The sequence below is a fragment of the Astyanax mexicanus genome, chromosome 7 (genome assembly GCF_023375975.1).
Source record: "Astyanax mexicanus isolate ESR-SI-001 chromosome 7, AstMex3_surface, whole genome shotgun sequence".
Taxonomy (NCBI): domain Eukaryota; kingdom Metazoa; phylum Chordata; class Actinopteri; order Characiformes; family Acestrorhamphidae; genus Astyanax; species Astyanax mexicanus.
In genome coordinates this window covers 25,490,981-25,597,805 of record NC_064414.1, presented here as the reverse complement: position 1 = coordinate 25,597,805, position 106,825 = coordinate 25,490,981, and the positions used below count along the sequence as shown (strand labels likewise).

At 37.8% G+C, this 106,825-nt stretch overlaps 5 protein-coding genes across 6 annotated transcripts; 4 read left to right on the top strand and 1 right to left on the bottom strand.

The window, feature by feature from the left end:
- Positions 1–21,846: 21,846 nt before the first annotated feature.
- eif4eb (eukaryotic translation initiation factor 4eb) lies at positions 21,847–26,662 on the bottom strand. Its single transcript, XM_007237991.4, has 7 exons — positions 26,533–26,662; positions 24,842–24,945; positions 24,542–24,637; positions 24,159–24,222; positions 23,192–23,305; positions 22,969–23,108; positions 21,847–22,845 (listed from the first exon to the last, which is right to left on the bottom strand). Exons 1-7 carry the CDS (start codon positions 26,581–26,583, stop codon positions 22,731–22,733), a joined length of 684 nt encoding a protein of 227 aa, XP_007238053.1. The 5' UTR covers positions 26,584–26,662; the 3' UTR covers positions 21,847–22,730.
- A 1,544-nt stretch (positions 26,663–28,206) lies between these two features.
- Positions 28,207–37,966, top strand: fam241a (family with sequence similarity 241 member A). The gene is made up of 2 exons (XM_007237992.4): positions 28,207–28,450; positions 34,578–37,966. The coding sequence occupies exons 1-2, from the start codon at positions 28,319–28,321 to the stop codon at positions 34,875–34,877; spliced, it is 432 nt and encodes a 143-aa protein (XP_007238054.3). The 5' UTR covers positions 28,207–28,318; the 3' UTR covers positions 34,878–37,966.
- Positions 37,967–54,301: 16,335 nt separating this feature from the next.
- Positions 54,302–62,910, top strand: LOC103044089 (alcohol dehydrogenase 1). 2 transcript variants are annotated; one of them, XM_007237995.4, is made up of 9 exons: positions 54,302–54,385; positions 55,269–55,370; positions 59,034–59,175; positions 59,279–59,366; positions 60,127–60,346; positions 60,536–60,796; positions 61,446–61,578; positions 62,363–62,501; positions 62,606–62,910. In XM_007237995.4, the coding sequence occupies exons 1-9, from the start codon at positions 54,368–54,370 to the stop codon at positions 62,634–62,636; spliced, it is 1,134 nt and encodes a 377-aa protein (XP_007238057.2). In that variant the 5' UTR covers positions 54,302–54,367; the 3' UTR covers positions 62,637–62,910. The 2 variants fall into 2 exon arrangements, with proteins under 2 accessions (XP_007238057.2, XP_007238056.2); XM_007237994.4 differs by having other exon boundaries at positions 60,127–60,364.
- An 11,375-nt stretch (positions 62,911–74,285) lies between these two features.
- LOC103043775 (alcohol dehydrogenase 1) lies at positions 74,286–83,159 on the top strand. The gene is made up of 9 exons (XM_007237993.4): positions 74,286–74,394; positions 77,115–77,216; positions 77,455–77,590; positions 79,522–79,609; positions 80,278–80,497; positions 81,681–81,941; positions 82,030–82,162; positions 82,441–82,579; positions 82,863–83,159. The coding sequence occupies exons 1-9, from the start codon at positions 74,377–74,379 to the stop codon at positions 82,891–82,893; spliced, it is 1,128 nt and encodes a 375-aa protein (XP_007238055.1). The 5' UTR covers positions 74,286–74,376; the 3' UTR covers positions 82,894–83,159.
- Positions 83,160–92,585: 9,426 nt separating this feature from the next.
- LOC103044566 (alcohol dehydrogenase 1) lies at positions 92,586–99,423 on the top strand. Its single transcript, XM_022684919.2, has 9 exons — positions 92,586–92,803; positions 93,517–93,618; positions 94,572–94,713; positions 94,802–94,889; positions 95,754–95,973; positions 97,542–97,802; positions 98,635–98,767; positions 98,865–99,003; positions 99,096–99,423. Exons 1-9 carry the CDS (start codon positions 92,786–92,788, stop codon positions 99,124–99,126), a joined length of 1,134 nt encoding a protein of 377 aa, XP_022540640.2. The 5' UTR covers positions 92,586–92,785; the 3' UTR covers positions 99,127–99,423.
- Positions 99,424–106,825: the final 7,402 nt, after the last annotated feature.

The window sequence follows — 106,825 nt, the reverse complement described above, 5'->3', positions numbered from 1 at the left end:
CTCCTCTAACTGACGGCTTGTCTCACTCTAGCGCATTGTGTCATCACTGGTGATAGATAACCCACTATAACAGATGCGGTCACAAACTGCAGCCTAAATGACATAAACAGCTCTCGAGTGGCTTCCAAAAGGAATAAAGACCAATGAAATTCAGCATTTATACACTAAAGGCTTCCCTGCTGAGAATTTTTCAGAAGATGAATGGATGGCTGGATGGCTGGCTGGCTAATGTACTGTACAGCAGTGAAGTAGCTGATATAAGACTATACCAAATGTGTGTGTGTGTGTGTGTGTGCAGCTTACACAATTCTACGAAGCCAGAGAACTTGTTCTCAGCGTGGTTTCAAAGACGAATAGCATCAGAGGCCTGATGCTGCAAAAGAAATCCTTCCAAACAAGTTCTAAAAAAAGCAGAAAAGAGAAACATCTGGCTCAGTGAGCATGAAATTTCAACTGGTGTAAAATTGTGTTTTAGCTCCCAGGACATGACTGTCATAACTGGGTATGAAAGAGATGGTTGATTTATACTTTAAACAAAGCAAAACAAGAAAAACTGTCAGAAATGGAGATAAGCTTTTGCTGGCTTTGCTGGCTTGTGATAGCAGCAATAGAGTTGTTGGAATTTAATGAAACTTTTTATGCTTGGATACATCATATATGGTTATATATGTATAATTAACATAATTCATTAAGTGCTCTAATGGGCTGGCTCCAAACTGGATACAAGGTTCCATATGGTCTCCTGCAGCTCATTTACCTAGAGATGTTACAACTGGGTCTGTAGATCCTGCACATTCATAGGTTGCAGTACCATCCCAGCTGGTCTCACGAATGCAATAAATCAATAAATCAGTCAATCAAGAAGGTCAAGGCAGTCTAAATGGTGTGCAAATTGTCATAAAGGCCGTCCTGGTTTTCTTATTCTGATGCTGTACCCCCCTCAAAGTCTGTTGACTAGGCTTCAAGTGCATCATAGAGGCATAATGCACTACTCACAAGTGCTCTCTTTTAGCAAGACTCAGTGTCTAATCAGACCACATTTGTTATTATTTACATGCTGTATCTGCTGAGCTGATTCATTCTGATGCATGCCAAGTTCTGCATCAATCCAATGTGTGTTTTTTGTAAATAAGTGTTTATCTATGTCTTATGTAGGACTAATAAAAGCTAAAGTATATGCAGGCTTAAATAAGCTCTGAGCTCGCTACACATCTGACCTACACGAGCAAGCATTAACAGATTCATCCTCACACATCCTTTCAATTGAGGAGACAAAGAAGAAGGAGCAGGCGCTGCTTTACAGCAATACTAGCACAACAACCCCAAGGACAAAAGCTATCACATTCTCCTGATTATTGATGCCAGAAGAAGTTGCGGTGCCGACCCCGCGGCCAGTACAATTTCAGCATCTGTAAAAAAAGAAAAAAAAACACATGTTCACGTGTGTTGACCGCAGTAAAGAACAGCAGCCAGCCACTTGCAGCTGGATGGATGAATTCCACTCAGTCTCTGATGACGGGTCAGCGGCCCCAGGGGGATGGTCTGGATGTGAGAACGTAGGGAGACGGAGACAGAGGGATTAGATTAAACGTGAAAATGGCACTAGAGATGAAGGTGAGGACTTCTCAGTTGAACCTCTTAGACCCAGTGGCCCCCACATAGCGTCCAAAAAGATTCACGGTCACATAATTACACTAGCACCAGCGCCAGTGAATCCTTCAATAAGAACAAAAGCCAATGTCTGAAGGCTCCAACGAAGTCTTCTCCTATGAATAAACAATGAACCATTCTTTAAGTTTAATCAAACACCTTCCCAAAGAACCGAAGTCATTATGCAGAGGGATTCTTTGATGTTCCTCAGAAGGATTGAGGATTCGTGGAGGGAGGAAGGCAAGCTTTGTTTAAAACAGTCGAGAAAAGAACAACAAAGCTTTTGGATGGCAAGTGGGAATGACGCTTTTTCGAGTTGAATTTTCATTTTCAGCCGCAACTAGCAAGTCAGAAAGGGGAAATTCAGCTCAGAGAAACAGGCAGTGCCATGTTAGATATTACATCCTGTTCTGGATTTGTGCTGCTCTAGGCTTCCTTAATGAGTCGGGCTAGAGGGCCATGCTTTTCCTTTGCGTTTCTCTAAACGGCTGACTGGTGAAAGCGGCTGATATGAAGCGTCAGTGTGAGTTTGAGTGTGATTCTCTCACCCGCCATACACAGACCCTCACTCGCCACTCTGTTGCCATGGGAAACCATCAGAGCCTCGTGGGACTCCCGCCACGAGCCGCTCCGTCCACGGCGCGCGGCGAACAGCGCCTGCAGAAGAACGCGAGGCTGGCAACATCTCAGCTCTGCCAGGAATCATCTAATGGGAAAGAGAAACCAGTGCGGAAAAATCTATGTTTCTCAGTGAGAAATTTCATAGTTCTACATGTCTTATATCATTATTTATTACATATGTGCAGTTTTACATGTATGCTTCTTACATGTATCGTCTACCATATTGTTGATTGTTTAATTGTGACCTTACATCATATGGGTGGGTAAAATTAAGAGTGAGAAGGTGGTGGCATCCTGAACTTACTTTACTGTACTATATTGTGCAAACAATACTCACAGTAAATGCAGTCCAGAAGCTCAGCAATATTCAGCAACTGTAGTTCTTGTAGCTTCAAATTATAAATGTTTAAAAATAACAAGTATATGTGAGTATAAGGGAGGCAAATCAGAAAGACTACCTGTAAACTGTTGACCTTACCTTAAAAATAATTTCTATTTACATTTTATTAGTACTACACTACTCTAACATGACAAAATGTATGGGACAGTAGTATACAGTATTATGTATTACCAAGGCATTACCACCCACGGTGTACAGCACAGTGGGTGGTAATGTTCATCATGTTCAGTTGTTCATCTACATTCAATGCAAAAGGCCCACACAGGTTAATGCAGCAGTCTTAAGCTTCCATGGGGCATGGCAAAAGTCATGGGACAAGAGCACTTGTCACATTTCCCATTATATTTGGCATTTCACTGAATGCCCTATATTAGGTAGGGCTTCCTTTTGCTCTCAAAAGAGTGCCTTAGATTCCACAAGGTGTCGGAAACATTTGCTTTGAGATTCGGCTTTATGCTGACATGATTGCATCACACAGTTCTTGCAGACTTTTCAGGAGCATAAACTCCCATTCTGCATCATCCCAAGGTGTTCGAAATGCGAATTCAAATGTATTGGATTTAAATGTGATAACTGGGAAGAACACTAAAGAACATTAAACTTGTCATGTTCAGAAAACTGTCATCACGCTGGAAGAGTTGCTAATTGTGGTCATGAGGGGATGCTCCTATCAGGACCAGTAACAATACTCATACAGACTTTGGCATTCAAATAAATGACTTTGCCAAGAAAACCTCCCTCCCACCACGTCACCACCTCCACCAGCCTGGGCTGTTGACACGAGGCAGGTTGGGTCCATGGATTCATGCTGTTGGCACTAAATTTTGACCCCACCATCTGTGTGCCTAAGCAGAAATCAAGATTCATCCCGTCTTCAGCTGTCCAGTTTTGGTGAGCCTGTGCCCACTGCAGCCTCAGAGCCTTGTTCTTGGCTGACAGAAGTGGAACGTGATGTAATCCTTGGCTGTTTTATTTCATCTGCATTAGGAATCAAGGTGTTGTATTTAGGCTCACTACAAGTCTATTGAGTGCTTTTCTGTGTTACTGTAACCTTTCAGTCAACTCAAACCTTTTCTGGCCATTCTTCATTCTCTCATCTGTCATCAACAAGGTGTTTCCATCTGGAGAATTGAGGCTCACTGATCGTTTTACATTTTTATACCAGCCTTAATAAACTCTACAGGAGGTTTATGCAAAAAATCCCAGGAGATCAGCAGTTCTACAAAATTTTAAAGCAGCCTGACCGATTCTACCGGTCGTATCAAACTTCAACATAACTGAGATTGCATTTTTCCCATTCTGGAAAAAGCTGCTGGTTCATATCAGCACTGCTGCCACGTGATTGGTTGATTTGATAATAGCATGAGCGAGTAGGTGTACATCCTCATACAGTGCTTAGTGAGTGTAGCTGTCAGCAATTGTTACTAAGGTAGCTCAATAGGATATAGCAAAGCTCTTGTCTAACATGTTATATTTAGCTAATTGTCACAGGCAGAATGCTCTGAAAAGGTAGAGATAAACAGAGATGTACAATAACCAGGTAGAAGTACTTAACTAATGTGCTTAAGTACTAAAATGCTGTATCTGTATTTACTGTAGTGTTATTTTTCTCCTACTTCCATTTTTACTTCACTATATATTTTTAATGAGTTGAATACATTTACTCCAATACATTTTATGTGCTGCATTGTTACTTGTTGCAAATATAAATTTGTAAAAAATCAAAAATTCAAACCAACATTTTGACTGCCAGAACAGATGCTCTGCACTGTCACTGGGTTTGATAAAGTTGCCTGTCATGGTCTTATAAACCAAGCGTGCTGCCTTTTGCTCTGCTGCCAGCCTGCAATATGAAATTCAAACTTTTGACTGTTTTTTGTAATAACTACATAACAGAATACTTGTACTTTTATTTCAATACTTAAAAACTGTTGAATACTATACTTTACTCAAGTGTGGTGCTTAAAGAACACCTAAACTTCTACTCAAGTCACTTTTTTGGAAGAGCACTTTTACTCAATTCTGGGTCTCTAAGATTTAGGGCTGCAATGGAATTTCATTGTTGATGCATCGTTAATGTTTAATTGAGCGCTGTGCACCCTGATGAGAAACACATGTGAGGGATAAATCACACACTCTTACTAAAAAGCAGTGCTAAAAGTACTTACAGTAATCTACATTTTCCAGTCAGTATAATTACAAAAAACTTCCTCACAATACAAGGGATTGATTACATTTTTGATCAAAACACAGTTCTGCGAATATTTCTGTTAATATCTCACATATTTAACAATAATTGCTAAAATTAACAACACATGCGTGTGTGAATGTCTTCTAGAATTATTTTTTTATATAAGTGTACTTTTATATAGGTACATCAACTATTCAAATATCCTGCTAATTATGTCTAGGTCCCTAAAAATTTAGCTGTCAAGATGAAGTAAAATGATCATCAGGTTAGTTGACTACTAAAATAGTTATTAGTCGCATCCCTATAGTACTTTATACATGTCTGGTGATAAATTAATACTGAATACATTGTTCTAAATATATTAAGTAGCATACTCCACAACAATTTGAAATTAATCTCAGTAGATAAATAGGAAAAAAATACTGTTGTTCTGCTGTTTCTCGCTGTAACTGGTTGGTTTTCTTCATCTAATTCTTATGTTGCATTTCATTAACAATTCATTTATCACTGGAATTAAGTTTTTAAAATACTGTCTGCCTCAGCAGCTCAGCAAACATTTCACCACATCCCAAAAACAAACTCTTAAAGACTATAAATTGCATAACTGTCATTTTTCAGATAAGACTCTCAACAACACTGAGAAAAACACTCCAAATGCCCACACTTATGACTCACATAACTAATAAAGATGTACTCTTAAAGGACTACAATGCTTTTCACATGGCCATCAAGTGTTTTGATGGAATAATAACCTGTGCTGAAACTTAAATGGACCCCTATTTGTGTTTCAGGGCACTGTTGAGTACATCAGCCATTTTTTTGGAGTGACTGAATCATAAAATGGAATTTGAACATGATTTTGTGAGGGCACTATAAACTACCACAATGCACTCGTTATTTCTAATAAACATCATAGCTCTGAATAACTACATAATCTGAATGTTGCCCAAAATGCATTGCAAGCCTTGTTACTAAGCAACAGACACTAGAACATACTGTAGCCGATGACGCTGCCGCATGTAAGCAGTGATAGTTATGAGACCCTGGACACCATAAATTACTCATATTTGTTCCCTGTAGTGTGTTAAATGTGGGCTTATGTTTCTAAATAACAACTGCAAAGGAGTTTTCACTAAACAGCCTAGTGGTTTAACTTACAGAACTCCTGTTTTGTGTGTACAGAGAATTAAACACAGCTTAGCCACTCACAAGCATTGTTTATGCAAGTGCTGCTGACGCATGTTAATGCGACAGAAGTTTCCTAATTCACTACATAATCTTTCCCTATATAGTGCAACACTAATGAGGGAATACAAATTCAGTTTGAACCCCAGTTTTGCTTTAATTAAAGTTAACAAGCCAACACTGAAGCTGACAGGTTTCTCAACTACCAGAAGTGTGGTGAACTAATAGGCTAAAATACAGCTAACAGGCTAAACTCCTCCTCCATTAATATTTAGTGTAAGGAAGTAACCTACCTAATGTGAAACAAGAAAGTGCCTGTTTTTTTTGTCGAGTTGCGATATATGCTTCAGTGTGTGCTGCTTGGCAGCTTTACGCATGTGCTGACCCACATTTTCTTATGTTTTCATGTGTTTTTCATGACAATTCTGTTTTTCTTGGGTGCATTATATAATCTGAGCTTAATATTATCATGTAAGGTAAACATCCTTCCAAGACTTCAGCTCGGAGCATGTTGTGATATAGTGCTTTTAGCCTATTGAAATAACTGACTTTCTGTTTTATTTAAGCGGATTTAGCTATAAATAGACACACAAAGGTAGTATGTTCTGTTTGGAAACAATATTGAGTCCCCCTGGTATGTCCAGGCTTTAACTGAATTGAGAAGAGGTCTGAAGTTTTTAGCTTGCTAATGGAGATTAAAATATCATTTGATAATGTTGGCTAAAATGCAACATTCATGTTAGCTACATGTAAACATTAGTATTTGAATTATTTGCTTTAATATTGCTACATTCTACATTCAGCCTCTGTCTGAGCTTTAACACTGTTAACTGTCTTAATAAAAATATTTAAGAACAGAGTCAGTGTTAAATGTTCTTTTTTTGGTATCACAACAGAATTCAGACACTAACTACGCTAATGCTAGTTAACTAGCTAGTTAGGTTACATTTTAGTGTGGTAACAGTAAAAAAAAAAAAAAAAAACTCTATGGCTAAATTCCATGCAGTGTTGAACATAAACGGTCAATTAGTGTATTAATATTAGTTTATGACCAATAATTGATAACTGTTTCCAGATTAATGAATTACAACCCACAGTTTAAGGGTTTAAGAGAAGACCCACCCCTTCCTAAAGTAATGAGTCTGATTGGTTCAACTGCTACACTGTAAAAATGAAAAAGTTAAGAAAACTCAAAATTTTACACTTCTTACCTTATTGGGTTGTAAAGTTTTACTTTACTAGACTTTTAAGTTTTGAAGAAAATCCTTCAAAACTGAAACCAGGCAGCTAACTATTATACAACACCTGTATAAATACCTAGAGAAGGCAGCCTGTGGAAAACGATTACACTCTGATGTTAACTGAGAAGTGGGAGGACACACCCATTATACAAATAGCGTGCAGAACTGCTTAGTAGACCCCATTCAACTATGCTCTGTAGACTCTGTTCATCTATCCTGAAAACGAGTAAAGCGTCAGTGAGTAAAGTGCTTACGGTTATTTACATTAAGCTTAGAATTCCAGTATTTTGTTCAAGTGTGAGCGCTAGCCACAGTTAGCAAGAGTTAGCAAGAGTTAGCCAGCCCCAGTTTCCACCGCTAGCCAGCAGCGGTTAGCCTCATGTAGCCTGTTTAAACACTGTAAACATTATCAGATTACAGAAAGGAGTATCCTTGTATATGCCTCTATTAACTTGTTGTTAGACTTATTGTGTACTTATTATACTGGTTTCATTTTAAGAACGTTATTGCATGTTATTGCATACATATTAAGTACGATGTTGTTTGAGATACTTCCACAGTTTGGGAAAGAAATGTACAGCATTGTTTGCTTGGCGCTACAAACTGGGTACATGTGCTAACGTAAACTGAATGAAAGGTAAACACTTTTTAATCTATTAGGAGATTCCTATTACTCTATGACCCAAAAAACTTCAACATCCGATAAATGACTACAATATGCTAAGGTTCTTTTTCTCCACAGCAGTCAATAGTTGCTTGGCAACAGAGAAAAGCTCTTGCAATTGTTATTTAATATCTTAAATTATTTATTGAAACTTGGTATTTTACCTGACATGCTTTGTCAAGGACAATTTATAAAAGCAATAAGCCTATTGATGGCATGCATAACCATGATTTTATTAGTTCAAATAGGGTTTTAGGGAATAAGAACACTGTTAGCCATGATCAAATCACAGTAACACATTTCCCTCCATCATGTTTCTTATATTCCTTAATAAAAACTGTATATATTTCATTTTCAAGGTAATGAGAATTTTGTATATTAAATAACTAGGATAGGTCAGGACGGTATTGACAGCCTGTCCTCCACAAGGATACAATGAATAATACACCGCTGTCTTAAACATGCACATGCATACATGGAGCACATGGAAAATGTTGCTATCCGTGTACAACAAGCAAGAGTCTTGAATCTTTAAACGGTTGGAATTGAGAACAAGAAAAATATGTTCGGGGACGTGAGCCTTGTCCACTGGTGAGTGTGTGCGAGTGTGTGTATAAGCGCACATCATTAGGCCTGATTAGACCAAATTAGGCTAGCGGGTGTATGCGTGTGACTTTAAAACCTCATTTAGACTCTACAGTGTGCAAATAAGTGACCCAGAGGAGAGAGCTGCTCTGTATTAGAGTGCAGTCTTCACCTCCCGACAGCAAGTCTGCACATTCTGGGAGGATTCAGGTACTTTCTGAGGAAGCAATTTGGCTTTAACATGCTTTTATTAAATTATTTTTTAATGGAAAAGGTGCAAATGATTCATGCTCACGTTAAATTCTTTGGAAACACCCCCCCCCCATTTAGCTGTAAATGTGCATTAAAGCTTAGTAGCTCCCCGGTAAGCTGTAAATTAGATTGTGATTGCCCTTGTGTCTATATGTACACACCACTATGAGCACATTTTTCAAATAGTCTAAAGCGTACTCAGACACACTGCCCCTGGAGTAACGGATAGCCCATAGCCTAATACAGACAGCCTTATTTGGGTTAGGTGGCTACTTCAGTCCCTCAGACTGTCACTTATGGAGGTGACTTATTCAGAAGATGAAGGAGTGTAGGGGCCTTCTAATGTTACCAAGAAGGCTTTTAAAAAAGCCATTAAAATGTCAGATCACTCGCAACCAATGGTTCTCTCAGGCTGCTCCTATGGGCATTGACTCTCTGGGCCAGTAAGTAGACTGCAAACTGGAACGAGTCTCCATCTAGTGGCTGTACTACCACAAGCTTAACCCTATACGTTCTTGGCCTGCTTACCTTATGACTGTCTAACTGTAAAACACTACAGCTTTGTCAATCACGTTAATGATTTATTAGTGTCTACAAGTATTTGAATTGCATCTGAAACAGATAGATTTTAGAAATGTGTTCCGTTTCCTTTCATCAAACCCAATTTCCCTTCCAAATACAGAATATGTGCAGTCAGACATTAAGTCTTGCTGCCCTGCCTTTTTGAAGTGTCCATCTTACGCCCACCACCCATCACTCCCCAACGAGTGGGATCGCGTTGTTCCTGCAGTATTTTTATTATAGGTCCATAACACACTGTCATCCACTGAGGCCTACCTGAATCACCTAAGCAGAAAGCTTGTTTATGTGTGCATAAAGCAAAGAGCACCACCCGGATCACAAAGAATGGTTTAAAACAAGCAACTCAAATGAGTCTCCAACTGCACATAATCTGTAAGACATGTATAAGTTTGTATGTATGTATGAGTAACTAATGAGCAGAATGTTTGAATTTATTGGGGGGTCTGAAAGAGTGATCTGGGTGCATCTCATTATGGATGCTATAGCTGTACCGAGAAAGCAGACAAACACCACGCTTCAGAGGACCCCCTCATTTACCGCTGCTCAGCAGAATGGCTAATGAACATCCTGTGCTTTTTGTTTCTATGGTAGGTGTCAAAGCACCAGCCCAACTGCTTCTACTCCAAGTAAGCCTCTTCATTTTAAGCCTGCACACTGTAATTGGGCATCTCACTTTTTTGAATATATAAAATACAAAATCACTTGACACATGAAATCCTCAACCTTTTAAACCGTGGAGAGTAAAAAGTGATAATTGACTCAGGCACAGCACAGCATTAAGAACATGCTAAATGTCAAAGTATGGAAGTTGCTGATAGAATCGAATGAAACTTTATACTGTATGTGTGAATGTAACAATGATATACGTAGGTGGTATATAAAACAATATAAGAAAGAAAGGATAAATACTGGATAAAGGAAAGACTGTACAATGTTGGACCACATTTAGCCTGGATGCAAGATTCAATTCAATTCAATTTTATTCATACTAAGAGGAAGAAATCTTAGAAGGAACTAATGCCAAGCTCAGGCTACATTTTTGTGACTCACGATGTTTACTATGTCAGATTAAGAAGTTATCTTCGTTTCGTGACATACACGTTAGTCACCAACCAATCATCCTTGCGTGAGTTTGTAGGTCATCACGTGGGAGGAGGACAGAGTCTGGCGGTTCTTGCAACAGAAGCGATTTGAGTGATGGTAGCACTTTTGTGCTCAGAAAATCGCATAAAGAGAGGAAGAAGTGACTGTGGGCTCCTTCCTGGGTGACCCAAAGAGGACATCACGGGCTTTGTGTACTCCAGAGAGAACTGGAGGTAGGGTAAAGATGTAGCTAGTTTAGCAAGGTTTCAGTGCATATAAAGAGAATAAAGAATAAACAGAATAAAGGCAGGGGTAAACTAGGCTCCAACGACGTCACTCACGTCAAATTACAGATCTTTGACTATGTCACACTACTCTCAACACTAAAATCCGGATCTGAAGCAGGCAATTTGTCGGCTCTGACAAAATCGGGTAAAAATCGGGCTAAAATAGTGTAGTCTGATCTGGGCATAAGACTTAGTCAAAGGAGCCAATCCCCCTCTGGTTGACCCTGACAGTACAAACAAATAGCAGAACAAAAACAAAAGGTACAGAGATCTAACGAAGTTCTACAGCTAATGTAGAAACAGGTTTTGAGTTCTGAGAGTGAGCAAGTGATGGACTCATGCTCAGTGTTAATGTTAAAGGGATAATGGAAAGCTATAAAGGTAAGGTTGAGATACAAGATTTGCCCACGGATGTTGCAGTTGGCTTTGTAAATCCTGCACACTGGTAAATCTCAGACATTGACATCACCTAATCCCATAAATGTTTGATTGGCAATAGATCTGGCAATCTAACATTCCAAGGAAGTGTTAAAATCTGACTAAGACATTCCTGGGAAAACCTTGTTGTGTGTGGGTGAGAATGATCCTGCCAAAAATGCCAATGACAATTAAAAAACATGACATAAGAGGTAAAACATGTGGCTGCAAATGTTGGAACATTTATTTGAGAATTTTATTGCATTCTGCCTCAACAGCATTAATAAGGTCAGGTACTGGTGGTGAATGATTACTTCTGGAACACAAATACATAGCTCTTGAAAAACTTCATTTTGTGAATCAGTTTCTCTAATTTTGCTATTTATAGGTATATATTTGAGTAAAATGAACATTGTTGTTTTATTGTATGAACTACGGAAAAAATGGCTGAAATAACCCTGTTTCTTAATGATAGTTCTCATGCATCTTTGCATGTTCTCCTCCACCAGTCATACACACTGATTTTGGATAACTTGTGCAAAAAACAATCCAAGCAGTTAAACTTGGTTTGATGGCTTGTAATCATCTATATTCCCCTTGCTTATATTCCAGAGGTTTCAATTTGGTAGAATCAAAGAAACTTTTTAAGTGGTCTTCCAGAGCTGTATTTCAGCCCACATGTATTGGATGGAGCTGGATGGAGCTTCATTTCTGCAGAAAGCGCAGATCTGCAGCTCGGTACTGGAGGGAGTAATACCCATTTACATGGTGCCTGGCAGTGGGCATGATGACCTTAAGCTCATGTCAGGCTGCTCCAAAGCCTCACATGCTATTAGACTGTGCTTTTCTAAGGAGATTATACAAGCTGTAAGAGTACTAGTGAACACCTGGGCCAGCAAGGGAGCACTTTAAAGTTTAACGCTGGTTTTTACACATTTGAAGGGATGAATAGAAGCTTTTGGACATAAAATGTATATACACTGATGTGCCATATGGAACATGGAAAGGGACAGGAGGCTAAAGAATGCTGCAATGACCTGCAGGATGTGTGTGTGGGGCCTCCTGTATTGAATGTCTGTTTGCATGAACCATTCTAGCCAGACGCCGCCAGCCACCATCATTACCATCGACTATGCTGTAAACTGTGGGTGGTAATGATTCACAAGATATCAGCCAACTGCTTACACAGGTATGGGAGTTTAAAAGCTGTCCCCTGAGGTAAGAGTACCATGATAACTTTGGTTTTGTTTTTTTGGTCTTATCATAATGTTCAATAGGACATTTCTGTAATCAAAGATATCTTTGAAGGGTATTAGAAATAAAAATTGTGCAGTTACGATATGGGGAAATATGGTACCTCAATCAGTTAACTATATTTTAAGACATAGTTTATATTCATTTTCCCTATCATTATGCCTATTTTTTTCATCACACAGCCAGTATTCACTTTCTACTGAATAAAACATCAAGTGAACAGTCAGTTCTTGAAGGCGATGTGATAAAATAAGGAAAAATGGTCAAGCTTAAGGATCTGAGCCACTTTGACAAGGACCAAATTATTATGATGGCTAGACATCTGGGTCAGAGTATCTCCAAAAAAGGTTTTGTAGGGGTTAAGCACCTCTCAAAAGTGCTCCAAGGAAGGGCAACAGGTGAAACAGCGACAGGATTAAGGAGGTCACAGCTCATTATTATGGTCCACGGAGGCCCCACCTCAGAACTTACAGGTTTGCCCCTAGGGTTAGGCTGGCATATAAATCAGGATACCTTTAGAGGTCTTGCCGAGTCCATGCCTCAACAGGTCAGAGCAGTTTTGGGGCACAAGTGGGACTTATTCAGTATGACAAAGTTTTTTTCTGTTTTATCTGATCAGTGGAACTGTTTTATTTGGAATTATTCTCCATCCATCCAACACTTGATGATACTTAAGATGAATGTTTTAGGGAGATTCCTGATGGAGTTGGCGATAAGGTGGTGCAGTGATTATCCAACATCATGAAGTGATTAACGCTCTTGTCACTAAACCCATTCAAATCCTCACAGCAATGCTCCAAAATCTTGTAGAAAGCATATTCTGGACAGTAGAGACAGTTACTCCAACAAAAGCAGCATAAACTCAAATAATCACACTTTAAATTAACAATGAGTAGTTGTCCCAATAATTTTGTCCATATAGTGCATCACCAAAAGCCCTATAAACTACTGAATCCTTTACACGGCAAAATGATTGATGCATGAACTAAAGACACTGATAAATCAAAAAAGGCTCTGCTCAGAAGTACTATTTAATTCACAACTTTAAAACAATGAGTCAGTGCATGATTTGCAAAAAAATAATAATAATTTTTTCATTTTAAACATTGAGCTGAATAAAACTAGTTCAACTTCCTTGTTATAACCACACAAGGACATATTCGAAAGCTAAAATTACAATCTTTTTTTCCCCAGTAAAAGATGAAGCTTTACTAAAGCCTGTAATGTCTTTTATTATCAGAACTTGGTGAGGATAATACAGAAAGCTGTACATTGCCCTTACTGTGAACCCGGCAGGAACATCTTAATAGCTTCTCCGGCTTGGAAGTGCCCTGTGTTGACACCGTGTTCTTGTTTTTCCCGATTCTGTCTCCTCCGATTCCTTCCTCCGCAGAGTTTTTACCTCTGCTTCACTAAAAAAGAAGCCCTCTTTTAAATCACATTATAAATCCATTCCTTCATGTGGGGCACTATGTAAAAAATGGGACAAGCTTGAGATGTGTTCCCGAGGGCATGCTAGCTCCTGAATTGAGCGCCAGGCTTATATTTCTGAAACGGATTGGTTTTATCAACACCCTAAGCTTAATATATGATACATGAGTGCAGATGTCGTTTTCATTTTTGAGGTTTTTAAAAGTACATTTGCTCCAAAATTATTACCTAAATATGATTTTGTTGCACTGTAAATGGTGACAGTGACGTACCATGATATTTCACAGATATTAATATTATCTATAACCCTGCATTCACACCGGCAGGCAGAGACGTATAGTAATAAGGTAGAACTACTTCACCACTGTACTTTACTTCCACTTTTACTTCACTACATATTTTAATACTTTTAATACATTTTAAATGCTGCATTGTTACTCTTACAATTATCGAAATAATCAAAAAACATTTCAAATCCACATTATCACTGCCAGAGCAGTAGATGCTCTGTACTGTCACTAGGTTTAGTGAAGTTCATCAACATTGAGCAAATCAAAAGGCAAATCAAAATCAAGTAATCATGCGAATCTTATAAAAAGACTACCCTGCTCCCATTCTGCATTTAGCTCTGCTGCCAGCCAGCAATATGTTATTCTGATATATGATCTACTGATTTCTGTAATAACTTTATAACATAATACTTGTGCTGTTACTTTCGGTACTTGAGCAGTACATTTAAGAATAAACTACTTGCAATCCTTCAGTATCAAAAAAAAATTGGAATACATTAGATAAGCGCAATTTGGCGATAAGTAGCAAGCAGGATGGCGACAGAGTGGATAGTGACAAATCAAGATTTTCCTGACTTTATGCAAATGAACTATGACGTGGTAAAGCAACCTTCTAACATGACTTGGCAAAGAAAGTCTTTAATCACAGACATGGGGGTTTGTGGTTTCATTCAGGCTCAGAACTGCTCTTTCTGCCTTTTCTGTTTTAAATTATGCATCTTAACAGAAATTAATGGAGAAAAATGAAGTGGGAATAAGGGCATTTTCACACCTGTGGATTGTTTCTCTGGTCCGGATCAGTTAATGAGTTTGTTTACTTGGAGCGTTTTCTCCCTCTGTTTGGTTTGGTTTCACACAGGAATAAACCTAAACGCACCAAACTACGGACCAATAAACCACGTGAGCCATTGTCTCCTCTGATTGGTCAGAGCTGTCTGGCTTGGTAGAAAGAAAGTAAATATAGGGAGATGATTATGTGTTCCAGCACATATATATGTATATAACACTGAACGCTGAACTCTGCACTTTCAAACAGAGTTTTTAAAAGCATGTGCAGCACAATTGTCTAGGGAGTCGTGAGAGTAGTGAATGCAGCACAGACCGAGCATGTAAACACCATGGAACAGAGACAGCATTTGTTTACAGCTGTGGTAATTAGCATTATCAGGTTAATATATCAGATTGAACTGCACCTTATCAGCAGTTTAGTTTAAATAAAAAGAGTATATATGATGGGTTAGACTGAGACTGGATCACATTCTCAGCACAAGCATAACGCTCCAGAGTTTGTTTGGGACCAGACCAAGATCACCTTCTCTCAATGGTCTTGGTCCGTTGTTTTGATTACGGTTTTAACACCTGTTCATTCTAACCGCACTAAGGGTACATCGTGTAAATATGGTAAGTACCGCTGGTGTAAAATCACCCTGAAAGTAGCGGATGGCTCGATAGGTAGCTAGCTACATTATTCTCCATGCTAACCGCTAACATCACATCCATTGTTTACATTTTGCTTAAAGTAACCTACTGTAAAAGTTTTAAAACCTGTCAGCCACCACTCTTTTTCGAGCTGCCACTGATGCAGCACCACCAGGTAGCCAGTGCACTCTGAGAAAAGCACAGTGACACAGCCCTGATCATCAGCTAACAGACGCCTGTGCTGACCAACATTACACTCAGAGTGCAGTCTACTATGTGTGTTTAGCGGCAGAGAGGAAGGCTGTGCTGCAGCTTCTAGGGTCTCAGCTGTGTATCTTTTATCCAGAGGGCACTTTTGACAAGTGGAAGCTGGTGGGAAAATGGTGCCCAGTTTCACATTCAAATACAAAGATGTATAAATGCTAAAGTGTGTCACTAACAGAGCCCTGCTGTATACATTAAAACAGACCTATAAAACCATTCCATTTACACCTGTGTCAACTGTGGTCAAGAATCACCGTTGATCGCAACGTAGTTTAAGTGATTCAGTTGTAGTATAAACAGAATGGGATCATGGAAAACAGCCTCCATGACGACACCATGCCTATAAATCTGATGATGTTACTGGGGCTAAGCAGATGGTTATCCATTGTTTATTCTAATGTGAGCTGTTTATTCATGCTATCCACTCCTACGTTACTGCAATGTGTCATTTGCAAGATGTTTCACAATTTTCTAAAATAATTTCTCTTCTTTCTTAAAAATACAAGGTGCTACAAAGTAATGATGGGCAATGGGACATTTTTAATGTCTGCGTATCAATAAATATTGTGGTATTTTTTTTATAGTATTGTCAAAGTTAACACATTATTAAACTGGAAATTTTAACTTGTCATTTAGCAGTTTAATTTAGCAATATAAGCATCACTACTGTTAGCGTCAGAATTGAAGTTTATTTATGATTAAAAACACTATCCCTCCCATTCTCTCTCTCTCTCTCTCTCTCGCTCTCACACACACACCTCTTTCTGCCTAGGGCTGTGCCATATCGCACTGTACAGAATAAAATTGCTAAATATTCTGACACCATAAAAATAATTTATTTTGATATTGCGATATTCTTAAAAAGAATCTATTTGGTATTTTTTTATTAATGATATTTACATTTAATTGTTTGTTTGCAGTTTATATGCATGCCCTTAATATTCTTTTCTTTATATTTGTCTCCATTTTTTCCATTGTTTTTATAATTTTATACAAAACCAGGGTCTTGGTAAGTTACTGTTTACGAAATAGGCAAACATTTTATGATTTTTTTTTTGTTTCTAATGAATGTATAAAACCCTTGTATTTATACTGAATAAAACCTTAATATTTATTTTGTTGCAGTAATATATTTTGAAAATTATTTTTTGAAAAAAAAAAAAAAAAAAAAAAAGCAATGGTTTGTTATATCGCCAAGAATATTTTTTATCTCAAAAATACCCTGAAATTACTGTGATAATATTTAATATTTTTACCATATCGCCTACCCAGATGTTTAATGTGAAACTGACCAAAAGACACACAGGAAATCACTAAGGACACTCCCATCATGTCAGAAACCTGTCAAGCTTTATCAGAGAGAGAGAGAGACGTATATAAATAGTTTATAGCTGAGTTGCTGCAGTGCTTTTGGAAGCAGCACTAGAATCTGAGGGGTTTTGATTCAGATGATTAGGGGAAAAAAATCCATTACATAAATATTTTTGTCTCACTCACAAAATACAGGGAAGTAGTGATATTAAATTTGTAAACCATAATTTAAATCATGATTAATGAAACTTCCTGAATAAAAGGCATCTGCAAAGAGTTGTAATTGTGAGTTCATGGTGATGTAAAAAATTCTGAAACAGCAGCTTCAGTGGGAATTCTAAAATAAATTGTTTAAATGTTTGAAAACTAATGAAAATGTTTATAACATAGTTCTTCACACTGTCATCTCTTTAACAAATATGGTTCTGTTATGGCATCACTTAAAGGCCCCTATTTTAGCACGTTTTTTTCTCTCAGTTATCAATAATTCAGTATTTGTGTATTCCTGATGTTGTAATCCACTGTTATCTCTCTCATAACTATCACACTTCTCACCAGCCCGTAGGACCAGGCTGTGTGGACGCAGATGGTCCAGCATGTCAAGGCCATGGGCTAAATGACTCCCATGCTCATTAATATGCATCAGATTTGCAACATGACAGATTTCGGGGCGAGCTAAATCAAATCAAAGCGAATCTGAGCAGATGACGTGCTGAGTTATTAAGCTCTGCTGACCCAAATCAAACACAACTGCAGGTGACGCGACACTCTGCTGGAACAATATGAGCGCGCATAAGTAATATGTTTTTATGCTGTCGCTGAGGGCGCCATATGCATAGTAATAAACCATTTCCAAGATGTACTCACAGCACCCGTGAACACCTCGTCGTTACGCAATGCTACACAAAGCCACTGCAGTGTCAAACAGAGAAACAGTTTTCAACAATATCCTGCGGCACCAAACAAAATATCTGCTGGATATCTGCAGAAAGAGATATGCTGTGGTCTTACGATTAACTGGATCAACAGAAGATTCTTCAATTTATCATGTTATAATATCTAATATATTTTTAACTGGCTTAAAATATTGAGATTAATCACTAAGAATTTGTTCAAGATGCTCAATCTTCATTGAGCCATATTAAAAGTTGTGAAAGTAATAAATTACATGCAAATTGAGTTTTTATAGAGCAAGATTCCTGAAATAAAGGAAGTCCACTTTACAATCAATATATACTCTGCTGGCCGTGGATGACCAAGCTTTTAGACCTCATTTACCAGGTTTAATAATTATATATAATCAAATTTTTGGGATAGCAGTATGATTATTCATTTCAATTACCTATCAAACAATTACATTAAGGAAAACACAGTCTTGCAGGATACCATGTTAAAGGAATGGTATAATAGGAATCACCTGTCATAATCATATAACTAGTTCTAATAAGCCAAATTTAACTTTTTGCACTTTTCACCTCATTGAAACAAAAGTGTTTAACATAGTAAACAAACATTATTTATGCTTATGTTGCATTAGAACACAAACTACAAAGGACAAAAGAACCAGTGTAGCTCTAAAAAGATACAGATCCTCACCCAGTGTGAGTTTTTGCCCAGGCTTTACTGGAGTAATTATTTTTATTTACCATATTTTTTTTTCATTAATAGCTGATATGTGTTTCTTTGAAGTAATGAAACTTACCAGTCCTGCTTAAAATTTCTATAAACCGGTGACGTCCAACCATCTGTGTCTCACCAATACCAAGCCCCATCAGCTTTTCTGTCTGCCCCACCCCTAAACCCATACATCGCCCAGTGCCAATTCCTAACTACTCCTCCCATTTCTTATCATATTTTCTTATCAAAATCAGGGGGTTTAGTTACCCTTTAAAATAACCTTGTTACTGCTATTTCATTTCTGCTTGTTTGTATTCTGGCTTCTCAATTTAAAAAAAAGTGTATCCATCTCTCCAACTGAAAATAGAGTAAAATTTATTGTGGTTCGATGAGAAGTATAAACATACACCATTCCAACCCACTATTGGTTTATACATGATTTATCCATCTCACCTGCACATCACGCCCCACTCCAGCAAGAACATATAAAGATGATCCGCGCAGAGACTCAAGAAAACTTAAGCAAAATGTCCCAAATAAGGTTTATCTTTAATATATCAGCCCTGTACAAAAATACATTCATTTTTGATGAGTATATATGCAGCTAAAACCAGGAGACAAGTGAATTCCACATTTTTTAACATTAACCTTATAACATAATTTTATAGTAATTAAAGCTTTTAGGAAACTTTATTTTGAGGAGGAGGGGCAGTGCACTATAGTCCCCCTGTGAAGCTTTTGTTGTTGATGGCAATTTTTCCCCCTTACATACCTACGTTTATTTTTATGCTTTAACTAGTTTTGAAGGTCGTACTTACACACTTTTACGTGAGTAAAAAGCTTATGTTGATGCTTCAACTTCTAAGACAGTAAATGAGCAATGAATTTAAATATGTGTGACACCTTTGAACTACAGGACAGTGAAGCACTTCTTGCCAGTGTCAATGATGCACATTCTGGGGTAAAAAGGTTTCAGTAAAATAAGACCATATATAAAAAATTCATATTCTTTTGAAGTGAAAGTTGTGTTTTACCCATTGGACATAAATAAATTACACCAATGCTAATACAGTCCAATTTTACACTTCTGTTTTGGTTTTGTCCTGTTTTGGCAGATTTTTTTAAAATGGAAAGACAACATTGTTTGAACTTCATGGTATGTCAATTCCATATAAACCAACACATTAAAAGATTACATGAATTATGGGAGTTTGAGTAAGGCCAGTTAGTGGGTGCGAGATGATGGGACATCTCATTTTTCGAAGTTGTGCAGTTTTACTTGCTTTATGAGCATGCTTTTGCAGACAAACTTTGTGAATGTAAAACAGTACAAAAACTAAAGAAATGTGTGTTTGGTAGATTATTTGTTTGTTGTAACATTGCTTTTTGGCAATTAATTTTATACTGTCGGAAAGCCTGTCAATTTTCCTTTTAATGTCACAACTTGGTTTTGTGGAACACCGGCTTCAAGTTGCCCTAACGCGCAGGTCCTATCCGGATCAGTCAAATGTGGCATGCAGATTTTTGGAGCAGACACCTACTGACCACTGTAGCAGGGCCCATGTGTCAAATGTCAAAAGCAACAGCAAAATAGGAAAAGCTGTTTGGTAACAGCAGAGAACATTTTGCATTTCCAGTAGTAAAATATTTAATGCCAAAAAGCATTGATACAACAAAGATAATCTACCAAACACACATTTTTTACTTACTCTTACTCTTTGTGCTGTGTTTAACTGTACTCCTACTTGTCATGTGCTACAGGTTTTATTGGAGGTTTCCACTAAAAGCTTCTGCTTGCAACAGCAGCAAGGACACATCATACAGACAGAGTAAGCCTCTCTTCAAAACTTTCAGACCTGCAGAGTGCCTGCACTGTACCTTGTGTTTTTTTCTGTTCGCACTTACACTAATTTTGGTAAACACAACTGATGCACAAAACAGATGCAGGACACGTGAGGAATAATGCTTATGCAAAAATGTAATTAACATGTAGTTGCAAGTATATCTCTAACTAATAGTACATTACTAACTATTGCACTGTTTACTGTGGACGTAATGATCATGACCAGTCACATCTAGCTGATTTGACCACTCAATTGAAGGGGATAATTAAAAAGACAAAAGCAAAAGTGGAGCAGAAAAGGAGTGTAAGAGAAAGTGCTTCAAACCTTGTTTAAAAAAATAATTAAAAAATGAGCAAAGGTTTAACTATATTAAAAATCTCACACTTTTCTTTTTTAATCTCGAAAAATTGCACTTGTTGTAAACAAGCTTTTTCAATTCCTCAATTCGACATCTATTCCTTTTTAAGAGACATTTAATAGGTCACACGAAAAAAAAACTAATATAATAAAAGTGATTCAATACAAATAATTATAACAATTTAATTATGACTGGTTTTATATACCAAAAACACTGTTGTAACTCATAACATGATCATGATGTATTTTCAGATTTAACAGGTAACAGGAACTGGTAATCTGAGCTTTAGTAAGGCTGTTAATCATAGCTGGGTAATTTACCACCCCAAGTAGCGTTCTATAGACAGGCACAGAAATGAAAACCTATATATTTCACTGATTAGCTACAGCCCCTTTTTAATACTTTTCAGCAACCAGTCTAATGCAAGTAATGCAAATAACTTTTTTAAGACATTTTAGCTAATATTAGCAACATAATAACCTACGAATGGAATCTGATAACAATGATACAAAAATTATATAATTAATAGTAATTGTGCGCTTCACCTGTTCAAAAATTGATCATTTGCAATACCTTATTAAATTATTTAAAAAATCATAATTTACATATTATATAAACATATAATCTAAAAATATTTATATAATTTATTTAAATGAGTTACAAATTGTATTATGAATACTAATTGGATATTACTTACTTTTCAATCATTACGATATTGGGAAATTCTTAATATTAAGCTCTACAAATTACCTGCAGTTAACTGTTTTTCTACAACAAAAGTCAACACCAACACCAAAAATATATATATATATATATATGTAGTTTGCAGATCTCGTGTCCATTTTCATGCTGCACAGAAAGAGTTACCCATTTAAAAACATTTTTGAGAAATAAATCCAATTCTCATAAAACTGTTTTATTTAAGGACCTAGTAATAATACTGTGCCTAAGTTGAATCAAATTGAAGCCAATTACATTCAGACAAGAACATGTTATCTATTACAGCATCATTAAAGTCCTATATTTTAACATTCGGACACGGAATGTAAACCTCAGTTTCATCAAAAAACACAAAAAATATATATAATATATATAAAAAACACATATTGAATTGCAAAACCCCAAATTTAATAACATTAATGCTGAAAAAAATAAGGCAGCCTTATGAAGATTTGTTTGATTACATGCATTCAGTGGTCTTAAACCACCTAAATGAAATGTTAGGATAAATCTGAATAAATTAAAAGGTTTATGTTCATTAGGCACTACTGCAGCGAGGCTGCTGGATAAGAGCACACAGGCGTTTTTTTCCCTCAGCGGTTAAATTATTCGACACAGACTTGTTTTTTGTTTTTAAAAAGAACAGATCAAATATCTTACAATCTCCATTACCTAATTAACATAGGTTGTGACCTAGTTTCAGTCTTTTTCACAAGACTGGAATTATGTTCAAACTTTTGTTACACTTTGAATCTGTATCATTATGAACCTTTGTCCTTGGACTTGGGTGAATGTGTAGTGTTTAAATGCTGGTGGTTCCTATGAGAGCTGAATTCCTTATAGGTTTGTGTGGGTTGAGGTGTGAATGGATCCCCTATTGGGATTTGAACAAGTCTTAGTTGTTCATTATAATTTTAGATCAACTCTGTTAATGTGTAGCTTTGGTTTAGGGTTGGATTTAATACACAAACCCAAGAACAGAGTCAATGAGCATCAGAGAGTGGGAGAGTGTGTAAGAGAGAGAAAAAGAAAGAGAGAGAGAGAGAACAATCAGGTTCAGAATATCAGACCACAAACTTGTTCTTGGTAGTTGAGCCACTCTTAGTGGCTGTGTCTGCGTGAGACTGATAGCCAATGGTCATTTTCATAGGGATGCCTAATCGCTCCTTATACACCCTCCTGTGGAAAGAAAGACACATTCCCACATTATTACTTCACTATGCATATTTGTTTTTTTCACAACCTTTTACACTTTAATAATATGTCGTATCTACGTATTGTATCCATGTGTGCATTTCTCACCCTATGTGCGTTATACCATCTCTGTTCTCATAGTCAGTTGTCCAGACAGCAATTTTGTCTCCTTTTGTTCGGACATTGACTACAGCACCACACACATCATCGCTGTAGTCATCGAAGGCCTCTCCTATGAGGCAAAGCAGCTGCAAGCACAAGGTGAAAACATTACAGTGACACAAATGCTGCAAATGTTTTCCTGCAAACGCAGTTCCACAAGGACACTCACAGTCTCCAGCCAAAAACGGTCCAGGTCAAGTTTCCTCTGCTGCTTGTTGAGTGTGATTAGCCAGCGGCCTCCTTTCTTATTCCTTTCATCCTCCCACATTGGCTCAATACCATCCTGCATTACATGGGAGGTGAAAAGGTAGAGTCATTTTGACCATCACTGCATCAAAGCTCAGACTGCAAACAGTTATATAAAAAGAAAAACACACATCTGTTCTTATTTCCAGCAGACAAAAGTGGGCAAAGTCCAATTAACATATTATTAAAAAAAGTGGGCAAAGACCATTAACATATTATTAAAATGTTACTCATCTGATATTTGTCTGAACAGTTTGCACAAAACAGAAATGCATCACATACAGTTTTGGTTTGTATTCTTATTTTTTTTTAAAATGTCACTTTGATGTCATTTTAATTTCCTCCTGTGACTCAGTTTGGCCATCCACTATGCCTTCTCCTCACAGCCTAAAGTCGCATGAATTACGGACTGGTAGTTTAGACAGAGTCGCATTGTCACAAACTAGATATGTATAATGTATATTGGATATCAATAGCTTTTTTTAAAGTGACTCAAATATAAGTAAAAATGTAAAAAATATAAGGTTTTGCTGTTCATACAGCCACACAAATTACACATTTGTGTAATATGTGACAAAAAGATTTGCCACTTTCCTTTGCTATATGAACATATATGTCTCATTTCAATTCAACTTTCATTTGTGTGCCAGCGTGAACGGCAAAATAAAACTAACAACACTGACATCAGACATTTTCAGTATGTGGTACTGGGATCTGATACACATTCGATATGCAGCGATATACCTCAAGACAGCTTTTGCTTATTTGCATCTGTTTAGACAACTGAATAGTATATAGTCACATTAAAAGGATAGTGTAAACAGCCCTAAAAACATTAGATTTGGGAAGAAATTCAGACTCAAGAAACAACACAAAAACCTTAAGCTTACCTTAAACAGTGAGTAGTCACAACCAGACATCAAATTACTGGAGAGCTGAATGTGATTATAAAGCCTAAGGGAAAGAAGATTTAATAATCAGAAACTGTTGTTAAAAATGTTCAGAATACAGTTAAAGTAAAGTATAACCGTGTAAAAAGAATCTTTTCATGATCTGACATAAAATGTTGACAATTTTTCTTATGGTTACAACAACTACTTTTACTAGTAGTAGTGGTATGACTACTGCTAATTATAATAATATATATTTTTTATGTCTTATGTAATTCCCAGAATGCACAGAAACTCAATAAAACTAACAAAAAATAAATAAAAAAACACAACTGATAAAAACATTTAGTTACATTACTAAAATATAACAAAGAACATCTTACGCCCAAAAATCCTCTACTGTGTCAAACTTAGAAATCAGCCGCAGGTTTGCTTGCCATGTTTTGCTCTTGTCGTTTTTGAAGAACCATAAAGACCATCTGTTGAAAACAAGCAGATAAGAAAGGCGTAATTTCCAGTGGCCATTATGGTCAATAAACTGTTCAATACAAACTGTCATGAGAATGAGAGAGAGAGAGAGAGAAACCAGGTTCAACATTTCAGACAGCAAACAGCAAGATAAAATTTAAACAGTGTGCAAAATCTAAAGGGCTACAGGGGATGGTGTGCTCCGTATGGTTCACCTGTTCTGTAGTGGATGTTTGATATAGCAATCAGGGCTGACAATCTCCTGGCCTGTCTCCTCAGAGTTCTCCTCTTCACTCTTAGTTAGATTCGAGATGACTTCCTTGAAAACAGAAATATCAGCAATATGAATGGATAGATTAATCTTGCAGGGAACATCAAACATAGTGGTCATAAAAGATTGTCAAAATAATACCTAGGGCCACATTTGTGTTTAATGTAAACACAAACTTAACTCACCTTGCTGTACAGTGCAGTAACAGTTAACTAGCTACAAAGTAAACAGCTGGAACGAAAACAGAGTTAGTACATGATAACTTTGTCCTGTTTTGAGTTTTATATATTAGCTAACTTAGAACAAATTGTTTAAATGGTTGTCTTGCTTGGGGCTAGTTTAGCTAGTTAGGTTAGCAAGTTACAAACGTTGAAAGTTTACTGAGAAACCAATGCATTAAGTTAATTAGAGAGCTACCTAAGCTAGCTACTTACAGATGTCGTGGCGGTTGCGATTACTGAAGTTTATGCTAGTCACCTAGCCGGAGCTGTCAGGTTATTTTTATGACTGAACAGTGACCAGTGTCTTCCTTTATTTATTTATTTAAGTTAATTTAGTGTGCTAGCTAATAGCTAGGTTACTTATTAACTAGCTAGCTAACGTTAAAGGTAAATAATGCCTTAATAAACACTGGGAAGGGATCACTAACACTAGATTATCATATTTCTTCACTGCTGGCAAGCACACTGCTGACATCGCTTGATGTTGTGTAGTTAGCTAGATGTAATGTTGTGTAGTTAGCTAAATGAGTATACAATATTACAGCAAGACATACTAACTATAAACTATGTAAGTTAGGTTAGCTACACATAAAGCTAGTGGGGGTTCTGTCAAGTTCAGCTACCCTGTCAAACCGTGCTACCCTAGTGTATGTTTAACTGTAAAAACGCAAAAGAAGCACCATATTAGAGCATGTTACCAGTAAAAGTCCCAGAAGATGCAGCTAGTATATTTTGATATTTAACCATTTGATTTGGACACAGCGTTACCATTATCATGGTAAAGTTATGGAAATGAGAGCTCATTACAAACTGCTTTTGTAATTTTTTTAAATAATATTTTTTATACTTATTATTATTTTTGATTCCATTTACACTTTTGTGCAATGACAGTGAGTCCAGGTTGTTTAATGCACAGAAAATTGATTAACTATATAAAAAAAACGAGAAATAAATAAAAAGGTGTATGTCAGCGCATGCGCAGTGCCTTCAGGAAGCACGTATCGATGTGTAGCATAACTCGACAGAACACCGGCTATCTCAGGTGTCCTGGAGTATACTAACAAACATAGATCCAGAGTATATTAGCTAGTAGTTATCTAGGTTAGATAAACTTAATTAGGTTATGTGGCTACTCCACATAAACAATCACACAGACACCGAGTCAGTCTCAAAAGTAACTCAGTTGTCAGACAGAAAGCTCGCTAACAGATCCAGCAGTTCAGTTACCGCCGGGGACTCGCAGCTTCTCATTCAAACAGTCTGATTAACCTTATTAAAGTATTATTGTAGGTGACAATATCGCGGCACCCCGATCTAAACCCTCCTACACACACCTCACTGCTGTGAGACGGAGCTGCGCCCATCCAGCAGCAGTTAAAACAAGAACAGCGCTAATAGTAACGGCTCCACTCACCGGCTCCGCAGTCGCCATTTTACATGCTGCTGGTTCACACACAGGCCTCATATGGAGCAGAGCGACTCACCGGACCCGCTCAAGACATGTATGGCCAACATCCTCTCACACACTGAGCGCACTGTGCTCAAAATACTGACACAACGCTTCAGCACACAAACACCTAACTACACATAACTTCTGTTATAGGCAGTTAATGAAACTATTAAATATTTAAAATGGATGTGTGCTTAAATAGACGTGAATTAGCTAACTAGAATAGTTTAACTAACTTACTGTGAGTGATGGATTTAGGGATAATAGCTATAACTAACTAACGAGTTAGATAAAGCAACATTTTGTACATTAAAACACACCAGTAACATTTTTCCCTAGTAAAAGTGTTATATATAATCTAAAAAGTGTATTAATTGATTTTTATGAGCTTTTTCGGGTTGTTGAATGTGCCACCTCTAGGGTTGCCAGATTGATGTGTTGCCCGATTAGTTTCCAGCCAAAACTGGTTTCAAAATCCACCAAAATGAGAACTGAAACAAAACTTTACCTAAAACAAGACAAAACTAACCCCCCCCCCCTTCATTTCCCATATTTTCTTGTCCCAAAACACACCAGCCCACGCTCAGCATATAAATAATATTTCCCAGTTTGCATATTGTCTAAAAAAAATAATCAGCTGCTTAATAAAGCACAGAGGTGTCATTTACAAAAAATTATTTACTTAGGTAAAAAAAAAAATGATTATCTATAGCTGCTTTACTGGAGTAATTCTTTTTGAGACACTGTTTTTCTTCTGCTCTGAACATTTTAAAAATAGCCTTGCTAATTCTTTTTGATTTTAGCTTTTTGTTTCATTCCGTTAATTTGATTGTGGATGGACGAGAAGTAACAATACCATTCTGACACCCTTTTAGTTTATACACAAATCATCACACCTGCACGTCACGTCACAATCCAGCAGACGTGTGTAGCCTGGTATGAAGATTCCTGTGGCTCAAAAGACTTTACTGAATTTGAGCAAAATGTCCAAACTAAGCTTCTTTAATATATGTACATTGTACTAAAATGCATTGATTTTCAATGGGCTTGTATACAGCTGAAACAGGGAGCCTTGTGCATCCCAAATTTATCAACATCAACAATTTAATATAACATTACAGTCATTATGGCTTTTAATTAATGGGATTAATGGGAATTTGATGCTTTGCAATATCATAGTGTTTTATTATTTACTCACAAAATCAACGAAAGAGTTCAGTTTTATACTAGCTAATCAGCTATCTTGTGTAAATAACTATCAAGATTGGTACACTATGTTATGGCCAGATTTGCCTTTATATTTTAAGCAGTTTTGACTTTTCTTGAATTTGAAACTTCAACTTCTACAGAACTATTTTAAAACCCTAGTATCTGTACATATCTATCTTAGTAATTTGAATACTTTTTATTTATTTATTTTTATTTTTTTGTTTCAAAGTTGTTGTTTTTTTTGTTTGTTTGAAATTGCACTGTACAGGGAAATTATTCAATTTGAATACTTTTCACACTTTTGATAAAGCATGTTTTGATAATTTGTATGTAAATGAAAGATTCTGAAAAAACTGCCCAGATTTTGTCCACCTGCCAATTTGGGCGCATAAACATCCAACCTGGCAACATGGCCACCTCGCTTTGGGTGACGTCACTGAGTGCTGTGTTTGACAGAAAAGACCGGAAGCCGAAGTGAAACAGAGAGCAGCCAGTCGGCCGCGTTTCAGCGCTGCGTTAATCTGGAGATTTAGTTCTGCTGATGGAGAAACCCAGGATTCCCAGTGAAGCTCCTGTGACTGTTGTTAATGACACCGCCGGGATTCAGCGCCGCGGTCTGCTGGAGGCGGCGGGTCCGCGCAGGTCCCCGTACAGCGGCTGTGTCTCCGAGCAGGTGAGCAGCGCTGCTGATAAACCTCGATTACTGGAGCCTGACTGTTCCCTACACCTGACCATTCACCTGCTCTCACTCTCACTGAGAATAGACCCGATACTCGCTTCTGATCACATCCGTTTAGTCCAGAGTTAGACCGCCGTCCTATTCCTCAACACTGTAAAACAGCATTTAAAATCCTGAATATCATATTAAAGAGAAATATAGAACATTAATACACTTATAGCTCCAGTACACCGTAGTCCAGACATAGGAGGTGTAGCTAGATTAAATAAAAACTAAACAAATAGAAAACACACAGGTAATTTACAGAGTACACACTACAACAAATACCCCCCTCTGAAAAAACAGCATAGGCTCTGTCAGTGCGGTCAGGTTGGTCAACTTGACCAGCATATGGTATGTTTTTGTTTGATGGTTTAACTAGATTACAAGCATGTTTACCCTGACCAAGATAGAAATCTGTATGACCCAGCATGAATAGGCCCATAACAATAACTATATTAAATAAACAATATTAATAGTCATTTTAATATAATATCAGACCACTGATATACAGCTCTGGAAAAAAGAGACCAACTAAAAATTAGGAGTTTCTTTGATTTTACCAAATTGAAAACCTCTGGAATATAATCAAGAGGAAGATGGATGATCATCTGCCATCAAACCAAGCTGAACTGCTTACATTTTTGCATCCGGAGTGGCATAAAATTATCCAAAAGCAGTGTGTAAGACTGGTGGAGGAGATCATGCCAAGATTGAACTGTGATTAGGGTTATTTCACCAAATATTGATTTCTGAATTCTTAAAACCTAATGAATATGTACTTGTTTTCTTTGCATTATTTGAGCTCTGAAAGCTCTGCATCTTTTTGTTGTTTCTGCCATTTCTCCTTTTCTGCAAGAAAATGCTCTAAATGACTATTTTTATTTGGAATTTGGGAGAAATTTTGTCTGTAGTTTATAGAATAAAACAACAATGTTCATTTTACTCAAACATATACCTATAAATAGTAAAATCAGAGAAACTGGTGAGAAATGGTCTCTTATTTTTTTCCAAAGCTGTATGTAATGATAATTAGGGCTGAAACTAATGATTATTTTGTTAGTCGAATGATCGTTATTGTTTTGATTTTTTGATTAGTCAATTTTTTTCATGCCCTCCATCTCTTTAAATAAAACAAACAGCTTAATGTTTTAAATGATTTAAATGTCCAAATTTAAATGTTACAAGTGAAAAGTACTGATATTTAGTGAGTTAATATGTAAACTGTTGTAAAAATTGGAATATACAAAATTACATTTAATTTTTTTAAATATTTTTCTTAAATTAAATAGATAAAATAACAATGCTGTTTAAATAAACAAAAACATGTATTGGGTAATGGACTCTCCTTAATACAATAGGCAATATCGATCACATCAAAAATGATTGAGGTTATGTCAATAGATTGAACCGTAAATCTATTATGTAATCATCATGACTGGCATAAGCATGACGACTTTAATAAGCATGTTTGACCACAAGCCAAGCTGGTTAACCAGCTTTACCAGCAATATCAAGAGCGGGTTAACCAGCTGGCTTTCCAGTATAGACTAGACCAAAGACCAGCTTAGACCATCTTAAACACCAACAAAAAATCTTAAGCCACCAACAAAAGCTAGTCTTTGAATAGATTTTTTAATTAGAGATGTTACAGGTGGTATAGTTGATATACACACACATGCATTGTCTCAACAGAAAATTGCATAGTGATTTCATAAATGTATTGTTTGTGAAATCTGTTGGAGTAACTCTAGTATTATTAGCACTAGTAACCAAAATAACAACATAGATACCATCGCCATTTTACTAAAAGCTCAGATCAAAATCAAGATCAAGATTTTAGTTATCTATGAGTGATTACAAAATCCACAACTGCAAAATGAATTCAGCATGTAGATTTATAGTAATGGCTTTTGGCTTAAAGAGGAATTATGTTGATAATTTGTAAACAGACATTCAATAAAAATTTTTGGCCTAAACCAATAATGAGCAGTTCTCCTGGTGGGTGTGATTCCTGACAAGTTTTTTGCTTTCTCTTCTCAAACACACTGGATTCTACCTACAGGTTCAGTTGGTCTGTTATGCTGCATTCCATTTAAACTCTGCTCTCTGTCCGTCTGTTTCAAATAGTACATTTTAATTACTTGAATTGCATTTCACCAAGATCAGTAGTTGTAAAAGCAGTTCTTTTACAGGTATTTAAGTCAGTTTTACACACACAACGGCTATCTGTGGCCATTGTGTTTTGGGCCATCTGTGGCATTGTGGTTTGATGTTCAAAATACTCCATAAAGCATTGTTATGATGAACTGGTATCACTAACCATGCTAACCTGGGACAGTGCTACAAATGACAATCAGGGACATAATGATAGACATTCTGTGCTTGGAATCACCATAAAAGTGGTGCAAACTGTTTACAAATTGTTTAGATAATACAGTTCTCTGGATGTTTCACTGGACCGCAGTAACTTGTAACTTGTAACTTAAATGCATAGCAATAATACAAGATATGCATTGCAATATTGTAAGCAAAACAATATGTTGTAATTGTTTAAATCAAATTTTACAAAAAAGTCAAAATATATAAAAAAAAAACTCTATCATATTAAAAAAAAGAAGAGTAAGACTGCCCTCTATTGGTCGGGGTTTCAACACAACACAACACTAAATGTGCCACTTTCTGACACCAATCTTTACATGTAAACTAATAATTAAAAATGTATAGTTTTTTTTTTCTTTACAGTATTTCAGAACAAAAAATATTGCAATATGATACAATAACAATATTTCCTTACATCCCTAGTATCTACAGTTATTTTACATTGTGTTATATTTTACAATGCCTTATACTTAGAGCGTTTACTTAAGATATTTTATTTCCTTCATCTTTTCATGTTCCTTGTTAAGGAATAGAATGCAGCACAATTACAAGCTCTGAAAGTTAAATTGAGAATTTAAACATCATAAGACTTATGACTTAAGAATTACCTACATGAACATACACAGTATATAAACATGCACGTCATGATAGCATATGTTAAATAGTAAAACAGTGATGAACTGAAAGCTGGCCTTACAAACAAGGTTCAAGTGGGTTTTATTAAAAATACATTTTTATTGTAATTAACCATTGACATTGCAGTGTAATCTAAAACCAGGCTTAATCCATATCTTAAAAACTGGCCAACATTGCCTTTCATCCTTACTCTGAGTTTGACCACTTCACATCCTCGTTTGAGGACGGCAAAGGACATTACAATGACCCACAACAACAGGCTTCAGGCATTTTACCGTCCATATAGGGGCATGCTGTTTATACTTGTTATATCATGCATATTGTATATTGTCAACATTATATGGGTTCCTGAATCCTAGTCATGAAAACTATTAAAAATAGATAGACACACCTGTTACATAGAAAGAAATCAGATTTAGTAATGCACATGCAAATACACATACTGCTGCTCTTCCAACATGTAAATCCTAGGCATTCTGTAAATTCCTAGAGATGATGTCATGCATCACAGACTTGGAGCTATGCAGTTTTTTATTCCATGAAAACTAAAATAAGAAAGCTGCCCCAGTTTTTCTGATAGTACAGCTACATATACATCTATACTTTTCACAAAGGCAGCCTAATCCCAGGCAATAAAGTCATAATATTTTGAGAATTAAATCATATTAGTTTACTACTAAGAACTAGATTAAATTTGTTTGTAATATTTTAAGAATAAAGCCCTAAAATTATGACATTGATTAAAGGAAAGTTGCTTTATCATGGTTAAACAGTTTGCAACAGGAACATAGCAAAATGAGAGATGTTGAGGGTTTGGTAGAAGTAGTTTGGTAGTAGTAGTCATCAGTTTTACCAATAAAGAAATACCCAATCTCCCGACATACTAGTGTAAATCACAGTGTGATTTGAAATGGACATACAGTCTTGATCATGGAGAGAGATGAAGTTTTTCTAATTTAAGGCACTTTATTAATGTTAATGAGAATTAAATTACATATCTCACATTTTTATGTTGTTTCAAACCACATCATAGACTGATGATAACTCTTATTTAATTCAAACAGCCTTGCAGAATGTCAAATATGCTTCAAGTAGGGTTTTAGGTAGGCTTTTTTAAAGTTATCCCTGTTAGGGTCTAAATTATATCTGAATAGCTATAAATATAACAATATTTATACAATATTTAAAGCAATATTCCTACGTATTGACAAAATCTGTGAATTAGTAATGTCTGAATCTTTTTTTTGAAAGTTTTTAAATATACATCTTGGGTTCAAAATAGTTCCCCCACTAAAAATCGACCCTAACATGACAAAGTTAATAATTAAAATCGAACTAGAAATCTAACTAAACATGTGCTTGAAGGTTTTTTGCGGCTCCAAAGTATACAGATCCTTGGTGAGTTGTTTTAAATGGCCCTAATACAGCTGACAGGGCTAACAAAGTAAAACCCTTGCCCTTGAAACAGAGTTACAATTGAAATCCTCCCCCCAAATACTAGGCACAATTCTTCAAGCACCTGACACAGATATAAATGCGAGCAGTGAAGCGCTAAAATTCACCAACCTAGCTGCTGGTGAACTAGTAAATTTTAGGGCATTGTGTGTCTTCAGAAAAGGGGCAGGTGCTGCAGCTATTCATTATTATTGTCCATTTCTTAATTCCTCTGTGATGGGGAGCTGAAATAAGCTTTTATTTTATTTCATGTTTCCGTTCCACCTTAAATTTTGCAGGCTCTGCCGTATGTTGCGCCATTTAGGGTGGAACTTGCTAACTAGGTAGCTACTGAGACAATGCATTTTTTTATGCTTTTTTGTCAAGAAAATGACCATAAAACATTGAATCTAGACACTAACTAGGGTAATCTAGTGGTTACCATAATATTTAAAGATTTTATTTTTGCTCGCTTGTGCCACCATCTTGCTAGTGATTGTCATAGCACTCTGTTATGCCTCATGTGGTCTGGACCAAAATAGCAGGTGAGAAAGTTTCCACAAACCACAGCCCAGACCAAAGGACCAAAATAGGCACAGTATGGTCGGGCTCTCTTCCCTTGTGAAAAGGAAATATACTTTTAAGAGCATTAAGTGCATTTTCAATTTAATATACTTTATGAAAATACATATTAAATACACTTTCTTTGTATTTCATAAAAATGAACTTTTAAGCAGTATTCTATAAATTATACGTTGTGTTAATGGAAAATATATGTAGGTGCATTAAATACTGCTTAAGTGCACTTTATTTATTTTTTTTCCCCAGTAGCATTAAGGTGTACACAATATGTAAGTAGTATATTTACAATATATTTCAAGTGTATTAAAAAAGGTGTTTAAAAAAGTTTGTAAAAGAAGTTGTGTTTGAATAATTACAATTGAAATATACTTAAGTTGACATAAGTTGTTCCAAAATAGTATATGTTTTTAATTTTAAAAAGTATGTACTTTTCCATGTTAAGTATAATTTTAAAAATATATACGTAAATACACTTTTCTTTACTAAGGCTTCCAGATCAATTCAACCATGGTCCCGTTTGTATGCAGGGTGAAAACATTTTTTTTAATTGTTCAAACTCTGTTAAACAGTGCAGGTGGAAGTAGGGTCAGCTGCTATTCAGAGCTGGACATGACGACATAGTGACTTTGAAAAAGGCTATCATCACCCAATAAACAATAGAAGAAGAAAAAGAACTGATGGTGTGCATCTCCCTGTACTTGACACTGATTTGTAGAATGTTGTCTGTTATGCGAGTTGCTTTTTTATGGTGGTGTGCTAAATTCTGCCTTTAAATTTTGACAGATTTATATATATGATTCCTGTATCTTCTTTAACTGTAGATTAACCCTTGTTTATAAACAGAAGAAAAAAAAGGAACCCAAGACTAATCTGCTATGCTTATTTTTCTACAGTATGTGCATGACTTCTGGTATCTAGAATGAAACATTTGTATCAAAAAGTTATCTTTGGCTCTGGTCTGTACTTTTAGAAGTGTAAATGCCCTAAATGTAAAATAAGCATACATTTGAAAATGCCATCTTGCCTAAACCCTGTTTTTCTTTCTCAGAATTACCTACGGGCTAGAGCGCGACCCCCAGGCCACTCCAACCGTGAACCGGAGCCTCAAGCTTCAGCAGCTCCTGCCCCAGATGCAGCGCAGGTGGACGACTGCGAGAGGCTGGGCACTCTCTTTGGAGAGCTGAATAAGTGTCTGCGAGGCATCGGCTTCACTCAGCTCTACTTTGGGGAGAAGATAGTAGAGCCTGTGGTGGTCCTGCTGTTTTGGGCTCTCCTCTGGTTCCTTGGCATCCAGGCCCTTGGCCTTGTGGGAACTCTGTGCATTGTCATCATCTACATTCAGAAGTAGAAGGCCTATGCGGGACAGGCATGATAAAGGACAGATGAACAAGTGCCAGCTTTGTGGCAAAGGAGAGAAATGGTAGCTCTCTGGCTCTGCCCTGACACAGATCAGCTTAATGAATGTCTGTAGAGAGAGCATTATCGTGAATGATGTTTTTGGGCATTTGCCCTTTGCCAGTCTCAAATGACTACATATCCATTAGGGATGCACTGATATCGGAATTGTGGGCCATAGCTGAAATGTGATAGCAATTAGTGCACGCAACTGTCAGTACAGATGATTTCATATTCACAGAATGTAGCAATTGGTACCAAATCATAATGGATATTTTAAACTACAGGCTTAGAAATGTGGGTGAATAAAATGCAGGTTTGCTGTTGAATAGAATGAATGTATTATTCAATATCCGTTGGAAATATAGACCAAATGTAGCTATGTAAATAACCATCTAGTTATACATTGATCAAGCCTAGTATTATTACCATATATTTGTTTCTACACCCATTATCCATTTTCAGCTCCACTGAGTAGCATATAGGAACCATTTGTAGTTCTTTAATTAAAGACTGTAGTCCAGTATCTCCTTACCTGCATACTTTATTATTATCCTCCTTTCATTCTGTTCTTCAATGGTCAGGACCTCACAGGAAAGACCACCACAGAGCGAGTGGATCAGACACAGCAGTGCTGCTGGAGTTTTTAAACACTATGTTCTCTCACTGTCCTCCATTCTATTAGACACTCCTACCTGCTGTAGCTGCTCCATCTTATAGGGAAATTAAAGTCAGAAACAGTAGCTCTGTGATTTGTTGCTGCACAGTTTGTGTTGCGTCATCCTCCAGTTCTTCATCAGTGGCCACATGACTACAGTCTTTAATCACAGAACTACAATGTACTACGACAAATGTGTAATGGGTATAGAAACATAAAGAAGGTGGCCGTAATATTATGCTTGATCAGTGTACTTGAAGAAATGATTTGCAGATTCCGATATGAGTGTGCATTCCTAGTAAACTTATACAGTGCCTTGCAAAAATCTATTTATAAGTCCTAATTTGCTGTATACATATTTTATCACTATGATATCAAAACCTTGTCTTTTTTAAAGTAATTTATCATTTAGAGAATCAGCTGGCCTTGTACTTTTCAAGACAACTTTAGTAGAACTGCACCAGTAAAAATGATCCAAAAATCGAATCAACCTTCATTCAATTAATTTAAGAGTTTTTTTTGTTTTTCTTTACTTTGTCTGAAAAGTTTCCATTTTGAAGGTACAAGGTTTTATTCCAGCAGCGATGAATTGTTGATTAAATAAAAGCTCATATATCATCTATAATGCAAGGGAATTATAAACAAGCACTCCCCATGCTTCTACAGAGCACTATAAAGCAAAGTTTTTTTTTCTAGTCAATGATGAATAACTTTGGGGATGGGATTGACAGCCTGTAATATAGTGAAGAAATCTTTACTGTTATGTATGCACTAAGTGAGGTGCTTTGCATATATGCATGCTTTTTCTGACTATCAGTTTTTATTGACTGTGAATGAATGCATTTTCCTGACTAGCATGGATGTTGAAGAACAGCACTTTAAACTATACAAAATAACACAAATTGTACCTTATTCAAACAAAATGGTACATATTAGTAATACTTTCTATATTGAAGGAGGAGAAATGCTGCATGGCTTTATGGATGTATTTTAAATTATTGTTTCTCAATCCTGGTCCTGGAGGCCTCTTGCTCTGCACATTTTAGTGTTTTCCCCAGCTTTCAACACACCTGATCCAAATTACAGGCTCATTAACAGGACCTGGGTTGAGAAACATTGTCCTGAACTTATTTGCCTTCTAGTCATTCCTGTGTAGTCTGTACAGGTGCACTAGATGGCAGGCTTCCCTTAGCCCCTTTATTATCTGAGAACCTGACCAGAAAAATGATTGGCTATATTTGTAAGGATGATAAATTGTCCATAATAGTCAACAATATTGTCATTTTTTAAGACATTTAAGAAAAGCATTATGGATAATATGAAGACCTACAGAAATGATGACATGTACGTATATTGAAAGATAAATTGATAATGTAATGTAATGTAATATAAGGTCTATTTAAACCCAACTTGTTAGTTAATCATTCCCTCTGTCTCAACAGTAAAGGCAATTTGCAATGTGAACATGCAACGCATTACCTCCATTAAGATTACAATCATCTACACCTGTTTACTGCAGAGAAACAGAGCTTATCCCCAAGAACAGACACTGACTGTATTTATTGTGTAATAAGAATATTATGCACTTAAATGCTTACGTTGCTGCCTAACATACATTGGAATCAAACCTAAGAGTCCTATTGTTATTGATTGTAAATGCATTACAAACAATATTATTTATAAAATGACCGTTTATAAAATATAAAAAAAAATGCATATAATGAAAAATTTAAAATTGCCAAGTGCTTCGCAAAGCTGAAAACTATAAAAGAGGCTATGTACATTAATGTGAGAGAATTTTGTTCTTTTAATGCTTTCGATTTTATTACACTCATGTTCTAGATGAAAGTTATGAAAATACTTGTTCAGTATTTGCATAATATTTATCTTCTAAAATGGGATGAAAACTATAACTCTTGGAAAGGAAATGGGTTAAGCTGCTCTTTAAGCTGCTCTTTATATGATTACGGGCATATGCTTCACTGCAGAAATGTCTTTTTCTGCCTCGCGGGTATGAATTATTTCTCTAAATAAGATTTTCTGTGAATCTGAGCTAAGAATGCAGGGCTGTAGCACAGGTGTACTGTTTCACTATCACTGTAATTCATCACAGTAATAGGTATATTTTTCCCTTCTTCTTTCTGTGTACAAACGCGCATCAGTGCAGTTTACGGTTTTACCCTCTTGCCTCATTGAATACGCGTTGTGCCATGAATTTGGATGATCATTTATGCCTCATGCTGTATTTTCTATCAGTCTTTTGGGAGAATTTATTTGAAATTAAACATTTTTTGAAAGGATTTTGCATCTGTAACTACAATATACTTGACTTGAATATTTGGGATTCTGAATAAAGTTTATTTAATGTTTTTAAAGAAATAAAAGTGTACTGTTTGATTAGTATTAGGATTTTGTTGCTAGTTAGTACTGATGCAATATATTATACATACGAAGGTCTATATATATATATCATCTGGTTCATTTAGTGCAGAGTTAGATTTGTCACAGTTACAGTTCCTAAACACAACTAATATTACTATTTAGTACAAAACCACATCACATTCCTGACATTTGAAAAGTGTATCCAGTCTCCTGATTGCTGCCCTTTAAAAAGCATTTGTATAAAGCATTTAGTCTATTCTAGATTATTCTATCTACATACAGTGAGGAAAATAATTATTTGAACGCCCTGAGACTTTGCAAGTTCTTCCACTTCTTCCACATGGAGGGGTCTGAAACATCTTAGGTGCATATCCACTGAGACATAATCTAAAAGAAATTCCGGAAATTCGAAATGTATGATTTTTTAATAATTTATTTGTGTGTCACTGCTGCAAAAAAGTATTTAAACACGTGAAACTCAATGTTAAAATTTTACAGTAGCCTTTGTTTGCCATTACAGAGGTCAAATGTTTCCTGTAGTTTTTACCAGGTTTTCACACACTGCAGCAGGGATTTTCGCCCATTCCTCCACACAAATCTTGGTGTCCATCAGAATAAATCATAAACTAGCCAATAAAACAGCATCTAAGCCCGACCGACTGCACTAGAAAAAAAAATCAGCAACTCAGACATTAGGGCAGGTCAGCACTACAGAACAAATAAGGCACAGCAATGCAAGCTCATTTGTACTAATTCTTTGCGGTTTAAAACACTTTTTATCATATTTAGGAATAAAAACTGTAGTTACTTGGAAAAAAACTGTAATGCAGGAACATTTATTCCTTAACCGAGATTAAAGAAAAGCCTTATAAGCCAACATGAACAAATAATGTCTTCTCAAGTTATCTTGTGTCTTTTATTTTTGAATGCAAATGTAAAATAGTATTAAAAGAAATACTGCACACTTTTCAGCTCTCCTGGTGTGTTGGAAAAGCTATAATTGTGTGAATGATACTGATTTGATTATAGATTTGACCTGCTTTCGTGTGTTTGAAGTTTATTGTGTTGCATACACAACATGAAGGTATATATAGACCAACTGTGGTGGCAAAGCAATGGGATTAAAAGAGACCTGTGAAAATCTGTGCACAGAATGTCTGCTGACTGTGGAAGCAGATTGCTGACACAAGAGTCTGCGGAGGCTGTCAGTTAAGGTTACTCAATACTAAGGACTTCTGGAACCAGTGTCGTGTCATGATGTCCGTAAAGAACTATAAACACAGTTTTATGGTTTCACAATGACTGTGCAGTCTGGGCTGCTGCTATGATGGCTTGATTGTGGGCGTGTACAGTCCGACCTATTTGAATGGAAGGGTTTGTGTGTGTTTGTGTGTGGGTGTGTGTGGTTGTGTGTACAACAACCAGAATTCCCATTTTTTTCTCTTCAAAACTCCAAACTACAGATAACTGTAGTTATCTTTTATCTTGTTCCAAACTACACTATACCACACTGAGTGGTATGCTTAAAAGTGCTAATGTTTATTTAATGGTTTCTTTCTTTTTATGATTTTATACATTATAAATTGAAACACCCCTGAAATGCCTCACATGTGCATATGTATATAAGTGTTGCCTTCTTCACCAAAAAAAAAAAAAGTCATATTTGAGAGACGACTCATAGCTTTATAAAGAAGAAATGGATGAGTTAGCAGCTCATATATGGAGCATCTTTTGCTCAAGTGCAGTGCAAACTGCTGGTCTGAAGTACATGCTCAGGTCAAGGAGTGAAAAAAGACCAGGTGGTTTGCTTTTGCTGTTTTTGCAGCTATAGCTGCACAGCTGCACTAAGAGATGTGTGGGTACGAGAGAGAAGCACATAGCGCACGCATAAAAGCAAAAGACACATGAATTTAGATTTGACCGATTTAGATTTGACCGCACACATTCGTGTTGTCCTTGGCTCAGATATGTTTCCAATTTAGGACCAATATAAATTCAATCTCCGACAGCAGACCTACAGTAGGTCTTTTTCTTTTTCTTTTTTTTTGGAAAAAAAGCCTTTATTTGAGAAATATTCACAGTTACAATATCACACACAAAAAGAGCATTTACAATTACAATAACTATTAATATTATTTTCTTAAAAATTACTTACCCAGAACAACACCAACATATACTGAAGAAAAAGACAAATAACATTAAAAGGGAGAAGGGAAAAGGAGTTATACCTTTTTTTTTTTTTTTTGAATGGGGAAGGGAGGGGGACAATAAGTCCGTGCATCAAAAGGGGTCCATGACAAAGAGGTATCCACAGATTAAAGAGTTAGAGTGTCCCACATCCGACTGTCCTTAAATAAAATGTTCACAGTTTTCAGTCTTTTTAATTCAGTTTTTATATTTTTGATCACCATGTTGCTAGTAACAAAAAACTGATTAATGGTCATCTTACATCTTGTCTTCCATAAGGAAGATTTTACTAAACATATGAGAAACCAAAAAAAGTCTTTTGACATATTTTCTTTAAATAATCCATAAAATACCGAAAACATATTAATTTCTATTTTAAGACCAATTTGTTTCATTTTTTGCCAAACTTCCTTGGATCTATAACAATGTAAAATAAAATTATTTAAATCTTCTTCTTCTTTACAGTTTGGCATTGGACATATGGTTGTTGTGTAGGTCTTTTTCGAGCTCCTTCCATTTCACAAATGGTAATGGTTTGACAAATTATAAGCAATAAGTAATGAAGGAATGCAACATGTCCCTAGTGAAATAAAGTAGATTAAAGTATACTAAGCATTATTATGCTATAGTGCACTAAAGTGTACTTGTAGCCACATTATTAATCAGTATATTTAAAGAGTGCTAAAATGGAACAACTTTTTTGTACTTATTATACTTTAGCTGTATAAAAAAAATACAAAAGTCTTACTTGAATTGTGCTTAAAGAACTTAACTTTTCTAAAATGGAACTGTTTTAAATATACTTAAGTGACATTTAAACATACTAAAATTATTTAAATTAATATAAATCTTAATAATATTTAATATAAATAGTAAAATATGCTTACAGTAAAATTCTAATAAATTTAATGTGTATTACAACTGTATCATTATTATACACTAGGTATATTAGGAATGTACTAAGAATTTATGTTATATATATTAATACAAATATGCTTCTTGTTCCTGTCTTTTGTAAGTAGTACACTTCTAGTATACTTTGTTGGGTATAATAATAGATTTTAATATACTGTACTACAATTTTTAGCGTTTTAAAAATTTACATTACCTATATTTTTTAAATACGTAGTAATAATTTACTGTCTAAAAAGTTGCATGATTGTACTTTAAGTGAACTACTGTAACTAGAGATGGGACCGATCCGATACAATATCGGTATCGGGGCCGATATTGACGTAATCCGACGAATCGGATATCGGGCGGGCGCTGCCGATCCACTTACCGATCCATATTCCAGTCCAAAGCTTGAGCTGAACAATAAATCCACCATAACGTTAACACAAAACGCATCCCTGATCAGGATTCCAGTTTAACAGTTTACCCTGAACCCCCAGCAGCTTCAGTCTGCGGCTGACTGAGTAACTTTAGCTGTTTATCTACAAAAAAAGTCCATTATCTGGAGAGTTTTCACTTTGGAAACGCTGTACAGCAGAACGGTACACGTAAAGTCAGCGTCTGAGAGGTAAACAGATTAACACCAGCAGTCTGTTAGCCTAGCTAGCACTGAACTGACAGCAGCTGCATTCCGGTGTTGTGAAGGTATGAACTACAGACTGGAGTAAACTATATTCATAATCCACATATCCTATAAAACCACAGCATCTACAAACACTAACCAGCACAAACACACCCATCTGTTATTAAAAAACAGTCATTAATTTAGTTCGGAAATACAGTTAGCATTGCCACTTAGCCGTTAGCCATCTCCATTAAGATCTGCAGTCTGTTAGCCTAGCTAGCAAAATCATTCCGGCATTGTGAATGTAATAAATAACTATCTTAAGTGAACTACAGCCATAATCCACATCTAATATCAAACCACAGATCCTACCAACCCTAACCAGCACTAGGAAATCAATCTGTTATTAAAAAACAGTGATTAATTTAGCTCGGAAATACAGTTAGCATCGCCAGTTAGCCGTTAGCTATTGCAGATAATCCTCTACGCTACCTGTCAAAATAAAAGTCTCCTGCACAACCGTTGCAAAAAATGCCCTGAATTTAATATTTAACGTATTTAATATTTTACTTTTTTTTATATTTAATAAAAATTCAAACATTTTATTTGAAAGGAAACTATTGTGTAATTGCATATGAAGTGTGTCAAATAAATGACTTTTGAATGCATTTACATTAAATGCACCTGTGGATACTCTTAAAAGGGCTGTGTGGTCTGTTTCAGCCTCATTATTTAACCTTAATCATAGTACTATTAATAAACTAAAAGTATCGGTATTTGTATCGGTATCGGCAATCTTATATCAGTTTTATATCGGTATCGGATCGGAGCTGAAAAAAGTGTATCGTCCCATCACTAACTGTAACAGTTGTTTTTAACACACTTTGCTAACAATGTACAAAAATATTTTTGGGAATAAGTATTTTAGAAGTAAATTGAATTGCATTAAACTTAACATGTACTTCATTGCAGTCTATTTTTTTAAATACACTATATTGTACTTTTTAAAAAGTATGATCAAAGTTTACTTTTAAACATTTGATGAACGCATAATATTAATGTTTTTTATATATTTTAAGTAAGTACATACATCTGTTAGTATATTTACAGCATACTTAGACCTTTTCAAAATATGTTTTAAGAACTATTAAGTATATATTTTTTTTCACCAGCGGTGTGTGATTTTGTTATAAAAAATAGTTACAATTAGTACAATCTTTTAAAGTGGGGCAATGTAGTCGTGTTTGACAACAAATACAGTTCTGAGATCAGAGATTAGACTTTAACTTAGAAATATTTAGGGACAAAAACGTTATGATCTTAGATCAGCTGCTTGCATTTCTTGGTTGTGTACCAAAACACAAAAAAAGATTTGAAATGTTTGACGTAACAACACCTATGGATTTTTTTTGTGAATGTTTTTCCTGGTGGCGAAGCCTGTCCTCAGTCCTTACACCCATCCAAACTTAAACCCCTTAGCAGAAGAAGAACATTCACAGCGAGAAATACACAAGGATAGAACATGTGCTTTGGTAAGCTCCGCGCTCATGCTTCTAGGCCCAGCCAGATTACTTGGAATAATGCAACCAGTCCCAAACTGGTACTAATGAGAACTTTATACACTTTATTGCTGCACAATCTGGTTTCAAACTGGGTGTGTCCAGAAATGTATAATACTGCTCCTGTCCTCCTCCTCCCTTCCTACTGCTCATTTTCCTGCTCTGGAGGAAAGTGGAGAGAAGGGCAGGGGCAGGAAAATGAATTAAATGAACAATAATTGGGAAAATGGAACATCTGATATGCTTCAGAGTAATCCGATTTGATGTAGATTAGTGAAGAAATGTGCCCTTTTGTCTACCGATAAGCACAGTTGCTGCAGACAACCAGTCTTATTACATTTCTATGGCGTTTCTGTATAATATTTTTCTTATTTGCATATTTTGATCCACTCATGCCAGCAAAACACTAATATAAAGTACAAACACTAACAAAACATAAAATGAAAAGTAGAGCTGGGAGCATCAAAACAGTGATGTTACAGTGATAGACTTGCTGGGTAGTTTAAAAAAAATTAAACTTTTAAAAAAAGAGTCATTTTGGCAGGTGAGTTAACAGCTTTTCTTTCTGCTTCTCTCCAGTACTGGGACAGCTGGTGTGCTTTCATGAAGATGTGCTTCATGATAAGTGGTGCAGATAGCTGTTTACAAAGCCATGAGGGTTGATTTGTAAATGTTAAAAAAAGCCAACATAGCTTTATTGCCTCATGTAATATCTTCTCTTTTTTGCATGATAATTTAGCTTAATTTTTCGATCCTCAAGGTTAGTTTATACTTCTGTGTCAGGTCAACACAAAGGCCCTATGCTGCTGCCCACATTTATACTTCTGCAGCTGTGTGTCAATCTTTATTTTAAACTGCAAAGGCAGGTATGTGGGCAGCCTTGTTACGGTGTGGGTGGGATCACAAGTCTCAGCGGGCCAATCACAGCTGCTGCTGCCATGTTGCAGAGTGACATTTTTTGGGAGGTGCATGTGGGGATGCAGCACGTGGTTAAGTGCAGGGTACGCTTAGGTTTCCACGCAGAAATATTGGCCTTAATAGATTGTTATTAACATATCTCAATGCCAATTAGCAACCACTTAGCAATAACACAGCAAGTACTTGGCAACTAATTGGAAACACCTTCACAAAAGACAATAGTGCCCATTTATAGTACCAACACCAATACAAGCAAAGAAACCACCTAGTAACCACTTAGCAACCAACGAGTTGTCCCCCTGTCACAGGGGGACGTAGGGCCCTCGCACAACAGCGCAAATCGTACCGGGCCAAACCGAGAAACCGGTAAAAGTAATTTTGAGGTCTTATTGAGTGTGCCAATTTTCAAGAGTTTTCTATCCTGTTAAACATGTGAAATATCCATTTAAAATACAGGTGGCGCTATGGCGCTGTTAAAATACATGTATTTGAAATTCTAATTCTACATCAAAAAACAGCCTTAGATAAGCAGGCTGGTCAAATTTTGTGAGTTTTTCTCCGTTATAACCTCCTCAAAACACCTGGCATTACCTAGGTTTTCACCTCCTGTTTTGATGTGGGATCTCAAAAATTCAACCATCTGCCATTTCGTCCTCGTTTGAGATATCGACTATTCCTTCACAATTTATCATCAGATATGTTCAATGTTTATTTTTACCAAATACCAAGAGAGTTAATCAAATTTGCTAGGAGTAGTTTGACAATGTACACAAAAAATGTGTGTAAAATGCAGATATTTCAAAATGGCCGACTTCCTGTTGGGCGGAATCAGTCCTACCAATGCTGAAAATGTGTGTAATGATGTCTTTTGTGTTTTTGCTAAGTTTCATGAATTTTCAATAATCTGTTTTCTGACCATGTCATGGTTTCACTTTGGTTTAGTGTTGCGTCTCTAGTGACTCAATTGCTCGCCATTGGGTCACCGTTTTACCGATCAACTAATCCTTTGGCAATTATCATCAAATATGTCTGTTTTTCATTTACAGCGAAATAAGAGGTAATCTGACAAAGACTTTAGGAGCAGTTTAAATTAGTTTGTGAAAAATTTGTAAAAATATTACAAATTCCAATATGGCCGCCTTCCTGTTGGGCGGAGCTAATACAAGCCAATTGCAAATATGTGCAGGGTCATACTATCTACGATCCTACCAAAATTTGAGAAGATTAGACAAATTTTGACACATCCACAGCTAATTTATTAAACAAACGAATTAGGGGGCGCTGTAGAGTCTGCTAGCTATACATGAAAAAAATGTCAAAATATTTGTAAAGTGTTTTTAGGTCTTATGCAATCTGTCAATTTTCAAGAGGTTTTGAGCATTCCCGTAATGTCAAATATGCATTGAAACCTAGGTGGCGCTATAGAGCCAATGAAATACGTATACAAGAAATTTTAATTTCAGATGAAAGTACTGCTTAATTTAAGCAGGCCTGTCAATTTTCGAGAGTTTTCAACCTTTTTAACCTCCTCAAACACCTACTAACACCAGAATGTATTCACTTCCTGTTTTAATGGGGCATCTCAAGCAGTTCAACTGTCCGCCATTTCGTCCTTGTTTAAGATATCGACTATTCCTTCGCAATTTATCATCACGGATGGTAGTAGTTTTTTGCTGATAAATATCAAGAGTATTCAACAAATTCCCTAGGAGGAGTTCGACAAAGTATGCAAAAAATGTGTGTAAAATGCACATATTTCAAAATGGCCGACTTCCTGTTGGGCGGAGTCAATCATTCCAATACTAAAAACGTGTCTTATGATGTCTCTTGTGTTTTTACCAAGTTTCATGATTTTTCAATCATCTGTTTTATGACTGTGTCATGGTTTCACTTTGGTCTAGTGTTGCGTCTCCATTAAATTAATTGTCCGCCATTACGTCATCGTTTCAGCTATCGACTATTCCTTCGCAATTTATCACCATGTATGTCTGGAGCCTATCCACACCAAATTTAGAGGTAATATGACAAAGACTCTAGGAGGAGTTTGAATGAGTTCGTGAAAAATGTGTAAAAATTCCACAAATTTCAAAATGGCCGACTTCCTGTTGGGCAGAGCTAGTACAAGCCAATGGGTAATATGTGCGGGATGATAGTTTCTATGTTGTTGCCAAAAATCGAGAATATTGGAGAAATTTTGAGACAGCTACAGCTAATTTAATGGCCTAAACAAAATAGGGGGCGCTGTAGAGTCATCTAGCTACACATGAGAAAAACAACAAAATATTTCTAAATCATTTCAAAGACTTATTGAATCTGCCAATTATCAAGAGTCTGAGAGCTTTTTATAAATGTGATATAAAATAGGTGGCGCTAGAGAGCTGATGAAACACGAATTTACGAAATTCCAACTTAAGGTCAAAGTTTGGCCTAAGCCAAATAGCTCTGTAAAATTTTAGGAGATTTCAAACATCTTAACCCCTCCGAAACCCAGCGGGAAACTTTTTATTTCGCAACTTCCTGTCAAAATGGCCGACTTCCTGTTGGGCGGAGTCAAATAAAACCAAGTGATTCTTGTTGTTTATGAGGAGGTCAATGAGCGTACCAAAATTGGTGCACGTTGGACAAACTTCATCTCGGCCAATGCCGATGTTTGGTGGCGCTATAGAGCTCCTGAACCACGCCAAAGTCCAGCCTCTATGGAACTTTACAATTTTCGCCGAGTTTGAGGCCTGTGCCAAAATGCGTGAGTTTTCGAGTATCGGAAATGCCTCAAAAATGGACGCAAAGAGGCAGAATAATAATAATAATAATAACGAGTTGTCCCCCTGTCACAGGGGGACGTAGGGCCCTCGCACAACAGCGCAAATCGTACCGGGCCAAACCGAGAAACCGGTAAAAGTAATTTTGAGGTCTTATTGAGTGTGCCAATTTTCAAGAGTTTTCTATCCTGTTAAACACGTGAAATATCCATTTAAAATACAGGTGGCGCTATGGCGCTGTTAAAAAACATGTATTTGAAATTTTAATTCTACATCAAACAACAGCCTTAGATAAGCAGGCCGGTCAAATTTTGTGAGTTTTTCTCCGTTATAACCTCCTCAAAACACCTGGCATTACCTAGGTTTTCACCTCCTGTTTTGATGTGGGATCTCAAAAATTCAACCATCTGCCATTTCGTCCTCGTTTGAGATATCGACTATTCCTTCACAATTTATCATCAGATATGTTCAATGTTTATTTTTACCAAATACCAAGAGAATTCATCAAATTTGCTAGGAGTAGTTTGACAATGTACACAAAAAATGTGTGTAAAATGCAGATATTTCAAAATGGCCGACTTCCTGTTGGGCGGAGTCAGTCCTACCAATGCTGAAAATGTGTGTAATGATGTCTTTTGTGTTTTTGCCAAGTTTCATGAATTTTCAAAAATCTATTTTCTGACCGTGTCATGGTTTCACTTTGGTTTAGTGTTGCGTCTCTAGTGAATCAATTGCTCGCCATTGGGTCACCGTTTTACCGATCAACTAATCCTTTGGCAGTTATCATCAAATATGTCTGTTGTTCATTTACAGCGAAATAAGAGGTAATCTGACAAAGACTTTAGGAGCAGTTTAAATGAGTTTGTGAAAAATGTGTAAAAATATTACAAATTCCAATATGGCCGACTTCCTGTTGGGCGGAGCTAATACAAGCCAATTGCAAATATGTGCAGGGTCATACTATCTACACTCCTACCAAAATTTGAGAAGATTAGACAAATTTTGACACATCCACAGCTAATTTATTAAATGAACAAATTAGGGGGCGCTGTAGAGTCCGCTAGCTATACATGAAAAAAATGACAAAATATTTGTAAAGTGTTTTTAGGTCTTATGCAATCTGTCAATTTTCAAGAGGTTTTGAGCATTCCCGTAATGTCAAATATGCATTGAAACCTAGGTGGCGCTATAGAGCCAATGAAATACGTATATATGAAATTTTAATTTCAGATCAAACTACTGCTTAAATCAAGCAGGCCTGTAAATTTTCGAGAGTTTTCAACCTTTTTAACCTCCTCAAACACCTACTAACACCAGAATGTATTTACTTCCTGTTTTAACGGGGTATCTCAAGCAATTCAACTGTCCGCCATTTCGTCCTCGTTTAAGATATCGACTATTCATTCGCAATTTATCATCAGGTGTGTTAGTAGTTTATTACTGACAAATATCAAGAGTATTCAACAAATTCCCTAGGAGGAGTTCGACAAAGTATGCAAAAAATGTGTGTAAAACACACTTTTTTCAAAATGGCCGACTTCCTGTTGGGCGGAGTCAGTCTTACCAATACTAAAAATGTGTCTTATGATGTCTCTTGTGTTTTTGCCAAGTTTCATGAATTTTCAATCATCTGTGTTATGACCGTGTCATGGTTTCACTTTTGTTTAGTGTTGCTTCTCCATTAAATTAATTGCCTGCCATTACGTCATCGTTTCAGCTATCGACTATTCCTTCGCAATTTATCACCACGTATGTCTGGAGCCTACCCACGCCCAATTTAGAGATAATCTGACAAAGACTCTAGGAGGAGTTTGAATGAGTTCGTGAAAAATGTGTAAAAATTCCACAAATTTCAAAATGGCCGACTTACTGTTGGGCGGAGCTAATACCAGCCAATGGGTAATATGTGCGGGATGATACTCTCTATGTTGTTGCCAAAAATCGAGAATATTGGAGAAATTTTGAGACAGCTACAGCTAATTTAATGGCCTAAATAAAATAGGGGGCGCTGTAGAGTCATCTAGCTACACATGAGAAAAACGACAAAATATTTCTAAATCATTTCAAAGACTTATTGAATCTGCCAATTATCAAGAGGCTGAGAGCTTTTTATAAATGTGATATAAAATAGGTGGCGCTAGAGAGCTGATGAAACACGAATTTACGAAATTCCAACTGAAGGTCAAAGTTTGGCCTAAGCTAAATAGCTCTGTAAAATTTTAGGAGTTTTCAAGCATCTTAACCCCTCCGAAACTTAGCGGGAAACTTTTTATTTTGCAACTTCCTGTCAAAATGGCCGACTTCCTGCTGGGCGGAGTCAAATAAAACCTAGTGATTCTTGTTGTTTATGAGGAGGTCAATGAGCGTACCAAAGTTGGTGCACGTTGGACAAACTTCATCCCGGCCACTGCCGACGTTTGGGGGCGCTATAGAGCTCCTGAACAACGCCAAAGTCCAGCCTCTATGGAACTTTAAAATTTTCGCCGAGCTTGAGGTCTGTGCCAAAATGCGTGAGTTTTCGAGTATCAGAAATGCCTCAAAAATGGACGCAAAGAGGCAGAATAATAATAATAATAATAATAAACGGACCAAAAACAATAGGGCTTTGCACCTCCGGTGCAGGCTTCGCCTGCGCCTTCGGTGCTCGGGCCCTAATAACGAGTTGTCCCCCTGTCACAGGGGGACGTAGGGCCCTCGCACAACAGCGCAAATCGTACCGGGCCAAACCGAGAAACCGGTGAAAGTAATTTTGAGGTCTTATTAAGTGTGGTAATTTTCAAGAGTTTTCTATCCTGCCAAAAATGTGAAATACCCATTTAAAATACAGGTGGCGCTATAGAGCTGTTAAAACACATATATTTGAAATTCTAATTCTAGATCAAACAACAGCCTCAGATAAATACCCATTTAAAATACAGGTGGCGCTATAGAGCTGTTAAAACATATATTTGAAATTCTAATTCTAGATCAAACAACAGCCTCAGATAAGCAGGCCAGTCAAAGTTTGTGAGCTTTTCTCTCTTATAACGTCCTCAAAACTCCTAGCATTACGTATGTGTCAACCTCCAGTTTTGATGTGGCATCTCAAACATTCAACCGTCCGCCATTCCCTCCTCGTTTAAGATATCGACTATTTCTTCACAATTTATCATCAGATATGTTCAATGTTTATATTTACCAAATACCAAGAGAATTCAACAAAATTTCTAGGAGTAGTTTGACAACATACGCAAAAAATGTATGCAAAATTCAGATATTTCAAAATGGCCGACTTCCTGTTGGGCGGAGTCAGTCCTACCAATACTGAAAACGTGTCTAATGATGTCTCTTGTGTTTTTGCCAAGTTTCATGAATTTTTAATCATCTGTGTTCTGACTGTGTCACGGTTTCACTTTGGTTTAGTGTTGCGTCTCTATTCAATCAATTGCTCGCCATTACGTCACCGTTTTAGCGATCAACTATTCCTTTGGCAATTTTCATCAACTGTGTCTGATGTTCATTCTCAGCTAATTTAGAGATAATCTGACAAAGACTTTAGGAGCAGTTTAAATGAGTTTGTGAAAAAAAGTGTAAAAAAATTACAAAATCCAATATGGCCGACTTCCTGTTGGGCGGAGCTAATACAAACTAACTGCAAATATGTGCAGAGTCATAGTATCTACGCTCCTACCAAAATTTGAGAAGATTAGACAAATTGTGACACATCCACAGCTAATTTATTAAACGAATGAATTAGGGGGCGCTATAGAGTCCGCTAGCTACACATGAAAAAATTATCACAATATTTGTAAAGTGTTTTTAGATCTTATGGAATCTGACAATTTTCAAGAGTTTTTGAGCATTCCCGTAATGTCAAATATGCATTGAAACCTAGGTGGCGCTATAGAGCCAATGAAATATGTATCTATGAAATTTCAATTTTTAATCAAAGGACCGCTTAAATCAAGCAGGCCTGTAAAGTTTCGAGAGTTTTCAACCTGTCTAACCTCCTCAAACACCTACCAACACCAGAATGTATTTACTTCCTATTTTAATGGGGTATCTCCAGCAATTCAACTGTCCGCCATTTCGTCCTCGTTTAAGATATCGACTATTCCTTCGCAATTTATCATCACGGATGGTAGTAGTTTATTGCTGACAAATATCAAGATTATTCAACAAATTCCCTAGGAGGAGTTCGACAAAGTATGCAAAAAATGTGTGTAAAATGCACGTTTTTCAAAATGGCCGACTTCCTGTTGGGCGGAGTCAATCATATCAACACTGGAAATGTGTGTAATGATGTCTTTTATGTTTTTGCCAAGTTTCATGAATTTCCAAGCAGCTGTATTCTGACCATGCTAATGTTTCTATTTGGTTTAGTGTTGTGTCTCCATTAAATCAATTGCCCACCATTACGTCATCGTTTCAGCTATCGACTATTCCTTCGCAATTTAGCACCACGTATGTCTGGAGACTATCCACAGACCATTTAGTTGTAATCTGACAAAGACTCTAGGAGGAGTTCGAATGAGTATGTGAAAAATGTTTAAAAATTTAACATTTTTCAAAATGGCCGACTTCCTGTTGGGCGGAGCTAATACATGCCAATGGGTATTATGTGTGGCATCGTAATATCTATGTTTCTACCAAAAATTTTGAACATTGGGGAAAATTTGAGACAGCTACCGCTAATTTATTAGCCTAAACCAAATAGGGGGCGCTGTAGAGTCATTTAGCACCACATTAGAAAAATGTTTACATTTCTCGAAATCATTTAAAGGCATTATTGGGTCTGCTAATTTAGAAGAGGCTAAGAGCTTTCTATAAATGTCATATAAAATAGGTGGCGCTAGAGAGCTGATAAATTATGAATATGAAAAATTCTAATTTTACATCAAAGTACAGCCTATGCCCAATAGGCCTGTGAAATTTTATGAGTTTTCGAACATCGTAACCCACCCAAAACACCACGGGAAACTTTTTATTTTGCGACTTCCTGCCAAAATGGCCGACTTCCTGTTAGGCGGAGTCAAATAAATCCAAGTGATTCTTGATCGGTATAATGAGGTCAATGAGCGTACCAAAGTTGGTGCACATTGGACAAACTTTATCCCGGCCACTGGCAACGTTTGGGGGCGCTATAGAGCTGCTGATCCACGCCCAAACCTGTGAACTATGTAATTTAAAATTTTTCACCGGCTTTGACGTCTGTGCCAAAATGCAAGAGTTTTCGAGTATCAGAAAGGCCTCAAAAATGGGTGCGAAGTTTAAAAATAAAAATAATAATAATAAACGGACCAAAAACAATAGGGCTTTGCACCTCCGGTGCAGGCTTCGCCTGCGCCTTCGGTGCTCGGGCCCTAATAATAAACGGACCAAAAACAATAGGGCTTTGCACCTCCGGTGCAGGCTTCGCCTGCGCCTTCGGTGCTCGGGCCCTAATTAGAAAACCATCGCCAATAACATAGTGAGACAATAGTTACCATGTAATGGCTGGGGTCCGGTCAAGGGCTTCATCGGCCGCCAGGGGGAGGTCTCGAGCCCCTAATCAGACCTGATCCACTCCACCTGGGTTTGCCCCCATATAAACCCTGAGATTCAGTTCCTCTGGATCTTTAAAGCTTATCGGAACGAATCTATGCCGGATTTTCCTCTGAGCTCTGGCTCTGGTTTCCTCTCTGCTCTATCCACGGCGGTTGCCGCTCCCCTGCCTGTGCTTGGAGTGTGACTGGGGGGCATAGTCGGCTTTCTCCTCCCTTTTCAAATTTCCCCTATCCCTCCCTCTCGCTCGTTTGTGGGAGCCAGGGCTGAGCGTTTCTCTGCTCTGCTCCCCCCTCCCTTATGTTCACTCTTTCTATCCATTGTGCGCGTGCGTCCGTCTGTGCGTCCCCTTTGTTTACCTTTTTGTTTGTGGACCCACAGCTCAGTCCACAACCACCTTATACACACCCCGTTCAGTTCTGAGAAGCCGATTTTGTTTTGTCTATTCCCCGGTTTGTAAGGGGCGGCCAAGCTTCAATGGCCAACTTTGTTTACTTTTTGATTTCTTTTGCATTTTTGGGTTTTTGTTTTCCATCTGTGTTGAGGGGTTCCTGTCAAGTTTACTGTATTCTGCTGCTCTGCACCTTCTGGATAGGAGTACCGCTCCCCACTCATTACAAATCTATAGTACCAACACCAAAACATGCATAGCTACCACCTAGTAACCACTTAGCAACCAATTAGAAACACTATCACAAAAACCATAGTGAGACAATAGTGACCGTCTATAGTGCCAACACTTAAACAAGCATAGCAACCACGGAGTTACCACTTAGCAATACCACAGCATTTCACTGGGATACCTCAGAAACCACTTACAAACATAGCAACCACCTAGCCACCATCTAGCAACATCATAGCACTCAGTTATTAGCAACCACCTATTACTATTATTAGTAGTAAAACCTTTTAGGCTAAGTTTATAGGTTTTTATCAGAGACTGTAAAAAAGATGGAAACCGTGTCGCCGTTCCATTCACTCAATGAAAATGAAGCCAAAATCTTCCGCCATGTTGGCGATCCTGAAACCCGAGTCTGCGCAATAGAGACCAGAAGAGGGAGAAAGACTGTTTAGAGACAGCCTACTCATTTGAATAAACCCGCCCCTAAGGGCTCACAGAGTTGGTCCCACCCATACAGTCATTGGTCCCAACCCGGCTAGGTGTAACCCAGCCCTTTTACAATAATCACACATTTTTGAATAGAGCTGAATAACATTTTAAAGAACGAATTCTGTGGGGATATAAAAATTTGACAATATAAGCAGAGGTTACACTAGCTGTTACATTTAAATAATGGAGGAGTATTTCCAAGCAATTCATTTTGCAATCTGTTCTCATATCCTGCCTGTTCATTCGTGCTCATTAGTCGACTTATCATGAAGGTACACAGGCTTTTTTAAATAAGCTACCTGTGCACTTTCAGAGTTCTCAATGCCTTGTTTTGAATGTCAGGGCCCTCAGAATAATACTAATAAAATGTGAAGCTCTTTTGAGCTTGTAAATGGTGTAATAATAGTGATTTCTTTGTATGGGCAATGCTATGCCCCTATCGCTAGCATTGTAAGCCTGTTGGGAGCATCGGCTAAAAGCGCTGTATTTCAAAATGCTGGGGGTGAATGGAGGTGGGTTATTCGACAAACATTCATTCTCATTATCATGATTCACTACACCCCAAGTCCATTTCACACCAAATTTTTCCTTTAAGTTTACTTTTTATAATTGTTTTACCTATATTTTTTGCTCTGCGTATAAAGGTTGGGTGCTAAGAAAGTAAATTTGCTTTGTTCATTTTTATATAATCAAGTCTGACTATCACAATTCAGCCCCTCCCTAGAAAGAAAGAGAGTGAGAGAGAGAGATTTGCTTTGGCATTGGTGTATATAAATGAGTGCAAAATATCTTGCTCTCTCTCTCTTTCTAAGCTGCAGCACTGAAACATGGCTACTGCAGGAAAGGTACAGTCTAGAAAGTCTTTCTGAACTTTTTGTATTTTTATGTTGTATATTTATACTTAATCAATACTGTAGTTACTCTTAGTTTTGTGCATTTAAAAAGTGTACACACATGATTATTAGTATCTTGTCTGTATTATGCAAACTATGACAGATTATGAAAGATATGCAACATGTATTGTTTTTTTTATAACTGCATGATTTATTTAATGCATTCTTAACTTATTTAGTATTGTCCAAATACTTTTATTTTAATTGTTATTTTATTCTAACTTTATCTTTATTGCTTTTTAGTTTGAGTGCACATGTCAAGAAATATTCTATCCTATTATTTAATATACATTATTTAAACTCTATACTATGTATTTACACTTATTTAAAGTGTAACAATATCCTTTATGTTTATACAGCCCATTGACACAAATAATAATCCCTTAGAAAAGTGTCTATTAAAGTTTCGGATTACCTCCAATGACCCCTTTTGGTTTCATTTGTATGCTTTATTATTACAAGAGTTAAATGAGGCCATTCTAATACTATAAATCAGCAATAAATGATCACTACTTGCTTTAGAACTGCATAAAGGATTGTTCTCTTTTTTGAGAAATGCAATAGGAGCAGTTAAAGCTTGCCATCTGCACCCCTACATAAAATAGGGAGCCTTCCCAGTAACTGAAGTAGCATTCACTGAAGTTACATAATCATGCTCATTCTGTGCACAAAAAACAAGCATTGCTTAACTTGCAAAAAACAGATGGTTGGAAAAGTTCCATGTACAGCCAGAGATCAGTGCTTCTGCAGAGTGCACACCCGCTCTGCACTGTAAGCAGAACACAAGCTGTATTTACACATGCTATGTCACAGATTGAATCATTGTGTATTTCAGGTGATTAAATGCAAGGCGGCCGTTGCCTGGGAGCCCAATAAACCTCTGGTGATAGAAGAGATTGAAGTGGCTCCACCTCAGAAGAATGAAATACGAATTAAGGTGACCTCGGTTTTCTTGCAGGCATTCTTTGCAGTTCTAAACACAATATCAAACCTACCACAGCAGAACAAACAGAAAATACTCACCATGCAGTGACTCCTACGGGTCATCATCATTATATTGTGCCTTTTAACCCTCAGTTTTAAAAAAGATTTAAATTTATATTTGTCATGTATCACAAAACTTTAGACTACCCAGAAATCCTTTTTTTTCAGTTTAAACACTTAATTTTTTACTTTTTATTTCTTACCTCGCACATGTCCATCCTTTTATGGCAAGCATTTAGAGAAAACTGACATTTAATGAAATCTTGGTTGACCTAGAGTTGCAAACATGATAAGGTGTTAATGGTTGTGTTCTAAAGATACATCTTGTTTTAGAAAATTGTTTTAATTATATTGATATTTTACAACATGGTGCACAGCTTAAAGAAGAAATCCAGTATGAAATGGACTTGAAATGCAGTGAAACAGGATAATGAGTACAAAATTTTGTCAGATTGCCCACTGTCATTCATCCCCCAGCATTCTAAATACAGTGCTTTTAGCTGATGCTCCACACATGTATGAATTCCAGCTGTTGCTGAAAATATCTCTATAATATTTATTTCCACAGAATTAATTAGTGTGGTTGCAGTAGGCAATCACAGTACTGTTCTTATTATTATAGTCTTAATATTCTTATTATTATTATTCCCCCCGTTTTTTGGTCTCCTTAAATTGGGACGTCATTTTCGAGATATGGACTCTACTGTACTGTAAAACTTGCGTTAAAACTTTGTAAATTTCCACTTTTTTCCCATTGTAAATAAACGGGGAGAATTTTGCACGTCAGTGTACAATACAATTTTTTAGATATGAACTTGTCATCTTTCTTTCCAAAAATATGTTGCACAAAACAATTCTATGTACTTAGCAACACCATGACAACCACCTAGCAACACCATAGCAACCACCATGGATACCTTAACACCTTAGCAGCACCATAACAACCACCACAGGGACCATAGCAACACCTTAGCAGCCATCTAGCAACCGCTTAGCAGCACCATAGCAACCACCCAGCAGCCACCTTGTAACATCATAGCAACCACCACGGATACTAAAGAAACCACCACGAATACTGTAGGAACACCTTAGCAAAAGCCTAGCAACCACTTTGCAACACCATAGCAACCACCACAGATACCATAACAACACCCCCTAGCAACCACTTAGCAACCAATTAGCAACACCATAGCAACCACCTCAGATACCATACACTGTAAAAAAAAATCTTATCAAATTTACGGTGAAAAACTGGCAGCTGTGGTTCACGGTAAGGTATATTAACACTTGTAAAACAACAGTTTGAAAATGTACTAATAAAGAGGAGTTACTGTTAAAATAACGGTGAAAGTGTATATAGGCTCATGGTATAGCTGTATAATTCACAATGTAACCCTGTTGCTTTTTAAGTGAAAAATGATCCATTCCACAGCATTTATTGTCCAATTTTATAGCAAATTTTTGTGGTTGTCCAATAACTTTGAGTCACGCTGTAAACAACATACAGTTTTAAACAGCATTATCTTTTTCAAAAGCGCTTCATTAACTGCTCACTTACAGCACAGAGATGTGCTCGGAGAGTGAAATCACTTATATACACATAATGTAAAACCCAGGCAGGTGGATAAAACCGCTATGAAACTACATCATGGTGATGTCTCTGAACTAAACATCTAATTAACATAGCCACGCCCCATAGACAGCTGCGTTACATCCCATTCAGGCCCTGCTTTTCACAATGTAATATACTTTTTTCACAAGAATATACTGTAAACAAAACGGTTTATCAATATGAAATTTACTGTTGACAAACTGTAATATCTTATACATTTGCAACTGTTTATTTTACTGTGAAATACTGGCAGCATTTTCAAACTGTTGTTTTTACAAATGATAATATACCTTACCGTGAAGCCATTTACAAGATCACTGTATTTTTTACGGTGAAAAAATGGCAACCACAGCTGCCAGTTTTTCACCGTAAATTTGACAAGATTTTTTTTTTACAGTGTATATTTCACATCTTAAAATGGTAAAAAATATAATTGACGGCATGTTTTTTATTTAAGGTTTGTACACCGTGAATAATACAGTAATGTGCTATTTTTAATATGACTGTCCAATGCTGTCACCATTTCAGCTTTTCACCATATATTTCACATGTTAAAACAATTAAAATTAACATTTTTCACAGTTTTTTAATCTATGGTAATTCAATGTTTATTCTACAACAATAAGCTTCTTCTTGCTTTACGGTTTATTTCTGTTGCCATTTCACAGTTTTTCACTGTAATTTTCACGGACATTTTTTACAGTGTAGCAACAGCTTATCAACCATTTAGCAACACCTTAGCAACCACTTAGCAACAGCTTAGCAACCAGTAGAGACACCATAGCAACCAGACACAATTCAGCACTGCAATCACACCCGCAGTTTCTGCAGGAACTGCAATCTAGTTGTGATCTGTTCCCCTTTGCTACCTATATGTTCATGCTTGTCAATCAAATTATCAGGACTTAATTTCAAGATGGTGGCATCCAGAGAACTACCTGAAGGTAGTTTTGAAATAATCTGTCTGTGCACTATCAAAGTTTACAGAACCTCATTTTGTGGATCTGAAGTATGGAGCTCGTTAATGGTGTAAAAAGAGTGATTCCTTCGCCATGGGCAATGCTATGCTATGCCCCTATCGCTATCATTGTAATCCTCGGCTAAAAGTGCTGTATTTCAGAATGTTGGGGGTGAATGAAGGTGGGCTATTTGACAAAAGTACATACTTGTTATCATGTTTCCCTACATCCTAAGTCGATTTAACATCAGATTTCTTCTTAAAGTTTTACCTCAATTAAGTATGAAGAGAATATGATAAATATTAAATGAATTAAATATTACAATCAGCAAATGTCCTCAGTCCGTTAAAAAGTAGACAGTATGAAGTTTGTGATGTTGCAAATGTAAATTATACTTTCTTGTGAAAGTATGGTGATTATCCCAAGATGAGAGGAAAATTCTTGGATATGTTCGAATAGCTTGATATTTTTATGAAACTGCCTAAATCATTATAAAACAAATTCTAAACTTTAAGAAACATCAGCTTAACACTTAAAACTATGAATTCTTTACCATAAACAGGCAGCACTGCGGACATGGCAAAAATCCTACCCCTAGATTAAAGAAAATATATAATATGTAAAAAAAAAAAAAAAGAAAAGAAAGTACATTAAAGTGAAAGATAGCATTTTATAAAATACAAATGAACACCCAATAGGAGGTAGAGTTGAGGGAATAACAACACACAAGCAAGGGGAGAGAATGTACACAAAAATATGGTACCAGAAAAGCTGTAAAAAAGGAACAAAAACTACTTTAAAGGAAAAGTTAAATGTCCTCTATATGTATAATAAGTGAATGTTAAACAATATTTTATAAAATGTAAAAAACTATGATATTGACATAAAATACACATTTTATTGATATTAACCCACTACAACAAATTAATTTGAAATTGTGCTGCTAAACTAACTTAAGTGCTGAATAAAGATTAGATTACCAGTTACGACAAAAGATCAAACAATAAACATAATCTTTCCGATATTAACTGGACCTGTTCTGTAGGTGGCAGCTTCAGGCATGTGTCACTCTGACCTGTATTACCTGTTTGAGGCGAAGAACAGCGCAGGCTTCCCGATCGTTCTGGGCCACGAGGGAGCTGGTGTGGTGGAGAGTGTCGGGCCTGGAGTCACTGAGTTTAAACCAGGTCAGGGAGTTCACTAAACCTCCCATATAATTCTTACTTCTTTTCTTTATAACTGCATGTTTTTGATTAAGCATACTGACAGCCTCTCTGTATGTTTTTGAAGGTGATAAGGTCATCCCTCTTGGTGCCTATCGGTGTGGAGAATGCAGATTGTGCAAAAATCCTGAGACTAACATGTGTGAGAAATGCTGGTAAGAAACAGACAGCAATTGATGGACTTCTTACTATTTATTTAACCTCAGAATCTGCTTTAGTATCTGAGAATTCTTAAGACAGTTTGTTTGTTTAATCATTTGAGCTGAAGCTGAGATGCAAATTAGTTATGTAGCAAGAAAATGCAAAAAGCTATTTTTAATTCACATCTAAGTGGCAGAGCCTCAAACGAGCAGTTTATTCCAGTACATATAAATTGAAGCAGATCGGAGTTCACTTTAAATGTAGGTTTAGATATGGCAACTATAAATAGCGATAGTGTAAACCCCCCCCCCCCCAGTAAGTGAGGGGAGGCCATATGCATAATGTAACTGATACGGTGTTTTACAAAACAATCAAAAGAGCCTCTGTGCATGCAAAGTAAACTAAAAGGTGGTTAAAAACCTGTTTTTGTCTTATTTTTTTTTACATTTTTGATTTAGTTTTGCTAGTATAATAAATGCTAAGTAGCCGATGGTGGTCTGGTAAATGAGTCTGATTTGTCTTGCTTTAGGACTACTCCAATATGTCTCAATTTAAGATGTAGCTATTAACAAAATTTAAGGTTTTAATCAAATATGTATTTTAAATCATAATTTGGGAGCATTTTATTGCTTGTAAATTCTAAAGTGGGTGAGTTTCCAAAGGTTAAAGCTTACAATCTCTTTTTTCACGTTCTTACTTTGGTACATTTTGTCAAATACATTTTATTGACATGAACAGTAAGGTTCATTTATTAATTTATTTATTTTTTTGCAGGTCTAATATTGAAAGTGCTCAGATGTCATCCTCTGACACTCGCTTCTCTTGCCGTGGTAAACCTGTCCTGCAGTTTGTGGGGACCAGTACATTCTCAGAGTACACCGTCTTAAACCAGATTGCTATTACAAAGATCCATCCAGATGCCAGGCTTGACAGAGTTTGTCTGTTTGCGTGCAGCTTCTGCACTGGCTATGGAGCTGCTGTCAACACTGCCAAGGTCTGTGCAGCGCTGAAGGTGGGGGTGGTTTTCCAGAACAAGATTGGGTCTAGACTATAATATTAGATCACCATTAGCACTGCAGTTAGGACTGAGACTATGCAAATCCTTTGTACAACAATATAGTCCTTAATATGCCTTAGATACTAGGAATTTTACATTTCTACCCCCCGTTATACGTGCATCCAGGTACAGCCGGGATCAGTGTGTGCAGTGTTTGGGATGGGTGCAGTGGGTCTCGCTGCAGTCATGGGCTGTAAGAGTGCTGGAGCCTCCAGGATCATTGCTGTGGACATCAATGAGGAGAAGTTTGAGAAGGCCAAGATCTTTGGTGCTACCGACTTTGTGAACCCTAAAGCACACCAGAAACCAATCAGTGAGGTTCTGATTGAAATGACCAATGGAGGAGTGGATTACTCACTGGAGTGTGTGGGAGATGTGACTGTTATGGTAAGATGTCCTTTGTTTAAACTTTGTTGTATATATCTATCTACACTGTAATACACTGTACTAATCACATAGTATTAACACAATAACAACTTATTAACATTACAGTAACAAAACTGCAGTAACACCATATTATTACGGCAATTGTAAGTACACTGTAATACACTGGAGTAATACAATTGTCAATAATACTATTTTATTCTATTTATAATATTAGTAGTAATAGTAAAATAATAATACCATTAAAGGAAAATTGTTTTACCTCAATATTAAGAACATTGAAATAACATTGGAATAGTAACAACGTTGTAAGAACATGCTAGTAATATGATTATAATAACACTATGGTAATAAGATGTAGCATCGTATAGCAAAAGATTAGTAACTACCTAGAATACCATAGCAACCACCAAGCCACCACTTATGAACAATATAGTAAACACTTGATATACCATAGCAACTGCCTAGTAATCTATTTGTCTATGTCTATATTTTAATGTCTGTTAATGTAGTTCATATTAAATGTCTTTCTAATTTTATTTTATTATTTTCATTTTAATCTTTTTTGTATTGTTTTTGCTTTGCAAGCACTAATGTTTCCTTTAGAAAGTGCATATCTAGTTTTTACACAACTTCTTTCTTGTCTCTATAGAGGAGTGCACTGGAGTCGGTTGTTAAAGGCTGGGGGGTGGCTGTGATTGTGGGCTGGAATAATGTTGAGGATGTCTCCACTCGACCAGTTCAGCTCATCGCTGGCAGAACCTTGAAGGGAAGCATGTTTGGAGGTATGTAAAATATCTGGCATTTAAAGTAAACAAAAAATATTAGGGAGGTCCCTGATCTGAGGATGTGATCAGAAACAAGGTCACATATTTTTCAAAGGATCGGAATCAAGTGGAAAATATCTGGATCACTGATTCATCAAAATGTAACGTTACATAGTCCTTATGTCCACACTGAAAATACTACACATGGGTGATTAGTCAGTACATAGGAACTAATATCAGAGTTGTAATATTTAGCTACTTGGTCATAATTTTAACAGTTTTAAAAGAATAAACATGACCTCACGCTTTAAACTATGCATAGTTTAAAACATTGTTTAAACTCATTTTGAACTATATTTTTGTAAAATACAAGTTAACAGTTTTTATAGACATTTTAGTTTAGTTATTTAAGAAAATCATTTACATGGCTAATGAGTATGTGTTTATTTAGTGGTAAAATAGTATATTTTGATATTGTTTTATCAGTAATTAAAGATTCATTTAAAAAACCTTAAAGGGACAACTTGGATGTGTTCTTTCTTTTTTTTCTGCATTGCCAAAGTATTGGATTGGGACTAATTCCTTACAAAATATAAATACGATTATGGAACTCATTTGACTCGGGTTCAGTGGAACTGGACTGAGCAACCAGTAATTAAAGAACACACCATATACACTCATTTAAAAATACTCCCATCCATCTAAACTCCTCCTGATTCTTATGATAATCATGCCATTATGTGTGAGGTCAGGTAAGCCAGTCTTCTTTTAATAAATACTGTAATTCTTACATGTATTTCAGGCTATATTGGTAAGGAGTCTATTCCAAAGCTTGTCCTGGACCACATGGCTGGCCGTCTAAACCTGGACGAGTTTGTGACACACACAGTAAAAATGGACAAAATCAACGATGTAGTTGAGTTGATGAAGAAAGGGAAGTGGTAAGGGCTTTATTTTCTTCTACTCCTTTAAACTGCTTTAGATTTTACAGTGTGTAGATCTATAAAGTGTCTTAACCTCTTTTTATTTTTTTTTTGGTTTACAGCATTCGTGCTATCATCAACATATCCAAATAAAAAGTCACCGGCAACAAGTGTACCAATCCAACGTCAAGCACAAATAATAACTCTTTTGCATTTCTTTCAATAGCTATTCTTTATATTTTAATATGTCTACTTACTGGTATGCAATATATTTAACAAAAGGTGCTATTGTAAAGCCCTATAGCCTTCTTAAAAAATACCTTTTCTCATGTTGTAGTTCAAATATTATACAAATGTTATTTACATTGGGATGATGTTAATGAGCAGCATGTGAGGCATAGCAATAAAAATGCAAATGCAAAAAAAAGTCTCCTGCTTCACATCTTTACAAGCACAACATTATTCCAAGACCTTAAAAAGAATGTGGAATATACTTAATCCGTTTTATCCTTGTAATTGTAAAAGAGTTGTTCATGTTTTAACTATAAACTTATTACATATTGTCTTGTTCACTTTCATAGGAAAATGTTAGCTATTTTATAAAAAAGTTAGAACATTGTAGTTACATAGTATTATTGCTGTAGCATCATGACTGTATTAATATGGCAGTATCAATGCTATTATTAATATTTCAGAAACACAATGATAACATTGTAATAAAATGCTAATGGCACAATAGTAATAACACAGCATTAAAATTGCAGAAACATAGTGAGAACATTGTAATAATACAATAGCAATAACTACTGTGATAACATAATTTTGGACCTAAAAAGAGTAATTTTGGAAGCGCAGTATTTAATCCCTTAACAGGCCAGTATTTTGTCCATTTTCTGCCTGATATTACACACCTAAATCTTGAACATCTTTATTTAAACATTTAATAAAAAGGTTTCATGTTTGATAATACACATTACTACAAACTCTAATTGTCATTGTCATTATTTTTAAAAATGTAAGTAAATCTGCAACTTAAAAAATATAATAAATAATAGTCATAAAAGTGGCATGTTTCTAAACTTGTTTAAAAACATTTAAAAACATTTAAAAAACAGTATTTTTCTGAATACAAATTAAAAAGGCATGTCCTCCAAACCTTTTGTTTTGTTACAGTTGTCTTATTTTTATGTCTATTTTCAAACCTGCAGAATTTGGTTTGGCTCCTGTTACTGATTATCAAGTGTAGTAACTGATTATTAAATTATTAAGTGGACTAGAGAGAAAAGAGGCAGCTTCTCCAAGTAACCTGTAAGAATCTTCAAAGCCCTCAAAGTTTTCAGAATGTAAATAACCTATTTTACTGAAGAGAGAAAGGGTTCCCCAGTAAAAATACAAGTATACTAGGCATTATTATGCTATAGTGCACTAAAGTGTGCTTGTGGCCACATTATTAATCAGTATATTTAAAGAGTGCTAAAATGGAACAACTTTTTTATACAATTATACTTTAATTGTATATAAAAAATGTGTACTACTAAAATGGAACTATCTTAAATATACTTAAGTAACGTTTAAACATACTACTTATGTACGTAACCCCATATTTTAAATAAGCTTACAGTAAAATTATAATATATTTAATGAGTATTACAACTGTATCACTATTATACACCAGGTATATTAGGAAAGTACTAGGAATTGATGTTAAATATATTTACATTAGATTACAAATATGCTTATTGTTCCTGTTTTTTGTAAGTAGCACACTTCTAGTATACTTTGTTGGGTATAAAAAAATATATTTTAATATACTGTACTATAATTTTTAGCATGTTACAAGTTTACTTTATTTTTTTTAATGTAATACTAATTTAATTTACTTTCTAAAAGTTACATGATACATTGCACTTTAAGTGAATTACTATAACAGTTGTTTTTAACACACTTTGCTAAAAATTGTACAAAAGTAGAATTCCATTAAACTAAAAGTGTAACTTCATTGTTAGGAAGGCCAGCCAGGCAGCCAATCAGAGATGTAATTAAGGGAATGAGCACCAGGTGTGTTCAATCTAATGGGGGAGGGGCTTCTAATTGGCTGCTACTTAGAGTTCAGCACACACTGTTTCAGTTAGGTTAAATCTTCCTCTTGTATGGGTTAGTTTTGGAGCTACCTTGGCTAATAAAGAAAAAACCAGTTGTCTTCATCTTGCTTGGAGTATATTCTCTGCTGCGAACACTACCACACCTAACCAGCACTCACTCCACTCCTAAAATCATTAACAAAATGGTCCTTTCGAGCCGGATAGAGTGTTTACAGCAGGCAGGATGACGGAGTACCAGTCACCAGAGGCAAGACCACGCAGAGTTTCTCGTCAGCCAGCGTATTTAGCCGACTATGAGGTAGGACAGCCACTGAAAGCATCAATGTCTCATGCTCACATAGCTCAACATATACAAGAGCCAGAAGGACAGTCAGATGGGATGGAAGAATATATGTCAGCTGCAGGCACATATACTTTACCTACAATGAGTCAGACTTCCCATAGTGATGAGGAAATTGAATTCGGAATTGAATCTGAGGGCAGAAGACAAATAGAGAACCATGGTGGCTATAGCAGAGCCTTGGAAGAAGTTAAGCATACTCTTGATGCAGTAGATGGCGCCAGTGACCTGCTTAGATACCAGTTAGCTGTGCATGACCTTAAGCAAGAGAATAGACAGCTCTGGCAAACTCAAAGGGCTATGACACAGGAGCTCAGAAGACTGAGAGAGGCTCAAAACCACTTACAAACACTGCTGATGCAGAAACCTTCCACACCAAAGTTACCTTCTCCTGCTGCAGTGCATCCAGTCCCTAGTCCTAGAACCATCTATCAAAGGTCGGTGGTAACTGCTCTAAAGCCAGCTCCTCAGCCTAAACCCATACCTTCACCCAGGAAGTTTACACCAGTCATCACTGGTCAGCCAGCTGGATCTCCACAGTTGCAGATCCCTTCTAAGACTAGCCCTTCCCATGATGACACGGCACTTAGCAAACCTTTACCTCAAGTCCCTCTGACCACTACTCCTTTAGCTGCTTCTGTTCACACACCTGCCTTTAATCCTCAGCCTCACCTTACCCTGCCGTCCCAGATGGGCCAGCAGATCAGCGTTGCTAGGCAGGAGTTCTCCTATAGAGGTCCGCAGCCTACCATTCCAAACTTTTCAAATCGAGATCCAAGTGAGTTTGCTCGCCTTAGGCTTGCTCTGATTAACTTACTGCCAGAGGATAGTTCAGAGCTCTTCAAGTATCAAGTGCTACTGGATCATTTAAAGCTAGAAGAAGCTTACCTGATAGCTGATTCTTACTTGAACTCACCATCCCCATACTCTGACACGATGGCTGCCTTGACAGAGCGGTTTGGTAAACCTCATCAGCTGGCTCTTAACAAGATAGCTCTAGTCATGGATTCACCAGACCTCCGGCCAGGAGATACGGAAGGATTTGAACGATTCGCTCTGCAGATCCAAGCATTGGTAGGCCTTCTGAAAACCCTAGGTCCTGAAGGAGAAGTAGAATTGCAGTGCGGCTCACATGTGGCTAGGCTGCTTACCAAACTACCCCCTGACTTGCGAGCTTCTTTCCGGAGGCATATGTACAATGGAGAGAATACTGTCCACACACTACTGCATTTAGCTGAGTGGCTCAAGTTCGAAGCTTGGTGTCAGGACCATGAAGGTCAGTCCAAAGCCAAAAATCCTAAAGTCATGAGCTCAGGCTTCGATGGACGTAAAGAGTTTCGACATAGAAGCAGGCCAGCTACTGTATTCCATGGAATAGATGAGCCTCCCAGTATAGCAGCACCTTCTCCAACACTACCACCAAAGCAACCTATGATGAAAGCTAGCACTAGTAAAGTGTTCTGCCTTTACTGTAATAGCATTCAGCACTATTTGAGTCAGTGTCCAGCTTTCCAGTCACTTAGTAAAGAGCAGATCACACACTGGATTAAGACAAATAACCGATGTTGGAGATGTGGAAGGGCTCACCTGGCATCACAGTGCACACTTCGGAAACCTTGTAACCTATGCAACCGTATGCACCTTCAAGCTCTTCACAGTGTAAATGAGCGCCTACCCCAGACATCTCAACGTGCAAGCTCTACAAGTGAGACACTATATCTTGATAGGCCTGAAGGAAACAAGAGAGTCCTCCTGAAGATCATTCGAGTGCTTCTACATCATAAAGGTCAAAGCCTGGAAACCTACGCAATACGATGGCTCAGAGAGAACTATTCTGCTATCCCTAGCCACCCAACAGTTAAAGTTGAAGGGCCCAGCCGAGACACTGGCACTCAGAACCGTACGGCAGGATGTGAGTACAATTTCAGGGAACTCAGTCTCATTCAGAATCTCTTCTGCTACTTATCCTCGTAAGACTTACCTGATCCGTCAAGCATTCACCTCAAAGCAGCTGAGTCTAGCTGAGCATTCGTACCCTGTTGCTTCCCTCCAACAGAAATATCCTCATTTGGAAGGTCTTCCCCTGCAGCCTATTCATAAAGCACATCCTCTTTTACTGATTGGGGCAGACCATACCCACCTCATTACCCCTATCGAACCAGTTCGTCTAGGTCCAGATGGAGGTCCAGCAGCTATTCGAACCAGACTAGGGTGGACCCTGCAAGGTCCTGCCCAAATACTGAAAGAGCAGCTACAGCCAAGTCAGTGCCTCCACATAGCAGTCACTTCTCCAATGACCGAACTGTTCAGGAATGTTGAGAAACTGTGGCAGGCTGACGTAATTCCTTACCGCAGTGAGAAGCAGGTGACTCGGTCACGGCAAGACCAAGAGGCTCTAGACATGTTGCAAGCTAAGACTATCAGGGTTCAGGTTGATGGTGCAAGTTGCTACGCCACTCCATTGCTGCGTAAAAAGGACATGCCTTTCCTTCAAGCCCCTAAGGAAGCAGTGATGTTCAATCTCCAGGGTGTAGAGAGACGCCTGTCAAAGGACACAGATAGAGCAACAGCATACAATGAGGAGATTACGAAGCTAGAGAAAGCAGGTTACGTCCGGAGGCTGTCAGCAGAAGAAGCCACTACAGAGGGAGAATCATGGTTTGTTCCTCACCATATGGTTCAACATAATGGAAAAAAACGTGTGGTCTTCAATTGTTCATTTAAATTCAGAGGCCATAATCTCAATGACTACCTGCTGCCTGGTCCAGCTTTAGGTCCCTCACTCATAGGAGTGCTGTTGCGTTTCCGAGAGAAGCCTGTAGCAGTCAGTGGTGACATCCGAGGGATGTTTCACCAGGTACGTCTTCTACCTGAAGACAGGCCCCTGCTCCGATTTGTATGGCGCAACCTACAGAGTCACCTCCCACCTTCTGTCTATGAGTGGCAAGTTCTGCCATTCGGCACTACATGTAGTCCATCTTGTGCCATTTATGCACTTCAACACCACCTTATGGAGCACAGTGAACCAGGCAGTGACATTCGTTCCACGATGGACAAGAGCTTCTATGTGGACAATTGTTTGCGAAGCTTCCTGTCATCCCATGAAGCTAGTGAGTTTGTGGACAAACTTAGAAAGATCCTGGCTGATGGAGGCTTTGACATACGTCAGTGGGCATCTTATCTTCCCGAAGTAGTCCAGCATCTGCCAAAGGAGGCCCGCTCTGATAGTACAGAGCTATGGTTAGCAGAGGACAGGACTGAGATGCATGAATCTACCTTAGGCCTAAGGTGGCAGTGTAATACAGATAACCTTGGGTTCAAGCCCCGATCTGTTGAAAAGCGAGCACCCACCATGCGCCATATATACAAGGTACTAGCAACCCAGTATGACCCTTTGGGCTATGTTCTTCCATTCTCAACTCGAGCAAAGATCCTGGTTCAGCACCTGTGGGATAAACAAAGAGATTGGGATGATCCTATGCTCCCAGAGGATTTGCGGATGGCCTGGGAAAGATGGGAAGGTGAGCTTCCACTGCTATCACAGATTAGCCTACATCGGTGCTACATGTCTCCAGACACTGACCAGTCCTCCACTACCAGCCAAATTCATATATTCTGTGATGCTTCAGAGCAAGCATATGGGGCTGTTTCCTATTTACGCACAGAAGATACCGATGGGCATGTACAGTTGTCATTCATCATGGCTAAATCACGAGTTGCCCCCAAACGTCGCCATACAGTACCCAGACTTGAACTGTGTGCAGCACTGTGTGGAGCCCAACTAGCTAAGCTTCTGGAGAATGAGCTCACACTGAAAGTCTCCCGAGTTTCCTTGTGGTCAGATTCCACAACAGTGTTGTCCTGGATCCATTCAGAGTCTTGTCGTTTTAAAATATTTGTGGGAACCAGGATTGCAGAGATCCAGGAACTAACTAATCAGGGAGACTGGCGCTATGTCAACTCCAGCCAGAACCCTGCAGATGACTTGACTCGGGGTAGGACATTAGCAGAATTGTCTACTCCCAACAGATGGTGTCAGGGTCCACCTTTCCTGTTGTATCCAGAATCTGAGTGGCCTGTCATGCCTGTGACACTGCCAAGTGAGGACAAGGCAGAACAACGCAAAGATTATTTCTGTGGTGTCACAACAATCCTTCCTAACATTCCAGATCCTGAAATGTTTGACACTTGGAAAGAGTTGGTTGAGGCCACGGTGAAGGACCAATTAAAACCATCAGATGAAACCCGACAGCCAGTGGCAGACGACTACCAAGCTGCTGAATTCCTCATCTTCAGAAGCAATCAGCTGGAGAGTTTTCCAGGTGAGTACAAGTCACTAAAGGCTGGAAAAGCTGTCTCTTCCTCCAGTCGTCTACTTACTCTATCTCCAGAGTTTGATGACTCTTGTGACCTCATAAGAGTTGGCGGTCGTTTACGCAATGCTGAAAGTAAGATGACATCCTGTGTACACCCTATAGTCATGGACTCTCATCATCCAACCACAAGACTACTGATACAAGATTATGACAGCAAACTATGTCACCCAGGTCCAGAACGAGTGTTTGCCGAGATTCGGAGGCACATCTGGATTCTTAGAGGACGCGAGGCAGTTCGCAAATATCAACGTGCCTGCCATGAATGTCGGAAGTGGAAAGCCAAACCTGTCGTCCCTAAAATGGCAGACCTACCCCCTGTTCGGCTTAGGATCCACAAGCCTGCATTCTATAGCACAGGTATGGACTGCTTTGGCCCATTCCACATTAAGATAGGAAGACGATGTGAGAAAAGATGGGCTATAATCTTTAAATGCCTCACCACACGCTGTATTCATCTCGAGCTCCTGACAAGCCTTGACAGTGACTCATTTCTCCTAGCCTTACGAAGGTTTATCGCTCGTAGAGGTTGTCCATTTGAGGTCATTTCAGACCAGGGTACAAATTTCCATGGAGGCGAACGGGAACTGAGAGAAGCACTTGCAGAGCTAAGTCCTAAGCTCCAAGAACTGCTTGCGAAGCAGAAGATATCTTTCAAGTTCAATCCACCAGGAGCACCACACTTTGGTGGAGCTTGGGAGAGAGAAATTCGAGCAGTGAAGAATGCTCTACGCACCACAGTGGGCTCTCAGTCCCTCACTGAAGAGGTACTGTACACAGTGCTTGTAGAGGTGGAAGGAATCCTAAACAGCAAGCCATTAGGATATGTATCTTCTGACATCGCTGATCTGGACCCAGTGACCCCAAACCTGCTCCTTATGGGGCGGCACGACAGTTCACTGCCACAAGTAATGTATTCCCCTTCTGAGCTCACGGGGCGGCGGAGGTGGAGACAGAGTCAGGTGCTGACCGACCACTTCTGGTCCAGTTTCGTCAAACATTACCTCCCAGGACTCCAGACACGACAGAAGTGGCAATCAGACCCAGAGAACCTGTCATCAGGGTCCGTGGTTATGATTGTAGACACACAACTACCTCGAGCACTCTGGCTGATAGGCAGAGTGATAAAGACACTACCTGGACCAGACGGAAGAGTGAGGACTGCAGAGATTCAAGTGAAGGATCGACGTTACATTCGACCTGTTGCACGTTTAGTCACTCTTCCAGAATACCACAACAATGAATGAAGAACAGCTCTGGACAGATCAAATATGCATTGCATATTTGGGGGCGGCGATGTTAGGAAGGCCAGCCAGGCAGCCAATCAGAGACGTAATTAAGGGAATGAGCACCAGGTGTGTTCAATCTAATGGGGGAGGGGCTTCTAATTGGCTGCTACTTAGAGTTCAGCACACACTGTTTCAGTTAGGTTAAATCTTCCTCTTGTATGGGTTAGTTTTGGAGCTACCTTGGCTAATAAAGAAAAAAACAGTTGTCTTCATCTTGCTTGGAGTATATTCTCTGCTGCGAACACTACCACACCTAACCAGCACTCACTCCACTCCTAAAATCATTAACACTTCATAGTAATCTATTTTTTTAACACACTATATTGTACTTTTAAAAAAGTATCATCAAAGTTTACTTTTAAACATTTCATGAAGCATAATAATAATGTACTTGTAATATATTTTACGTAAATACATAAATCTGTTTACAGCATACATAGACAATTTTTTAAGAAACAATTAAGTATATTTTTTTCACCAGGGTTTTGTATTACCTACACTTGTAGCCCTTATATCAGACAAACCAAGTCTCCCTGAAGCTGCGGGAGTCTCCCGCATTTCGGCAGTGGCTCCCGGACGCCCGCGAGTCACATATAATCTCCCGGAATTCAGAACGAGCGCCCCAAACGCGCACTGCACGCAAACGCGCACACAGACCTCCCTGAAATCAACTTTTGCAACTTGGGATGTCTGTTATATGGAACAGGGCATGTAAAGGATTCAGTGTGTGGATGGGTTATGTGCAATCAGAGTGAGCATGCTAATGAAAAGTTAACGGTAATTAAGTCCCATTTAGAACATTTCTACTGTAACACTTCTCCCATTTGATTTGGAAAATTCCAAGATGGCTGCCTTCACAATAGTGATGGGAATTCTTTAGGCTCTTTTAGCTCCCAAGTGGCTCCTCAGAATTTTATCGCTTAAAAACATTTATTAACAAAGCTTGTCTTAAATTAATAACTAGTGTAAAAACATGCATATCAAATGTTTATTATACCACAGTTAGTTCCGACCCTGCAATGTGATTGGCTGAGAGGCGTTTTATGAGTGACAATTATTAGCCGATAATGCACTGTAACCGAAGCTCCGCCACACACAGGTTACCTAGCAACGATAAAGCACTTACCAACCAAATGCGATATCATTAAACACCACTGGGGGGCGCTGGATCCCATAGGCTCAGTGCAGAAATGCCATGTCTCCAATAGCGTCCAATAGGACGCTGTCCACACAAATAAATAAGCCCAGCGATTCGAAAAAACACATTATTACACACATTATCAGCCACCAATACCAGGTGAAGAGTTGTTATTATTAAAATAAAAGCTAAAATGTATATATTTTCCAGTTAATATGGGCTATTTTAAGCTGAATGTAAGGTGGACCCTTGTAAATCCGCAGGTCTCGCCGCTGGGGGGCGCCGAAGTAAACAAAACTTTAATTCTTTAAAAAAACATTTTCGTTCAATCAAACGAGCACTGGACTTAAATCTACACAGATTTCTCTCCTAAAATGTTTATTTGGGTGACTAAAGCGCTTCTGTATATTTACAGTACGCTTAGATTTCCACAATTGTGACTGAAATGGCCGATAATGCAGACTTTACAGCGCAGCTACAAGCAGAGCAGCTTGTCATATTGGCACACGACAACTGCATCACAGCAGTGCCAGTATGACACATTATAGCACTGCCTTGTATTATTGCTTAATTATTTATATGACTTTATTTTATATACCAACATGGAACAGAGAACTACAACAATACATTATAAAATACAAAAATTAAAGACCCACCTAAATTAGATGTAAATCTCCCCTACCTCCTATTTTAGTTTATGTTAGGATACAAAAACACGTTTTATCTGGCAACCCCGGGGCTCGCAGTCGGCTCTAGTACGTTCTGCGTTCGGTTGCTTAGTAACGAGACTCAGGTAGCTCTTAGCTGATGTAGCTCATACTACGATTTGTACCATAAATTGTGATGCATTGTGGAGTTTACAGTGCCTCAAAATTACGCTCTAATCCCACCTCAACCAAGACACTTTTACAAAAATGGATTGGATTGCAATGCATGTTTCAGTTCAACAAGGGAATTCCCTGCCGATTATTTTACATTTAAAACCATGGAAGACATGGACTTGTTTCATTCAGCGGTTAGGGATAAAAGAAAGATTAGGGATCGTTTTTTTACAACCCGGACATTTAAGGTGTTTCCTTAAATCCAACCATCATCAGAAATGAAACATCTATATTCACTATCAGTATTCCGTTGATTACTTTTATTTTTCTGCTGCTTGTCAGTAAATGTAATTTTTTTGTTAATATTAAAACTATTTTATTGTCTTAAAAAGTACTATGCTCAGTTTAAGTCTGTTTATGCTGTTTTAGTCTTGCACATGTGTAAGTGTACACATAAAGCCCACATATTATTAAAGCCAGTGCTCAAAGTTGAGGTTGAATTAAATAGATGAGTGATATTTTCTCCTTGTAATTATTATAGCTAATTAAGGTAGTTAGTTCCTAGGCATATTCAATTCCACTTTGGGGGTTCCCACATATAACCCATTAGGTTATACGTAACAGTATAAGTAAGTGTGGAAGTAAATCCCACGTAAACAATAATACTAACGTTATATTCAAGAGTAATTGAGCAATATGTATATATAATATTTTGCAGTTGCAATGTAAAACAGAGGGGGTTTATACTTTTATTAACACCAACCGCTCGTCAATGTAAGAATGCACAGCAAAATTATTTTAGCTAATATTCATTGATTAAGAATTGCTTGACACATCCATATGTGATTTTTTGTTCTAATTATGCTGAACGATTAAGAAGATTTTTGTAAATTATAAAGTATCAGAAGGCATATCCAACAGGTAAAAGAACCGGGATCAAATTTTGACATTATCAGGCAGCAGTTCTCTATAGTCCCCTCACCTTTCAGCTTGGTCGTACTGCCCCGCCGCTGTTCTCGAATGTGAGTAAACACTATATTATTGATCACACTGGGGTTATCAGACCTATCAAACTTCTTTACTTTTAGTGTCACAGAAACTCGTTCTCCAACTAAAGCATATTCACATCACTTATCCGGACAGCACTGCCTTATATTCCTACAAATAGAAGTTGAAACACACTAATAAACTTCTTTAGTCTTATTACTGTGTACAAATAATTCCACACCACCTTCGTCCCAGTCTGTTCATACAAACACATGCACTTAGTCGAGCCAGGCTTTTATTTAGCTGCTTTAAAAACTGATAAAATGCGAGAGGTGAACTCATGCCTGGCGTGCGGGCTAGCTGGGCTGTTGCTAACTAGGACCCCTAGACGTCCATATATCAGCCGGCTTAAAAAACCCGGGAAGCTTAACCAACGCCTATTCACAAAATCAGGCACAGCTCCAGAATCTACCCGTTCCATTCAGGTTTACTTTTCCTTTTTATTAAACTTACAATAGTTTTCTTGTTCCGTTAGACAATTATTTACCTGTTTAAAAAAATAATGAATAACTACGGTAATCTTAAAAACTGGACTGTGGCCAAATGTTTGCCTATACCACACGTATTTCTTATTATAATTTCTTATTTAAAAATATAATATACAATATTCAAACATACAAAAACACTGCAGCTAAGGTTGTATTTTTTATCACTTTTTTTTATAACTTCTCAGCCCCTCCCTAAGGGAAGAGTAGTTTTTGCTTCCTCCTTGAGACTTTGGCTTTTGCGTGCAGTGTGATGTATTTTATTCTCCCTCTCTCTTTCCTGTGATAACAGTAAAGCATGGCTACAGCAGGGAAGGTATGTGTCTTTCATTTATCCTGTATATTTTAATATATATTATTCATCTAAACGGCCTTCTATCATTATATAACTGCTTTATAAGTGCATGTGACTGTTATGAAATAGCAATCCTTTGAACAATAGTTATTGTGTCAGGTAACTTAACAGATGTACTAAATGCCTTATTACTAAATGTCTTATTAATGGTTTTAGAATGATGCTTTTGACTGTATGTATACTTGAAATGAAATGAGACTATGTTTTTTAGTTGAAATGTACAGTTATGAAAAACATAATTCTTTTTTATTCATATACAACCATCAATGTGCAGATTTTATAAACTTGAAAAAATGTCTATTTACCGAAATAATCATTTATTGAGCAAAAATATTGACATTCATTACTTAGGTGGACTTATAGATAGGGATTAAAATACTGTAGAAGTCGAAGTATCAAGCTTTTACTAAAGTGAAAGTACGAGGCTGAAGTTGGTTTGATATTCACAGCTCCAGATTCGTTTGGCTCCTTTTTCGCAGCCTCGTATTCCCAGGCAGTGTTCATGCAAACTCGCCTGCTGCGAGTCTCATAGACTAATACTGAGATATAATAAAGGAAAGGAATACAGCTGTTTACTAACGTTATAAATGTACAGTGTCATTAAATATTATATACACAATGTTCCATCACTTATTTTCTCCAGTTTCACTTACAACATTAATTTGCCGTTATAGTATAATTCTAGCTCTATACTCCTACTTAAAGGAAAACCTAGAGTTAGCCTGGCCTGAGCTGATTTTCTACTTTAAAATTAATTGGAAACATGGCATACCGAGCCACTGTGCACCAAAAAACGAAATAACAAAATAAGTCAGATGTTCCGGTGTGATTTTGAAGCACTTTTTATCTTATATGCACATCAGATAAAGAGTTGTACTCTCCTAATTTAAGGAAAACCTGGAATTAGTCCGACTCATATAGAGGACGAAAAATTACATTGTTTAGATAAATAAATAATTTTAAAAATAATTATAAATTATTAATGCATTGTTTATTTATTTATTTATTGATTGATTTATTTCTTAATTTAATGTTTTATTTCCATATTTCTCCGTTTATTTATTTCTGTTATACTGCATTTGTATGTTAATTAGGTAGGCGGTCCTGTCCTTGCTCTAAAGCAGGATTGGTCAACTGGTGAATCAGAAGCACCGCGCCGGGATGGGTCCCCCGCGCCCGTGTCCATGGCCATACTAGCGCTGAGCCGAACTTAACCAGCCATTACCCTTATAAACGAAATAGAAGGTGTTCATTTGGCACCTGGCTCTTAAAACCTGTAACTAGTGAGGAGGATAAATGGTTAGTTCACCTTTCATGTCTGGCGGCCCGTCATCCCTCCGCTGGGAAGTCGGCGCCGTAGCTCCGCGACTAATGGCGTGCGCTGGGCCCTTCTCGCGAATCTCCTGGGCTACGGTACAAAACCGATGTTCTGGTGTCATGTTGAAGCACTTATTTTACCTTGGTAAAATGATATATCAGATAAGGAGCTGTTCTCTCCTACTTCCAGGAAAACCTGAAATTAGCCTGGCCTAAGTTGATTTATACTCTAAAATTAATTTGAATGGTTTACCAAGACATTATAAACAAAAGAAAAAAATAAAGCTGATGTTGCACATTCCACTGATGTTGACTTGGAAATAGTCTGGCCCTAAAATCCTGTCTTTTTAGTGTATAAATTCAGCTCGGTGAGGCTAATTCCAGGTTTTCTTGAAACTAGGAGACTAGAGCTCTGAATGAGTTGTGTATTTGTTCTGGCCTAAGGTTAGTAAGTGCTTCAAAATAACACTGGACCTCAGTCAATTATTTGTGTGCACTATTGCTTGATATGTTATGTTGCCAATTAAATGTACAGTATAAAATCAGCTTGGGCCAGGCTTATTTTAGGATTTCCTTAAAACAGGAGACTATAGCTCTTTATGTGATGTTTAATTGGTTTGGCCCAAGGTAAATAAGTGCTTCAAAATCAAATCAGAAGATTATCTTTATAATAATGTGCACAACAGTATAAAATCAGCTTGGGCCAGGCTAATTCCAGGTTTTCATTGAAGTAGAAGTATAGAGCTTTCTTACTTCAGACATGAAACAATTACACTAGAACAGGAAATTCATGTTGTAAGTAAAATGGAAGAAAATAAGTGATACCAATGTTAGTAAACAGCTGTACTGCTTTTCTTCATTACATCTCCTTCAGTATAAGTCTATATGTGTTAAATGTAATCTGAGCAGCAGGTGAGTTTATGTGAACACCCCCTTTAGTTTGCAGTTGTTCAGTGGAGCAGTAACTGCGAATAAGGAACCAACTTTCACTGGCCAATACAAGGCTGGGAACAAGGAGCCGAACAAATCTGGAGCTGTGAATATCAAACTAACTTTAGCCTCATAGTAAAAGTGTAAAAGTACTGGTTTAAAAACTACTAAAAACACAATGACTTGAAATAACCTTGAATTACTGCATTTTTTGAGAAGTGTGGGGTCTTAACAGTAATTGATATATCATTCACTGAAGTTACGATATCACAAAACGCAGACATTACTTATCTTGCAAAAACTGTGGGTCAGCTGGAAAAGCTCCATGTGCAGCCAGAGATCAACTCCAGTCTGAACTCCATGCAGGCTAAACATATATGAACACAACCTCTGATCACATTTAAAGTCACAGGTTGTGTGTTTGTGTGTTTTAGGTGATCAAATGCAAGGCAGCTGTTGCCTGGGAGCCCAACAAACCGCTGGTGATAGAAGAGATTGAAGTGGCTCCACCTCAGAAGGATGAAATACGAGTCAAGGTAAAATTTGTTTTGTAGCAGGTCTTTGCTGCTTTGATGTCAGAACTGCAAATAAAGAAATAGAGCAGAAAATACACTTAAATGTTTATGAGAATGCAATTAAAACAAGTATTCATTACTCTTGCTCAACTAACTTGGCAGTGATGCCATGTGTAGTCCAAAGTGTAGTCCAAAGTTTACAATATCAACAATATGTCATAAATCTTACACCATAAACCAAACGTTTTCTTTCCTGCAGGTCGTAGCTACAGGTTTGTGTCACACAGACCTGTACCACCTATTTGAGGGGAAAGAAGGCTTCCCTACTGTCCTGGGCCATGAGGGAGCTGGTGTGGTGGAGAGTGTTGGACCTGGGGTTACTGAGTTCAAACCAGGTCAGGTTAAAATAATTTCTAAGATGCTTATAACATATATATTTATGCTTAAAAAGAGCACATATCTGTTTTTGCTTATGTTGTGATAAAACCGCACCAGATCAGCATACATTATCATATCTTACATTGTAAAAAAAGGGCAATTTGCTGCCAGTTATAAAAAGTTATATAATATACAATATAAGAGAGAGAGAGAGAGAGAGAGAGAGAGACCAGGTCAAATAAGGCAACCGCTGCTGTTCTCTGATACTGAGCAATTCGTATCAAAAGTTGAAAGATATCCAGGTCCTGATGCAGCAAAATGTTCCCAAATCATCACACTTTTCACACTTAATATAAAGTTTTTGGGCCATTCTGCCAAATCGGTGCCATTTCTGTCCCCAGTAAATTACATGTATAAATGTGTACACAAAATAATGTTAAAATCCATTTTATTATTAAGCATATTGTCTTGTACATTACCTAATTGCAAAAGTAAGATATGTAATTTAAAAAAATATATAAAACTATTTTGCATTTTTGCAATTTTTTCGTCATTGCAAAATCTGTGCCTTAAAAATATTGTTTCATAATAAATCTATAATATTTAAGTTAGAATACACTTTTTTTTGTGTCCCTGGGTTTCACTTATTCCTGTTACTGTAACACATTACCCCATCTGAAACATTTGGAACATTCTATAAGTCACATCTACAACAGGAAGTGACATCAGCTGGTTCTTCTGAAGACCATGCAAAGACCAAAATTAAGTTCCCTCATTTGTTTTTCTGTATATTTGATCTTATTTTAGCTATAAATAAGGAGGTCAATCTCAACACTCATTCCTGTTACCTAAATTAATTTTTAGATGTTATTTGTTTATTTTTAAAATACAAATTTTGGGAAAATCACTAGAATGTGCTCATGCTATTAGCATAGACATCATTTACCGATTTTCATGTTTTTGCTAATTATATGCTAAGTACCATTCCCTGTTCCTTTCATTCCTGTTACTTAAAACATAAAAACTAACAGGAACAAGTGCCATTAACAGGAGTCAGTTCCAGTAACAGGAATGAGTGCCATTAACAGGAGTGATTTTTTTTTTTCATAAATATCAATTATTTGAACATGCAGTGAACCATTTCTTAAAAATAAAGGCTTTCTTGAGAGAAAATGAAAGGAATTAGTGGACTTGCTGTTAAACGTGCTTTTTAAATGTCACATGAGTTTTGCAACCATCTTCGGGTTGGAAACCTTGAAAAAAATTAAGTAAAGCTGCCTAAGATTGAACTGTACATATTTTGAATAGTTAAATATATGTGTTATTTGATTCAGAGTTTAAAAAAAAAACATAAAAAAACAAGTTTAATTTGAAAGAGTTACAACAAGCAAATTGGACCGATTCGGTGGAATGGCCCTTTTACTTGGGGTCATTTCTAGTTCATGAAACAAGAAAATGGTTTACAGCAAACAAACAAGTCTACCTCACAACAACAAACAACAACTTTCAGAAAGGCCATGTCAGGGTCACTTGTTGTGTCAGGGTCTGAAAAGTAGACACTTCATGCTTAAAAGCCTACACTAATACACTTGTTCTTTCAGAGTGTTTTATACATAATTAGGTTTTAGTTTGAAAAGCTAGGTCATCCAGCTTCCCTAAATTAAATTAGGGAACAAACTCTTGTTACAGCACTGTATGGACATCGGCTAGCTAAATCGGATGTATTTTACTGTATAGTACTGTTGTTGGAAGAAGAACAAAAGAGTGCCTTTACTGTCATTATACTTCTATTGTACAACAAAAGTCATGTTGTTGCATATTCCAGCTTTAAACAGACAGGGTACAGGTTTTATGGGCCTTACTCAAAAGCTGTAAGTGCACAACAGTTGCAGCTTAGAGACGTGAGCATGTGAAATTTTATTGACAACCTCTGTGTGTATTTCTGCAGGTGATAAGGTCATCCCCCTCTGCGCTTCTCAGTGTAATGAGTGCAGGTTCTGCAAAAGCTCTAAGACTAACCTGTGTGAGAAAAGCTGGTAAGAAAATTACATTATTGCATAAACACTACAAACGGATAAAGACTGAGTTGTAGGAAATAATGTACTGGTTTGGCACCAAAGATATATTTCAACATTTTTGCTCATACAGTCACAAGTCATTTTAATTGGTGGTTAGATGTGTAACAGATCGCAAAAGTCATCTCAGAGCTCAAGATTCTGTTCTTGTTAGTCTTTGCTTGTTTTGCTATGTTCTGTTACTGTACTGCCCAACATCAGTTTTACACATTCTACAAATATAAGAGTTCATGTCAGAAATGTAAGAAATGCTGACTTAAAACCTAGCTGCTCTCATTGTCTCACTTAAAAAATAGTTTAGTAATAAAGGTAAAGTCCTTACAGGATAGTCTGTTCACTCGGTAGCCATCTTTGCAATCCAGCCGTGCAAAATGAAGGTCAGATTTTTGTTTGAAAAACACTTTACATTACTGATTTTTTTTTGCTTATTATGCCTACTGGTCTCCACATTTCCACAAACAGCAACCTTATTGGTTGGGTAACAGCTGTTTCCAGGTGCAACAACTGGTGGAAAAGGAAAATAAAAACTACTTTATTAAAAAATCCTTTTTATACTGTTGATCATGGTCACATAAATGTTATCCTCCTATTCAGCTCAGCTTTGACTGTAAAATCTGTTTTATTTACAGGTCAACTAATCCATGCCCTACGATGGCAGGCCCTGTCACACGCTTCTCATGTCATGGTCAGCCAGTCCTGCAGTTTGCGTGCACCAGTACGTTCTCAGAGTACACGGTCATGAACAAGATTGATTTGGCAAAGATCCATGATGATGCCCAACTTGATCGTGTCTGTTTGTTGGCATGCGGCGTCTCCACTGGCTATGGAGCTGCCATCAACAGTGCCAAGGTATGTGCAATGCTGCTGGTGGATGCATGCATCTTACTGTGAAACTTGCTGATCCTAAGTGTGTTATATAGTGGATTACAAAAGTATTTATACCCCTTACATTTGTTTCATATTTTTACCCAATCCTATTTCACCCATTGGCCCCACCACTTACGCTTACCCCTTCTTTTTGAGTATAACACTTCCAATTTAGTCTCAGTATAAAAACACCTTTTCTGTGAAGGCCTCAGTGCTTTGTTAGAGAACACTAGTGAACAAACAGCATCGTAAAGACTTTTTTGTTTGTCTATCACTTAAAATCTCAATAAAATACATTTTGGTTTGTGGTTGTAAGGTGACAAAATGTAAAAAAATAGAGAAGTCAGAGGCAGAAGCTCATTTGTAGCTGGATAGTTTGTGTTGTTCATCCTCTAGTTTTTCACCAGTGGCCACAGGATGCTGCCAACAGAACACTGCTGGTGGACTATTCTCAGTCCAACAGTGACACTAAGGTGTTTAAAAACTCCAGCAGCACCACTGTATCTGACCCACTAATGCCACTACCACACCACCCTCAAGTTAGTGTCACTGTGGTAGTGAGAATGACCACCACCCAAAAAATAGCTGCGCTGTTGTGGTCCTGTGGAGTCTGGACAGTTGAAAGGAGGGTGTTAAAGTATGCTGCTAATGCTCTGTTTCCGTGCACCAACACCATGTAAGGCATGTGTTCTTAATGTTTAGGTCAATAGGTTTAGTTTGTTTTATTGTGAGTGTTAATTTAAAGCAGCAGTCTGTAAAGATTTTTCCTATTCAATTAAAAGCAGTGTTGTTTAAAATGAATGCTATCAATGTCCTGACATGACAATTCCTGTAAAGTCGATGCTCTGTAATATATTCTAAAACAGAGTGGGCTGGTAGGTTTCTTGGATAGAATTGCTATTCTGTATTTTGATAGTATTCCACACATGGACAAAATGAACAAAATATTGTACTGAAATCCCCAAAAAAATTCTTACAGCAATTTCTTTACATTAACCTGCATTAAAAAACAAACTTCTGCATGCTCTATGCAATAACACAGTCCCACAATAGAGGTCTCTAAATCCACATATCCACAACATTTACAAACTGCCACTTTAACACTGTGTTGACTGAACACAACAATGCCCTGACACATTTCTACCACCATATTTTATGCATCCAGGTCCAGCCAGGATCAGTGTGTGCAGTGTTCGGGTTGGGTGCAGTGGGTCTCGCTGCAGTCATGGGCTGTAAGAGTGCTGGAGCCTCCAGGATCATTGCTGTGGACATCAATGAGGAGAAGTTTGAGAAGGCCAAGATCTTTGGTGCCACTGACTTTGTGAACCCTAAAGCACACAAGAAACCAATCAGTGACGTTCTGATTGAAATGACTGACGGAGGAGTGGATTATTCACTGGAGTGTGTGGGAAATGTTGAGCTAATGGTGAACTGCGTTTACCACAAATCAAATGTTTTAATAAAATGAATGTTGGTCTTTCTTACATTAAGTGTTCTTCTATGTATCTCTATAGAGGAGTGCATTGGAGTCATGTGTTAAAGGCTGGGGAGTGAGCGTGATTGTTGGCTATACAGATCTTCATGACTTCGCTGCTCGGCCCATTCAGCTAATTGCTGGGAGAACTTGGACTGGAAGTCTGCTTGGAGGTAAAAAATCTGACATTTTACACCTACTCCCTGTTCAAGGTGTGGTGCGATGCTCATTGCTATCTTACTCCACACCTGCATCATTTAAATAGCTACGGTGCTTATGAATATATTTGTATTGATGGGCGTGGTGGTCTGAAAGCGAGGTGTGTTCAGGTAAATTACTGGCATATTGCTATCTTGGCAGCAGAAAACACAGGTGCACCAGTGTCCAAAAACATCCTAGACAAAAGTCAGCGGTCAGACATTTATTCCTATTATGGTTTTGTGCATTCCAGGATACAAGATGAAGGATGACGTTCCAAAGCTTGTCCTGGACCACATTGCTGGTCGTATAAAGCTGGATGAGTTTGTGACACACACTATGAATCTGGAGCAAATCAATGACGCCATTGAGCTGATGAAGTCTGGGAAGTGGTGAGTGCTTTGTTTTCCTGCTCTTATGTAACCTTCCTGTTGTGTAATGGTCAGATTTGTTCTATTTAGATTAGAAAAATGGAGCTCATATAATCTCATTATCATCAGACTCCAATGGTCTTGTCCAAACTGAGCATTTTAACACATACAATAACTTTGGATTTTTTTTTATTAAATTATGAGTTTTTTCATCATTATAGATGATTAGATTACACTACCATATATGTCTAAAATGTTGAATGTATTCACTTTTTAATGTTTTTAAATGTTTTCTGTTTTACAGCATTCGTACTATCATCAATATGTCCAAATAAGAAGTCAACAGCAAGACAACAATCATAACTTTGTAAATTACACACACAAATCATTCGTTTTTGCTCTGTGCTCTGCTGGGTATTCTTTAGGTTGTAGTATTTTTTAAAATAAGATATTGCAATATCTTTAGCAGTATGTCATATGGTATCAATCGTACAATCTGAAATTGAAATAAATCTGCAGGTTACAGTACTACTCCTGTTATGCCAGTTTTTCATCATATTTTCACTGACAATATAATAAACACATTTGAAATAAATGTTTTATAAATCACTGCTTCTAGTTCACAAATTATGCCAATATTTGAATTCAATTTTCAGATACACTGGCAGTGATGGTATAGTTACTTTGAAAAAGTAATCCGATTACTGATTACTGATTACTCCTTTAAAAAGTAACTTAGTTACTTTATGGATTACTTGATTTTAAAAGTAACTAAGTTACTTTACAAGTTACTTTATTAGTTACTTTCAGCAGCTGCAGACACCAACTCCCGCCATGGCGCCGCCTTAACATAAAAAACTATAACCAGTTGGCAAAACTGGTTATAGTTTTTTATGTTAAGGCGGCGCCGTGGCGGGAGGTGGTGTCTGCAGCTGCTGAAAGTAACTAATAAAGTAACTTGTAAAGTAACTTAGTTACTTTTAAAATGCATTTTTAACAGCAACAATTTATCTCTATTAAGTTGAACTATTTCCTAAAAATATATATATATATTTTTATAAAAAATAACATAACACTTAACATAATTTTTTTAATAAAAAATAAAATATGGTCTTTCTTGATTTTACTAAACATAAATACTTATAAAATATAGAAAGTCTTTCTTGACCTGACATATTTAACACTGTTAAACTGAACATTGAACTTGTTGTTCTCTGCAGGGCAGCAAGGAGTGGTTTTATAAAACAGAACCGTGTATATCACATGTGTCAAACACAAGGCCCGCGAGCCAAATGTGGCCCGCCACGTCTTTTTATGTGGCCCGCGAGAGCTTGTAAGATCTTAGTGTCTATAATAAATAAGTCAGAAGCGTTCTTTGACCAAAAAATACATTTCCCACAATGCTTGTCGATTGTATTACCCGCAAAGTTACGGCTTACTGCCACTACACGGCAGTGTAGTCATTGATGTGGAAACCCTGCCGGAGGGAAGGTGTAACTTCGCGGGTGGAATTGAGACATATAAATGTTTATCCCATAATGTCCAGAAAAAGAGAAGTTGATGCAGACGGACGGCTGTGCTTCAAGGCGAAAGACCGGTATGCCTTTTGTGTTACGAAGAGTGTTACTGACCAAAATAAACGCTTTTTAGGAGAGATATAAGTTCTGTGTAAATATTTATAAGACAATAGCTGACAAAATCTGTTTTAATGACGTTAATAAACATCACTGTGACAGCGCTAGTCGCAGTTTCACCGCAGCAAAGTACGAGGACGTGAATCACTTATCTAACCAGCCTTTACTGATTTCTGCCCTCAATAACCCTTTCAATAACCTCCAATAGCCTTTAATAGTCTTCAGTAGCCTTCAACAGTCTAACCTTGCAGCCGTGGTGTGTCCACTAAACTCCTGAGGTTAGCAGCGCGATAACTGACCTGTTTATAATGTAGAGGTGTGCCAAAAAATCGATTCACATAAGAATCTTGATTCTCATTTACTACGATTCAGAATCGATTTAAAATGTCCCAAAATCGATTCTGAGGGGCGGGTTTTAGACTGATTTTGGGCTGGGTATTTTTGTTGGACCTGGCAACCCTGGGGATAGCGCTTGTCCTTTCAAACGGAGATCTTCCAGACACACACAGAGCGTAGGTGTTTGAGAATCACCGGTAAGATGGCAGAACAAGCACTATATTACATTAGATTAACGTGTAGTTTCAATGTTTTATGGCAGAATGCTTCATAACAAGCATAAAAAAGATCGCTAGTAGTTAGTTTCAGTAACTGTTAGCTAGCTAACTAGCTAACTTTCCAGTTCCACCTTAAATAACGCTACAGGTGGCAGCGGGCTGCAGCATTTAAGGCGGAACGGAAAAATACAATAAGCTAATCAGAGCTAATTTCAGCTCCTCATCACAGAGGAATTAAGGAATGGACCATATGAATTAATTTCTCCACCTCCTGCCCCCTTTCTGAAGAAATACAACGACCTTAAATTAACTAGTTAATCAGCAGCTGCTCCTGAACTTTAGCGCTCCACTGCTATCATCACATCAGCCCAGCAGCGTCACCTACACACCACCGCTAGTAGCCTGGTAATAAAGCAGTGTTATTTATTATTTATTTATTGTTCATTAACGTCATTGTGATATCCCAGTGATTCCTCTGTCACTGAGGACCCACATTCCTGCACATTTTATTGTTTTTGTAACACATTACCTGCTCCAGGACCAGTGTATATTATGGAGGGTTTTTTTTTCAATAAGATTCATAAGCCAGAAGCAGAAATTTTTATAATTCAAATCGTTTTGAATCGAATCGTGGCCCCCAAAATCGGAATCGAATCGAATCGTGAGATAGTAAACGATTCCCACCCCTATTATAATGTAATCCCAGCAGTGACTCATGCTCTAAACGGCTGCTGTTAGCTGATTGGGCTGAAAGATGAACTGTAGAGAGCTGTATTATTCGGTTACAAAAATCTTTATTTCATACACAGAAGAACTTAAAAATTGTAAAAACGCTCCAGACTGGCTGAGCTGAGCCCTGTAGCCCGTGGCTGGGCTGTAGCTCTGACTCAGTAAAGACTGCGGACTTGTGGTGCTGCTGCTGCAGCTCCCACTAGTGGTTGGATGAGGAACTGCTAAATCTGAGGAAATGCTATGTTCTTAACAGCTCACAATTTTTGATTTTATATTTATTAAGCCTTATTTCAGTTAATAATTTCAAAGTTAATATAACTTGATGTCATTTCTATTCACTTGAATAGTTTGGTTCTTGATTGATGGAGTTTTTGGATTTCATGACATGACAAATTAAAAGGATTTATGTTAATAGAGCAACAAGCAAACATTTTTTCCATGCAACTGTAATATTTGATTGAATAAATAATATATTGAGAGTTATTTAACATTAAGGAGTAATTACATTCATTTACATATATTACATTTGGTTACATTTTATTACATTTATAAGTTACATCTGGCCCTCGGAGGACAGCCAATATGCCAATGTGGCCCTCGGCCAAAATGAGTTTGACACCCCTGGTGTATATGGTCTAGACCAGGGATCACATATTTGCACACTGCGGTCCGGGTCCGGGTCCGGACGTTGTCCAATAAGGACCCATACCGGACCCAACTACTGAGAAGGATTTAATTCTGACAGTGTTCATTTAAAGCACCGGAACTTTTCTTGTCTTTACTCTGCGCCACAGTGAACTTCCAATCACGTGAGGTGTAAAATCTTTAAATGCTCTCCTCTGCCCTGGCTAGTGAATTGGGACGCGGCCGCAAAAAAAAAACGCCTTTATAAAGAGATAGGGGGCTTCGAGAACTGGCGAAAAACGAGAACGGGCGGAAACTAAAGACACGCCGAGCGCGAGAGAGAGACAGGGGAGAAAGCGAGACGCGTGTGATTGGGGAAGAGCGGAGGGGGAATGGTCAAGGGAGCGGTGTGTGTGTGTGTGAGAGAGAGAGAGTAACGCACAGTGACTTAAATAAGTAACTTTAATCTGATTACTGGATTGGAAATAGTAACGCGTTAGATTACTCGTTACTGAAAAAAAGGGTCAGATTAGAGTAACGCGTTACTAAGTAACGCGTTACTGACATCACTGTACACTGGATACACAATATATTTAAAGGTTTGTGTATTTTAATAAATGCCTTCATCTACTCTAAGTTGAACCTAATGCTGATACAGATGTGCAAATGCTTCCATTACACAGTAAAAAGTGTTTGAGCAATAAGTCTTACTTACGTTTTTGCATTGATCTTAACTCATGAAAATAAAATTTATGACTTGTCAGCAAGTTAAACTGAAAAAAATGGAATAGTTTTAATGAACTAATTAATCAGTTCAAAATAATTAAGTTTAGTTGTTTGCGATTAGCAAGTGGACAATTAATTGCTCATGAATGTATTAACAAAAGCAATCACAAAAGCACTCACAACCTGTATGGCTGACCATCACTTCACTTCACATGTTTTAAATTGTATGTATTATATGTACTAAATAATTATGTATATGGTCATACTCAACATATGACTTACAAACTTTGCAAGTTAAAGCAAATAACTGGAATAAGTAAAAACATCTCATTTTAAGAAGTTATCTCTGTTGTAAAATTGAATTGCTAAATTGAAACAACATGAATTATGCAGTCAAATCAACTTGCAGAGAGGAGTCTAAAGTCAAATAAAGTGATAAAGTGATGAGCTAAAGGAAATAGTAAATGCAATTTAGTTTAACATAAAACTTTAAGACAGCTGTTGACATTTTTGAGTTGAAGCTGCTGAGATATTCTTACCATGTGGATCAACTACCACGTTTAACAGCTGACAATGGACCATTTTCATAAAATGCTAATCCTTTGTTACTGCTAACAGAGTTTACATTTGATGGTTGAGGTCAAAGCTCAATTTTGAACGCTTTTCATTTCCCTAAGGCATAAATTAAAGTCTTAAATTTCTGGATATATCAAACACATCACCTAAAGCTCTGTAAAAACTCTTGCCAGAATGATATTTTTAATCCAAACTCCACACACACCAATGGGTAAGATGAGTTTGGGTAACTGGTAAGTGAATGTGGTGTTTGCAGGTCATTGTTTTTTTTTTTTAAAAAGGGTGTTAAGTGTGAATTGCTGTATGTGATGTAGGGAACAGTGTTTAGAGTTTAGCTAAAAAGGTGTTTTAGAAAAGCTACCTGAGCCTAATGCCGGCCTTACACCTAACGATTTTCAAGGGATTTCACTGTCGCAGACAAAATAATCGAGATAAAATCACGAGAGTCTAGCTAGAGTCGAGCTGCAGTCGAGTTGCGGTCGCATCATCTCGATCATTCAGTGTAAGATGTTTAGGATTAAAAGTTTTAGTCAGTGTTTTTCTCATCCTGGGGTTCAGATAAAATCAACCGTGTTTATTATTATTTTAAGTCTTGAGACTTGGCTCACGCAAACAGTGTCAACAACCAAAGGAGGAGAGCTACAGGAAGCCGCAACTCAAGAATATTTAATGTCACTGTGTACAAACGATTTGAAAAAAAAAAAAAAAAATTGCAGTTAATATGCCATATATAATTCTTACTTCTTAATATGTACAGTATTTTAAACATATATTTAATATTCAATAAAATTTTATATTTAAAGCTATATTTTATTTTGCACTAGTTTGTTTTATTGTGCAGTGTTATTTTTGATACAAACAAGTTTAATAAATACACATTTTTCCAAAATTATGTTTTTTATTGCATTAATTCTGTCTAAAACAAAGGCAAATGTACATCAGTGAATCTGTGATTCTTTGCTATACACGATTGTAGCAAGGGGGGGGGGGGCTTAAAATTATATCTGAACACAAAATGTATTCTATTAAAAAATATCAAGAACTAACAGTGTGGCAGAAAAAATAAACTGTTAATGAGGACAAATGTTGTGAGTCTCTGATAAATCACAGTATTAAATGTAATTTAATTATTTGTAGTTTAATTTGTAATATGTATTGTATGTAAACTCCACCAGAAGCATGATGGGAAATAATCTCAGAAAGAATCTAGTTGCAGTCTTGCAGTTAGTGACCCCCAGTCTTTGTAAAGTCTTAGCCTCTGACTACTCTGTGAGTAAAAAGTGTGTGACTAGTCTAGATGTGAGAGGGAGTGAGACTCAGCTAAAGGCAGATAATGTGTTTAGAGTTTAGTGTACCAGGTTAACAGAATTCCTGTGGAGTATGTACTCTCATTAAATGACAAGTAACCAGATTAGGATCTGATGGTAGTTTACTGGTTAGACTTATCTTGTACAGTACGTTTTCCTCACGTCTCTAGCGGCGTTGTGTTTTTTCCCTGTTCCTCCGCGCGCACCTCTTCTTTGCGTCCTCTAGTGTTGCGTCCATCCCATAGTGCGTTCACTACTGTTCCATTAGAATGTCTTAAACAATACTGCAGACATTACAATTACCCAAAATTAGGTTTCAAGTACCAGTTTTTGGGTCTTAGCAATCTAATGAAAATGAAGGAGTTATTTAAAACTGTGTTGAATGTAAGCTTTGTAAACTGAAAGCTAAAGTAATATCAGAATCACTTGTTTCTTAAAATAATAATGTATTTAATCCAATTCCTTCTATTTAAAAATCTAGAACTTTACAGTTATTCATTTCTTATTTACTGAGTTTACAACATAATTTTTATAACGATCTAAAGACAAACATTACCTTGCAAAAACTGTTGGTCAGCTGGAAAAGCTCCATGTGCAGCCAGAGATCAACCCCAATCTGCACTGCAGGTTAAACATGAATGAACACAAAGTCTGTTGGCATATAAAGTCACAGGTTGTATGATTGTGTGTTTTAGGTGATTGAGTGCCAAATTAAAAAGCAAACACTACCATGGAAATATGTAAATGCAATCCACGAAATGCATTGCCTTTTCTCCCTAACATGCAGAATACGTGCCAAAATGAAATGCAAAATCACTATTACATTACATTTCACTGCACTTGACCTCTCTTTTTTGAAAAACATTACACAAGAATTTACATTTTCAAAAACGACCACTGAATTTGAACTGCACACAAACCTCCTCAAAATGCAATGAGCTAAACTGTATTGTTCCACTGTGTGGCGCTGCCTTTTGCTACAGGATATAAGAGGAAATATACACTCTAATGCTGTAAATTACGGCTGGCACAGTTACAGATGACTGCGTGCTTTTCAGAGTTAAGTAGATTTTAACACAGACTCGGTTCTCATGCATGGGGCGTTTTCACACTGGCCTTTTTTAGATGCGCTTTCTCCAGGGCTTTGGTACGTTTGGTCCAGCGTAAATGCTGCTTTTGAGCCCAGGAGCGATCAGTCCAGAGTAACGATCTCCGTTCATTTGTTTGAGGTCCTCTGGTGCGGACCACACAGGGTGTGAAAGCTATTTAACCCTTGGTCCTTAGTAGTGAGTTTTGATAGGACAGTGATTACACTTCATTTCATCACAAATTCAGCAATGCTCCTAGACGAAATGCAATCCTGTGTATTGTTTTTTGCTTTTGAACATTTGCAGCAACACATAGCTGATTGCATTTTAGGGAGGTTGGTGTGGAATTCTTACACAAATTTAGCATTGTAAAAATATTATGTTTTGTTTTTTTCAATTAAGAGATCAAGTGCAGTGAAATGTAATGTATTCTGGATGTATCTTGTGTATTGCATTTACATTTTACCACAGTAGTGCTTCTCAATTTGGCATTTATTCCTTTTCATAGTCGCCTGGGAGCCCAATAAACCGCTGGTAATAAAAGAGACTGAAGTGGCTCCACCTCAGAAGAATGAATCAAGGTCTAATTTGTCGCAGTTCTTTGTTGTTCTGCTTGTTTTTTTTTTGTTTTTTTTTTTATTTTTAATTTGAGCTGAATGTAGAGTCAGCTGAATCAGGGGGTTTAGGTACCCTTTAAGGCACAATAAGTTAAAATCTGAAACTTTATACATGGAAGGCTGCCCACATTGTGTTTTATTTTTTTGTTTGCTCGACAGGTGGACACTTATTTTTACTTCAAATCAACAAAATGCCTAACCTAAACTTTGATTTCAGCTGCAGTGTTTCAGCAACAGGTCTGATCAAGCTACAAAATGTATATGTGGGAAATGTAGAGATATAAACGCCTCATGCATGCATTAGTAAGAGTGTCTGTATGTTTTCAGGAATGGCATGTTAGGAGAACCAGGAGATTTTTCAGTGGCCTGGCCTGTCAGATAGCCTGGACAGACAGATCTGTAATGAAATCACTGTGCTCTTATTTGCTCCATTTACTTGACAGCATTCCAGTTATTTACCCAGATAATTGTACTTTATGGAAAACAAAATCCACAAAAACTAAATAGCATAAAAACTTTGTTTACCTAAGCTGATATTTTTTTTATTTGTACCTCTAATTGAAGAAATATTTTTAAGTGCTTTATTTATTACTTTTTGGTTACAATATCTTCCCCAAAAGTGTTTGGCCAGCCAATAATAAGATAATAAAGAATATTAAAATAAAATGTATAATGCATCTGGTAACTGAGTAAAATGCATGTTATTCCTGATCATTCCCTCGTGTCTATAATCAGCGTTAGAAGCATGTGCAGGTGGAATGTGGCTTTGGTATAAGGTCTTCCTTTTTTCAAATAAAAACAATAATTAACTAATTAACTTTCAAAACTAAGCAACATTCAAATTTAATGTCTAATATGTCTCTATGTTGAAAAATATTAAGTATTTAAATGGTAAGATTAATTAAAAAAATGATTACACAGTCTAACTGTTGATAATGATTTAGCTGCTTGAAGAGATTTTGCTGTTTAAAAAGTGTTACTAATGTTGTTTTATTACATTAAACTGTGTGTTAGTGACCGTAAGTAAGTAAGGTAATGGGGTGAAATTGCTTAGCTAATATTAATACAACCTTGACTTTTGTAGTTGTGCAGACATGATATCTAGGACTCCCCATCACATGACTTCCCACCACCCCAACGCTGGGAGAATTGGCATTATAACAACATAAGAGAGATCACGCTGATAAGATAAGCCCAATAACTCACAGTTCAAATATCAGTTTTTATTAATTAATTATTTTTTCAATACAAGTGTCTTGATAACTGACACACAGAAAAGTTCATAGTCTTAAGTTTTATTGTCTATGTTTCCTAGATACTGTATCTTCCTTCATTAGGCTAATTTGGATGTAACAGTAGGCTATCGCCAGTTTTATTGTACTTTGAAATGGTTTACAGTGGAATGCAAAAGTTTGTGCATTGTTGTTGTTCCAAAAGAAAAATACTTTCTTTAAGTACTTTAGACTGAAGTTGAAACAAGCCATTTTAGGCTGCAATAAGCAAACCTACATTTGGAGAGAAAAAAGGTGCAGAATTACAGGAAAAGAACATATCTCAAGCTGTTAAGCACGGGGGTGGATGGATCATACTTTAGACTGATCCAATGGCTAACATTTCACTGGTAGAGTAAAGAACTGGTTTAATAAAATCCCAGCAAATCCTGCAAACGAATATCACTTTATATGTAGAAAATCCACAATGGACTACTTCAAGAGGCCCAAGCTGAAGGCTTTGCCATGGCATGCCATTGCCAGTCATCCAACCTAAACATAAACCTCCCTGCTAAAAAAAACATTTCAAGATCAGCTGGTCATCCATTAAAAAAATACCCATAGCTCATTGCTCTATTTTAAGCAGGGCTCAAAAGAAAAATTATGCTTACAATAATAACGGCATGTTTTATGTCTAACATTATACCTTTTAATAAATTCTCAGTTAACTACTTACAGTAACTTGTAGTACTTTTAGTAGAATTTTGGTATATTTTATAAGAACAGATATGTCCTGTTCTAATGCATGCTGCTGTATTTCTGTATTGCTAGCTTTGGAAACGGTATAGAGTAAACCATTATGCTTATCACCATCCGTGATACATTTACCTAGTAAATAAAGCTAGAGATTACGTAATCATAAACTACTCGGCTTGTCCTTAATCAACCTCCTGCCTCGGTCATATGTACAGGTAAAAATGAATTACTCACCTTTATGGTGTTTGAACTGGGTAACATTTGATCATTTACTTATAAGAGTGTTTAATCCCTCCCCAAACCGGAAAGAGAGGGAGAGCTATACCTCACTGAGGCACTGGCACACGACTAATGAATAGTGACTATTTTGCTCACAAAGTTTGCACCTGATTGCGCTAAGACATGGCTACTGCAGGAAAGGTATGTGACTTTAATTATATCCTTCATTTTGTATTTTTATGTACTTTTATTAATCTGCATTATTTGCAATTCACTGTGTGATGCTTGAATATACTGCATTAAATAATTTTGGGGAAAAAAGCAGTAATGAACTTGAACATTATATTTACTGTACTAAAATGTATTGTAGCATCCACAGATTGTCAGGATGTTTTTTGTATTTGAAAAATAAATATATGTACATGTATTTATAACATATATTTGTAAACTGGCTGGCTGTAATTCTAACAATTCACATGCACTCCAGCTAAACATGCATTATGATATCATTACCATCTCTTAATAATTAAGATTAAGAGTCAATGTTACTGTCTGTGTGCATTCAAGTCTTCAGTATTTAAATATGATGCACATGCTATAAACTGTTTACTGTATATTGAAGTGATTTTCTGACTTTTGAGTCAATAAAAGTAGTTAAAGTCCTCAAGTTCTACTATGCCTACCTGGATCTAAATACATACAACATCTGAAACCGTTAAAATATTTGATTTAGCATTAAATGAAGTTACAAAATCATTCTCTATTCTCTGCACAAAAGACAAACATCACTTGCAAAAACTGTTGGTTAGCTGGAAAATCTCCATGTCCAGCTAGAGATCAACCCCAGGCTGCACTGTAAGCAGAACACAACCTCTACTCTACACATGCAAAGTCACTGTGATTGTGTGTTTCAGGTGATTAAATGCAAGGCGGCTGTTGCCTGGGAGGCCGATTCTCCACTGGTGATAGAAGAGGTTGAAGTGGCTCCACCTCAAAAGAATGAAATACGACTGAAGGTTAAGCATTTCTAGTGGACATTCTTTGCTTTTCTGACCATCATGTCAAACCTACTAAGGAATACATTAGAAAGCAATCTTGTTAAAGCACTCATCAACAAAAAGAATGCACCCAGAAGGTGCACAAGTGTCAGAATGATTCACATTTATAAATTATTCAAAATTAGGAAATATATCGGCAATATTTATTGAGCTACACATACAGAATTTGTGTGGAATACATGTGTAACACTACATAACAGACACCTCAGCATGGATTGTATGCTTGTAGAGGTTCCTAATGGTGTCCTCTGATAATCCATTACATACAGCATGAACATTCTGAAGAAGTTTCTGCAGATTTTGCAGTAGGGGGGTGGAGCATTGATAGAGTGTCCATTAGCATCCCACACATTTTTAGTCAAGGATAGGTCCACCATCAGATGTTCATTGTTATCTTGGCAATGTAGATGCATGGCACATGCCCAACGTGCACACACCCCCGCTCCTTACACACACATGAACATGCAGCAGCACAAACCCATCTTTTACATCAACAATAAACAGATTTCTAAATAGAAGCACTAGAACATTCAAATACCAACTGCCAAAGTCAGAGCACACCTGGCTCTTAAAGGGAATGGCAAGTGACACACTGGTTTATTTTATGTTATAATCTGCCTTTTTCACATTTTGGCCTGCCCATGAGATATTTTTTGTATCATTACAATACCAAACACACACTGACGCGCCCTAAATCAAGCGACATGCTGCGCGCCTTCGTGGCTCACCTATAGATCACTAAAATATGGCCCCAAATGTGATCTTCTGGGTGCAACTATTTATTTGATGATGAGTGCATTAGAAAAAAACAGGATTCATAATAAACTGATTTCCTAATGATTCTCAAAGTTGCAGTACACAAAGATCAACATATCAATTCTTTACCATAGACATCTCTTCTAATGCTGTAGGTGATAGCTGCAAGTATATGTCTCTCAGACGTGTACCACATGTACAAAGGGAAGCCCAAAGACGGCTTTCCTGTTGTGATGGGCCACGAGGGAGCTGGTATAGTGGAGAGCGTTGGACCTGGAGTCACTGAGTTTAAACCAGGTCAGAAAAGATAGAGCACTTAGGTTAACTGTTTTCTTATAGTTTAAATAAATAAGTATAGTGACAGATTGTGTGTGTTTTTTTGCAGGTGATAAAGTCATCCCCCTCTATCTGTCTCAGTGTAGAGATTGCAAGTTCTGTAAGAATCCTAAAACAAACATGTGTGAGAAAGACTGGTAAAAAAAACATAAATAAACACAAATATATAAATACACATTCATTTAGTTTTATTTTATATTGTACATTACTACAAAATGCAGTTGACATCTACCAGAAGTGCAAAAAGTAGCAATTGTGCAAAGAAACAGTGCAAATGATCTTTTTATATATATAATATGCATACATGTATATACCCATATCTGTGTATAAAAGTTACTTACTGGACTAATAAATAATAGTGGTAATAACAATAACAATAATGATAACGACTTTTAGTTGATAGCCTGGTGAGTGTAGTATGAGTGTAAAGTATTCGTTAAAATTTAGTTCAATTTAATTATTTTATTTGTTTGCTCTCAAAAATACATTTGTTTATATTTAACAAAGTTTACCAAATGCTTACAAGTAAACTTTGATCACACTTTTTTAAAGCGTATTATTGTATATTTATTAATAAAAGCATTACTATGAAGTACATGTTAATGCTTGTTCTAAAATATACTTTTTTGCAAAGTGTATTGCATAAGTGTTTTGTATTTTGTATTTTCATTTCACTAAAAGCATATTTAAAATATGAGTTTAATTATCTGAATTAATACGTTTAAAATGTATTTAAAGTAGTTCCATTACAGTACACTTAACAACAATTAACAAAAGTACAATTTTAAGTATAATACGTACAACAATAGTACTGTTTAATTACACTTTTGTGCATTGTAGCATAATAAATTTAAGTATACTTGAATCTCCAGTGAATCTCTTATGACTTCTGGCAGGTCTTATAAAATGTATAAAGGCCTAGTGATTTAAAATATAAAAATGTTGAGAAAGTTGAGAGTAAGATAATAAGTGAGATAATAACATGTTTCTCTTTTGTACAGGTCTGGTAATCAGATGTTTAAGCAGTCACCTTCTGAGATACGCTTCACGTGTCGTAGTAAGCCACTCCTGCAATTCATGCGCACTGGAATATTCTCAGAATACACTATCAAGAACAAGATCGCCTTGGTAAAGGTCCATGATGATGCACAGCTTGACCGAGTTTTCCTGTTTGGCTGTGGTGTCTCCACTGGCTATGGAGCTGCTATTAACAATGCTAAGGTATGTGCAATGCAGTGGAATTTAGTAGCACTAAGGGTATTATATGTGAATGTACTCAGGGCCTTTTCTAGGCCACATTTATGGAGAATTAAACCATTCCTAGATGTTTGTAAGCCCAACAAATAAATTGAGGCACATTATTATTTTTAATACATTTTCTCATTACTCAAAAGCACCACTGCCTCTACAAACGTAAAGTAGACTCCTCTGGTAGGGCACTATGACCAGCAGGAGGCGCCTTTGCTTCTGCTGTAAACTAACACTTGCTTTGGCTGGTGTGAGTAAAGAATCTCTGGGTTTTCTAGAATTTATGTGAATCTGTACTGCCGCCGCTGCAGGCCTAATTACCATTATGAACAATTTTACCAGTTTTCATGTTTATTTAAGGTTTATTGTGCCCAGTCTTCCAGTTTAAACTTTCCGTTCCATTTTAAATTGCGCAGCAGTTACCTTAAAGGTGCTGTAACAACAGCAAAACAAGCACAGACATCCCAAGTTGCAAAAATTACCTTCAGAGAGATACCCCCAGACCTGGACTTGAATTTTGTGTTCACTTTTGGGCCACTTGTTCTAGATTCTGGGAGATTTTATCTGACTCAGGGAGCCGTTATTGATCTGCGGTAGACTTCCGCAACTTCTGGGAGACTTGGGAAGTCTGCAAACACACCCCTCTTTTCAGTGTTCATCAGAGGCTCCCCTACCCAGATTTACACATTCACACTGCCAAACATCTTTTTAGATCTTCCATGTTAATGAAACCCTTTACTAATGTGGTACAATTAAATACCATGATCGAACAAGGTAAAACATGGCGGCCGCTGCAGAAAAATATTGTAATGTTGTAACATCGAAGAACATTAATATCAGTGCCAGACTCTGCTGGCTAAGGACAATACTATTGGATTCAATTTGGGAATAACTGCAAATAATTACAGTATTGTTGCTGTAGTGCTACAAACTTTTCCTGTGTTCCTAGTCCTTTTTTGAGTCCTTTAAAGATGAAATGTGGTGGGTTAGTCCTTGAACTTAAAACTGTATTTACCTTGGAAAACTGTATTTACTCTGGTTGTGCTGAATACGACTAATAGTAATAAGTTAATGGCTAATAGGGTTCATCGCAGGTAAAAAACCCAGAATGCTGCTGGTCACCTTTTCCATGGCAGAACCAGAATAAAGGGATGTACATAGGCACATTCAGTGCAGTTCTTAGTGATGCTAAGTTATTCTTTGCTTTTTTTATGCACTAGCCTTGACAACAAACCATGTGCGTTTAGCTCAGTTATCTGTGAAAGTTAAAACGCAAAAATTCAGTACTACATTTAGCCAGGTCTCATCCTGCTGCCAGGGCCAGTTACTAGTGTTGTGGTGGGTCAGTCCTAGGCATAGCTATGATGTTAGTTTTTTAGCCACTGCCAGCTCCGTGCTTCTGTCTACTCACCAACAAGATCCTGTTTTCTTTTCTTTTTTTTTTTTTGTAGGCCAGCTTTATCAAGATGTTTTGAGAAGGTGTAGCTCTTAGTGATGTATCATGATCTACAACACTGTTGTACTGTTATATGTGCACACAGGTAGAGCCGGGATCAGTGTGTGCAGTGTTCGGATTGGGTGCGGTGGGTCTGTCTGCAGTCATGGGCTGCAAACATGCCGGAGCCTCCAGGATCATTGCTGTGGACATCAACGAGGAGAGGTTTGAGAAGGCCAAGATCCTTGGTGCCACCGACTTTGTGAACCCTAAATTACATCAGAAGCCGATCAGCGAGGTTCTGATTGAAATGACCAACGGAGGGGTGGATTACTCAGTGGAGTGTGTGGGCCAAGTGGATGTTATGGTAATAATTTAATTAATTCTTTAATTGTTCCCCATTTTCTCCCAATTTAGCTGGGCCAATTGTCTCACACATTCTGCTGCTACTCAGCTATATATCCACCATCACTAGTGAGACCACAAAACAAGGAGGGTGAAGACTAGCACATGCTTCCTCAAACACATGTAAAGTCTGCCACAACCTCTTTTCAATCTGCTGCAGGGACTCGGTTCCGATACATCAGCTTACAGACGCCTTGTGCTGATTGACATCACCCTAGGAATGATAAGGGTTAAAAGCACCGTCTACCCACCCAGAGAGAGCAAGGCCAATTGTGCTCTCTTAGGCTCCAGCAGCTGATGGCCAGCTGTATGACCTGGATTCGAACCAGCAATCCCCCAATCATAATGGCAGCACTTTAGACTGCTGGACCACTCTGTGCTGTATTTATTAGTACTTACTGTATCTTCTAAGGCGCTGACACTGTGACTCAAGGATCGCAAGTTTGACTTCGGGTCAACTATAATTAACCATCAGCAGCTGGAGCCAGAGAGAGTACAACTAGACTTGTAATGGGTGGGTAGATGGGATGGGAATCTTTTCCTTCAATACTCCCATTGTGATGCTGGTTGTCATCAGAGCTGGGAATCCAGCACTTTTCTTAGAACAAGTTGGCTGCCGATTGATGCTGCATCGATTGCAGTTTGATTCAAAGCAGTGGCTAATTTTACATGTTTTAGAGAAGGCATGTGCATGGCAAGTGATAGTTGAGAAAATTGAGTTAAAATAAATAAATGTGCACTTATCTAAATAAAAGTTACGTGGGTCTAAATCTCTCTTATCTGTGTCACAACAGAGGAGTGCACTGGAATCATGTATTAAAGGCTGGGGTGTGAGTGTAATCGCTGGTTGGACAGACCTTTATGACTTCTCTGCTCGGCCAATTCAGCTAATCGCTGGAAGAACCTGGAAGGGAACCTCATTTGGAGGTATGTAAGCAAGTAAACCTTGCATTTAATCTCAAACAAGTGATAAATAAACCTTATAGTTGTGATGCATTTAATTATTACTGTTATCTGACTCCAGGCTTTAAGGGTAAGGATGACGTTCCAAAGCTTGTCCTGGACCACATGGCTGGCCGTATAAACCTGGATGTGTTTGTGACACACAACATGAATCTGGACCAAATCAATGAGGCCATTAAGATGATGATGGCTGGAGGCTGGTAGGTGTTTTGTTTCATTTCCATCTCCATTCAGTTGCATTAGATTTAAAAGTTTGGGGATGTAAACCTAACACGTGTTTTCTCTTTTGCAGCATTCGGCCAGTCATCAGTGTGTCCAAATGAGAAGTCAGCAGCAAGACAACTACTATAAATCAGATGATGCTTAGTTGATCTCCTGCCTTTTACTATTACCTGACGTACTGCAACCTTTACAGCAACTCTAATGTATTTTTGCCTTCTCTAGACAGGGCTAGAACATCCACAGCTCCCATAAATGTACACTCTTTGCTTCTAAACTCTGTTTCTAATGTCTGCATTCTGCTCTCTTGTTTCTGCTTTCTGTAACATCATTTATGAATTTACAGAATTATAGATTATAATTGATTGATTGATTAAAAATGAAAATTATTGTGATTTAAAAACTGTTTTGTTGCTTCATTTGCATTTAAAAACACACACAGCGAGTCGAGAGATATGGCACTGCAAAATATACCCAACATCAAATTGATCAGACTCTGATTAAAAAATCCACGTGGTGTCATAATATGTCAGGTCTGGACTTGGTAAGAAATACAGTACCACTCAAACATTTGGAAACACCTTTTCTCATTCAATGTGTTTCCTTTCTTTTCATGATTTTCACATTGAGAATGTAATATTAAAGATGATAAAGCTATACAGAAACACATGCAGAATTCATTTATTAACATTATATGTTAAACAAAACAGAGTATGATTTATACTTTAGTACCCAATTTAGCTTTATGGACAGATCTGCACACTCTTGTTCTTTTAATCTTAGTGTCCTCAAGAGGTGGAGTCACCAGGAATTGTTTTCTCAACATCTTGAAGGAGTTCCAGCAGCTGCTGAACAATAGTTGCTGCTGTTCCTTCACATGGTGCTTCAGCTCAAACCAAATCCGTATATACAGTTTATATATACATCCCAAATACATAATTCCATATGTGTCCCTTAATTATTTGATATCTTTAATATTCATATACACTGTTGTAAATAAATTAAATAAAGAAATAAAGAAAAACATTAGTTGAGAAGATGTGTCCAAACCTTTGACTGGTAGTGTACATCAGTAATAGTTGCTAGTTTGGAACATGTGCTATAAACATGAAACATGTTGTCAACGTGTTGCAACAAGTTGGGGGTCTGTTTTGGGCCTGACAGCTGTTGGAGTATGGAGGCCTTGTGGTGAGTGATATATCATCATTACATTCACACATACAAAGTTCTATTCAATTCCAACAACTATTTCTCTATGCATTATTTTGTTTTGTTTATCAGTGTGAATGTCTCACTTCCTGACTAGAAGGTTATCTAAACAAATGTCAGTTTTATTTTAAGCTAACACTCTATATCTAGCTGAGTAATATAATTCCATTCGACTGCTCCTTCCTGCATGTTTGTTTTATCTGTTAGAAAGGAAAAGCAGATTTTAAACAGCCACTGCCAATTATAAAATGATAATTACTGTCACACATTGCATTTAACCCAAAGTCTAAGCCATCTGTCACCTGGCCTTAATCAAAGTGTTATGTAAGCTCCACGCTCAAGTAAAAATGAATCACACATAAGTGTTTTTTTTTTTAAGTTAAAGAAACATTTGATCATTCTCTTATGACTTTGGTTATCACTCTCCAGTCCCTCTCTAAAAAAAGGGAGATAACACGGGCTTCTCAGAGAGAGTTCAGTAATAATTTAGGCCCAATCCCATTTCTCCCCTGAGCCCTACCCCTCTGTTTTGTGTGTGCATGTCTAGGGGTAGGGTATCCTGATTCTTGTTAGGCTGGAGGGGTAGAGCGAAGTGTTAGGGCTACATGACACTACAAACAGAGAGTTTTCAGAGGCGCACTCAAAACAGAGAGCTGTGAGCATCACTGTCAAGATGGCGGCACAAGTGACCAAAGAAACCCACAAATTTGGGTATTTTCCTAGTTGGAATTTACAATAACCACAATATTACTATAGTTTAATGTGTAGTTTCAAAGTTATATGGCTATTTTCCTCATAACAAGCATAAGTAATCACTAATAGTTTCATTGACAGACAAACCAAGTCTCCCTGAAGCTGTGGGAGTCTCCCGCATTTCGGTAGTGGCTCCCTGATGCCCGCGAGTCACATATAATCTCCCGGAATTCAGAACGAGTGCCCCAAGAGTGCACTGCACACAAACACACACACACAGGCGACAGACTTTTTTTTCTAATCGCGTGTGGGAATGAGAGAGAGAAAACAGGTGGGTTCTGATTGGCCTGTTCTCTGCAAAGAGTCTGTGAGACAGCCAATCAGTTTTTAGTGTGGGCGGGCAGTGTTTTTCCCCCCTCCCGGACGGGATTTGTTCAGTGAGTGAGAGAAAGCAGATCATGGCGGAGGCAATATTAATAATTATTGTAATATGATATGAAATATTTTTGATGTGCAATTTTTTGTGATATTGTAACTGTCAATTTTTTGTCAAATAAAGGCTTTTTTCCCCCCAAAAAAAGGAAAGCAGAGGCAGGGCCTTCCAAAAATAAAAAAAATAAAACTCATTTCACCTCTGAATACTCTAAATTTAATAATAAAAAAAGTAAAATATAAAAGTAAAGTTTCGTTATCTCAAGGTCTAATAGACCTGGACAACGAAACACTGGACTGGCTTGCAGCAACAGAACTGAAGATCTAAGGACATACGCCAGAGAGAGAGAGGTGTGTGTGCAAGTAACCTCCCTGAAATCAACTTTTGCAACTTGGGATGTCTGCATTAAGTAGCTAGATAGCTAACTTTCCCATTCCAACTTAAATGCAACAGACAGCAGAGGTGGAACGGAAAAATAAAATAAAAGCTTTCAGCTCTCCATCACAGAGGAATTAAGGATGGACATTAATAATTAATTGCTGCACCACCTGCCCCAGATGCCACCCCATCTGTTGCAATGGAGTAAAGATACAAAAGATAAATGGGATTGGGCCATATAATGCGTTTGTAAAATAAAGTATGCCTACTGTCTAAAAGATGTGTATACTTTCTTTTGCTGCTCATGTTGTGTTTTATTGTATGTATTTGTCATGGCCAGAACAGAATAGCAGACAAGCGCAGATACTGATAAAAACAAAGTGTGTTTATTATGATAATAAACAGATGTAATCAGGGTCGATACAGAAACAGGGGTAATTACCAGTAGACAGAGCAATGCAGACAAAACCATACCATAAACGAGAGACAGTCCAGAGTTCATACACAAGCAATCCAGTATCAGAGATAATCCAAGAGGCGGTGGTGAAAGCACAGTCCAGGTCATACACAAACAATCCAATATCAAAGGCAGAGGCAAAAATCGGCGTCGAGAAACAAAAAGCAAGGTCATACACAAAGTAAACTGAGACAAGATATAAGTAACGCTTTGTACGAGGATAACCTACAATACGCGGTGTTGTAGTCTGTTTGGCGTGCACCTTTATAGTGCCAGTAATCAGTATTCGGGACTTCCAGGAGGAAGCAGGTGAGGTGTCACGTGATCAGGTGAGTGCGTGATGTCAGCGGGTGGTGCATTCTGGGTAGTGTAGTTGTTAACCTGAGAACCTCCGTTAGAGCTTGGTGTGGAAGGGACAGAGGAGCTAACAGCACCAGACGTGACAGTACCTCCCCCCAAGGGAGTCGGAACGGAGCCGGAACGGGGACGACCACGACGACGTCCACCCGACGGGCAGGGAGTACCGGCGGGAGGACCAGGCGTAGCCTCAGAGGTGACGGGCAGGCGGGGGTTGCGAGACTGGGAACCCCTACGTACCGGAGCCGACGAAGAGAGTGAGCGCTTGGGACGCCCACGGGGTCTAGGAGCAGGCTTACTAGGGTGACGGGCATGAAACTCGGCCAGTAGAGCAGGATCCAGCACGTCACCGGCGGCAACCCAGCAACGCTCCTCAGGGCCGTAACCCTCCCAGTCTATGAGGTACTGGAGCACACCGCCACGCCTGCGTGAATCCAACACCTCTCGAACCGCATAGGTAGACGAATCCTCCCCCTCCACTGCCGCGGGCGGCACGTCATCTGGAACACCCTCAGCAAGCGGACCTGGGACAAGAGGCTTGAGCAGAGAAACATGGAACGAGTTATGCACCCTGTACTGAGCAGGCAACTCAATCTTATAAGTCACCTCGTTAACCTGAGACAACACCTTAAATGGGCCAATATACTTAGGCAACAGTTTCCTACAGGCCCCTTCAAACCTCAAGTCCCGGGTCGACAACCACACCCTGTCTCCGGGTTGGTATTGGGGGGTGGTACCACGGTGTCTGTCGGACTGCTCCTTATATTTCCGTAAAACCTCCGAGATTTGCTGATGCGTCTCCTCCCACACCTGCTCACTCCGCTTCATCCAGTCATCGACAGCAGGGATCTCAGTGGACGACGCTGTCCACGGAGCTAACGGAGGCTGGTAACCCAGAATGCACTGGAAAGGAGTGAGACCAGACGTGGAGTTAATCAGGGAATTCTGAGCTATTTCAGCCCAAATCAAATACTGTGCCCACTCAGAAGCATGCTTGAAACAGTACAATCTTAGAAACTTTCCCAACTCTTGATTTACTCTCTCACATTGACCATTACTAGTGGGGTGAAACCCAGAAGTGAGACTCACGTGTACACCCAAATGTTCAAAAAACGATTTCCATACCCGAGAAGTAAATTGAGGACCTCTATCTGACAAAATGTCCTCTGGGACCCCATAATGTCTGAAAATGTGTGTATATATAGCTTGGGCGGTCTGAAGAGCAGTAGGAAGAGCAGGAAAAGGGATAAACTTAACTCCCCTAGAAAATCTGTCTACAATCGTAAGGATAGTAGTATAGCCTTCAGATTCAGGTAAATCTGTAACAAAGTCTACAGCAATATGTGACCATGGTCGTTCAGGAACTGGCAGAGGACATAGCTTACCGGCTGGAAGGGTTTTGGGTGTTTTGCATTGTGCGCAAATTGAACATGAAACTACAAAAGTTTGAACGTCAGCTCGCATGGTTTCCCACCAATACCGAGCTGAGATTAGTTGTAGCGTGCGTGTAACACCTGGATGACCGGAAGTAAGGGCAGCATGTGCCCAGCCAATGAGCTGATCGCGAAACTGCTCAGGTACGTAAATCTTGTGAGGAGGGCAACCCTCCGGAGGTTGTGTGTTAGTTTGACTCTGCTGAATGAGGTCATCAAGTTCCCATCTAATAGCTGCTACTTTAACAGTGGGTGGCAGAATGTTTTCGGGTTCGGAAGCGTGACATGCGTCGTCTGAAGAAGTAAAAACACGGGATAAGGCATCAGCCTTAGTATTACGGTTGCCTGGACGAAACGAGATCGAAAAATTGAATCGGGAGAAAAACAGTGACCAACGAGCTTGACGGGGGTTCAAACGTTTAGCAGTACGAAGATACTCTAAGTTCTTGTGATCTGTAAGAACGGTGAATGGATGTGCAGCACCTTCCAGCCAATGACGCCACTCCTCTAGCTCTAGTTTTACAGCCAGCAGTTCTCTATCCCCTATCCCATAATTACGCTCCGCTGGTGACATTTTCTTAGAGAAGAAAGCTACAGGATGTAATTTGGGCGGTGAACCGCTACGTTGGGAGAGGACTGCTCCGATACCAGTATTAGAAGCATCAACTTCAACAACAAAGGGTAGGTCAGGATTAGGATGTTTGAGGATGGGGGCAGATACAAAAGCGGCTTTTAACTCTTGGAAAGCTTTGTCAGCTTCAGGGGACCACGTAAGAATCTTGGTAGCATTTTTTGTCAGTGCTGTAAGGGGGGCAGCTATGGTGCTGAAGTTGCGTATGAAACGCCTGTAAAAATTTGCGAACCCTAAAAAACGCTGGAGGTCTTTGATAGATTGAGGAACAGGCCAACTAGTAACGGCGTCTACCTTCGAGTCATCCATAAGAACTCTCTGGGAGCTGATAACATAGCCGAGAAATGCGACTCTCTGGAGGTGGAACTCGCATTTCTCGGCTTTTGCATAAAGGTTGTTCTCCAACAATTTTTGGAGAACTGAGCGAACGTGCCTAATGTGTGATTCGAGATCGGGGGAATAGATCAAAATGTCGTCTATGAAAAGAGTTACGTATTTCCCAATCATGTCCCTGAATACGTCATTCATAAATGACTGAAAAACGGCGGGGGCGTTAGCGAGACCATAGCTCATAACCTGGTACTCATAATGGCCATTAGTAGTGGTAAACGCTGTTTTCCACTCGTCCCCCTCCCTAATGCGGATCAGATTATATGCACTGCGGAGATCGAGTTTGGTGAAGTAAGAGGCTGTGCGTAATTGTTCGAGTGCACTAGGGATGAGAGGCAATGGGTAGGCAAATTTCTTTGTTATAGCATTTAACCCTCTATAATCTATGCAAGGTCTCAGTCCCCCGTCCTTTTTCTTCACAAAGAAGAACCCGGAACCGACAGGGGACTTCGACGGCCGAATGAAACCTTGAGCTAACGCTTCGGTAACGTAATCATTCATAGCTTTCTCCTCATCTAAAGTAAGGGGGTAGACCCTAGCTTTGGGTAGGGTGGCACCTTCCACTAGGTCAATGGCACAGTCATAAGAACGATGCGGAGGCAATTTAGTAGCATTCTCTTTGCTAAACACTTCTAAAAAATCTGAATATTCAGCGGGTATATCAACGGGATCAGAAACCTCAGGACTTTCAACAGAAGTAGAATGAATAACTAAACTATCCAAAGCTAAACAGTGTTCATGACAGTGAGCAGACCAAACCGTGATATCCCCATCGCGCCAGGAGACAGTGGGATCGTGAGTTTTCAGCCAAGGCATCCCCAGGATAACTGGATGTTCCGTACAGGGAAGCACAAAAAGTGGCAGTTCCTCGAAATGAAGAGCGCTGGCTTGCAGGGTGATGGGTAATGTCTGTAGCGTGACTGGTTTGGAGCGAACCGTCTTCCCGTCGACAGCATGGATGGACAGGGGGCGTAGAAGTTCACGGGTGGGCACTTTATGCTCCTTAACCAGGTCCAGACTGATGAAGTTCCCTTCCGACCCGGAATCTACAAGCACTGAGACAGAGAGCAAACCATCAGGTAAAACAATATTCACAGGTAGAGAAAAACATTTAGAACGAAGGATTGTGTCTTGCTTACGTACCACGTTAGCGCGTGGAGAGCACTCCACGCGCTGTCCCAGGGCTGGAGCATTCACGGGTCGGGTCAGGAGACCACACTCAGCCTTGAAATGCCCGGCCTCCCCACAATAAAGGCATAGGCGAAGCCGGATTCGACGCTGTCGCTCCTCTGGAGTTAGCCGGGGTTTCTGGATGTCCATGGGCTCTGGGGCAGGCGGCGCAGCTTTCTCTGGTGTGGGAGCGTGAGGCAGAGCGCGGGGCAGAGACACAGGAGTGTTTTGGGTGCGAGGACTGGTCTTGGGTCGGCGCGAGAGAAGTTGATCCAACCGGATCGACAGTGAAATGAGCTGATCCAGGGTCAGGGAATCATCTCTGCAAGCTAATTCCCTCTGTATATCTGGATTAAGTCCGCATCTAAACACGTTGATCAAAGCAGCGTTATTCCACCCACTACCAGCTGCGAGAGTGCGAAACTCCAGAGCGTAGGAAGCCACCGGCTTCTGACCTTGCTTGAGAGCCAGCAAAAGTTCTCCATTAGACTGTCCATACCGCGAATGATCAAAAACAGAGCGGAAAGTAGCCAAAAAGTCAGTATAACTAGCCCCAGAAAGGTCTTCCCAAATAGCTGTAGCCCACTCGAGTGCCTTACCAGAAAGCCGTGAGATAATAAAACCGATCTTAGCTTCATCGGTTGTAGGCGGT

What these genes read in the sequence shown, in the direction of transcription:
- LOC103043775 (XM_007237993.4), top strand. An exon ending in TGGGAAATGTTGAGCTAATG is followed by an intron (nt 81,942 to 82,029) that starts GTGAACTGCGTT and finishes GTATCTCTATAG; the next exon opens with AGGAGTGCATTGGAGTCATG. An exon ending in GACTGGAAGTCTGCTTGGAG is followed by an intron (nt 82,163 to 82,440) that starts GTAAAAAATCTG and finishes TGTGCATTCCAG; the next exon opens with GATACAAGATGAAGGATGAC.
- LOC103044566 (XM_022684919.2), top strand. An exon ending in AACATGTGTGAGAAAGACTG is followed by an intron (nt 94,890 to 95,753) that starts GTAAAAAAAACA and finishes TCTTTTGTACAG; the next exon opens with GTCTGGTAATCAGATGTTTA. An exon ending in TGGGCCAAGTGGATGTTATG is followed by an intron (nt 97,803 to 98,634) that starts GTAATAATTTAA and finishes GTGTCACAACAG; the next exon opens with AGGAGTGCACTGGAATCATG.
- LOC103044089 (XM_007237994.4), top strand. An exon ending in AGGTCTGTGCAGCGCTGAAG is followed by an intron (nt 60,365 to 60,535) that starts GTGGGGGTGGTT and finishes ACGTGCATCCAG; the next exon opens with GTACAGCCGGGATCAGTGTG. An exon ending in TGGGAGATGTGACTGTTATG is followed by an intron (nt 60,797 to 61,445) that starts GTAAGATGTCCT and finishes TTGTCTCTATAG; the next exon opens with AGGAGTGCACTGGAGTCGGT.
- eif4eb (XM_007237991.4), bottom strand. Translation starts at nt 26,583, where the DNA reads ATGAGGCCTGTGTGTGAACCAGCAGCATGTAAAATGGCGACTGCGGAG. An exon ending in AAACATCCACTACAGAACAG is followed by an intron (nt 24,638 to 24,841) that starts GTGAACCATACG and finishes TGTTTTCAACAG; the next exon opens with ATGGTCTTTATGGTTCTTCA. An exon ending in ACCGTTTTTGGCTGGAGACT is followed by an intron (nt 23,109 to 23,191) that starts GTGAGTGTCCTT and finishes TTGTGCTTGCAG; the next exon opens with CTGCTTTGCCTCATAGGAGA.
- fam241a (XM_007237992.4), top strand. Translation starts at nt 28,319, where the DNA reads ATGGAGAAACCCAGGATTCCCAGTGAAGCTCCTGTGACTGTTGTTAAT. An exon ending in GCGGCTGTGTCTCCGAGCAG is followed by an intron (nt 28,451 to 34,577) that starts GTGAGCAGCGCT and finishes TTTCTTTCTCAG; the next exon opens with AATTACCTACGGGCTAGAGC.